The sequence below is a fragment of the Adiantum capillus-veneris genome, chromosome 27 (assembly GCF_014529385.1).
Source record: "Adiantum capillus-veneris isolate H3 chromosome 27, ASM1452938v2, whole genome shotgun sequence".
NCBI classification, from domain to species: domain Eukaryota; kingdom Viridiplantae; phylum Streptophyta; class Polypodiopsida; order Polypodiales; family Pteridaceae; genus Adiantum; species Adiantum capillus-veneris.
The window spans coordinates 10842583-10986761 of record NC_140957.1 but is presented as its reverse complement, the minus strand read 5'-3'; the positions used below and the strand labels follow the sequence as shown (position 1 = coordinate 10986761).

At 41.4% G+C, this 144179-nt stretch overlaps 1 protein-coding gene across 2 annotated transcripts; it reads right to left on the bottom strand.

The window, feature by feature from the left end:
- Window positions 1-53980: 53980 nt before the first annotated feature.
- LOC147421502 (putative 26S proteasome non-ATPase regulatory subunit 3) lies at window positions 53981-100318 on the bottom strand. Of its 2 annotated transcripts, none has more exons than XM_086502509.1 (8): window positions 100108-100318; window positions 99836-100026; window positions 55749-55901; window positions 55537-55673; window positions 55386-55440; window positions 55202-55312; window positions 54889-55128; window positions 53981-54785 (listed from the first exon to the last, which is right to left on the bottom strand). In XM_086502509.1, exons 1-8 carry the CDS (start codon window positions 100199-100201, stop codon window positions 54270-54272), a joined length of 1497 nt encoding a protein of 498 aa, XP_086358635.1. In that variant the 5' UTR covers window positions 100202-100318; the 3' UTR covers window positions 53981-54269. The 2 variants fall into 2 exon arrangements, with proteins under 2 accessions (XP_086358635.1, XP_086358636.1); XM_086502510.1 differs by having other exon boundaries at window positions 55749-55892; window positions 100108-100316.
- Window positions 100319-144179: the final 43861 nt, after the last annotated feature.

Below are 144179 nucleotides of genomic sequence, written 5' to 3'. Positions count from 1 at the left end.
ATGCTCCCATGCACCACAGATACAAGCTTTGGATCATCAGATGGGAGGTTGCATAATGGCATAGGCATCCTAGCAGCCTCAACCTTGGCTTGCGTGGCTTGGAAATCTTCATGAGCCACGTGCAACTGCTCTGCTACCAGGACCTCCGCACATACAACTGCAATAGTGTCAGTAACAAAGTCCCCATCTGGCAAGAGCTTGCTTTCTAGGGCATCTGGCGTATTGTCTAAGGGACATTTGCTGCTGTTGCATAGCACGCTCAAGCATTCATCCATGCGCAGGCCAAATGCTTTTTCTAAATCATGCAGGAACACAAACTCCTCCCCATCCACTAACACTGAGGAGAAGCGGCTAATTTCTACCTTTGGGATAGCCACATCCATCAGTGGTAGTGGCACTGGAGTGTCACTAGGGCCAGCCGCAACTATGGATTTCTCAACCACTTCCTCAAGACCCCTAGGGTACTCGAGCTGGTGTGCTTTTCCTTCCGCTGCAGGGTTCATGGGGATAACCTGCTGCTCCTTGGTGTCCTTGATAAAGGACCCAACTTGAACGTGTGGTAAGCGGAGCTCCTCCAAATCAGGTTCCTCGCTCACCAAGAAGATAAATGTTGCGAGCCGAGAAAAGTACTCCACCCCCAACTTGCGCTTCTTGAGCGCTGACACCCCAGGGGCTTGCTCGTCCAAGTAATGGCCTGCATTGGTTGCAATTTCTTGGAATCGTTGCAACCGCTTGGAGAATGGGCGATCACCTTTGTGTATATAGCGCAAAAGATCACAAGGCACCCAGATCCCTGCATGTGGGGGGATAGATACAGAATATTTTATGATGTGCTCCTCCATGAACGCAGAAATCTCCTCAAATGCATCCATGTGAAGGGCAACTGTGGCGTCAAGGTCAGGGAGACGAGTAATAAAGGTGAGGTCCAACTTCCCTTTGTATTTGGTGTCCTCGAGGAAGAGGATGAAGCGTGACAAAGGGGTGGATGTGGGTACAGATGCAGAGGCTGTGGTAGCATCCATGTTTAGCCTAGGGTGTGGATAGAGAGTGGAGGAGCTCAGGAGTTGCAAAAGTGAAAATAGTGAATGAGTTAGGTGGCCCCCCTTTTATAATGTACCCTTTTTTTAAGACATAAAAAGGCACTTTCACCAAAAAATGATTTCTCATCCCAATGCCAAAAATTATATTCAAAGGCATGATTTGCCGAAGCAAATCATGTTGATTACAGCGGGGATCAATATGAAAATTGCAAGAGTTACAAAGTTATAAGATCGATAGCATAGTTCCATCTATCCCCCAGTCCTCCTCGACCTTCAATTTGTCTTCCATTCTCTTCCCAATCTGCGGACATTCATTACAATAAGCATCTAATGATCGACAAACCATGATGTATTGAAAATGTGGTGGAAGGATTCTCACCTTGTGACCTTGTAAACGAAATTGTGCTTGTTGAAGGGCCTCAAAACCCATAATAACCAAATGTTCTCGAACATTACTGAGAGTCCAATGCTTGTTCACTTGGACTGCCTCCAAAGCATCGTTGGGCATCTTCACTGCAATGTCAAAGCTTGCAATAGCGCCGTCTACACTCTGTAAGGGAGTCCACACTCCAAGCTTGCACATCCAACGATCATAGTGAAATCGTATGTACAAGGAGGTGCGGGATTTCAAATAGCGCATTCCAATACCTGAAGCTCCAACCTTACAATGGTACCGGTCCCCGTTGTGCATGCCCTCCACAAAACCCCAGTCCTCTTCTAAAAGCCTTCCTAATTCCTCGTAATGCGCATCTTTACATACAAGCATTGTGGTAGTCTCCACAAATCCAGACTCTTTAAAAATGTGCACAAAACAATGAATAGGCAAACACCAGCTCAAGCCCAGAGACCTAGAAGCTTTAGAGTATTTCAAAGAGTTTTGGACATCCATTATCATCTTTTGCTTGAAAGATGCTACCGGCCACAAATCTGGGACCGGCCACCCCATACTTAATAAGGAAGTTACTTTGATGGGTTCAAGCGTTCCAAATGCTTGTGTAGAAGTAGAGACAATATAGGAGTGAGAATAGAAGAAAATCCTTCTTTGAACCAGTTTGGTTGGGCAAAGATGCGGGAACATTATTGCTCCAATATCCGCATGTATAGCATTGAATGTGCCGGAGAGACTATGTAGTGGCTGCTCCTCCACCAACGTGGATGGAAATATGACTATAAATGCATGACAAATGTTAAGTATGAATCCATAATAACATTACACTGTGATTTCACACCTAGCTTTGTATTCTCAAAACATGTACTTACAATGTGTTGGAAATCGAGGTGGTTGTTGCAAGTGCATGGTTGACATTGAGAAAACATGTTGCACAATGGCTATGGTCCCCTTGTCTTTGTGGTTCTTGAAGCCAAGGAGCTTTCCTTTCCAATGAAGATCCAAGTTTGCACGATTCCGCACATGATGAGGGCCAACAGCAGATGGTTGCATGTATACCCAAGCACCTTTGGTGAACTCTTGTGGCACCCACTCATCATCTACACCTCTAGTGTTGTGGCATGCAAGTGTTGTGACCTCATCCTTTGGTCGCCTTTGCGAAGTAGAGTTGGCCATGGTTGAGCAAAGCAAACTAGGAGGAGGAGAAGAACCTTGCTTGTTGCTACAATGTAGGTGTGATAAAGTGATATGAGAAAATGGTCAACCCTTGTGGCAATGGGGGGAGAAGGTGGACAACCCTTGCTTGGTGTGGCACTGGGAGGAGAAGGTGGATAAGCCTTGCTTGGTGTGGCAATGGAAGGTGGTAGGGGAGGAGAGAGGAGCTTCCTTGCTGCAGCAATGGAGATGGTGTAAAGAGAGAGAGTGTTGGAGTAGAGGATGAGTGTGATGGTTGCAACCAAGGAGGGGTTGGAAAAGGGGTTCTAGAGAGAGAAAATCCCTTTTTGCCTAATAACTAATTTTGGGGGAGCTCTCGATAGCAAAAAAAGATTTTTTAAAAGTTTTTTAAAAATTTTGAATTTTAGGGTTTTTGGATGCACGTTTTGACTTTTTGAGATCAAAAAATGCTTTTTTGACCATAAAATAGTTTTAGGGGGGTTTTCAGAAGATGAAATTTGAGTTTTGAAATTTTTGAAAAATTTCAAATTTTTGGGATTTTTTCAAAACCAGATCAAAAAGGAGGGAAGTTGGAGGTTCCATATGGCCCACCCACCCGCCCCCCCCCCCCACCCCACCTTCTCACTAGGTAAGAGCCCATTTAAAAAGTGTAAGACTACTTTGTCCCCCTACATTTTTTAGGGCATAGAGTGTGTCCACCACCCTCTTCTCATTGGCTGGCCTCTAATTAACCTTAATCCCAAAGGGCCCCTAGAGGGTTCATATTTTTCCTAATGCCACTAATAAGCTCATAATTTTTATGTTTTAATTCTTTCAAATGCGTATGATTTCTAACCTATGACTAGTTGGGTATTGGCATGTCCTAAACCATGTGTACATCCATCTTCACTTTACTTTTTGTCTCATTGATATCATGAGTTATGCTCATTATGTGTTGGTTTATGATTCTTCTCATGTTTATGCTTGTTTTGAAGGGCACATTCTTCCTACCCAATGTCCCAAGCACTATTATAGATTCACACCATGGTTGGTCGAGGACAAAAAAGGTCTAGGCAAGGAGGAAAATTGGGATTCCAACACTTATAGCCATTGCCTATTTACTCATGGACATATTTTCCATATTCATTATGTAAAATCATTTGGGCTCATTACGAGTTCCAAATTGTATCCATATGTTCATTTGTATACTTTTGGTGGCCGGTCATTTGTAAGAACCCCTAGCTATATATGTGAAAATTCTATAGTGTGATGCTCATTGTTTTGAGATCTAGGGTAGAATGTAGATGAGGACAAGAAGGTAGCTATGGAAATGGATTTTCTTTCACATATTGTAGCTAACATTGGAGCTATAATACAAATCTAAGTGTCTCTATGCTTCTCTCTCTTATCTTTGTGTGTTTTACATTACATTGATGGATTGTGCTATACTACAACCCCCAAACACTCCTCATTTTTAAGAGGTACATGAATCACAAAGCATCATTTTTTGGGTCATCAAAACATGAGCAAAAGTGGTCTAATAACATCCACTAAAACTTAGAATCAACCTCCTATCAAAAAATTCACATTATCACTTGAAAATGTTATCAAAATAGTGGATTTAGTCTCATACACCGTAGACGTGAACTTTAGTCACAAGACTGATAATGAATATACTCAATAGAAAGATCAAGAGGAGAGAAACATAATGCAATATTTGGGGAACTTGATTGTGTGTGTGAGTGTGTGAGTGTGTGTGTGTGTGTGTGTGTGTGATGGTGGGTATACTAAAAGCGAAAAAGGCAAGGTCAAGCCACCGCCAAGGGTACTGATTTTGTGGGTCCAACACCACATGATTGTGAGTTGTTTGCAAGCTAACAGAGGCAAAAGAGAACAAAACTATGAAAAAAAATGAAACCTGCCAAAGGTGGGGTGTTCTATAGTTGGTCCTGCGTTACTGGCTACATAAGAGTCATGCGAGTGAGGAAAGTGGTGGAATTTGTGAGGTGGGAGGGTGAGTCTGTGATGGCATGTAGCAAGCCAGGTAAAGAGAGAGAAAGTTTGAGTGTAGTGTGTGTGTGTGCATCGTTATGACACTTGCATTTATTGTTGTGAGTGTGTTTATGGGTAAGACACGTGAGGTAGCAAGAGACAAAGTTTGGATTATTTCTTATTTCATTTTCAAAGAGCATATTCACAAGGCAAGAAAGGGTATGTGCATGATCACGTTCAACTAATTAGTGGGATAAAAAATGAGGCACACATATCCAATAAAAACTCAGTAAACAATTCAAGCTCACAGTTTTATGTCAAAAACCTTCCTTCCAAAATGTCAAGCCCTATTCTCTAGAATCCAATTGGGATATCAAAACGTTTTATTTGCATTCTTTAATGGTGCACACAAAAATTCATTCTAAAACCTAAAGCACAATTCCTCAATTTCTTTTTTGGTTGCCACTTCCAATCACTTAGATGACAATTTTACTAACATCAAATGGTGTGCATCCTTGATTCTTAAAGTTCCAATAAAGTACACACATATTTGACGCCATAACTAATCATTTGAAAATACACATGTAATGAGAATAGTATCAAGCAAAAATACTTTTAAAAAATCTCAATAAAATTGGTGTCAACTGTCATTCAATGGGCAATGTACCTAAGCCAATCAAGTGCACGCATTCTTCATTGGAAGACTTACAAACATTGTAACTTCAAGTTTCTCATTTCCAGCATCAAAATCATTCGAACCTAGTTACACTGTCATTTAGCCTTGTGAGGCTACCCACATTTGCACTTATATACACACAAATCAATGCACTTTTTACCACACCAATCAATTTAGCATACATTGTAATGGTATTTCACTTAAAATCATCCCCCATTGAGTACCAATTGGGTCATTTTATCTCAAATCATTTGATGATACAAACCAATCTTTAGGTCCATTAATCATTATGATTGATAACCAAGACGAATCATTTATCCTGGATTTGGATACCAAATGTCATTAAGTAGGCACACACACACCCAAATTTAGACCAAAATTATATGCAAAAAATCCATCAATTCCTCGTTGCAATGCTCAAATTGCAAGCTCTATCAAGCATAAACAGATGCATACATGCTCAATTTCTCAAAATCAATCTTAATTTTCCTTAATTAAGCAATGCACACACTCCCAAATTAAGCACAAAAATCCAAATTTAGCTCAATTGGAAATACAATTAGGCCTATTCGTAATGCTTGCACACATATTTCATGCACAATTCACAATAAAAAAGCATTTGGGTACCCCAATTGACCATCAATCATTAAATCAAGTGGTCTTCAATTGAGCACACACTCAATTTTTGCCCAAATTTTTGGCAATTAGACATATGTAATGATTGAATTAGCCTAATATTCACATCAAATACATGATTTTATACTCATATATCATCAATTACGCAAGCTATATGCATGCACACACTCAAGAAGGTGCACACACACTTGAATTTTATGGCAATTTTTTTCCTCTTTGGTGCATTACACACACAATGATCTTTATGCACACACATAAATTCTTGATGAGAATTAAGAATTATCTTGACACACACAAGGTTCATAAGTTAAAATTGAGCATTAATTTCATCCCAAGTGAATCAAATTAGGTGCAAAGTGTAGGTCAATTAATTTACACGCCTAATTTTAGAAAGTGATTAGCACTCAATGAACCACATTAATCAATCAAGAAATGAAATGAGCAAGTGAGTGAACTTACATCATAATCACACTCCAAGCTATTTCTTTGCTCCCCAATAAGATGCATCATTGCACTCAAATCATCAAACTATGCACAAATTAGCTCAATTAATTTGATTAGAGTGATGATTCCACCTCTAACAAGGGGATTACATTACACTTCAAAGGTTAGTGGTTAGGCTAGAAAGATTAGTCAAATGTTAGTAAAAAGTAGTGATTGTTAGCATGAAATTAGTCAAAAATTGGCATAGAAATGAAGTGAAATTAGTAATGGTTAGTCAAAAATTAGTGAAATTGTGGGTGAAATTGGGGGTTTGGGGTATTCATAACTCAAAAATAAGCTTCCAATTACTTGCACATACAATCAAATTAAATAAATTGAGTTAAACACACTCAAAACCGATGAATTTGTAGTGAAATTACTCTTATCAAAGTATCATATTCTCCTCTAGCTTAGGCAACCGCTCTCTGCCAACAACATTGAATGTTAGAAGTAGTCATAGCATAGGCTAACTCTGACAAAATCATTAATCCAGAGAGAGCATCACCCGGCTAGGGCATGAAAACATCACACAACTAAGTATGAGAGCGTCATCGAACACAATGAATAAGAGGATTCAAGAGAGTTCCTCTCCAATGCAAGTACAGAAGACTAACTCTAATCACACTCTAATCATCAATCAATCAACTCCTACACACACCAAGTCCACCAAAGTCCGACTTGCAAATCTTATCAAGCCACAAGATCACAATCAATACAAGCATCCATGACCAAAGCACACAGTAATTGCATTGAAGTTGGCCTCCCCAATACACACAAGTGGTATTAAGCTCAAAGCTCTTAAACCTCTACACACATAAGCACACAATTAGGCACAAACTCTAATCACATGACCAAGAGTGCCGACACACTACACAAATGAAAAGAATTAAACAAATCAGCAACTAATTGAAATGCTCATCAAAGAAAAACTACTTTATGACATTAATGAAATGTAGAGAGAAGACAAGATTGATGAGTAAAATAGAGATTAGATTAATCAAGAAGAGCTACTCTAATTACAAAGGATTAGCACTAGCCTTCAAAGCATGGGCATTAAGTTCAAGGCTAGGCCATCCATAGAGTGAGCACTCAAGAGTGGGCTCTCAAGAATGACTACTCAAGAATGGATCCTCAAGAATGGAGCCTCTTTGCATAAAAAGGCTTCTTATGAAGGCATACACTCCAAGAATTTCTACTATGGGATTAAGTTGTTCCCTCTAGCTTTTACAATTTGGAACTCCTAAATGAGCCCAAGACCTTATACAACGTGGATAGTAAATATTTTGCACACCCATAACACATCCCTAACTTGGTGCATAATTAGTGTAGCATGTGTTAGCTGCTACTAACAACTATGGAGGCATTGTGAGCTCAACACATAGAGCTCAGTCACCAAGGTGGAAGGAACTCCACAAGCCACAAGAGGTGAGAGATTTCACTTTCTGTGAGCTCAAAGATAGAGAGAAGTAGGCTGCTCAATTTAGGGTAGATTAATAGTAGGTCATTGTTTTGTTCATAATTTGAGCTACATAAAAATAAAATAAAAAAATGGAGATCTCTTTGAGCTCTACAATTTTGTAGAAGAGCTCATTAGCTGATTTGGAGTGTAGTTATGCCTAAAATCAAAAACACCAAAACTATATTTTCAGGACAATTTGTCATTCAAGTTAAGAGAGGAGAGACAATGTAGAAAGAGAGAAATAGATAGCTTGATCTCAACTTCAACATTGAAGGCCTTGAATACACTCACTCGAAACAAAAAACAAAAAGGAGAGAGGAACTATTACTAACACACACACACACTCCAATTATTGGCATCAACAATCCATTCTCCTAGCTTGTGACATTGGCTTCTCCCCTGACATAGACATGTACAAGTGAGGTGCCTCTTCCATAGAGGAGTGACACCCAACATCGGCATCAATGTGAGTGACATCAACTATAGGTTTTCACATGCTCTCTAGTTATAGGTTTCACATGCTCTCTAGGATTGTGAACAGAAATGTAGTGAGAGGCAAGTTACAAAATGTTGTTAGCAATAGTTCTATGCATTTTTTAGAGAAAATTTTGATTTCCATATGCGTCCTTGTCATTGATGTATGTTCTCTATGGTACTGCTCATGCATAGTTGTTTATGGATTCTTAGAGATAGCTCTCACATATAGTTTTTACATACACAAGAACAATCACAGGTTCTTTAGACATATTAGATTTGCAAGAATATTTGGCAATTCATAGCCATTAAAATTCTAGTGGGCGTTTTGATGTATATGATCTTTGAGTGACTAGAACTTGAGAGTGTTTGCATGTGCTCTACTGAGAGTAGTTTTACTCCCTACATAGTGCTATTCTATGCTTTTTCCTGCATATTCACTAGGACCTATTTGAGCCCATAACCTACAATTTTTCAATGATATTTCTATGTTTTGGATCATTGTGGAGCCAATTTTGGCTTGTTTTGGAAGCCTCAACTATTTTTTAGACTTGATTCAAAAGAGCCGTGTATGAGACTATGGCTAGTCATGTCTACATAGCCTTTTATGAGGGCCATTGCATGAGGTTTTTTGAATCCAAGCACTAAGAGCCAGCTTACCCAATGTAAGGTGGATTTGGTTGCTGGAGATCCCGATTTGTGGTCTCGCCATAGGATATGTATGGGTATAGGTGCTTTGATACCAAGTTGGTAGTCATTTCCAATAGTTTCTTTGAGCATTTTATGCAGTTTGATACCCTGGCAACACTCTTTGTTGATTTATGCGTCTTTTTTTTTTCAGTTTCACTCTAGATTGATCTTTGTACAAAGGAGTCTATGCCTCAAATACTTTAGTTTTCCTATAGTACTCTTTTGCATTGGCATTGCAATGATTTTATTGAGTTTCTAGCTGAGATTTTGATCTCTATGCAAAGGAGACTTTGCTAAAAAAATTGTAAAAATTTTGTTATAAATTCTTAGTCTCACTTTCTTGCATCTGCTCTTGTCAGACATGGCTAGAACTTCTGAGAAAGAAGAGTATTATATCAAGAAATTTGATGGCACAAACTTCACAATATGGAAGAATTGTATGATAGATGTCTTGATCAATAAGGACCTTGCAATGCCATTGAAAGGGCATAAAGTGGGTGTACACTAATGATCAATGAAAGGAGCTTGATGCTCGTGCTATGGTGACCATTCGTATGCACCTTGGTAAGTCCATTTTCTTTACGAGTATGGACGAGACTACTGCAAAGGAATTATGGGAGTATTTATGTGCAGCATGGGACGCCAAGAATGCATTGAACAAAGTGTTTTTTATGAAGAATCTTATGCATCTTAACATGAAGGCAACAATTTCATTTCACACTTACATGACTTCAATACCTTGTTTACAAAACTTATATCAAAAGAGCTTAATTTTGAGGATGAAATGAAAGCCATACCTACATCATGGGATACCTTTAACACTACCATTAGTAACCCTGTCCCTAAGGGCAGGCTTGTTTTTAGTGTTGTTACTAGTACTTTGCTCATGAAAGATATTTGACATCAGTCTCTTGATTCTAATGGGCATGGTGATGCATATATGGCTAGTGGAAGTAGCCATAAAACAATCAAATCTAGAGAGGTCGTAGTCATAGTCACTATCAATCACTAGATTGTAAGAATGCAGGTAGAAAGAGTCGTGGATGTGACATGAGGAACATTGAATGCTACCATTTTCATGAGCAAGGAAACATGAAATAGGATTGTTGTTTGTTGCAAAGAGAGAAGGGTAAATCCATTTACATAAGTTTTGCATCTCCTAAGAGCAGTGTGAAGATAGAGGAGCTCGTCTTGAGTCTCCCCATGTTGATTTTATTTTGGACGTGATGAAGTTTCTAGATATACTAGTCTTCACTTATGATTTGAGTCCATAGGTGTTGCTAGTTCTTGATGAATGTTGTTATGACAAGTACATGCAATCCCGAGGGTATGAAAGGAGCCAAAAACATCACTACTTATATACCAAGAAGTTGAATGATGGTTCCCTTATCATCTTGATACTTTATGTTGATGATATGCTCATTTTTTTAAATTCTAAAGATAAGATTTCCATCTTGAATAAGTCCCTTAGCGTGATGCAATCTGCTATGAAGGATTTGGGAGATACAAGTCACTTTCTTGGTGTGTGCATCAAGAGGGATAGAGAAGATGGAATACTTGAGTTGTCTTAGGACATGTATATTCACAAGGTCTTGCAGTGTTTTAATATGTAGGGGAGGAAGGCTACATTCAGTACCCCCATGAAAGCATATAAAAAATTTAGCTAGTATGATGCTCCCAAGCCTGATGCCAAGAAAGCAAAAATGGTCAAGGTGCCATAATTTCTAGTAGCCGGCAGTCTCATGTACGCCACGGAAGCCATGAGACTAGACATTGCTTTTGCAATGGGAGAGGCTAACAAATTTATGGCAAATACTAGAGAAAAACATTTGGAAGCAGTGAAGTACATTTTGAGATATCTAAAAGGTACATCAAACAAGTGCTTACACTTTGGAAATAGCGATGCGTCCATTGTGGATTACACAGATGTAGATTATGTAGGTTGTGCTGCGGATAGTCAAAGATCCACATTTGGCTATGTTTTTCTATTTGTTAGAGTAGACATGTCATGGAGACATGTCTCCAAAATTGTACGTCATCTTCCACCACATAGGTAAAGTATGTGGAATTTTTTTTCGCTAGCAAGGAAGCTGTGTGGTTGGCTGGGATAGCTTGGCATTACTCAGACTCTAGTGTTGCATTGTGATAGTCAGAGATCGAATGCATTAGCAAAGAACTCTTATAGCACTCCAAGTTGAAACACATAGAAGTATGTTATCATGTGATACACAACATATTGGCTAGAAAGAACATTGAGCTAGTCAAGATTCATACGGATGACAACCCTGTAGATGCTATCATGAAGAGCCTTCCCTTGGAGTAATTTGCACATTGAATGGAGATGATGGGTGTAGGGTGAAGCCACTTGGATGCTTCAAAATTATACAGGTTGTACATGCATACGCCACTTGGGCCATGTTGGCCTTCAAGTGGAAGATTGTTAGGGTTCAAAACAACTGGCCAGACACCCATCACACTGATCATACTATCCTTATCTACTCTTTTGATCATATAGAGCAATAAGGCATAGTGAGGCATTAGAAACCTCACTGAGAGCTCCACCAATACTCTGTGTCTATTCTTCTTCTCTCTTGCACTCTTCAAAAGCTAGATCATTGTGAGTAGCTATTGATGTAACATTCACCTTTGGTCTTTGTGAAAGAGCATTAGCCAGTTGGGTGAGCTTACTAGCTATGTGAGCAATATGAAAGTTCAACTATGAAAGAGTTTTCGTCCACCTCATTTTCTTATCACTCAATTTAGTTTGTGTGAGAAAGTAATTAAGACTTTGGTAATCTCTACCCAACCAAAATCAATGGAGTGCCTAGGAGTAAATGCTTCCAAGCATCGAAGGCATATAAAATAGTCATCAATAGCTCTTTTTCATATATTCCTATATTTTTTTTCTTGTTCATTTAATCTCCTAATTTTATATGCTATGGCATGCCCTTCTTGAAGCAACACGCACCCAAGGAAATGTCCATTAGCATCACATCGGGACTTCAAACAATTTTGAGAGGTCCAATAATATTAACATTGGTTGACAGATTAGCTTTTCTTTAAGATTTTCAAAAGATTCATTCTCTTTCATAGTCCATACATATTCAATGTGCTTTTTAGTTAAGTCATATAATGGCCATATTATGAATGAGAGTAATCTCCTCTTATTGAGCTGATGAGACTTAATAAGGAGGCTTGTTAGGAGGTCAGGGTATGATCATCGTCTCTTGTTTTGGGGAGTAAATCTCTAGGGATGTCATACATAAACACTATTGAAAATCATTCAAGAAGTTAGAAAATTTTGGGTCCACTTTAGTTTGACTTGTTATCTTTGTAGGAACACGTGCATCTTCCTTAGACTCTGAAAAAAACCATGTAGCAAGAAAGGGAACTTTTCATTACTTTGTATAAATCATGAGTTTGTACAAGTCGCATAGTGTTACCTTCACTATTTGCATCAAGTGCAACATCCTTGTCCCTATTGGAAAGGAAGACATTTCTTTCAAGAAACTTCATAGTGGTAGCCATGCAATCAAACAGCGGTGCCCCTAGATAGCATCTTCATGATTGAGTGGGGAGATGAAGAAATTTTTCTTTGTTTACATAGATTTGCACATGGAGCCTTAACTTTCAACGGAGTGACTAAGTCCTCTTGCCCTTTCAAAGATCCATTTTCTTTCACCACATGCCACATCCCCCATCTCAAAGTCATGGATTCCTAACTTGTTAGCTAGCTCAATAAAAATACAATTGTGGGTGGAGATAGGATCAAAAAGTATAAAAGCTTCATGATCTCTTACTATTCCCTAAGCATAAGAGAGTGGTGCTCCTTTGCAATGGCATTCCTCTTTTAGAGCTTCAACCATGATAGCTCTAGGAGGGTCATTATTCTCACTTCTCTTAGGGCATATATGCAAAACATGTCCTTGTTCCCTACACTTGAAACACTTGTTATCCTTACGATAACTGTGCAAAGAGACAATATTTTCTAGTATGTTTAAGGACCATGCCTAGTACCACCGACTGTAATGCCTTCCTTCACCTACACTGCGATTCTTGAAATCCCTCCCACTTGAGACCAACACCAATACAAGACTCCTCCTGCTCTTTGATGCCAACTCAAGGGGGTATTAACATTCACTTTTGTCATTTGGATCCCTTAACTCGGAAACACCTTTCCTCATCAGTTCCACTTACCATTTGAAGTCATCATACTAAATCAGAACATCAACCTTCCAAGATCAACTATTGAGAGTTCTCTAATTCGCCCTTGGTTCAAAGTCACTGACATTTTTTCCCTAGTTAGGGCTAAGCAAAGCCATCAATGCATTCCCCTTAAAATGACTGGAATTATTGGCTATACGCATCCCTCGTTTCCAAGTTTTGTTCCCGCTTCGTAGATTGGTTTCCCTTTCCCCATGTTTGACTCGACTTACTCGACAACATAAAATTGGTTGCAACTTTTTGGACAACAAATTAACCCTCCGAAATCCACCTTCCCACCACAGAACCATTTGATAAATGCACCTTTTGAAGGTAGTACTATGACACTAGGAACCAATATTCCAGTCATGTCAATCCAAGAATACATTTCAAGCATTTGAAAGCAGCATGCAAATTGTTGCATACCCTTGCAAGTGTGCATTTACAAGGTCGTTCCCACATTTTTATCCTTTTGAGTATTTGTATTTCCTTCTTCCTTTAGTAATACTAAAGATATCTAGTTAATTTTCAAGAAATCACATATACCTTCCCAGGAATATCCCGATCCTCATCCGAGGACTTGGGTATCCTATCTCCTTCGACACGTGTTGAGGGCGGTGCCTTCACACAATTTCCATTTGGTTATTTTATTTGGGAAATGCCTTAAAATAATCTACTTTAGGTTCCTTTATTAAAAAATATCCAATAAGTAGAGCAATGTCCGACTGATGCGGACGAGTGCCGGAAAGCCCCATGTAGGCTCATAGCCTTTCCAAGGTTAATTTTTACCAAACAATGAACAAGGGCTCCTTAATTAATCACATATCCCTTTCTTATATGTTTCATTCCCAAGGTCCTTTTTCTAATTTCCTTATCCAATCCTCAAGGATCCATTTTACTTCCTCCTTTTCCATTGGCATCAAGCCTACCCGGACTAGGCCGATTTCCATACGTGTCCGCGGGTCCCTATCACCCGGTCGGGACTCACTTGCATTCATTCCAAATTCTAGGGCATTCAATGATCATAAGCTCAAAATATAGACCAATGGTTCTCATCCTAGCCAAAAAGGACCATTTTCCATTGTATCCCACAGGTAAACACCTGCACCGGTCTTTTACCAACTAGTAGGAGACAATTATACACTTAAACTACTATGTTATGCTAGGGCTATCCACCTCCAACCTTCTCAGAAAATTCTTAGTCCTAGGTGAAATTGAGACTAGGTTCTTTGCATTAAAATCATTTTATTCCTATATGATTTTAATGTCTACTCAAACATGACATGAAAAAACAATGAGTCTCTTGGGAGTTAGAGTTTTGTCTCATCATAAGTTTCAAATTAACCCCGTCTTGGACGAGTCCCATTGGTTTTCTTTGCATCATTTTCAATCCATGGGGCATCTCCATGGAGGCTGTGGAAGTTTTATGTTCAAGCAACACGGTCATCACTTCCGTGAAGCTATCCCCTTACTCCCTCCCTTTTGAATTGCAAAGAAAACTTTAAAGTAAGCAAACTGAGATGAGCAATGCATATGCCTTCTACACTAACCCTTTCTTGAGTTGTCAATACTCGACTTTAAAATGCGGGACTTCAATTCTTAAGGCAAATAATCTTAATTTTTTTGATAGATTATGCAAGAGATGATGAGTGTTTATGCATGAGCAGGACCGTTTTTATGAGTGATAGTATAAGACAAGAAAATACGACATTCCTAGGAGTGGGCATGCTTGTGTAAGTGGAAAATGTTCATCTTATGAAAGATTAACAAGTCCTTTTTGTAGATGGGATTTAGGCTTTCCTTTGTTTTTGTGGAGAGGATTACGTAGCTAAAAGAGGTTTATGGTTTCGGGACTTTCCAAATGATAAGAGGGGGGATAACCTTAATTGGAAGGAAATTCTCCTTTCCAAGGAAAACTCCCTTGATTATGATAGAGATACCCTTCAAAACTTAACTCTCCTTGAGAGAATTGGTATTAATTTATTTGTATCACTAAACAAATCCTACACGCATGCTCTTTTTTTCATTGAAAGAAGAAAAATCATATGTTCTCAATTAACTTGATTGCAAATTTAAAGAAAAACTCGTGAACCTTTCATAAGAGCATTGTTTGTAAAGTAAATTATAATGCCACTTTGAATAGAATGGTTAATTTCAAAAAAAATTGAATACCTAATTGCCCATGATTATGTGGCAATTATCTTGCGTATCTTGAAAAAATAGAAAAGAAATTTCTTACTGGGGTTTCGAGGTACTCATAGATATTAGTTCATCATCCAACATTTACGCTATTTTAATATAAGTATGATCTCCGGTCACCTATGGTTAAAGAGAGTGCTTCTACTCTCTCTATGGCATATTAGTCTAGTAATCTAGAGAATGAAACTTGATATATAAGTATGATCTCTAGTCACCTATGGTTAAAGATAGTGCTTTCTACTCTCTCTATGCCATATTAGTCTGGTAATCTAGGGAACTTGAAACAACGAAACTAGAAATAACTTTGGATTGATATTTGTTAGCAACGTGGTTATTTAGTAGTTTATTCTTCCAAACGAGGAGAAATATTGCTTAGGAAATTCAAGAGCTAGGAAATTCAAGAGCTTAAGCATGAATTGATTTAAAATATAAAATAGCTCAATTGATGAAGACAATATGTAAAACCTTACTTTGGTATATGCGATAGTCTTCTCCTTGATCTTGGGGAGTATTTGAAGAAGTATGTTTGTTGTAGATGGCTCTCTCTACTTCTTTCACTTCTCTTGAACCAATTCGTTACTTGAAATGAGAGGAGGAAAGGAGATAAGGCAATTGAAGCTATGGAAAGCTTGAATGTTAGGGGAGAGAAGAGGGAGAGTGTAATGACAAGCTCAATTATGGTTTTGGCCATGGTTGCTCATGGAGAGAAGAGTGTGTGTGAAAGAAGGCTTAACTCTATGGATTGCTCCAAGCTTACTCTCAAGCTTTTCTTCCAAAACATGAAAGAGAGACATTAGTGGATAAGTGCTTTAGTTTATCATTTGATAGCTTTTCAAACTTATCGGGATAAGTTTTCTTGCTTTTCAAAGCTTCTTCAATAAGTACTCACCTTATCCACATCTTCTTCAATAAGTACTATCCTCATCTTTATTTTCTCTTTACAAATTTTCTTGAAGAAAAATGCTAATTTCTCATGCATTGGTTAAGTCCATATTTCCATGGCGTCAACTGAAAATGTCACGTGGATAAACTTTGGTGTTGGGATTTGGCCCAAATTTTTTTGAAATCTGAATATTTATTATTATTATGTTTACTCTTTTTCTTTCAAGTCAATGACTTTGAGGTGTTGGTCATGAGTATGAACTAGAGAGAGGCCCTTACAATCTCCCCAACAAAAAGAAAGAGCTGCCCTCAGCTTGTAACAATAAATGAAGGTGTTTAGGCTTCTCCCACAAGCTACCTCTATTTGATATTTACAAAATTGGCCTTGGTTTGGCTTTATCAATAAGCCATCATCCTATACAAGTTACAACATATTGGCTCTTTCTTTAATTAGCCTTCAACTTCTTTGAAGACTAAATTTATCTCTTTCCAGCCCCATCTTTCCCTTACTTCCTTTACCCTTGTTTGATGGCATCATGGAAACAGGATTTGGTCTTATCCTTAAGCATTTTGCACTTGCAAAATGCAAACAAAGCTATCACAGATTCATAGGGATCCCTTTTTCTTCTCTCCTCATACTAGAGAGATTAGTGAAGCCATTTCTCATCGGGTTATTCCGATGGAAGAAAGACCTAACATGTGTCGAGCTTGTAACTCTTTCTAGTCTGACCATGCCATGGAAGGTATGGTCGATTTGTAAGTTTTTCCCCCTTCTTAATATGAATTCAAAGAATAGGATTGAATTTCCATTTCTTGGCCCCATAAGGTTATCTAAGTAACTCCCTTTGTTCCACTATTCTTTCATTTCTTAGGTTTTGTGATTAACGGGGCTCTGCTTGTTATAGTTTTTCCTTGTAATCATGAGTTGTATCCATCAAGTGAAGTCTCTAAGAAAGAAAAACTCAATATAATACAAGAAGATACAACAAAGATACATATTTATTTTGCAATTCCATACAACGATTTTGAGTTAGAAGATTAATGATAGCACTAATCTCATCGTTTATAAAATAGTATGGATACATTTATTGAGTAACACCAGAAGTTTAGTAAGATAGAGCTTGTAGTTGTAATTACATGGGCTAGCAAGGTTCAATATGGGAACAAAAAGAGGAAATTTCTTGTAAAAGAAGATGAGGGAACTGAGAAATAAGATGTTCCCAATCCTCCCAAGAGGCATCTTCAATGAAATAACCCTTCCACTAGACCAAAACTTCTTGAATTGTTTGGTGTCGTAGCTTTTGCTCCTTTATGTCTAAAATCTGCTCAGGCTCCATCTAGAATTCTTCTTGTGTGATAAGAAGTGTACCCTCATCATTTAAGATGTGAAGAGGATTTGGAACATATTCCTTCAGCAAGTTAACATGAAAGACATTGTGCACATGCAAGTGAGGGGGTAGAGCAAGTTCATAAGATTGGTCCCTTATCCTTCTCAAAACCTCAAAGGGTCCACAATATCTATTTGCTAACTTCTTGTATTTTCCCAATTTGATTGAAATTTTCTTTGGTTTGACCCTAAGGAAAACTTTATCTCCTACCTTGAATATCCTAAGAGATCTATGCAAATCAACACAACTCTTTTGCCTATCACTTGCTCTCTTAAGGTTCTCCCTTATTATTTTGACTTGGCGATCCATTTCTTCAAGAGTATTCTTGACTGCAGGCACTAGGAGACTGGGGTCATCCATCCTGAGAGGAATGAGACAATCTTGTCCATAACAAGCTTTAAATGGGGACATTCTCAAACTTCTATGCTAGGAAGAATTATAGGCAAAGATCACTAAAGGTAAATATTTGATCCAAAGGCAAGGGTGTTGACTGCAATCTCAGCATATCTTCTATAACTTGATTAAATCTTTCAATTTATTCATTTTCTTTTGGATGATAGGATGGACTTAGGTTTAATTGAGTACCTAAGGATTGGAACATGGCCTTCCAAAACTTATAAGTTCACTTGGAATCACGATCACTGATTATCCTAGTAGGAATTCCATGTAATTTGATAATTTCTTTTACAAATATTTGAGCAATATTAGCTACAGAGGTAGTGGTTTTGATTGGGACAAGGTGAGCTACTTTGGTGACTTTATCCACCACCACAAAAATTGTATCAAAATTTCTAGTAGTCTTAGGTAACCCTGTTATGAAGTCCATACTGATGCATTCCCACTTCATTGTAGGTATATCTAATGGTTGTAGCTTCCCAGGTATTTTGACTCTTTCAGCTTTCACCTTCACGAATATCAAGCACTTCTTGATGTACTCTAGGGTATCCTTCTTCATCTTACGCCATTAAAAATTTTGTTTAAGGGAAGCAAACATTTTTTAATAACCTGGGTGAGTTGCAAAAGGAGATTCGTGAGCCTCTTTTAGAATTTGCATCCTTGAGCATGTAGGTATGCATAGTAGGTTCTTGAATAATAAGAGTCCATCTTGAATGGAAGAGTCTTCTAAGTATCTTTTTTGAACTTGAGTTTGAATTTCTTGAATCAATGGATCAAATTTCTCATCAATTTGGAGGGCGTTTGAACTTCTTCTGGTAGGGTTGAATGAACTAGTGAGATGGCAAGAGCCACTACCCATCGACTTAGAGAATTTGCAGCTTGATTTTCCTTGCCTGGTCTAAATTTGATCTCAAAAGTAAATTCTTGTAGGAATTCAACCCATCACCTTTGTCACATATTGAGATTTGGCTGGGTTAAAATCCACTTAAGGCTTTTTTGGTCAGTAACAAGCTCAAACATTTGACCTAACAGATAGTGTTGCCACTTTTTGAAGGCATGAACCATAGCTAGTAACTCAAGGTCATGGGTGGGTAAGCTGTTGTAATTCATAAGCTATGGGATGGTCTTCTTGTTGTAGGATCCCACCTGTACCTTGTATACAAGCATCCACTATCACCTTAGAGGTTTTTCATAAATTTGGGAGTTTGAGGACAGTTTCACTGGCCAAGATTTCCTTTAATTTGTTGAAGGTCGTATCACTTTTATCATACCAAATAAATGTTTCCTCTTTCTTGGTGAGTTTAGTAAGAGGGCCTACGATGAGTGCATAGTTTTTTATAAATACTCTTCACCATCATGTGAGGCCAAGGAATCCTGGAGCTTCCAAAACAGACTTGGGAATGGGCCATTGAACTACATCTTCCACCTTAGCTGGGTTGGGAGAGAGACTTTCCCCAGAGACTATATTCCCAAATATGAAACCTTCTCTACAAAGAAAGAGTGTTTGCTTCGCTTGGCGTAGAGTTGCACTTTTCTAAGAATTTCCAAGAAATGGCATACATGTCATTCATGATCTTCTCCGGTCTTTGAACACACAAGGATGTCATCAAAGAAGACTAGAACAAAATCATCTAGCTCTGTCCTGAAGAGGTCAGTCATGAGACGGTTAAATGTGGTAGGGGCATTGGTCATGCCAAAGGGCATGACGATGAACTCATAATGTCCAAACCTTGTATTGAAAGTTGTTTTAGGAATATCTCCCTTTTTTATCCCCACTTGGTAATAATCTGATCCAAGATCAATCTTGGTGAAATATCTAGCACTGCCGAGTTGATTGAGTAGCTCGTCTATACGAGGCAAGGGGTACTTGTTCTTGACAGTGCACTGATTCAAGCCTCAAAAATCTATGCAAAGTTTGAACGTCCCATCTTTCTTATTTTGGAAGAGCAAAGGAGCTCCCCAAGGAGAGACACTGGGTCTGATGAAGCCTTTTTATAAAATCTGAGTCAACTGGTTCTTCAGGTCTATGAATTGAGAAGGTGACATTATGTAGGGTGCCCTAGCTATTGGCTGGGCACCAAGAATTAGCTCGATCTTGTGCTCTAGTTCTCTAGGCGGGGGAAGATTTGTCAATTCTTTAGGGAAAATATCTTGATACTCTAGCCATTCAAGTTCTTATCTATTTTTGGTTTATTGAGTTTATAACATAGATTGGTGATCCCTTCTTTATCAAAGGAGATTTTTAAGCTCTACCTAGCACCAAAACTTGTTCACCCTTTGAATTTGAAAAAGAAATGCTTCCTTTCACTGCAATGTATGTTTGCATTATTTCTACTTAGCCGATCCATCCCTAGGATTCCTTCAAATTCGCCAATCTTTAGGATTCTAAATCTTTGTTGGGTTGAATGGCCTTCTAGTTGAAAGGATAGACCTATCGTCTATTCATCTATCAAGATGGTGTATTCCCTTGCTAAAGAAACCCATAGCTTATGGCCTATTGGTTGAGAGGGAACTTGCAACCTTTTTACAATGTTAGGTGAAAAAAATGAATGTGACCTACCAAAATCAATAGGAAAGGAAAGAGGTTTAACCCTCAGATTATCCCTTAGTCTCAAGAATGGAGAATTGTCATTTTTGGCCATAGGGATCCAAGGCAGCATGGATGTGAGCGTGTTCCTCTATCTCATCCTTTACTAAAACAAAGTTCACAGCGGATGTTCTAGGTGAGTTGTTGGTTGGCTTCTGATTGCGAGAATGAATTTAGGAGCAGATCTTGCTTATGCTAGATTTATTCCTCTTGCCCCAAGGTTTCTGAATTTGTCCCCCTATCTGGGTGAATTTTGAAGGTTAACATGGGGGCTCAAATTACTAGGGTCATCCCCTTTAGGGAATTGGGTCTTCTTATGACCAAATTTGAGGCACTGATAGCACTAGATTTGCCTTCCACTTTGAGTGATTGGAAGGGCATTCACACAAACAAAACACGGTGGTGATTGGGGTTGGGCAGCGGGCTTTGGTATAAAGGATACTCTGGTTTCTTAGTTGGGTTGGCTGGGATAGGAAGGAAATTTTTGTTTCCTATTGGTTGTAGTGCCTCTCTTAAAAAGGCTCTTATGCTTTGACTTGGCCCGAATCTTTGAGATCCCCAACCCGCCTATACCTAGATCGGGATGGGATCCTTGACGGGTCTCTAGGTCTGATAAAAATCAGAGTCTCTAAATAAGAAAAATCCAAGGAATAGACCTTTAACATTGACAATGGCTTGGGTCTATAGCCTTAGAAGAAGACCTAGTCCTGTCTCGTAGCGGAAATGGGACAACGTATTCAAAGTCAAAAAAAACTATTTCGGCCCTATAACTTCCACAATTTTGGCTAAGGTATCCTCAACCAATGTTTTTTTCCCCCTAACATGTGTGAGGGCACAGCCGCTGGTAAATTCCTCTTCCAAGTGAAGAAGTTTTTTAAATGTTTTAGTGCGCAGGGATGGATAGTTACCCGACTAATCAGGTCCATCCGTCCATGATTGACAACCTTAGTCAATCCCCACTTACCACCCCGCACTCACACATGATTCATTTATTTTTTAATTACTATCACATTGTTTTAACATTTAAAATAATGGTTTGTTTTAACTTTTCGTCACAGTAACTCCTTCAATCAAGTATTAAAGACAGCATTGTAAAGCATTATTTTAACAAACAGACATCTTTAAACTTAAGACAGGGTACTGTCAATCAAAACATTGTCCATAATAACCATGATTAGTACTCTTCTTGTCTCAAGACCATCTAAGGGTGAAAAAACGGCACCCATTCCTTATTCACAATCCGGAGTGGATAAACCCCCACCCAAGGTTCCGGGTGCCCATACACCAAACCAGTTGCCCATAAAACCGGGCGGCTCCCCTAGGATAAAAAACGGTATCCTAACTTATGTAGAAACATCAAGACATGACACGGAGTAGAAACTCATCGTTCATGGGGTAATCGACTTATCCGTAGCTAGAAAGCCATCATTATCATCAATTTATACCAAAGAGTCGGAGGTGTCTTGAGACAGCTATCTTAAGGATAATCAATCATATCTTTCCTAATTCAACCAGTTTTAACCCAAACAATTCTTTCCTACTTTATAAAAAAATGCACTTGGAAGTTACATTTTGACCAATTATTCCTTTTTTGATTCTTACTCACTCCTTACGTATGCAATGTTAACTTATAAAAGAACATAAACTATTTATAGGAAAAGCCCAAAAGAATATAGCTCTAAATAGTTAATGCATTCATTGAAAATTTCTCTAGATGGATTTGAAATATTTTCTATTTAAGATACGCACAGTCTCAATCATTAAGATACACTTGAATGAACTCATTCTTCAAATTTTTATGTTAACATATGCCACTTTCACATTCCTTCAAAATCAGTCATATAAAAACCTATCATATCTTTATATTTTACAATAATAACAATGAGTACAGATATATATATATATATATATATATATATATATATATATATACACACACACACACACACACATATATATATATTACACATTATTAACTATTATATACCATCTATATATGTATATGTTATATATATCAATGTTTACATGTAGTGGTTAAACTTTTGTTGCATGGTGTAGCACAGATTGAATCATCATGATCATCTTCACTTCTTTCTAAACTTTAAAAAACATAAAAACAGTCATCTGAACGTAGAATGTGGTAAGCAGAGGACAAAGTATAATCAAGGAGGTAATGTTTTTGGTCTTCATGATCCCATCTTGGAAAAACATTGACCTCAGACACAGAGCTCCCTACCTACACAATTGCTTGTAATCTATCAAATTTAATCAAAGGAGGTAACAAGCTTTGAAGGTGATATTCACTAAGGAGAAGCTTTTTGTAGATTCAAGAAAAAACATCCAGATTGCAAGATTGGCATGAGAATGTTTGAGATATTGAAGCCATTATAGATGTCCAGAGTGAGCAAAGACTGCAAGCCGCCAAATATCCCCACGGCTTGGAAGGGGCAATTGCAGTGAGAGAGCAGATTGCTGGCACTTCCAAGGTGTCTGACCCCGACAACCATGACCCTGCAGCAATACCCAAAGTGGAGATCAACCACCCTCAGCAGCATAATTATTGAAGATGAAGAATACTTATTCTTGCATGATCTAGAAAAGTCTTTTAGTGTTCGGCTAGATGAGTGCCTAAGCCTCATATGCACCAAGATGGAGTTCTCCCTTGATTCTACACGAGAACCTACAAATAACAAGTTGCTTCCATTGGGAACTCTATTGTTGACACAATTGCACTGGTGACAACAAATATTCTCAATGCAGAGCAGAGTCATGTCATGGACAAGGAGTTTGTTGCAACACAAGCCAAGGTTGTTGCCAACAAAACTCTTATCCGCCTTGACTCTCCTAGTTTGCACAGCCCCTGCAAAGTTGATGAGAGCGAATCCTCTATTAACCTTGAAGCCACACCAACTATGGATGATCAGGATAAGCAACAAGAGATAACTCTAAGCATCTTGTACGTTGAGAATTATACCTTTCTTCTTTGCATTTAGTTAATTCCATTTTTGCAGGATGTTTTGGACATGGACATGTGGGCTAGCCGGAAGGGGGGAGCGCATGATTTCTAGGCCTTAGGCAGCTCTTGCACACTATATTGGCAAACTACCAATGCAATATGTGTGCATCATACACAAGGATTTCTCCCCCAATGGTCATTTTGCTTTATGGGTGCTTAAGGTCGCTAGCAAACTCCTATGCTTAGCTGCCATCCCTCAAACAGCCCATGTAATTATTCGGGTGAAAAATCCCTTGCAATTGCCACTTTTGTCATAGGTTTTCATGGCAAGTTCATGACATACATAGCACTTAGTCAAGCCCTAGAGGTTGACAATGCCCAAGCCATAGCTGACTATGTGCTTACATCCATCCTACCCAATGCTGAAGAATGTTGTAGAGAGAGCGCAAAGCGCCTCCTGTCAAAAGATAGTTAAGCTTGTACAACCTTTTTAAATGAAAATCATCTCAACTTCTTCTTGTCCATGATCTTTTGCAACTTCAGGTTACTGTTTTGATCATGTTCAGTGACCATGCAATTTGTAAAAACTTTATCATTAGTGATCTGTATTAACTATTTATATGTTATTTTTGTGTATTGTAAAAAAAGTATCCTCTGATTGGCATGAAAATATCCATTAGGTACTCCAAGTGGCATGCATACACTAGATGATGGCAAATTAGGCCAAAATAGCTATGTCCACAGTGTTAGGGACTCACATCCCTAACATGTATTCAGTACAAGAAACATGCAATATAAAGGAAAACGACTACATGAGATTGCATATTAATTCATAGAACTGTAAAGCATATGAACAATAGACACCATGATTGAGAGATAGAAGGTATTTTTTCATTGTGAATTCATCATTGTCATCAAAATACAGACCCAAAATAGCAGTACGACTACATGAAGACTGCAAATTGCTTGTTGGTTACATCCAAAAATTGCTACACGTCATAACACAATTTGGGTATTTCAAACTATCTAAGCATCAGACACTTGTGTAAACAAGCCCCTAAGGTTTAAAACTAAGACCTTAGTTACAATCCAAAAAGATAAGTACCCTGACACATTAGGCACTAACACCTGGCACACTTGGTGGGCAATGTTTATCAAATATTGTGAGAACCCATCCCTTGATCAGAAATATCAACATCAACATGATCTTTAACTTCAATCTGCTACGCCTTTGTACTTTCTCCTTCATTTACACTTGCCTTGCCATCTCCACCAAGTCCTACATCCACTTCAGCTTCAGTTGCTTCCTTTGTAACCTCAGTATTCTCCTTAGTGAGTATATCGTCAACAATAATCAGTATTGGATCTTTAAGTTGCTGTGTCGACCTTCATCATCTTCCTCTTCATCTACAACTTTAACTATAACTACATCTTCAGTTGTCTGTGCCTAAACTTCAGTTTCAGTTTTATATAACATCATAGTATCACCCTGAGTATGCAATTTTTCAAATTGATAATGTTTCTGCTGGTCCAACTGCTTCTGCAATTCCTCATACTGCTGTTTCAATTTATCATATTGCCTCTACACAAACAAGTTCTCCTCCTTTGCTTCCTCTACTGCAAAGATTTGATATGGTTTACTGACCACATCATACATTCTAACTTTAATGTGCTCCCAAACACCTTTCATATAATCCCTCATTTGAGCCTTCATCTTCTCCACATCACTTGAAGCCAGATACCATCCCTCCACATACAGCTCTTTGACATTTCTCTAATCTTCTCTTTTACTTTTATACATGTTGTAACTCTGTTCAACAAAACCCAATTACTGCTTTCCAAAGTGGCATTCAAAGTAGTCATTTCAGTCAACTGACCCTGCACGGCATTAAGCCACTCATCTCTCCACTAAGCAATTCTAGTTGAACTCTTCTCTCTGTATACTACCAATTGCTTATAGGAGGCTAACTCCTTTTGCATTAGCTCGTGGCTTTCAATCAATTGTTACCATATACATGTGGTAGTGATGTGTGTGAACACACTAGGACTGCCGGGGCATTTTTTCCCTCTTTAGGAGGTTTTTACCCCCGAGCATTGTATATACGCCCATCACTCTACAGCTAGCTATCTCTTCCATTGCACACTAAGTAATACACTCTCTATTGTGTGCCTTGAGCCTCCTTCGTCTTCTCCAAGCTGTGTGCATTTCTCTGCAACCCTAATTCCAACAATTGGTATCAGAGCAGGTTGCATCCTCCCGGGCTTAGTCGCCAGCTGCTCTAGTACACGCCTGCTCACTTTCTCCGATTTTAGTGAGCTTTGGCGAGCGTTCGCAGGTTGATAAATATTTTTGGAAAGCTTGTAGAGCTTGGTCAGCTCATATTGTTTATTTGGGCTCATTTCGGCCTCCGTTTCCACTACAGGCAGTATTGCACAGGCTATTTCGTCATTTTGTGCAGAATTTTTTTCAGTGCCGTTTTCTGCATAACAGGTGCCTTATAGTCTTCTACGGTTTGTGCTACATAGCACGTGTTGTTCCCGCTTTGTTTCTCCTATTTTTGGGCCATTATTGTAAAGCCAATGATCACTTGATCAAGTCGTGTCCTAAGTTGAAGGCCAAAGAGGCTAAGAAGAAAGAGGGTGGTTCCACTGCAAATGTTGGTTGCACTACAAATGCAGCCATTGTTGAGTCTTCTGTGAAAGGAGACTGTGTTGCTGATGTTGATGCAGAATGGGCTTTTAGCGCAGAGTGCACTTACAATCCTGCTGTCCATGATGCATGCTTGTCAGTTGCTGCAGATTCACATGTGTGGTATTTCGACAGTGGTGCTACAAAGCACATTACCTCACATCGTGAATTGTTTACCTCTCTCGAGGCTGTCCCTCATGGGAATTCAGTCACTTGTACCAACAACGCCTCTTATCCAGTTCAGGGAGTTGGAAAGATTGTGCTCACTACTGCTAATGGCAGTTCCTTCACACTTGTTGATGCACTTTATGTACCTGGGATCAAGAAGAATCTCTTGTCTGTATCCGCACTTGCTAGACTTGGACTTGTAGTCAAATTTGTGGATGACAGATGTACAATTCATGATCTCAGTTTTGGTGATGAAATTGTTGCATCTGGCCTTTTGTGTCGTGGGCTGTATAAGCTCACGTTGTATGACAAGTGTGGAAAAAATTTTGCAATCTGTTGTTCGATTCAAGGGCTATTTCATATGCAAAACTTTGGCATGCACGTTTTGGTCATCGAAATTTTACCAGTTTGCTGCGTTTGCAAAAATCTGATATGGTTGCTTCTTTGCCGCCTCTTGAAGCACCTGTCAAACATGTTTGTGAAGGCTGTATTCTGGGTAAGATGCAACGTTCGAAGTTTCCAAAGGATGGTTCAGTTCGGGCCACATGCAGGTTGCAGCTTGTGCATAGTGATGTTTGTGGGCCCATGCAAACTCCGTCCTTGGACAATTACCTGTACTTCATGACTTTCATTGATGATTACTCCAGGCATGAATGGGTATTTCCGCTTAAAGCGAAGTCCGAAGTTTTTATGTGCTTCAAACAATTTCTAGCTATGGCTGAAAATGTCTCGAAATGTACTATGGGCACCCTCCGTTCCGATCGAGGGGGGGAGTATATGTCTCATGAATTTCATGCATTTCTCGCTAGTCATGGGATAAAACACCAATGTACAGTGCCTTATACACCGCAGCAAAATGGTGTTGCTGAGAGGAAAAAGAAGTCACTTACGGAAATGTCACGATGTATGGTCAAAAGACAAGCTTTGCCGCATTCTTTTTGGCTTGAGGCCATCATGTGTGCCACTTATGTACTTAACAGGTGTCGTACGAAAGCTTTGCAGTCTATTACTCCATATGAAGCATGGCATGATAGAAAGCCTTCTGTTGAGCACATGCATGTTTTTGGCTGTTTGGCATATGCTTTGGTGCCACAAACACAGCGTAGAAAATTGGATGATAAGGCTGTCAAATGTATTTTTGTTGGTTATAGTGTTGAAAGTAAAGGTTACAGGTTGTATCATCCAGAAACAAAATGTATTCTGGTTTCACGGGATGTAGTGTTTGTGGAAGATTTTGTTCAACCCTTGCTGTCATGTACTAGAGACAGTAATGTAAGCTCACAGAACATTTATGACACTTTGTTGCCTCTTTTCAGTGGTGGAAATACGAATGTAATTTCCAATGAGGCAAATGTACAGCCTATGGGGGTTTCTGAAAATGTTTTAGATCAGCCTATTACTGATGCAGATGTACATGATGTACTTGATGAGGAAAGGGCTGAAAATGAGCAGGCTAGAGGTATGCCAAAATGGCTGGTGCACACTTTGCGTGACAGTAAATTGGATACACCTTTGTCTAGTCGTACTTTTTCAGGCTCTCACCATGCATGTTATGCATCAGATTGTTATGCTTTGGCTGTGTCTCGCTTACATGATGTTGAGGAGCCTCTGTCTTTTGATGAAGCACAAAATTCAAAAAATTGGATGGATGCCATGCAATCAGAATATGATGCACTTATAGAAAATGACACATGGACTTCATGTGATTTGCCTCCAGGAAAAAAGGCCATTGGTACAAAGTGGGTTTACAAGTTGAAACGCAAGCCGGATGGTGAGATCGATCGCCATAAGGCTCGACTTGTTGCAAAGGGTTATGCACAACAAAAAGGCATTGATTGACTTTTACTCCCACTTGTCGTATGAGTACTGTGCGTTTTCTATGTGCATTGGCAGCTCATTTTGGTTGGGATGTACATCATTCAGACATTGTTACTGCTTTCTTGAATGGTGACATATTTGAGGAAGTTTATGTAACGCAGCCTCGCGGTTTTGTCATAAAAGGACAAGAGGACAAAGTGTGCAGATGTAAGAAGGCTTTGTATGGGTTGAAGCATTATCCTCGTGCTTGGTATGAGAAAGCTGACACTCATTTGGTTAAATGAGGCTTTCCTAACAGTCCAAGAGAAAGCACATTGTATGTAAAGAGTGAGGGTGATGTACTTCTCATTGTGGTTATTTATGTCGATGATTTGCTGATCACTAGACCAAATGAGAGACATGTTGCTGAATTTAAGGCTGATTTGAATGCTACTTTCAAGATGAAAGATTTGGGGCTATTGCATCATTACTTGGGTATACAGTTTAAGCAGTGTGATGGTGGTATTGCCTTGTGTCAGAAAAGTTACATAGAGACATTTCTATGTAAGTTTGGACTTGAGGATTGCAAACCTATTGCCACTCCCATGGAAACAGGTTTGAAGTTGAGTCTACATGATGCTGGGGATCCTGCTGATGTCACTCTTTACCAAACTTCTATTGGCTGCCTCATTTATGTATGCAACACGAGGCTAGATATTCAATTTGCAGTCTCACAGGTCAGCAAATTTATGCATAGCCCAGGGTCTAAGCATTGGCAGGCTGTCAATAGGATTTTCCACTACCTTAGTGGCACTTTACATCTTGGCTTGTTTTATCCCAAGGGGGGATCATTGCCGCCAGACTTACATGCTTTTTCGGACTCAGATTGGGCTGGTTGTTTTTACACACGAGTTTCCACAAGTGGTTTTTGTTTCATGCTTGGCAGTTCATGTATATCATGGTTGAGCAAGAAGCAATCTACTATGGCATCTTCGAATTGTGAGGTTGAGTACAGGGAAGTCTTCATAGCTACGGTTGAGTGTGTATGGCTCAAACACCTTATGGCTGATTTGGGTGTGGACAGGACACTACCAACACTATCTACACTGACAGTCAGAGCGCATTGGCAATTGCGAGAAACTCAGTTTTTCATGCTCGTACAAAGCACATTGAGGTGCATTACCACTATGTCAGGGAGAGGCTCTCAGCAGGAGAGATCAGCTTGGCTTATGTGCCAACACAGGACAACCTTGCATATCTTTTCACAAAGGCATTGTCTCGTGAGAAGCGTGAAGCTTTCCGCAAAGCTTTGGGCTTACTCCCCTTTGTGGACTGATCATGTCCTCAGGGCATGGCACTTCCCTTTACTCATGTGCCAGCTCTCATTCACCACATCACTTCAGGGGGGATTTGTTACCATATACATGTGGTAGTGATGTGTGTGAACACACTAGGACCGCTAGGGCATTTTTTCCCTCTTTAGGAGGTTTTTTCCCCCGAGCATTGTATATACGCCCATCACTCTAGGGCTATCTATCTTTTCCATTGCACACTAAGTAATACACTCTCTATTGTGTGCCTTGAGCTTCCTTCGTCTTCTCCAAGCTGTGTACGTTTCTCTGCAACCCTAATTCCAACATCAACTCTTTAAATTTCCTCTGTAAAACTTCCTCTTCAGTCTAAACTTTCTTTTCCTTCAGTGCTTCCTCCTTAATCTGCTCCAATTCACTATGCAATCTTTTATTCTCCCTCTTCACTAAAGTAAAATCCATTGTCTTTTGTTCAACATAATCTTTGACCACACCAATTGCATTTTGCACCTCATTGAAAGAGACATTTGAAAAGCTAGCCTTAGGTATGTTAGGATTTTCAACTCCAGATTCCCTAACTATGATGACCTCTCCTGCAAGTTTTCCTTTTAGCTTTTTGAGTTTAAGACCTGTTTTGACTGACACAAGTACTACAGGTTTTTCACTTTGCTCCATTCTAGATTTAGGAAACAAGTCCCCAATTTCCTTTTCCAAATTTATCTTGACTGCTTCCAAATATTCCTTTTTGAATATCTTGCAGACACTAGATTGTCCACATCCTTTGTCATCTGCATGGTCTTCTATTCTTGATGCAGTTTTTGTATTTTTTGTCTTTCCTTGGTGCAGATTCTGAATCTTCAATCAATTGTCCTGGCCCTAGAAAACTTTTTCCCTACAAAATACTCTTGTTGTTCACATATTGAAAAATTGTTGCCAAATATGGTCCCACTTTTGTTGTTTTATCCTTTCTCTTTTGCTTGGTGTAGATTTCAAACTTGATCCTAAAAAATAGGATGTTTGACATCCAATATGTCTGCCAGTCTCCTGCTAACAATATACCATAAATTTCCCTGCTTATATACTCTAACTTAACCAGCAAAAATATTCTCTCAATAAACCGTTTCACCTGCTGCTGTAGTCTCACATGGTTCTTCATTCCTGACAAGATAGTAATGTCTCCCACCTTGAGATTGTCAAATGTCTTTGTCATGTCCTTTTCAGTTGCTTTACTAACCTCATTATCTTCTTTAGTAGGTATATCAAACACCTGTGCAATTAGTTCTTCAGTCAAATAGTCCTCTGTAAAGATATTTCCATCATTTGCATGCAAATACTCTAAGTATACCATTGGCATTTGATTCTGCCTCCACCTCATCCAGGGTAACCTTCCAAAATTAAGTAACCCTATTTTCTTCAACCATGGAATAATCTCCTCTTTTGCCACCAAATCATACCTGAAGTCCAAGAAAGTATACTCTGGGATTACTTCCTCCTTTGAAGGTGGTAAACCCTTGATTCATTCACTGGACTCGTCCACCACAACTCTCTGATAACGAGTTTTACGCAAAGGTTGGAGCGTGGTAAAGGGCCCATACTCTTCCATCCTTGAGTCACACCCCGCGCCCATAGGTGTGTTGCGAAGGCTCGACATACTGCAGCAAGGAAGAAAAACGTAGCGCGGCAGAATTTTCCGCACTCTTTGAAATGATGCCCTCTTCCATTGCCTCACATGCATAAGGCATCTCTATCCCACTAACATCCTTAATTTGATGCTGTACTCGAGTACCCTTTATTTCTCCAAAAATGGTTTAAGTCAAAAACCATTCACTGGCTTAGCAATTATCTGTCTCAACTCATCAACCAAAATAAACGTATTAGGTCCCATAGACCTAACTATCTGGAATGGTCCTACAAACCTCAGTTTCAATTTACCAGGTCTTGGTCCCAGCTTATTGTTGTAAACCATCACCCAATCTCCTGCATTAAAAATCTTGAACTTTATATTCCTGTTGATCCAAGCTTGCCTTCTTTGTTGGATCACCTTTCCAATATACATGCTCTGAATTTTATCCTCTTCCAGTTTCAGTACTGCTTCCTTTCTACAGTTGGCTAACTCTTCACGAGATTCTATTGAACTGCAACCCTGAGGCTTGGTACTAGGAATTACTGCTTCCAACAAATAGGCTCCAAATACATAATGGAGCTTGCAGCACACTCTTGACGCCCTACAAAAGCTCCATCTAAACTCTCTATGTCACATATGATGAACCATAGATTGCAATCCATGTATTCTTTCAATTTATTTAGATATTTTACCTAGCTATCTCCAATTTTTTCCAACTAAAATGATATCCCAAAATTCCCTTGAATCCCTTTGCTTGGGTGGAGCCTTTGAAATCATAGATCTGATGTCCCTTGATCCAAAATATCTAATTTTTCTCGAACTAATGCGTTGGTGAGATTTACAAGCAATATGGATCATAGAAAAAACCCTCAAGAAGAATTATCAAACATAACAAATTAGTATTGCAATATTGTTTTCTATTTCCATGGCCTTGCAAAATTTTGATGGTCTTATGGCCTTTTGAATGTCCAAATGAGGTCCAAATTTCATGATATTTTTGCGATGTGACCTATAGGGCATGCATTTGCAACTTTGTAAACCTTTGGTCAAATTGGGACACCATGGATCACAATCCGCATGCCCTCTCATAGCCAAAATAGAATTTATAGATTTGTCCCTTGATACCTAATTAAGCCACTTTCAAGCTTTCCATACAAAAAAATTAGTCATTAGGAATTTGTTTTACACTTTTCTCTGAATATCAGTTATGGTTTTTGTCCGGAATTGATCTTCTTGGGAGGCTTGCACTCAATTGTATGTAAATATGTGGAGATTGGAGTACCCATATAAATATACCTCTTTACTTGGTGAGCCAAAGGTCCTTTTTGGACTCTTTCAGCCCACAAGTGACCACGTGGAGCACTTACAACACGTCCACAATAAAGCAATTAAAAAACCACAACGCATCCAAAATAAAGCACGGTATCGAAAGCAATTAAAAAAAGAAGGAATCGGACTCCCCGAGCGATGGTTCCCCAGCATGGCCACCTGTGTTGCCCCTTCTCATCTGCTTGACATGGCGGCTCCTCCTCACACAACACCCTCTCTGGCTAATTGGGTGACCCCTGATGATCTCATGTCCTCCTCCTCAAGAGTGCCATGATTCTCCTTGCCTTCAGGTCCTCATTGCTTCTCAACAGCTCTTCGACTGCCCTACCCCCTAGTCTGTGAGCTCTCTCTACCCGCTCCATCTACACTGGTAGCCCGTCATGAGCTCCCTCTCCCTGCAGCCCGCCTCGGCTCTCCTGCTTCCTTTTGGGCACCCCCCTTTTGATCCATGGCAGCGACTCTTCGCGTGCGCACCATGCTTGCAAGTCGGTAACCTTTTTACAATAAATACTTTTTTTTTTTTTTTACGAAAGACCTCCTACTCCCTCATTCCCATAAGGCCTCTCCAACTTGCATCCGGTATTCTTCTCTAGTGTGTGAGCTCCCAAAGCTTAATACATTTCCAACACAGCCCTAGGTCAGATCCACGGAGTGGAGCTTTTCCCCCAGTGGCAAGCTATGGCACATCATATACCAAGCCTTGCCAGATATAGGACAGGCAACGTTTCCAGTGGATGGATTGTTGCAATCTATAGTGCCAAGCACGTTAAACGGTTGCATGGGGATCGATGGATTCCACCTAAGGCAACCCATGATCAGTGTGATTATCACTATTGATGGCGTTATTGCAAGTACTATAATTGCTATATAAATTGGTATTGTTGATGTTGATATTGCAGTGCAGCATGTAAACCGATATTAGTCAACCTTGCCACTTGTCTACGGCCAGCTGACATGCGTGCTACTGATCCGTCTCTGCAAGAAGTTGACCATGATCGTTCAATACCAACTACCACTAGCAGCCTCTCCAGCGTGGCTCATGGTTAGGGAGTTGGAGAATCAGGATCTTCAATCACGAAGAACAAAGAGAGTCAAAGAGCCCTGGCATTTGCAAAGTGCCGAGCCGAGTGCAAGAGAGCATCGAGCTTGGAAAGCTGGAAAAAATGGACGAGCAACTTTTAGAGGGCGACGTGTAGAGCTATTAAGAAGGAAAAGAACGTTTAACTACAACGTCTTTTTTGGAGAGTGACGAGTAAAGAAACAAAAAAATGGATGAGGAGACAAAAGAACAAACAATTATTCATCACTTTTTAAGTTGAATCTATATCCTGTATCGTTTGTATTTGTCTTAATGCATGTTTTGTGTCTGATAGAGAGGACATATATTCAAAACAGTGGATGTTTTGATTGCACAAGAAAGTCTCCAATTCGACAACACTGCAAGGTTTGTTATCTGCATCCAATTCCCCATGGCTATGCGTTTGCTTGGCGCAACACATAATGCTACAGGGCAGGGCACGGCTTCCGTTTCTTATAATTTTTGGAGAGACCATAGTGCCAACTCTCCACCATACTTTTGTATGGCACTTTTGCATGACGTACACCGTATACTTCGTATTTTTAGTCTATGACCCTTCATTGCAAGGCGAAATGTTCAACTATTCACATTGCTTTTTTGTAGCTTGACTCAAATATTGGCCTACAATTTGGACAATCAAAATGCACCTATATATCATTATAGGTCAATAAAGCATTTTATTTCTTATTGCAGTTCATTGATGCTTTACCACTTTCTTGTTTTAGAATTTTGCACAATGCTTCCTTTAGTCTGGTTTACATGTATGTTGTCTTTAAAAATATACACTCAATGTCGATCGGCATCAGTACATATTAATTACAGATGCTAGAGCGAAGATCATTGCTAGATAACCCACTGATGTCTTAGTCAAATAATGCTAGTCTGCACTCTACAACTCATGAACTATCCAGCTCAACCATTTCAGATATCCTAACTTCCAACATCAAGAACAATCCTAGCCAAACGACCATATAAAAGAATAGGAGTATGCATACTATTTGAGGAGGTTCTAGGCGACATAATTCATTGCCATTCACAGCTACAATCCTTTGACCTAATGGATCAAGCCCAAAACGAAACCCATTTCTTGATTTTGGAAACATTGGCGGAGCCACCAACACGACAGACATATATCACATCCAATACACATGAATTTGGCTCCATACAGCCTGTCAAAATCATGTTTGTTTAATTATTTATTGCTATAATATGTTTTAGCAAGGCCCACCAAGCAAGACTAGCTAGCTCAGTTAGATCAACAATTTTGTACTCTTGTCCATACTTGTCTAGAAATAGGACATGCACTTCTTGAGCATATTTATATCTAACACGCAGAGGTTTTTATAGTCTGTTAGTTCTTTAGCATTGTGTTCCACACACTTATAAAGGTTATAATGATCCTCATTGGTGAACCTATACATGCAGCCCATATAAACATAATTTGTAAGGACTCTCGTGGCTTTGTTGGTCTTGATTTATCTCACATCAAGCTTGTTGATTAGAGGAGGTTTCTCCTTTGGCTCGTCATACCCCACTTATCAACTACGTATGGGTCAAATATCACTCGAGACTCAACATCAAGATATCTACCCCCATTGTAATCCACATGCATTCGATCCTTGAATTTACTAGGTCTATTTTGTTGGGGTATAAAGCCCAATGTGGTCGCCCAGGTAAGTGGGCGGGCCGCCAGGTATGTACACATATTCTTTTGTAAAAACCTAATAAGAACTCACTATGCTCTACACATTACAGTAGAGCGAGTTCACCATATCGTCGTGCTCTTCTTCTCGCACTCTCCCTCGCGTCGCACTTCCGCTCGTACTCCTTCAACTGGTATCAGAGCACAGATCGAGGCTCGTGGCAGCACTGCAGGAGGCTAGAGTCACCAGCTCAGATTGGAGTGAAATTCGACAGGCAAAGACACGGCCCCAAATCTTGTGGGAAAGCCCAAAGGGCTTGGTGTGCTAAGAATTTCATTCTGAGGTCATCTCGGTCACCGTTCGGCTTCGACAACGGTCTGCGCAGGCCATTTTCGACTACGTGGTCTCGACGGGTGCAGATCAGACTCTGCAAATTTGGGGTTTTCGGCCTACGACTGCAGGTTCTGAGGATATCGACACTCCCAGAGTGTTGATTTGTGGCTGTCTACACATCAAAGGACGGCTCACAGTTCTTGGAGGCGTGTCACATACGACACGGGCGCATCTAGATACACACAGACTGTAGGCGACATCCACTAGTTCATCAGGTAGCTTGTGTTTGCTGCTTGATATTCCAGATTTCATCCTGACATTGCAGGTACTTCCACATGGGATGTATTGTCAGAGATGATGTATGTTCGTTGAGGGTTTGTTAGCTGTGAGTCACGCAGCAAACAACCGCCGCAGCGGTTACAGCATACAGTGGGAAATTTGTGGATGTATGACTTTGTGGGAAGTCTATGTACTATCAGATTTACTGTAGCCTTTGTTGAGGGTCGAGTGAGGTTTTATTGAGCTGGGGGATTCTCGAATGTTGAGATCCTTTCGGTGATACAGGTCTTGGAGCAATCCCTCGAGCACCCTTAGATAGGCAGCTAGGATGTATTGACTGTGAGTTAGACAGTTGGGATTGCATCTTTGCTTTACTGCCGTTGAGGCATTGTCGCAGTCTATGCTTACAGGACAGTGACAGGACAGTCAGAGACAGTACATGTGCAGGAGAGGTTTACCCACAGCTTACAGTGTCAGAGAGACAGTGTTTTTGAGCTGTTTTTTGGTCTGTTTTTTGAGTACACCAGAGCCATTTTACAAAGGAGACTCTGCCGAAATTTATGCAGAATCTGAAGCTTTTTTAGTTCATTTGACAGGTTGATATTGGTTCAGAGGTCAGTTTACAGGGGAAACTCTGCCGAATTTTTCCCAGGAAAGTAAACCACTGTGAAGCGTAGCTATGGCTGGATCACAGGGCACTGCTCTTTACAATATCAAGAAGCTGGATGGAACCAATTTCCATTGTGGAAGAAGCAGATTTGGCACGTGTTGGTACAAAAGAAGCAGATAAAACCTATAAAGCTCAAAGGGATAAAACCAGAAGATATGGACGAAGATGAATGGAGCAAAATGGATGAATTGGCACTTTCTACCATTATGCTGACTTTGGCAGAAAGCGTTTACTTCAATGTAGCAGACGAGATGTCGTCTTATCAAGCATGGTTAAAGCTGAGTGATCTTTATTAGAAGCAGAGTGCAGCTTCACAGGTATACTGGCTTAAGAAGCTTGTTGACTTGAAGATGAAAGAAGGGACACCTATGTCCAATCATCTGAATGAATTCAACACAATCTATAGTCAGTTGTCAACTCAAGGTGTCAAGTTTGATGAACCTGTTAGAGCTATGTTCCTGTTGATCACATTGCCAGAAAGTTGGGACACTTTTCGCACAGCTTTGTGTAATTTTGCACCTCCAGATGGTTTGAACATAGCAGGTGTAGAAGGAAGTCTGCTTACTGAAGAAACCAATAGAAAGACAATGGACAAAGGCAAAGGAACAGCCTTAGTTGTCATGGGAAGGACCAAAGAAAAGTACAAAGGTGGAAACAGGAATCAGTCTCGTAGCAAGTCCCACAGTGCTATAGGCAAGAGTGACATAGAATGCTACCATTGTGGCGAGAAGGGTCACATGAAAAGAGACTGCAGAGAATGGAAAGCAGAAAAAGGCAAAGAGAAAGCTGAAGACCATGGTGAGCAGAACAAGTCCTCAATGAAGATTCAAGAAATAAATGTGACAAACACTGTTGCAGAGGATGACAGTCTAGTGTCAGGAGACATCTACTTCTTGAAGAATACAATGGACTCAGCTCTTCTTACAGCATCTGATGGAAATGCACTGAGTGACTGGATTATAGACTCAGGGGCATCACTTCATGTGTCTCCAAACAAGGAGTGGTTTACCTCTTATGTGACCACTAAAGATCATGTTCGGCTAGGCAATGGGCAGACATGTGAGATCTTAGGTGTTGGAGATGTTCAATTGAAGTTTCAGAATGGCTCTTCTTTCACGCTGAAGAATGTGAGACATGTTCTCGCAATTACAAAGAGCTTGATCAGCACAGGTTTACTTGATGATGCTGGCTACGTCACCACTTTTGGACAGAACATGTGGAAGATATCCAAGGGTTCTATGACAGTAGCACATGGAGTAAAGTCTGGAGGACTTTACATGATTTATGTATCAAATGTCTCTAAAAATGTAATCAATGTAACCGAGCAGCCGAACGTTTCTTTGTGGCATAGCCGGTTAGGACATATGTCCAAGAAGGGAATGGAAATCTTGTCTCGTTTTGGTTATTTGCCTGGCTTTTCATTTAATGATTTTGAATTCTGTGAACATTGTCTGTATGGTAAGCAAACACAGCAGCCACATAAGCATAGAAGCAGTAGAAGAGATACACAGTTGGCACTTGTTCATAGTGATTTGTGTGGACCTATGCCTAACCTATCTCTAGGAGGAGCTTCTTACTTTATGACATTTATAGATGATTACTTGAGGAAAGTATGGGTTTACTTTCTCAAGCATAAGGATGAAGCGTTTAGTGTTTTCAAAGCGTTTGTGACACTTGTGGAGAACCAAAGTGGCAAGAAGCTTAAATGATTACGCACTAACAATGGTGGAGAGTATGTTTCAAAGGCCTTTCAGGACTTTTGTGAGTCAAAAGGTATAAAACGTGAACTTACTGCTCCTTACAATCCTCCTCAAAATGGTGTTGCTGAGAGGATGAATAGGACCATACAAGAGAAGGTCAGAAGTATGTTGTCTAATGCACAGCTGCCAAATGGGTTTTGGGCTGAAGCTGTATCAACAGCTGTTCATCTTGTAAATAGATCTCCTAGAAAGGTTTTGCAGAAGGATTCAGTGCCAGAGATGGTATGGTCAGGCAAAATTCCCTCATACAAGCATCTCAGAGTCATTGGCTGTGAGGCATATACTCACGTTCCAAAGGAATTTAGGAACAAACTTGAGCCAAAGAGTAGAAAGTGCATCTTTCTAGGCTATGGTAATTCTGGTGAGATGGGGTACAGACTTTGGGATCCCGAATCCAGAAAGGTTGTCCGCAGCAATGATGTTCACTTTAATGAATCCAAATATCATTCTAAACCAGAGAGGGTTGAGGAGATTAGAAGAGTTGTCTTCCAAGAAGATGGACCTGCACGTGCAAGACAAAATGTCAGGGCTCAAGAGGAGCAAGGACAGGATAGAGTGGAACCACAGGTTGTGGCTGAGCCTGAGCCACCTATTGTGCGTAGATCTGGACGTGTCACGCGACCTCCTGATAGGTTTGTTCCATCTATGAACTATGTCATGTTGACTGATTGCAATGAGTCTTCATGTTACAGGGAAGCAGTGCAAATGAAGGACTCCGGGAATTGGCAATTGGCCATGCAGTCAGAGATGGCAGCTCTGCATAAAAACCAGACATGGAAGCTAGTTAAATTACCACAGGGCAAAAAGGCTCTACCTTGTAAATGGGTTTACATATATAAGATCACCGCTCATGATAGTCAGCCAAAGTACAAAGCAAGGCTTGTTGCCAAGGGCTTTAAGCAAGAACAAGGCATTGACTTTGATGAAGTCTTCTCTCCGGTGGTCAAGATGACTACATTGAGATGCTTTCTTGCATTGGTTGCCATATTAGATTTGGTGTTGCACCAAATGGATGTCAAGACAGCGTTCTTGCATGGTGATTTAGATGTGGAAATTTACATGCAGCAGCCAGAAGGGTTTGTTGAGAAAGGCAAGGAAGATTGGGTATGCCAGTTGTTAAAGAGTCTTTATGGCTTAAAACAATCACCGAGGGCATGGTACCATAAATTCCACAAGTTTATGTTTTCTCAAGGCTACAAACGTAGTGAGTTCGATCACTGTCTATATACAAAGAAGGCTAAGGATGGCAGTTGGCTGATCCTTATTTTGTATGTGGATGACATGTTGATTGCTGGCAAGCACTTGGAAGAAATTTCAGCTTTGAAGTCAAAGATGGCAAAATCGTTTGACATGAAAGACATGGGTGAGGCAAGTTATATACTTGGTATGCGCATTGAGAGAGACAGATCAAAGAAGTTGATTTGGTTATCTCAAACAGAGTATATTGACAAGGTTTTGCAACGTTTCAATATGGAGAAGGGAAAGGCATTGAGTGTTCCATTGCCACCATATGTGAAACTTAGCAAACAAGATTGTCCTGTGTCTGAGGAAGAACAGGCTGAAATGGATAAGATTCCATATGCGTCTACAGTGGGTAGTTTGATGTATGCAATGATTGCTACTCGCCCAGACATTGCATTTGCAGTGGGAGTAGTAAGTCGATACATGTCAAACCCAGGCAAGAAACATTGGGAGGTAGTGAAAGGAATATTCAGATACCTGAAAGCTACAAAGAGTATTCAAGGTATGTCTTTACATTGGCTGGTGGATCAATATCATGGCGTTCTAGATTACAAGATTGTGTTACTCAGTCTACTACAGAGGCTGAATATGTTGCAGCATCAGAGGCATGCAAAGAATCAATTTGGCTTAATCGACTAGTAACAAATTTGGGAATCAAAGAAGAGATGCCTATGTTATATTGTGATAGTCAAAGTGCTATACAATTGGCTCGCAATCCAGTTTATCACTCAAAGACAAAGCATGTGGATGTGAAGTATCATTTCATCAGGGAAATGCTCGAGGATAAGCAACTTCAGCTTGTCAAAGTTCACACCACAGAAAATCCTGCTGATCTACTTACAAAAGGACTTCCCTCAGAGAGCTTTGCGCATTTTCGCAAGCAGTTAGGTGTAGGGTAGTACATCACTTCTCTACATCTCTTGTATATTAGCTTGTATAGTAGCTTCTCTCACACTTAAAGTACCACATTGGACTTTAAGTGGGAGGTTGTTGGGGTATAAAGCCCAATGTGGTCGCCCAGGTAAGTGGGCGGGCCGCCAGGTATGTACACATATTCTTTTGTAAAAACCTAATAAGAACTCACTATGCTCTACACATTACAGTAGAGCGAGTTCACCATATCGTCGTGCTCTTCTTCTCGCACTCTCTCTCGCGTCGCACTTTCGCTCGTACTCCTTCATATTTTATATCCTGATGCAATAATACTCCATCAAATCTTTGTACATTTTGGCTCCCTGGTCATTATCTAAAAAGTATTGTAGTTGCATGAGTTTTATCTTTGGTTTTTCACTCAAAGTTTTTAATCGCCTCGTCTTTTCTCTTAAAACTCACATGGGTAGATCTCTCAAAAATGATTTGATAGGATTTGTCAAATGATGAGTCCGACAAGCTTCCTACTAGAATAGTCTCTAATGGCTCTAGAAAACATTGATTTTTACTCTCTTCAGTGGATATGGTAGTAATTCTATCCCCTTGGATTGGATCCCTAGACTAATAAAGTCGTCGCAATCTTGGAGACATTAAAATATTGCAACAGTGGACGGTACAAAATCCCAACCTGTTAATTAATTTTGCGATTCTAGATATCTCATTTATGGTTGTGCAATGCTCAATGGCACTCCTTGAGTCTTCAACCTGAAATCCAGTGGTACTCAAAGGTTCTTAGTACCTTACTTTTTACACTATGAATTTTTTGAATTTTTTCGGGTTATCGATTCCAAATTTTGACACACTTTTGAGCTTGGATAACACACTCTTATTGATCCAAATTCAAATTACAAAGCACCAATACACTTCCTTATACTAGTGTAATTTGTGGTATGAGCCTTGGAATAGTTGGTCCAACTTCAACAAGTGCTTGGCTTCAAACTTTACCAGGTGACTACTCCCTATGTCTGGACAATGATGGTATAACTCTTCAGTCAAGCTGTTGTCAACCATGGATCGCAATCCATGTTCCTAAGCATTTGGATTTGACCTTTGGGTAGTTGATCACTTGCTATGTCTACAAGCTATATCCATAGCCTTTTCCAATTTGAGTCTCTTTTGATGGGTCAAACGCAAGTTTATTGGTATGCATTGCAGTTTTTGGTCTCTTTTTTTATCTTGGTAGTTTTACTTGGTCTTCTAGCTTTTCTTGATGACCAAGCTCCCTAGCTAAGCCTCTCTATGCTGGCAACGTGCAGCGGATACCTCTTTGGCCAAAAATCACTTTAGGGTACATGAATTGCTATCCATCATCTCCAGGACTTGAATTCCAAAGCTGACCACTTGTAGAGGAGGTCAATATCATGTATTTCCCAAAATCTTCTTAGATTTGGATATCAAAATCTCAATATACCCTATTATTTTGGTCTATTCTAGCTGATTTCAAAGTTTTTTCCAAAATCTTGGTTTTAATGTGCTTTTATGGTTCTATTTTCACGCAAATGGTTGGTATTGGTATCAAAAAGGATTCTCAATGTGACTTTCACAATTTCTACTCTAAGGTACGTGGATCACAATCCATGTTCCCCGCAAATTCGCAGTCAAACTTTCTAGAAAGGAATAATTGAGTATTGTGAAGCTATTTCCTTGACCTTTGCAATTGGTTTTCTAATTCCTATATTTCTCAACACTTCCACAATTTCAGAGTGGTTCGGTCTTTTTTGTCCAAATATGGTTTTGGCATAGTTTTCCTCTGACTTTGTCCACTCTTATTGATGGTTTTTTTCTAGTTTACCTGCTTTTATGAGCTCGAAATGATAGAATGCAAGGAAACGAAAAAAACTTGAAACAACACTACTACTGGTGAAATGCACAATACTGTGAAAGCAATGAGAAAATTGGCAATTGAAATGCTTTGAATTCACTCAATCACATACAGTCTTTGCTACCAAATAACAGACCTAGCCAGTTCTTGACTCTTAGACTCTATCAATTGACAAAACCTTCTTTTGTCACTATGTTGCTAGTGAAATAGAATGGGTTTTTGGATAAATGCAAGTAAGGTCACAAGGTCACTAGACCATCATAGAATTGAATCCCCGGCAATAGTGGTAAGGTCACTAGACCATCATAGAAATGAATCCCCGGCAACGGTGGTAATGGTAGCGGATTGCCACGACGGACTTCTATAGCATAGTTATCTGGCATTAACATACTCTAATGTCAATACTCATCCGGATGGGGCATAGGGACACATTGAATTATCAATCACAACGGAATAACAATTCCTAAAAGATGCAATCACAGATCAACACTCAAGGAAATTTGTGAATTGGCATTCATCAATAATCAATCATCATCCAAACGGTCATTCATCGCTTCAACTAATTGCTCGATGGTTTCTCAGCTATATAAGTGTGTAGGAGACTATAGGCAAGGGCTATCAAAATATATATTGACCTTGATTTTGAGGGGTACATGAATTGTGATCCATCATTTCACAGGTCATCAAAACATGAATAAAAGCAATCTAATAGCATCTCCTAAGGCCTAGGAACAATCTCATATCAAAACATTTGCATTATCACTTGGAAAAATCACTAAAACAATAGATTTAAACTCACACAGCATAAACGTGAACCTTTATCAAACTCTCAATGATTACAATCACTAGAAAGAGCAAAAGGAGAGGGACACAATGCACTTGTTGGAAATCATTCTCGATTACCAAAATGTAAGTTATGTTGATTACAAAAGAGCTATGTTACAATAGCTTCTCTTGTACATAGCTTATCCAAAAGTCCTCCTTTATTATGATAAAACTTGACCTTTGTACCTAGGGGTTCTAAAATGTAGGTCCAAACTCTAGTTCCCACGAGTAATGTACATTTACATCAATATGAAAATGAAAAAATAATTACAGCACAAGCAAGCGTACTCTCTGTGTCAAAAACCCATTTAGCACGCTTAACTTCAAGAGGATGACACCGTGGTTCCTCTATATGTGTCGAGCCAAAACTATCAAGGCTATTGAGAGGGGCTACCGAGGATCACCTGTTATGATATCATATTGGTAAAACAAAGGTTGAGAAGGAGTAAAAGCCTACTCAACCACACATCATGAATGAATGAGAGAGAGAGAGAGTGAGAGAGAGAGAGAGAGAGAGAGAGAGAGAGACAAACAATAATAAAATCTCTCAAGTAAAACAAGAAACAATACATTATTTATACAATGTCTCAATCACCGTACTTATTTTGCATAGTAAGTTATTACTTACATAGCATAGCATACAGATTTGAAGCATATGATGTACTTTAGAATTATATGATAAACATGTTTTGCTTTACATCTGATCTAATGCATGAAACTTGTATATCAAACCACACACCTTAACATTATATCATATACGTTTTAGAGAAATGGAGCTTTTGAATAAGTAGTCTATATTTTTTTGTTTTTCACTTTAATGTGTCCATTCTTCAAGTAGTTAGGCTTGATTGGCTCTAATTTAGCAATTTGTGTTTCTAAACAAATATATATATCTCAAAATAAACATGAAATATATTACAAAACACATTTTTTATGCCAAAATTAGAACTTTGTTGTAGTAATGTCGAATACTTATCTCTATGTAGAGCACAATTGTAGTCTATCCATGATGCAAAAAAAAAATTGCAGGTTTCTTTGAAAAATAAAATGAATGGTTTTTCAAGTACACATAGTTGCACAATTTTTTAGTGTTTTAAAGTAAAAAGCAAAGCTATTTCCAATCTCTAGTAGGTCAAACAAACACTTGATTCAGTTTTGAATTTTATTTTTATTTTTATTTTTATTTTTAAATAAAAAGGAGGGTCGGATCCTATTATCACTTAACCTCGTGAAGTTATGATTCAATTTTATAAAAATCTGTTTTTTATGCCTTTTAGCACTTTTCAACAAAAAGCAAAGTTGTTTCTTAGAACTACTAAACCAAGTGAAGCCACGGTTAAAGTATAGCAAAAATTGTTGGTTTCTTATGCTTTTCAAAAACCAAATTACTTTTTAATATCATCTAACACCAATAATATATATTTTTAAACCACGGGATGTGCATAAGATGGTCATTCTATATAAAAACATGAGAAATAAACTACAGTGAGCACCATAATTATGCTAGGGTAGTATGGTGAGGTCACGGTCACTAATACTCGTATTAGTTTTTTGCTTTTATTACATCAAATGGACTTGAAATTGGATAGTTAGGGGATAAGGGTTGACTAGTTAAAGCAAAAGCGAAGTGTGCTTTGTTTTTAGAGGAAAGAGAAATCTTTTCACATATTTAGCCTTGTTTTTGGAAAAAAAAACTGAGCCTTCAAAATTCTATTTCATGCTCCCTCCTCCTACCAAACCTATGTAAGGATCACACAAGGGGTATATACACTGGCATGTATACACGAAGAACTACTACATATCTACATGCCTATGGTGAAACAAGCTCTTCATCATTGTACCCGTACTCTACGTAAGAATTCTCACTCGTCAACCCAAGAAGAATCTCTCTCTCTCTCTCTCTCTCTCTCTCTCTCTCTCTCACACACACACACACACACACACACACACACACATGTGTTACCATATACATGTGGTAGTGATGTGTGTGAACACACTAGGACCGCCGGGGTATTTTTTCCCTCTTTAGGAGGTTTTTTCCCCCGAGCATTGTATATACGCCCATCACTCTAGGGCTATCTATCTTTCCATTGCATACTAAGTAACACACTCTCTATTGTGTGCCTTGAGCTTCCTTCGTCTTCTCCGAGCTGTGTGTGTTTCTCTGCAACCCTAAATCCAACAATTGGTATCAGAGCAGGTTGCGTCCTCCCGAGCTTAATCGTAAGCTACTCTAGCACACACCTGCTCACTTTCTCCGAGTGCAATGAGGTCTGGCAAGCGTTCACAGGTCAAAAAATATTTTGGAAAAGCTCGTGGAGCTTAGTCTGCTCAGATTTTTGATTCGGGCTCATTTCGGCCTCCGTTTCCACTACATGCAGGTCTACAGAGGCAACTTCGTCATTTTGTGCAGAATTTTTGTCTGTGCCGCTTTCTGTATAACAAGTGCCTTATAGTCTTATACAGTTTGTGCTATATAGCACGTGTGTTCCCGCTCTGTTTCTCCTATTTTCGGGCAGTTTTCACATTAGGTGCAGCATTTACCATGGCTGACAACAACAACACATATGTGTTCAAAATGTTTGCTGCTGAGGACAGGTTGGATGGGGACAATTACCCTATGTGGGCTTATATGATGCAACACGTTCTTGTGTCAAAGGGCGTCTGGAATATTGTGCAGGGCATTGATGTACGTCCTGGTTATGAGGATGTAGGCGATATTGAGGATGTTGCAGGTCTTGTTGCAAGGATTGCTGCTATTAGAATTGTTTTGCCTACGGCAGAACAAGCTCGTTGGGATGTAAAGGATGCGCATGCTCACACATTGATTGCGTTGTTTGTGAAGCGCACCATTGTTCCTCACATCCGTTCAACAAAATCTGCAAAACAGGCTTGGGATATTTTTGGCTGGTCTTTATGCAAGTCGCAATGAGGCTAAAATTGCTTTGCTGCGTAAAGAGCTGGAGTCGAAGATTATGCATGAGGAAGATGATATAGACACTTTCCTTGGTAGTGTCAAGGATATCAATGAGCAACTTGTTTCTGCAGGTGTAGTCATTTCAGACAGTTCCCTTGTGCAGATTGTTCTTGATGCCTTACCAGATTCTTACCAGACTTTTGCTAGTACTTGGAGACTTATGATCCAAGAAAATCCAGAAGATATCAAGTTTGATGCATTATGCACATTGTTGTTGCAAGAGTCACTTTCCAAAAAAAACAGGACTAGACAGCGTGCAGTTGAACAGGCTTTTATTACTTCTCAAAGAAAGGGTGGTAACAACAATGCAGCCACTCCTTATGGTTCTACTGCGAGTGGCAAAACTTTTGTTCCTAATGCTTTTGCTGGCAGCACTTCGTCAGGCAATTCTAGTGAAAAGGGAAAAAGAAGATGTGTTGCCATTATTGTAAAGATAATGATCACTTGATCAAGTCGTGTCCTAAGTTGAAGGCCAAAGAGGCTAAGAAGAAAGAGGGTGGTTCCACTGCAAATGCTGGTTCCACTACAAATGCATCCATTGTTGAGTCTTCTGTGAAAGGAGACTCTGATGCTGATGTTGATGCAGAAAGGGCTACTCGCACAGAGTGCACTTACAACCCTGCTGTCCATGATGCATGCTTGTCAGTTGTGCAGATTCACATGTGTGGTATTTCCACAGTGGTGCTACAAATCACATTACCTCACACCGTGAATTGTTTACCTCTCTCGAGTCTGTCCCTCATGGGAATTTAGTCACTTGTGCCAACAATGCCTCTTATCCGGTTTAGGGAGTTGGAAAGATTGTACTTACTGCTGCAAATGGCAGTTCCTTCACACTTGTTGATGCACTTTATGTACCTGGGATCAAGAAGAATCTTTTGTCTGTATCCACACTTGCTAGACTTGGACTTGTAGTCAAATTTGTGGATGACAGATGTACAGTTCATGATCTCAGTTTTGGTGATGAAATTGTTGCATATGGCCTTTTGTGCCGTGGGCTGTATAAGCTCACTTTGTATGACAAGTGTGGACAAAATTTTACAAATGTTGTTGCAGATTCAAGGGTTATTTCAGATGCAAAACTTTGGCATGCACGTTTTGGTCATCTGAGTTTTGCCAGTTTGTTGCGTTTGCAAAAATCTAATATGGTTGCTTCTTTGCCGCCTCTTGAAGCACCCGTGAAACATGTTTGTGAAGGCTATATTTTGGGTAAGATGCAGTGTTATAAGTTTCCAAAGGATGGTTTAGTTCGGGCCACATGCAGGTTGCAGCTTGTGCATAGTGATGTTTGTGGGCCCATGCAAACTCCGTCCTTGGACAATTACCTGTACTTCGTGACTTTCATTGATGATTACTCCAGGCATGCATGGGTATTTCCGCTTAAAGCGAAGTCCGAAGTTTTTATGTGCTTCAAACAATTTCTGGCTATGGCTGAAAATGTCTCGAAATATACTATGGGCACACTCCGTTCCGATCGAGTTTTGGCTAGTCGTGGGATAAAACACCAATGTACAGTGACTTATACACCTCAGCAAAATGGTGTTGCTGAGAGGAAAAACAGGTCACTTACGGAAATACGGTGTATAGTCAAAAGTCAAGCTTTGCCACATTCTTTTTGGCTTGAGGCCCTCATGTGTGCCACTTATGTACTAAACAGGTGTCCTACGAAAGCTTTGCAGTCTATTACTCCATATGAAGCATGGCATGATAGAAAGCCTTCTATTGAGCACATGCGTGTTTTTGGTTGTTTGGCATATGCTTTGGTGCCACAAACACAGTGCAGAAAATTGGATGATAAGGCTGTCAAATGTATTTTTGTTGGTTATAGTGTTGAAAGAAAAGGTTACAGGTTGTATCATCCACAAACAAAACGTATTTTGTTTTCACGGGATGTAGTGTTTGTGGAAGATTCTGTTCAGCCCTTGTTGTCATGTACTAGAGACAGTAATGTAAGCTCACAGGACATTTATGCACTTGTTGCCTCTTTTCAGTGGTGGAAATACAAATGTAAGTTCCAATGAGGCAAATGTATAGCCTATGGGGGTTTCTGAAAATGTTACAGATCAGCCTATTACTGATGCAGATGTACATGATGTACTTGATGAGGAAAGGGTTAAAATGAGCAGGCTAGAGGTATGCTAAAATGGCTGGTGCACACTTTGCGTGACAATAAATTGGATGCACCTTTGTTTAGTCTTACTCGTTCAGGATCCCGCCATGCATCTTATGCATCAGATTGTTATGCTTTGGCTGTGTCTAGCTTACATGATGTTGAGGAGCCTTTGTCTTTTGATGAAGCACAAAATTCAAAAAATTGGATGGCTGCCATGCAATCAGAATATGATGCACTTATAGAAAATGACACATGGACTATATGTGATCTGCCTCCTGGAAAAAAGGCCATTGGTACGAAGTGGATTTACAAGTTGAAACGCAAGCCAGATGGTGAGATCGATCGCCATAAGGCTCGACTTGTTGCAAAGGGTTATGCACAACAAAAAGGCATAGATTATGAAGAGACCTTTGCTCCCACTTGTCGTATGACTACTGTGCGTTTTCTATGTGGATTGGCACCTCATTTTGGTTGGGATGTACATCAATCAGAGATTGTTACTGCTTTCTTGAATGGTGATATATTTGAGGAAGTTTATGTAACGCAGCCTCGTGGTTTTGTCATAAAAGGACAAGAGGACAAAGTGTGCAGATGTAAGAAGGCTTTGTATGGGTTGAAGAAATCTCCTCGTGTTTGGTATGAGAAAGCTGACACTCATTTGGTCAAACGAGGCTTTCGTAACAGTCCAACAGAAAGCACATTGTATGTAAAGTGTGAGGGTGATGTACTTCTCATTGTGGTTCTTTATGTCGATGATTTGCTGATCACTGGACCAAATGAGAGACATATTGCGAAATTTAAGGCTGATTTGAATGCTACTTTCAAGATGAAAGATTTGGGGCTGTTGCATCATTACTTGGGTATACAGTTTAAGCAGTGTGATGGTGGTATTGCCTTGTGTTAGAAAAATTACATAGAGTCATTGCTATGTAAGTTTGGACTTGAGGATTGCAAACCTATTGCCACTCCCATGGAAACAGGTTTGAAGTTGAGTCTACATGATGCTGGCTATCCTGCTGATGTCACTCTTTATCAAACTATTGTTGGATGCCTCATCTATGTATGCAACACGAGGCCGGATATTCAGTTTGCAGTCTCACAGGTCAGCAAATTTATGCATAGCCCAAGGTCTAAGCATTGGCAGGCTGTCAAGAGGATTTTCCGCTACCTTAGTGGCACTTTACATCTTGGCTTGTTTTATCCCAAGGGGGGATCATTGCCGCCAGACTTACATGCTTTTTTGGACTCAGATTGGGCTGGTTGTTTTGACACGCGAGTGTCCACAAGTGGTTTTTGTTTCATGCTTGGCAGTTCATGTATATCATGGTTGAGCAAGAAGCAACCTACTGTGGCCACTTGGAGTTGTGAGGCTGAGTACAGGGCAGTCTTCACAACTACGGTTGAGTGTGTATGGCTCAGACGCCTTATGGTTGATTTGGGTGTTGGACAGGACAATGCCAACACTATCTACACTGACAGTCAGAGCGCATTGGTAGTTGCGAGCAACCCAGTTTTTCATGCTCGCACAAAGCACATTGAGGTGCATTACCACTATGTCAGGGAGAGATTCGTCACAGGAGAGATCAGCTTGGCTTATGTGCCAACACAGGACAACCTTGCAGATCTTTTCACAAAGGCATTGTCTCATGAGAAGCTTGAAGCTTTCCGTAAAGCTTTGGGCTTACTCCCCTTTGTGGACTGATCATGTCCTCAAGGCATGGCACTTCCCTTTATTCATGTGCCAGCTCTCGTTCACCGCATCACTCCAGGGGGGATTTGTTACCATATACATGTGGTAGTGATGTGTGTGAACACACTAGGACCGCCAGGGCATTTTTTCCCTCTTTAGGAGGTTTTTTCCCTCGAGCATTGTATATACGCCCATCACTCTAGGGCTATCTATCTTTCCATTGCATACTAAGTAACATACTCTTTATTGTGTGCCTTGGGCTTCCGTCGTCTTCTCCGAGCTATGTGCGTTTCTCTGCAACCCTAATTCCAACAATATGGTGGTTGCCTCTTCATCAGCTACCTCGTGGTGTAGCCCCCTTACGTAGCTCTCATCGCTGCTATCTTGCATCAATGCAAGAAGCCTTTCAATAACTGAAAACTACTCTTGCACTACGTGAAAGAGCTCTAAACTGCATAGCCACTCTCTTTCTCTCTCTACATTTTTTTTCGCTCCATACATGAAAAGTACGCTCTTGGTTGATGTTTTACATGTACATAAGCATATGTGGACTTGCTAGAAGTGTGCGATGTTGATTCTTGCTTCTCTAATCATGTTTAGCATGTTGATGCATGTATACACTCCTATAAACGTGTAAAAAAGCATGCTCTCTATCACGTTATGTACGTCATAGGGACACTATTTTGAACGCATCTCTCAAACCACTAAGAACTAGGTCAACCCCTTCAAACCCATTACTTTTTCACACTTAGCCAATATTTTGGACCTCAATCTCCTTGGAGGAGTACCATATGGACTCTCCACATGGTGAAGCCTAGTAGCCAAGTCATGACCTTGATTAAACATTCTAAAAAATATATTTAGGTCACCGTTATTAAGCCTTGAGGTTGAGTAGGAGTGCTACAAAGGAGGAGTACCATATGGAATCACAGATTTTATGTGAAATTCATTTAATTTCTTGTGACATTTTGGCGAGTTGATTATGCTTGTTTGATTCCCATGAAATTATGTGTTATTGTAACCAAGTTGTATGGTCATTTTTGTATAAAACGGCTTTCTTTTTGTAGTGTAAGAGTTGACATGAGTCTCATATGAGTCAAGTGATGTGAAAAGGTTATATTTTATAGTATGGGTTTGAGATTGGAGCATTTGTATGAGGTCGTACACTCTATGGATGTCTCATGTATATGTAGGCACTGTTTTCCATCCTTTGAATTCAAGACAAGCTCTATGGGAAAGAAGTATGAGGTATGGTTATGGTATGCCACTTGCATGTGATTTAATAAGGACTCTTGAATCGGTGTTTTGAGAAGGTTTATACTCATTGTCAAAACTTTTTACGCCGAAGACTTGTTTTGAAGAGTCATGCGTGTGTTGTGAATCTGCTAACATTGGGTGCAGCTAAATTCCAGGTGTGGGAATTATGTTTTAAGGATGCTTGTCAATCTATGGCGGAAGACTGAAGTTTCCTCATGGATATGGTTGTAGTTATGGTTATGGTAGGTGATGTGTCTCTTGGGTTATTTTTTTTAATATTGTTGTGCTGCCAAAATTTTGCAGACATGTAGTGTACTAAAGTGGTTTTGTAAGATAATTGAGCATCACCCAAAGAAGGGTGGAATGCTCAGCCATGTGATGGTTTATGGTTTAGATTATGATTAATGGTTTTGTTTTTTGGTCGTAGCCAAGGTGTGATGGTATGCATTGTGAGAGCCATACATATAGTTATAGATTCATGCTAAGGATAGAGACCCGCCGTGATTGATTGTCTTGAAAGGAACTGTTTAATGCAAGAGGCCTCATGTTTATGTTGATGCATAGCTTCGTTAGATAACCATTTAGCAATGCCCACTGCACAACAATAAAGGAGAAGTCTATGAGGACAGGCCCCATTGTGTTTATCTAAGAGGGGTTGGCTAAGGTCAAATTTGATCAATTGGTGTTGATATCCTATTGCTTGCATTGCCCTCAGGATGTCTTACAGCTCGCATCACATGCTTTGACTTCAACTCCTTTGTGGTTTACCCACTATTCTTAACATTTGACAAATATTATCACTAAGTGTATAATAAAAGAGCAAGTTAGGTAACAAACCAATTAACATAGCTAGTCTAGCTTGCATCAAATGAATTTCTCTTTCCTCAATTGTGCAAGGAAGTGAGAGATCTTCCTTCCTTCCATGTGTATCTTCTCTAGATTGTCCAAGTATGTGTCATGTGTATACGTTTGTCACAAGAAGTATCTACCCTTTCATCCAACTTTAGCCACTTGTATGCGTAGTGGATTTCAATGCTCAATGAGTCCCATCATTCCTCCTATTTGTAGGTAAAGAATACATTAATAAAGAGAAACCCTACCTCTCATGAAATTGACTCTATCTCTATGCACGCTCTGGGTGAGCATCGTAACAAGATTATAATTCAATCTAGCTATGTTTCATGTCATCTTCTTAGCCAACTCTCATTACTGTTTTGAGTTCTTAACTAAGTGTGAGTAACAGTATGAATGAAATCCTAATCTATCTACCAAAAATCTCCCATAACTAGTACTACCTCATATCCCTATATAAAAATTTACGGTACAAAATTGTTAACACCTTAAACCAGTTCAATGCACACACCAAAAGGGTACAAGCATGTTATCTCAAACCAATTCAATGCACACACCAAACGATCTCCTGCCAAAGGCAAAAATCACTGAAACTTTTGCAAATTCAAACTAGGAGCTCATATAGAAGGCTAATTAAAAATTAGTAGAAGACATCTTGCAATCTATTGATTTGTCAAGCTTCTCACCAAGTCATAGAAGGGCTCACTTCCAATCTTTAGCTACGATTACCTTTCAACAAATGACTTCCAACAAATAAAAGGCTTTCCTAATGGCTCTAAAACAAATAAAAAGTTTTCCTAATGGCTCTAATGGTTTGAAAACCTAGAGGAAAAAAATTTAAGTAAGGTGCATTTCACCACCTCTATTTATATGCACACAAAAAAGACTTTTTGACTTTCCCCCTCCATGGTCTTTTCATTTCCTAAACTCACCCTTCACTTATGCACTCGAGTATTTTGAAAGGATTTTTTAATTTTCCGAGATTGGGGAGTCATAATAGCATTTATACAAATTAAACCCTTCCATACACGTGTACAAGGTAACATATGTTGATTATATGCACGCATAACGTGCATATAATATATATATACTCAACACACGGACACTTACATGCCAGAATATGGTTTATGTACATGTACTCAACATGTGTATACTTGAGTACCTACGTAGGGAAAGTGAGTGCATTTTTCTGTAAGTATTGCAAATAGTTCAATATAGTGCGATGGCTCCACAAACACACACACACATACACGCACGCACATGAATACAGGATACATTTAAAAGTTAGTTATGCATTTCCACAAAAATACTATTTTCGAACCCCTCTAGTATGTTCATGAATTTGTTCGTGGAGGTTGAGTGAATTTTCTTTTTTGACTATGGAAAAATGCATCTTAAGATCTTTTCGCATGTTGTAGGTTGATATCAGCCTCGAATTTGCCACGGATTGAATAGGACTAACCGAGGGAATGGTAACCCCTTCTTGTATTTTGTAAAATGCAGTGTTGCCTTTTGCCTATAGGTTAACCAAGGTTTTATTCACCTAATTTCTAACTAAAAGCAATCGATAGCAGTCATATTGAGCTTGAGAGGTGCCTTGGTGATCTAACATAGAGATGCCTTAGGATTGTGAGATTAGGAAGTACCAGGTGCACCCCCACAATGTCAAATTCAATTGAGTATAGACATAATGTCTCAGCTTAATTTTTCACACGAAAGGTGGTGTACATGTGAATGCACAAATGCATGCAGGTTTCTACTGAAAAAGCAGATTACTACTGACAAAATACCAGCAAAGACAAAATGACATTACCCAGTGTCCTATTCACAAGAAAATCAGATTCACACCCCCCCCCCCCCCCCCCCCCCCCCCCCCCCCCCCCCGAACTTCCGCAACAAACAAGACAGAATATACCGACTCAAGAGAGGAACACAGCCTTACTATAAGGCAGGAAGCCTCAAAGAAAACCTCAGCACATAGGATCCACTTATATAGCATATTCTCAAATAGAGGCACTTGACTTGAATATCATAAACCCAACCAACAAAACATTGAGCTCAGTGAGCCACAATTTTTTATAAAAACCACCTAGAAAAAAAGTGCGCCTCATACCTCGACTATCAAGTCAGCAGTTACTGGTGGTATGTAAAAATTATGTACTTGTGACAGCAAGAACTCAGAACACGATAAAAGGCCACTCATTCTCACCAAGCCGGTTTAGGGTGGCAGACAAGGCTCACAACATCTGCTAAAATCTCCATGTCTTACCCAGAAGTCTAAAAATCACTCTCATCTTCCTCAGCAATGTGCTTAGCCAGCTCCTGTTCTTGCTGCTGTCGTTCACGTCGCTTCTCAGCACTCTCCAACTCTTCCTTGTGTGCATTGGGAGGAAACCGGAGGGCTCTAACTGCTTCATTGTGAGTATTCAAACAGAAGGCAATTCGAGAATGAAAAGCAAGCTGGGGTTCATTAGAAGAGTAAATATCGCCCATTTCTCTGGACTGCATCCATCCATTTGCGTGATCCACAGAGGCTTCAATACCTCCATCTCTCACAGCCTTGGCAACAATACTCTCAGCATCTGCCACAGCTGTTGCAGAGTTAAGTCTGAGCTTGGCAGCAATGTCCCCAAGAGAGATGCGAGAGTAGGAAATACTGATATTACGAAGCCCCGTGCGAATCACATTGTGCCTAAGGCGAACAATAAGATTGTGTGTTCTGTCAGCGTGAAACACACTGGAATTTTTATCCGCTACCATATGGAAGAGAGCAAGATCACCGATACGCACAGCCTGCATGTTTACCAAAGTGGGAAGCAGGAGATTATCATAAAAACTAAAGTCCAACACGCATTCTTATTTCACCGACCAGTTATTTATCAATAGCAAAACTTACATTTGTCAGCTCAAAGTAAGGCTTCAAAGCCTTTTTCATCCCAGGTTGCATAAACGTCGTCCGTTCAGGTATCTCACCAAGTAATAACCGAACAATAGCAGCCCACTTGTTGCACTGAATGCGAAAACCTCTTGCTTTGGCAGGAGCCTTCCTAGCTGCTTGAAGGAGGCTGTCCTTGGCATCAGTGTATTCAAGCTGTATTGTCCGGATTCTCCCAAGATAGTACAAGTAACGACAAAGCTGCGAACGCATACTAGATTTTCAGCATCCATTTAAAACAGCAGAAACCCAAAAAATGTCTCAAAGTACATACCTGCTGATTGGAATGGGAATCCAGGCGTTGCGTCTTGGAACGCAATTTTTCTGCCTGGTCATACAAGTTGTAGTGCAAATAGTTCCTTAAGAGAAGGTTAAGCAGGGTCTCCTGTTGAATAAATCATTTGTAATTAAGATAATCTTATATAGCTTTAAAGCTATAAAGAAACCTTCAGTAATACCTGGCCAAGCTCATCGCGGCGTAAATTAGCAGTCCTGTGCAGTGCAAGCAGTGTACTGGCACCCAAAAAAGCGTTTCAGATCATCTGTTCACTTGAGCTGTGCTCACAATTCAGCCCTAACCTCTTGGATGTAGTAAGCTTCAAAGTTTACCTTCTTATTTCAATGAGAGAATCAGTCATCTCATACGTCAGCGAATAATAAAAGTAAAGTCGTGCAGCAATAACATCAATACTCCTCCTGTTCAGGGACTTCAACCTTGCTAATGCAAAAGATGCACACCCCTTGGCCTGGTAACAGAAAACTGATAATCAAAGGCAAACAAAAACATTTTACCAATATCAACATCATCATAGACAAATCACCTCTTTGTACTGCTTCTGATCAATCAAGAAGACAAGTATCATCAAGTAGCATAAAACTTCCAGCTCAGGAACCAAAACTAACTTGTGTGAAGAAACAAGTGATGTTGTGGTCAGCCCATCCACTTCCATATCCTTTTCACCATCCTGCACAAACTGATTGCTTAAATGCAATCCATTAAAAAAAATCCTTGACAAATCAAAGTTTGAATTTCATGCAGAAATGTCAAAATTGATGGAACTTGCAACCCAACTCTAGCTAAATCTCAACAGTGAGAGTCACGAGCAAAAGCACAACCAAATATTAGGGAAACTCACCTGGAAAATACAGCACAACAGCAAGTCAAATTTAGCAACATCAATAATTCACCCACCAATAGCACACCATGCGAGGTGTGAGAGCAGAAAAAGTAATCTTGCATCCATCCCCAGGACCCTACAAAGTGGGCTGTCATGTCCGTGTGCACCCTTATGTGAACACAAGCATCGTGGCGGATCAGACCACAGGCCTCATTTCTAATAACAATCACCACTAGCAGATAGGAGAACTTGTGAGGCTAGGTCAACATGAGGTTTGAGGCCAAGGAGCATGGTAAGCAACAGTCTTACACGTACTGGGCCTCACCCTCTGTTGCTAAATTGACTTTATCTGACAAAAAACTATTTCTAAACGAATTATTGGAATTTTAAGTGAGAGGGTTTTTCTCACTGGAGACATCCAAGTACAGATATTTCTAGTGCGTCATTCAGAGTAATGATGGGAGCATTGTGAACGGGAATATCTGTAAGCCCACCAGGAACGGTTCTGATGTGTCACATCGGATGGGTGACGGGTATTCGACCATCCGGGGACGGACATCTCTAATGCGTCATAGGATGGGTGACATAGAGCATCGTGAAGGAGATTGTACAGTAAGTTCAGTAGGAAAGGACTAGGTGAGGGTATTCCTGATGCGTCACAAGGTAGGTGACGGGGGCATCGAAAAGGGAATATCCCATAGTCGGGAGGAAATTCTTGACTGTGTTAGAATTGTGCACAAGGATGAGCAAGCACCTGAATGAAGATGGGTTCAGAGGAAACTTTGAGGAAAAACGGATGCTTTTTGAGAAAGCGGGTTGCTTTTCGGGAAAGCAGATGCTTTCCCGCGAGGAAGTCTATGTCTGCATTGCATCCGTGCATGTTGTTGCATCCAAGGACGCCTGGGAAGTGCTGTGTATGCATTGTTTTCAGCTTATAAGGTTTTATTGAGCTTTAGGGCAGGTTCAGACTTTTTTTAAAAAGGGCCGGCTGTCCACTCAATAAGTGGGCAGCCCTCAATTAAAATAAGGTTAAAAAAACCAACGCTGGCAGCCCAAGCTGCTTTTCTCTCAGCAACACCAATCTCTTTCTTCCTTTCTCTAGCGCTCCTCTACTTGTACTTCTTTAAACGGCATCCACTAATCCAATTAACCATTGGTTCACCATCTAGGGTGGACAACTTAACTGCTCCACTTGCAGATACATCTTCAATGATAAACGGTCCATTTCCCTTTTCTTAAACTTTGAAATGTGTTGCTTAAGAGAATAGACTAAAACTAAGTCCCCTTTTTTAAAGATTTTTGTGACTAGATGGGAATCAAAAAACTGTTTTGTTTCCGCTTTTGTGTATAGATGTGAGCTACAGCTGTTAGCCTTTGTTCATCAAGCTTTTCTATATCTTCAAGTCTCTTTGACAATTCATGTCCAATCCATTCAAGATCCTTAGCTACCCTTAGTGTCGGCAATAGAAATTCTATCGGCAGTATGGCATCAAGACTAGGTTAAAGGTGTACAAGGTTAAAGGGTGTCGCATTTAAAACTCACACTTCACAATTTATTCGACACGGCCCGGCGGTGTTCCGTGCCTAGAGATATTGGCCCCAAAGAATGGCGCCATTTCAGTATTTCTTTTTGTATTAATCTGTGTTCAAAGTACAAGAGAGTGGGAGGGGTCTCACTCTCAGACTCTGCGTCCAGATGCTCTGCAGAGTGGGAGCCCTGCCCACACTTATAAAGGTTTACAAGGGATGCTAAAAGCAGAGCCCCAAAAGCTGCCAATTAAAAGCATTCAAAAATAAAAGCAATTCATCTCACAAGCTTGCTTGGTAAAATAAAGCAACTTGCGTAGATTTTCAGCCAGCCCTACGTGGAAGAAAAAGCATCCGTACTGTTGCCGTAAAACATGGAATTCCCTACAGCCATGCCACGTCCATAGTATCTCATGCTAAGCTTTGGAAAAAGCCGCTCCTTTCTCTTTTTCTTTCTCAGGCATGCCTTATCAAAAAGTAAGAGCACCCAATCGTTCTCCTTTAATTTCAAATCGCAACGATGTCGATCTGCTGCCTTTTTGTGTCTTTCTTGAGATTTCTGCAAAGCCTCCCAGACTTTGGCAAAAGCCATGTCCAAGTCCCGCGTATACTCGTCGGCTTCAAAAATCTTATCTTTCGTGCTTAAGGGTGGAACATTCGTAGCACCTTCAATAATCTCAAATGGCGCCTTCCCCGTCGAAGAGTACATATCGTGTTATTGTAGGCAAATTCCACCAAAGGTAAATACTTTTCCCATTTAGTCTTCTGATCCGAGATGTAGACTTCAATAAATCTAGTACCACTAAATTAGCCATCTCTGATTGCCCGTCAGTCTGCGGGTGGAACGATAACAAGAACTGCAACCGCGTGCCAATGTTCTCCCAAATAGCCTTCCAAAACAAACTCGTGAATCTGGGGTCTCTGTCGAAGACAATCGTCTCAGGCATGCCATGTAATCTGAAGATCTGGGCCACAAACAGTCTCGCTAAGTGATCCGGCTTGACTGTTTTCTTCAATGGAATGAAATGAGCTTGCTTGCTAAATCTGTCAATAACAGTCCAGATACCATCGTGACCACTCTCTATTCTCAGTAGATCAAAAATCCATTGCAATACTTTCCCAAGGGTGGGTGGGTATGGGTAAAGGTTGTAACAATCCCTGTGCTTTATGCTTGTCAAACTTGACCTTCTGGCATACCAAGCAACTGCGTACAAAATCGTTCACGTCCTTGAGTCTCGGCCAAGAGAAGTATCTTTCAAGGTGGTAGCAATGCCGTGGTGACCCGAAAAAGGTGGACAGTGGAATTCGGTTATAACCTTTTCCCTTAACGGATGTATTTACATTCCATGTCTCTTCCTTGGCATGACACATTCTCAGAAAGAGCACAACAAGCGTCGGTGTTTCCATTGTGATTTGCCACAGTTGATAGATTTAGATCAGAAAGTCAAGATTCGATCTCACTTGTTGCGTGTGTTCGGTGAACGGTTTGGCACCCTGTCACTTGGTTCATCTCAATTGCATGCACAGTCATTTACGAAGCATAGTATTTTTCCAATCACTCTACATGAAGTGGGTATGTTCATAATTTTGTGTTGGAAGTGGTTTCAAGAATTTTCCTCCTCGGAGTTTCTTGAAGAAGGTGGACCTACGTCCATAGCCGAAGTTGGAGCATTGAAGCAATCACAGATCCCTTTGTGTCGCTTTTGGCACGGCCCAAAGAAGCAAGCGTTGTAGACCTTTATGAAGTTTAAGTATCGCACAACCCACGCATCAGAGTGGGCCGCCGAAGAGTCCTTCCCAGGATTCCAAACATTGTTGGCGCTCTCCCTCGACGCCATACAGTTCGGTACCAGTACCTCACTTTGAAAAGGAGGGAATGTCACATGCACATCTAACCCTATGTGCATGTGGACAAGCTACTTCACGTCTAGGGTTCAGGTCAGCTTAGGAAGTGTTATGGCACCTTTGTGAGCCTGTGCGCAGGCCCTGCATGTCCAGGCACTTAGAGTAGTTGCATATCCTTTGGCTGCACACAGCATGATCATCAGCATGACAATCAGTACCCATCATGAGCATTTTACAGTGCACAGAACCCATTTTCCCTATTTTATCCATTTCACTTATTAATACTTTGTTGGGAAACTGGGCAAATTTGCTAAGTTACTATAAAAGAAACCTAGCGCTAGCATTTTTTGGAAGAAGAGGCAACACAAGTCCACCAACTTACAGTGCAGCTTCTCTGCAAGACCAGCAGGTGACCTAGCGTTTCCAGTCAACAATAGATCAAGACCAGCGTTTTGGCTCAGATTCAGCCTAGCGTTTTCAACAGTAGCAAATCAGCCCGGCGTTTTGCAAATCCCAAATCAGGCCTAGCGTTTTTGCAGATAGCATCAGCATTTTGCAGATTCTCGACGACAGATCAGCCTCAGTCATTAGCGTTTTCAGTTTTCAGCACTTAAGACTCCGCATGTACAGCCCCAAACCTCGTGGATCTCACCTACCGGCAGCAGATCCTCGCCGCAGGTCAGATCAGCCAGCGTTTTCAGTTTCAGCCCGCTGTTTGCAGATTTCAGCATCTGCGTTTTCAGCACATCGTCGTCGCGTCGTCGCCATCGCCGTCCTCGTCGACACAATGTCAGAATTCAGCACATTTGCAGAATTCAGCCCCTAGCGTTTTCAGGTTTCAGCCCGTCTCCTCGTCGTCATCATTGTCGTTGACATCGTCGGCAAGTCCATTGCATCTAGACCATTGTACCAAATTTGTGTAATCAAAAGCATAGACCTCTCTCGCCATACAGAGGGGAGCCCTTGGAGGAGGGTTTGACAACATTCTAGTGTCGTATTCTCTCTCTCTCTCTCTCTCTCTCTCTCTCTCTCTCTCTCTCTCTCTCTCTCTCTCTCTCAACACCTTCATTCACAGTGTCATTCACTTTGTTTGTGATCATTTGCACTCTCTCACTAAAGGAACAAAAGGCTCTCCCTTCCGGAAGTAAAAGGAACCCTTGAGCACAGTTCGGAGCACTCATCTTGAGCACAGTTCAACATTCACATCCGCTGCACCTTACACTTTTATGGTGGTATCAATGCCGCGGTGACCCGTAAAATGGTGGACACTGGCATTCGGTTAGAACCTTCTCCCTCAACGGCTGTGTAACGCACAACATCGTTTTCTTCATCAAGTAGCCATCCCGTATGGAATATCCCGCTACTACCTCCCCATTCTGTATTCGACTGAATACATCTGAAAAATCTGTATCTGTGGCGTACTGATCGACCATGTCCTCGAAGCTTCTATGTTGAATCACGGAAATAGCCAAGACTAACGGCTTCCGGGACAAAGCATTTGCCACCAAGTTCTTTTGTCCCTGTACATGGACAATCTGGAAGTGAAACTGTGACAAGATGTTAGCCCACCGCATCTGCTTTTCGGAAAGCTGCTTCTGTGACAAGAAGTAGCGTAAACTCTGATGATCAGTGAAGACCATAAAATCGGCTCCGAGTAATGTCGCCACTAATTAAGAGCATGGATAACCGCCAAAAGCTCTTTCTCATAAATTTGTGTTGTCAATTCTGGCCTTGAAAACAATCGGCTCTCATAGGCAATCACATGGCTTTCTTGCATTAAGACCGCACCCGAACTACGACCACAAGCATCACAATATACTTCAAATGACTTTTGCAAATCCGGCAAAGTCAAAACTGGTCCCGTAGTCAATTTCTCTTTCAAAGTCTGAAAGGCAATCACCTCTGTGGGTCCCTACGAGAAAGAGACTCCTTTCTGTGTCAAAATATGCAAAGGGGAAGCAACCTCTGCAAACTTTCTAATGAACTACCGGTTGAACCGCCGTTAGTAAGAACATAAGCCCAAAAAGCTTCTTACTTCATGAACATTCTTCAAATCGGGTAAATCACGTATAGTCTCAATCTTGGCCGGGTCCATCTGTACTCATGCCGATGAGACGATGTGTCCCAAAAAGTGTATCTCCGGTAAGAAAAATTCACTCTTCTTGGCATTGATTACTAACTTGTGATCTCGCAATGCTTGAAAGACTCATAGCAAATGTTGTTTATGTTCCGCCTCATCCTTAGAGAAGACTATAATGTCATCAAAGAAAGTGCCGACAAAGGATTTGTACTCTCTGAAAATCCTATCCATCATTCCGTTAAAAGTCGTTGGAGCATTGGTAAGGCCAAAAGGCATCACCAAAAATTCATATAAATCGAAGCTTGTCCGAAAAGTTGTCTTGTAGACATCTCCTGGCGCGATTCGGATCTGATGATATCCGCTTTTCAAATCGATCCTGCTGAAACAAGAGAAGTCATGTAATCTGTCAAGAATATCATCGATCTTCGGAATCAGAAATTTGTTCTTGATGGTGATTTTATTGAGAGCTCTATAATCAATGCACATTCTCCAAGATCCGTCTTTCTTTAAAACCAACATCGGAGAGCAGTAGGGTGAAGTACTCGGCTCGATAAGACCCTTTTCCAAGAGGTCTTTCACTTGGTTCATAATCTCTTCATTCTGGGCTCGGCTCACACGGTAAGGTGGACGGTTCGGTGGAGTGCTTCCAGGTATCAGATCAATAGTATGATCCTCAGGACGAGATGGTGGCAGCTCGCCCAGCAGGCCCTCAGAAAAGCAATCGGCATGAGTGTGGAGAAAATCTTGGCACGAGTAAACAAACAAACTGGATTTTATTAATTTAACATAGGCCGAAGCCGATACATTAGGGGCAGACTCGCCCTTCAATTTCACATCGAAGTACAATTTTTCGGCCCTTTTCATTTGTCAATGTCGCTTTCTTCGCCCGATAATCGACCACGGCGCTGTTCTTATGGTACCAAGGGACTCCAAGGAGGACATCACAACCTTCCAAGGACATTATGTAAAAGTCCTCGTGCCCAAATACCCCTGACAATGCGACCGAAGTTTACCAATGACAAATGTAATGGCTATGTCCCGTCCGGGTGGCGCTAGAACTGCCTCTCTTGTGGTCCCATCCGATCCGGTGTAATCTCAAGCCGTGCTGCCAATTTGGGTGAAATGAAGTTGGCCTTGGCTCCTCCATCAAAGAAAATCAGGGCTTCTTGATCTTTCACTTTGCCCCAAGTTCGACATAAGTTTTGTACTTTCATCAATCGTGCTTGGGTCAGTACCCATGCAATCTGGAACCAATCCTGCTTTCATCTTGCCTTTTTTGCCACGTCCCTCAACTGCTCTCGAACTCTCTGGCATGTCTTCATTTTGTTCTTGCTGTGCCTTTTAAGGGCACTTCGCGGAGACGTGCCCATGTTCCACGCATCCTAAACACTTCCCCTCTTTGATGTAGTTGGCCCTCTCTCGAAGTGTGAGCCGGGGTCGTGAATCCTTGTCTTTCTTTTTTTGGGAACTCTCTCTCTTTCTACTTTCATTGTTAGAAGTCTGTTAGGTTCTCTGAGTCATGATCTCATCAATGGCGTAAGTCAAATTGCCTGAATGTATCGCAAAACCCCGTTTCGCATGACCCATCAATTCTTGAATAGAATTTGACTTTTGTTCCAAGCAGTAGTCTCAAATCTCTGTAGGAAGTTTGCAGTAAAACCACTCAATTTGTTCTTTAAACGAGACCTTCTTAAACGAAGAGGGTGGTAGAAAAGACCTCCAAAATCTCTCGCAATAAGCGTCCAAAGAATCTCCCTTGGTCATCCAAAGATGACTCCAAGCAGTTCGTATATCTTGTTCGTACTCCCGAGTCAACCAAGAAGAAATAAAAAGCCTTTTAAATTTCAACCATTTAATTGGAGCTTCCTTTCTTAGTAGAAGGGTGGACCACCATGTTCGAGCATTTCCCTTGAAGAAAGATGTAGCCCTCCTAATCTTGGAGTGCTCTGAGTAATGCCCTCCAAAGAAGGCTTTGTCAAAATGCTGTATGAAGGCCAAAGCCCTCGGAATCTAGAAAAAGAGTCAAACTTAATTGACTGTCCATCTTCTTTGAATTCTCTTACTTTCTTACTTTTATCTTCGAGGAAGTCATATTGGTTGGCTTTATAAAAATGCTTCTTTTTTGCATAAAACATGTGATCGTCGAAGTCCGAACTGTCTGAGGTTGACTCTCTCTAGAACTGTCAAAAACTAGGCGAAATTTAGCCTTCTTTGCCTTTTTCTTGCCCTTCCTGAAGCTTTGCTTTTTGCTTCGCTTTTTGCCTTTTTTGTCTTCTTCGCTCGAGTCAAAAGAGCTAAAAGAACTGACAGAAGAAGAAGACGAAGAAGAACTAGATAATCCTTCAGATCGTACATGCTTCTTCTGCTTTGTCGCCGATGCAAAAGATGATTGACGACCCAAATAACCCGAGAAGTCAGTTCCTTTCTTGTGCTTTTTCTCATGCTTTTTGGATTTGTTGTTTGCTCCAAAAGCTGGCTAATCTGTGTTTGAACCACATCTTGTAATTCTTGCTCTGTAAACATCCTCAAAAGAAGGAGATTTCTTGATTGTCGGTTCGATGGGTGGCTCTGTGGCCTTCTGCCACTGGGTGTGTACTTCTGTGAGGGATTGCTGAGACAAAAAATTTGCAAATTTTGGATCCTTCGCAATTTTAATCATCTGCTTTGTTGCCTCGTCAACCAATTGTCGACGTTTTATCTCTTCAATCTTCAAGAGATCTGTACATTGCAACGTCATCAGCGCCGCAATTTCCCGAATTCCATACAATTGGCCACGTCAACCTGCCAATGCATTATCCGAGGATCCATACTGCTACCATGTGTCAGTCTTTTCGGTGCGGTTAGCCACATCACCACTTTGTGACACATACGTCTACGAGGAAACCACCATTTGAGATTATCGAGGGTGTCAAGAAGGTTTCACCTATTCTGAGCACCAAAGATGAGATTTTTGATGCATATCAGTACACATAGGATCTTGACACTACTTTTGCTAAGGTCGGAAGGATGATTAGGTGCTTTTACGGTTTGAGAAGGCACGCCTGCAGAAACAAAAGGGTAAGGAGCGGCTTTTTCCAAAGCTAGGTATGCAATACTATGGCCCTTTCCAGATGGCTCAAAGAAACATCCTTCAAGCTGAAGTTACCACATACTTGTTTGAGACCTTTCAAAGGTGAAGTGCCAATGGAAAAGGGCAGAGAAGAGCAGCCCGAAGTGGAAGAAACAGAGGAGATTCTCATTCCAAAATAAGTACTGGCTCATAAGGAAATAAAAGTGAAAGGTAAGCTGACACGCCAGTATTTAGCCAAGTTCAAGAACTATCCGGCTCTGGATGCCAAGTGAATGGAGGAGGAGGACCTAGCAGATACTCCTCAGATTTTACAACTTTACCTTGAAGCTTTTTGTTTAGCACCGACTATTCAAAGAGTTACTGATGAATAAGCAGGTTGAATCTAGTGCGGTGCGGACTGCACAAGAGAGGCGTTACTCCGCTGCTTTGTCACAAGTTACCTCGATGGAATAAAGTCACTGATTTCTTTTGGAGATTTCAAGGATACTGATGGGCATACAGTATTCTACTAAATGACTATGTAGAGAAGTACTTTGAAATAGGAATTCCTGAAATAAATCTGTTACATGTGCTCTCTCATGTGTGCCTTAGTACATGTTTAAAAGACGAAATGACTGCAATATTTCTGTCTTGTTTACCTGAGGGGCGATGTGGATATGATAGTGAACTCAATCAAGACGTCCGTCAGAGATCAGTGCGGTCTGTGTGTAATTACTAACAAAGTTACAATGATCATGATTCTCATTTAAGATCTCGACGAAGATAGTGATGTGAATGTTCATTGACTCTCGTCTCCGTGCAAGTGCTAGATATATGTGGTCTAGTAAGTCGGTACTCATAGTCGGTGTCACGAGGACGTGGCAACTGTTAACTATGTCATGAGGACGTGGCAACTGCTAACCTTAGTTGTGGTTTCTTTCTAATGACTTTTGTTTAATTTTTGAGACCCTCTGAAGTTGCAAATGGTCGGACATTGTATGGCCAATGTCAACGGTAGTTTCACCCGCAGACGAGAAGTTGGTCAACACCGGAACTCCTATAGTAAAAGGATGTCTAGGCTCAGTTCAAAGTCATCTAGGTCCCCTCGCCGCACTTAATAAGTTGGTGGATACTTGAAAATTAACTCCATAGAGGCACAGTGAGAAGGTGGGGTGACCCAGAGAAAATCACCCGAGAACTGGGCTACATTGTATTTTTTGATGTGGTCTGAGTGGTGAAAGATGGTCAGATGATCAGTGAGAGTCCAATGGAAGCATCTCCTAAAATTTAGGGAACTGTTATTTTGGGCCATGAAATCTGTTCGCGTCATTAGCTCCGGAATGACAAGAGGAACATTTCATTACTCTGCCGCTAAGTCAACTGAGCAACCAGTTGAGATATTTTTAGACCAAAAGGTCCAAAGCGGGGAATTAATACATGAGTGCCACTTGGTACATTTTTGGACATTTTTCCAACTTAAGAGAGAGAGAAGCATAAAAACAAAACGTCGGCTGCATTCTTCAGCCGTATGGTGGATTGTTGCAGGTACCAAAGCTATTGTGTGCTTGCCTACCCTCTATGTACAGAAGTGCAAGAACTGAAGCCTTGCACAGTATTCACTGCTCTCTCTCTCTCTTCCCCCTCCGGACACTTATGTGATGCCCCAGAAGAGGGCTTTTCATTTGACCTACAATTGTATGGGTTCATGCGCAATTGCCGAGGCAAGAGCCTCTTGCAAGGTACTAGATTAGCTAGTTGCTAATCCCCCGCAGGTACATGTGAATTCAGAGAGGTTTCACGAGAGAAATCTCGTCTGATTCAAAGGGCAAGTAGCCCTACAGGTGCGGAAGCTCGCGAACGGCTCACGAAACGGAGCCCAAAACAGGGAAATACAGCCTGCTGTGTAATTTTGCAGGTTTAGGGTTTCGGCCCTGAACGGTCCCTAATACCCCCACGAGGTCCGGGGATGTGAGGGGACTGCTGCAGAGGTGATTTGGCACATTTTCAGGGCAGAAAACAGAGAATTCAGCGTGCTGCAGATTCTCAGCAGGTTTTGCAAAGTGTCTGTATATGTCGGGAAAGTCATCTATTGCATGGGGATACTATCTGTGAAGCATCCTAGTACAGTTATGCTGCTGAAATCGGGCCAGAACAGGTGGTTTTCAGCCCGGATTATGTGAGACAGCTCGTAGGAAATCACAAATTTTATTCCCTCTGTTAATACAATAAAGAAATACCGAAAGGGGCGCCAGTCTTTGGGGCCAACAGGTGTCGGCGTCTGCTTGGTAGCGTTGTAGTTTCCAAGCCGTGTGTTTTAAGAATCAATTCCCGTTACAAGTTTTCTTTTGTAAAGTTTCTTTGTGTCTTAAGTCTAAAGTATAGTTTCGGGTAAAAGCCTACATCTACCGCCCTATGGGCTGGTTTCATGTAACAAACTACTGACGTGTCAGTCTAAAGAATGGAGCCAACTTGCAAATGTGGGCGGAGGGGCCTAAACCCTAAGAAGAACAAGTAACAAAAAACGAAGTCCTACCAACTTATGGGGACCCCGTTCGATGGGACATAAAGGATTAAAATAAAGCAAGACCCGCACATACGCAAAAACTGATGACGTGGCAGATTTCCGAAAATTGCGCTAGCATGAATTGTGTTGCGTTAGCTGATGACGTGGCACGCTGTACGGATTTCCGTGATTTACGCTGGCAGCTTTTATGGCATTGCTTTTGGACCAAATGCTTTTGAGTTTATGGAGTTCTTGCAAGCACCACCTGTACCAGAGCAAAATAGGCAACCTACAACGCAAACAGAGCTTGTTGAGACTCAAGCCCAAGTACTTCATGCGTCTCAACAGAATAGGGAATACTCGCATGTTGCGGAGTCAAGGGCTCCAAAACAGGTTCCTCTCGTCCTTGAACAGGTGGTTAGGACACCTATTCCACAAGCTATGTCAGTTCAGCCCGCCACCTTTTAGAGCCCGCATGTTGTCTTGAATGGACAGGGAACTAGTGCCAAGTTTTCCACCACCCACGGTACATCCTGGGTATTTCGGGGGTGGATCTGTGTTCCAGAGTATGGCTGGTTATGTGCCAGGAAGCCAGCCGTACATGCCAAGAACAGTGTTTGGGGGTATGCAAGGCATGATGCCAAACCCCATGTATGGTAGCATCGGCATGCAGCAAGGCTTTCAGAGAAACCAAGGCCAGTTTGGGGTGCCACAAGGTCATTTTGGTATGGCTAGTTTTTCTGGACAGCAGCCAGTTATGGCACCTATGACGCAAAATGTCAATGGCCAAGACGTGCCGATGATCCCTACTACAGTTCCCATGTTGCACACAATTCCTTATGACAATTTGGGGGCACTGGAAAAGCCGAAAGCTTACAAAGAAGGTGGTGCAGCTGTAAAGTTTAGCACTTTCAGTGGCTTCGAGGATAAGGCAAAGGCTCTTACTTTCCTCCAGCACTTTGATACAGCTTATGCAAGAGGGAATTTTACAGAGGCCTCTAAGGTCAGGAAAGCTGCCACTTTCTTGAAAGACAATGCGCTTACATGGTGGACGACATTCTTAATGCAAGGACAGGCACCCGCCACATGGATCTACTTCCAGCATCTGCTTGGCTGTTGATTGAATTTGAAGCCGACGTCATGACAGATTGGCACCAGCTTACTTCGGCTACTTGTAAGAGCTTGTTGGAGTACAATCGGAGGTTTTGTAAAGCGTTTATAACCGGGCTGTACAACGTAGAGGGCGATATTATTTCAATTACCTGTTAACTTTACACAGAGCACTGAGAAGGAAAGAGAACACAGATGCGTCCAACGACTAGAATGTCATTGCGCACACGAGACCGACACCCTGTAGGCCCCAAAGACTGGCGCCCCTTTCGGTATTTCATTAATTTAAGGTAGACGATCCGACCACTTAGTACAAGCTTTCACAAAGCTGTCCAAACCTGGCGAGTGCTAAAAACGCACATTTTCGACCTGATTTCGGCAACATAACGGGGCAAAACCCCCTGTAGGTCAAAAGTGTTTGTCTAGGGCGGATTCCCTCGCTATCTGGAAGCTTTCTGGTGAGCTGTCACAGAAATTCAGCGGACTGTAGTTCTCTGTTTTTCACTGCCGGACGCCCAAAAGCATGTACACGTATCCCAAGGCTCTCACGAGGCTCCTTTGGTGTTCCCTTGCAGTTTAGGTGCGAAACCCTAAACCTGCAGAAAAACACAGCAGGCTGTAATTCCCTGTTCGGATCGTTTTTAGCGGAGCGAACACGCCTATGCGTGTCCCAAGGGCTCCCACACAAAATGGGACAGTTCCCCTGTGAATTGGACAAGTTTTCACGCGAGAAAACTCTCCAAACTCGCAATCCTTCGCGATAGAACTGTGCGTACCTGTGGGGGATTAACAATTAGCTAATCCGGTTCCTGTTCAGAAGGCTCTTGCCTTGGCAAACACGCATAAACCCCCAGAACTACATGTTCATCTAAGTAGTCCCAACCAGTGGGGCATTACCATATATGCCAAAGGGGAGAGAGATGCACGAGAGCAAGTCATCGCGCTACATGAGACAGAGGAGAAGGCAAGCTTTCCATTAGAGTTGTAGACCTGCACCCACTACTCACACACACATTGTAGGTCACTTAAGAGTCAAAAATCAGCCCCCTCTCTCTCTCTTGGCCGCCTCCTCTTGTTGAGGTGTCCTGTAGGCATCTCTCCTCTTGCCAAGTGTCCAGTTTGCCCCTTTGAGTTAATTCTCTAGTTCCCACTGACTTATAAAGTTATAAGTGACTTTCCGAGTGGCCTAAACCTCATTTGGCGTGCACAGGCTTCCATACTCATCAAAATTCAGTGCTAACTGGCCCAACCAGTCCCAGACTGACCGACCTAGACTCCCAATGCGAGAAACCTGTTCGGTCGCAACCGTTTCACACTGGCCATGCAATGCCCACTTGCACCTTTTCAAGGGTTCCGAGGAAAACAAGTAGAAATAAAAATATCTAGTACTTATTTACAGAAGGCAACTAGAAAAATACACCTCCTGGTGACACACCCCTCCCTTGAACTACTGCAAGTGACCTCACTTGCATGCCAATAATACATACGAATATCTCCAGATATCACATATATTCCATGATGGGAATCCAAGATATACATGCTTCCGGAAATGTAGCGTAGGACGATTAAACAATCCCACCAACCTGGCTACGATACATATATCAAGCATAGAAGTCTTCTAGTGTACTCTCAAGCACAAACTTCTCTAGCTAAATTTTGTATGGAAAGAGTAGATACAATTGCTTAACTACTCTCTCTCTTGAGCATCATGAACCATGCTCTTGCCTTGCTCCAAAAAAGGCTACATCAAGTCATTGTGGATCCAATTCAAATAGCTTTTTGCGCCTGCATGGCTGACAAACACTTTCGAAGTGGATGTGATGACAGAATGGCACGAGTTGAATAATAAACAGTGTGCGAATCTGGAAGAGTACAATAAACAGTTTTGGGCCGCACTGTTGCCAATCATCTCTTACAAGTTTGTGCCATTGTCAGAACAGATTGAGAAGTACTATTGCGGATTGCCCAAGAAAATCAGAGACTACTGCACAAAGACTACTCTCATGAATATGTTTCAGTTGATTGAGAATGCAAGAGTGACCAGCAATCTATCGAAGGGAGATTCCGATGGATGTAATAGCCACAAGAAAGGGTCCCAGGGCAAACAGTTTTCAACCAGCCAAGGGCAATGTTGCAGCAATGTCTTTTGTGCCTCCCACAAAGAAACCCTCCAATGAAGAAGCTGACACGTCCAAGAAGCAGTCTAAACCTTCTTCGGGATGAGGACAAGGACAAAAAAGGCATTTTTCTGGAAAGGAAAGGAAAGCTCTTAGAGAGGCCAAGACATGCTACATTTGTGAAGAGGAAGGACATTTTGCAGATGAAAGCCCACAGAAGAAGTCACAGGATAAGGATGACAAGTCAAACCATAAAGGGAAGAAGAGGGAAGAAGCCAAAGCCAAGTGCAAGACTTGTTCCAAATTTGGTTGGAGACCAGCCAAACACAGACGCCATAGAGCTGTGCAGAGCTTGGGGCAAAGTTAGAGACCAAACAGTGCTGGTTTTCTTTGATCCAGGAGCCCGTGCAAATTTCATATCACCAGAATTGGCATCAAAGTTGGGCATTCGTGCAGAGGAGATGGGTATGACAGGGGAAGCAGGTTTGGCATGCCCAGATCATTTAGAGCCTGTTACTCCCATTTTGGGAAAGCTTCATCTGAACATTCAGAGCTATGTGGATGCAGAAGAATTTCATATTATGCCACTTGAGGGTTGTGATGTGTTACTGGGTATCCCATGGTGTTACACGTTGCATGCTATGTTGGATACTTACAACAAAAAGATTACCCTTGTACAACTTCGTGGGTACCTTCTTTGATGACATGATTGTCTACTCAAAGTCTGAAGAGGAGCATAGGGATCACTTGACCGCAGTTTTCAATGAGTTACATAAGAACAAGCTACTCATTAATGCGAAGAAGAGTGAATTCTTTTTGCAAGAGATTCACTTCCTTGGGCACATTGTTTCAAAGGATGAGGTACGCATGGATCCCGCCAAAGTGGAAGCAATTAGGTCATGGCCAGACTTGAAGTCTATACATGACATCTGAAGCTTTCTAGGCTTATGTTCCTACCACAGTGTTAGGTGCAACGCAATGATTGTTTGCGCTTTGCTCAAGATAAGTGCTCCGAACTGTGCTCAAGGTTCCTTTTAGTTCTTATAAAAGGGAGAGCCTTCCGTTCTTAATGGAAAGTGCTATGATCACAAACAAAGTGAATGGACACTGTGCTTGCAAGTGTATGAGACTGAGAGATAGAGAGAGAAGAGAGATACGAAGTGGTACAATGACGATGCAATGGACTGATGCAACCTGGGACTATGCCGATGACGACGACGACTTTAGGGCTGAAATCTGCGGTCTTCTAACTACTGTCCATAAACATGCTATGGCTGAAAATCTGGGACTGTTTTCGGTGGCTGAAAATGACTGTTTTGGCTGTGTTTTTGAGGGCTGAAATGGGGATCTTCTGCAAGTGGCTAGGGCTGAATCTGTTGTCGTCTTCAAGGCTGAAAACGCTGCTGCAATGGCTTTGCTAATGGCTGAAAATGAAAACGCTGCTTCATCTGAGTAGCGCTAGCAAAAACGCTAGGGATCTGGAATAATGGCGATCACTGCAAAGCTGAAAACGCCATGGCTAAGGAGACTGTGGCGATGAGATGGAAATTGAAAATGCCAGCTTGGGGAGTTTGATGGCGATGACCAAAAATGCTAGGACTATGGGGATGCTTGATGAGTTCTTGCTGAGAAGGTGCCTATTGAGCGGGGAGCTCCTGCTGCAAAAATAATAAGTGAAAAATGTCAAAAATAGGAAAAATAGGCTAAATGCACTGGAAAAATCCCCTAACTGATTCTAATGGATTCTGATGGGAATAGTGATGATCATGCTGTGTGCAACCAGAGGATATGCATCTACACTAAGTGACTGGGCATGCACGGTCTACGAATAGACTCACAAAAGTGCCAGATCACTTCTAAATCTAAACTGATTGGACTAACTGAACCCTGATCATGCTGTAGCTTGTCCACGGACACACAGGGCTGGATGTGTCACGTACATCCCCTCCTTTTCAAAGTGAGGTACTGGTACCGAACTGTATGGCGTCGAGGGAGATCGCCAATAGCATCCGGAATCCTGGAAGGGACTCTTCACCGGCCCACTCTGATGTGTGGGTCATGCGGTACTTGAACTTCATAAAGGTCTGCAACGCTTGCTTCTTTGGGCCGCGCCGAAAGCGACACAAAGTCTTCTGTGGCTCCTTCAATGCTTCAACTTCGTTGAGAGTCATGCTTCCTTCTTCTTCAAGAATCTCCATGGCTGAAAATTCCTGAAACCATTTCCAACACAAAAAACATAAACATACCCATTCCATGTAAAGTGAGCGGAAAAAAGCTTGTCTTCCTCAAAGACTGTGCATGCAATGTAGATGAACAAAGAGATGGAGTGCTAAACCGTTCACCACATACACGCAAACAATGAGATCGAATCTTTCTCTTATGATCTAGAGCAATCAACTATGGCAAAACACGATGGAAATGCCCATGCTTTTCGGACACTGTGTCATGCCAAGGAAGAGACATGGAATGTGACTTCCTTACATACATATTTTTCAGCTTTTCATGAACAATCCGTATACATTCGTGCTCATTCATGAGTGAAACGTGCTCAACGTACAATATGTCATGACTAGGAAAAGGGATCACATAAAGACGCTGACTAAAATACAGGAAACGACCACGAATGAAACACTCGAACAATGCCTGCGTATCAATCATGCGAACACATAATACTTCTTGTGAGGGTTCTGTGGACCTAGGCTCGAGAGCCAAGATCGCTTCTTCTTGAAAGGTCGAATCTTTCTATGGGGCTTCTTTGGACCTCGACTCGAAAGCCAAGATCGGTTCTTCGTGATTGATCGAATCTACAACGAGGTTAGCTTCGCTAGAAAAAGCATCAACTAACTCACCATCCTTGTGAACAATCACGTCTTCTTCATGCAACTCATCATACTTGTGAGAAATCACATCTTGATCATGCAAAACATCATGCTCATCATTATCATTCAAATCATCATGCAAATCATTGTCATTCCATACCAGGAAGAAAACCAGAGACCTCCATAGGAGATCTCAGACTAACTTCGAGGCGGGCTCTCTCAACAAGAGAGGGACTGATCACATCATGCATACTACCTGGGTCAAACAATATGACAAAACGCTGCCCCGATGTACGACCATAACATTTAATGAGAGAATCATCAATGGGAGGGTCATGAGAAACTTGGGGCACACTCGTGTTATCATTAATTGCATTGACAGAGGAAGTGGGTTCTATGGATTCTTTAGATTCATTCGATTCAAGCTTAGGACATGTTCGTTTTATGTGACCCTTAATGTAACAATGAAAACAACGACCTTCCTTAGAATAAGTGCTTTGCTCTTCCGATGTGATGTATCCTCCTACAATTCTTTGTGCCACCTTTTCATCTGGAGTAAGCTTAGGTTTAGCAATTGTGTTAGCCTTACCCTTATATTCATTGGAAGAATTCTTTTCCAAGAGACTGTTGGAAGATTGGCTAGAAGAGTTACCATTCTTACCATTCTTACCGTTTTGAGGGTTCTGAGAAGTCTGCGAGGTACTTGTGGAAGTCTTATTCTCCTTAGGCCTTCCCTTGTTGTGCTTCATCTCCTGTGCGAGAGCAATCGCTACCGCCTTGTTGAGATCGATTGGATCGAGCACCTCGACATCGTACTTGATATACTCGTCCAATCCATAGAGGAATGCCTCTTTGCGTTCATCATCCGACTTGCGTAATTGGGTACCTAGCTGCAAAACACGATTAGAAAAAGACATAACCGGCATACCATTTTGCTTGAGAGCGCACCAATCGTCCTTCAATCGTGCGAGGTACTGAGGTGGTATAAACCGCACCTTGAGCTTGTCTTGGAAATCAGCCCAATTGAAAGAAAGGGACGTGAATTCGTCGGCTTCCTCTAGGTGCGTGGCTAATTGTGCCTCTTGCCATGCGTGGTACCAATTAATGGCATCACTGGCAAGGTACCTAGCTGCCATCAAAACTTTGCTATTTCATGTCTTCTTAGTTGTCACAAAATAAGCATTAAAGTGATGCAACCAAGAATGAATAACCGTAGCATCCATCTTACCGTCATACTTACTGAAAGTCAACTTCTCTGTGACTGGATGGTTGGAATCCGCATCGTGGCTTGTATCACTTGAGGAATTCCCACGATCTTTGGGTGGTTCGGTCTTCGAGGCTAGTACTTGTCGAAGCAATTCTTGACTGCGTAGCTCTCTTTGAGCTGCACGCTCGACCTCCCTTTTTGCTTTTCGTTCATTTCTTTCATCGCGCTCGCATTCGAAAGCAAGGCGATTGGTTTCTTGTTGTGCCAACGCAACTCGATTCGCTTCTTATTGTTGTATTGCATTTCTTTCATTTCGTTCTTGTTGTGCCAGCATCATGTCCATCATTGACTTGACCATCATCTCCATAGGAGTTAGTACAACTCGTGGCGTAGATGGCGAAGGGGGAGGGTCGAAAAAATCTCCTGGTGGGGAAAACTCTTCGTCGCCTATCTCATGCTCATCACCTATATGCGAAGTATCCATTCCGCTTCAGGTGATAATCATGCACTATGATCTTTGGTTCTTAAGTTCACGAGGAACTTGGATTCTTGAGGCTCTTGGGTTCTTGGGTTCTTGGGTTCTTGAGGCTCTTGGGTTCTTGGGTTCTTGAGGATCTTGAGGTTCTTGAGGTTTTCCTTTTGCTTGCAAATCGCGTTTGAGAAGGATCTTCTCTTCACCCGAGTTCTACTCCTTTCTACGGGCGCACCCATTGGCGGCCTTGCGCTCACACCAAGGTTGCTTTTTCTCACCTCTCGTCAATTGGCCAACCGCTAAGTGCACAGTCCGCTCCCAATGAGTGAAAAGAGACACAAGGGGAGGCTGGACAAGCCCTTCTTTCTTGGGATTCCTGTCTCTTCAAAAAACACGATTAGGAATCGACACGCCCAAGCGAACTTGGGTTCGTGCGACCGCAACAAGCAAAAAAATTTCTTGTGATTCTTGTGGTTCTTTCCTTGAGTGATACAGAACACTGCCAAAGCTCTGATACCAATGTTAGGTGCAACGGAATGATTGTTTGCGCTTTGCCCAAGATGAGTGCTCCGAACTATGCTCAAGGTTCCTTTTAGTTCTTATGTCAGGGAGAGCCTTCCGTTCTTAATGGAAAGTGCTATGATCACAAACAAAGTGGATGGACATTGTGCTTGCAAGTGTATGAGACTGAGAGATAAAGAGAGAAGAGAGATACGACACCAGAGACGTAAAACCCTCCTCCGAAGGCCTCACTCTCGTCGGCGAGAGTGGTCTACTTATGATTGCACAAAGTGGTACAATGACGATGCAAGGGACTGATGCAACCTGGGACTATGCCGATGACGACGACGACGACTTTAGGGCTGAAATCTGCGGTCTTCTAACTGCTGTCCATAAACACGCTATGGCTGAAAATCTGGGACTGTTTTCGGTGGCTGAAAATGACTGTTTTGGCTGCGTTTTTCAGGGCTGAAATGGGGATCTTCTGCAAATGGCTAGGGCTGAATCTGATGTCGTCTTCAAGGCTGAAGACGCTGCTGCAATGGCTTCGCTAATGGCTGAAAATGAAAACGCTAGTTCATCTGAGTAGCGCTAGCAAAAACACTAGGGATCTGGAATGATGGCGATCACTGCAAAGCTGAAAACGCCATGGCTAAGGAGACTGTGGCGATGAGATGGAAACTGAAAACGCCAGCTTGGGGAGTTTGATGGCGATGACCAAAAACACTAGGACTATGGGGATGCTTGATGAGTTCTTGCTGAGAAGGTGCTTGTTGAGCGGGGAGCTCCTGCTGCCTCTTCTGCCATTGAGTGCTAACTTGGGGTTGCTTATATACAAACTTCGCAAAATTGCCCTACCTACTTTTGTTGGAAACTCACTTAAAAATAATAAGTGAAAAATGTCAAAAATAGGAAAAATAGGCTAAATGCACTGGAAAAATCCCCTAACTGATTCTAATGGATTCTGATGGGAATACTGATGATCATGCCGTGTGCAACCAGAGGATATGCATCTACACTAAGTGACTGGGCATGCACGGTCTACGAATAGACTCACAAAAGTGCCAGATCACTTCTAAATCTAGACTGACTGGATTGACTGAACCCTGATCATGTTGTAGCTTGTCCACCGACACATAGGGTTGGATGTGTCACGTGACACACAAAAGGTTCATCCGAAATTTTGTTGAGATTGCTTCTCCACTCCATGCACTGCAAGGAAAAGAAGTTACTTTCAAGTGGACAGCCAAGGAAATTTTAGCCTTCAAACACTTTAAAGAGAAGCTGACTTCAGATCCGGTAATCATTTTGCCAGAGGATGTGCACAAGACTGCGTTCAGAACGAAATTTGATCTTTATGAGTTCCTAGTGATGTCGTTTGGTCTAACAAATGCTCCTGCCACGTTCAACAGGACGATGGACCAGATTTTCCGCTCGCATCAACAGTTTGTTAAGACATTCTTCAATAACATGATAGTCTATTCGAAGAATGAAGAGGAGCATAGCCATCACTTGACCATAAGTTGACTTCCGATCAAGTAATTGTTTTGCCAGATCTCAAGAAGTCATTTGTGGTCCAATGTGACGCGTGTGGCAGTAGCATCGGAGCAGTGCTAATGCAAGATGGACGGGTAGTAGCTTATGAAAGCCGAATTTTGCAAGGGCCAAAGAAGACTATGGAAGTCTATGAGAAAGAGCTCTTGGCCGTGATTCATGCGCTTTCTAGTTGGAAGCACTACCTCTTAGGTGCTGATTTTGTTGTCAAGAAGTTGCACTCCGAAGGAAGATGTCAGAAACCATATAACTTCGGGCAAAAAAAAATTCTTGAAAGCTTGCCAAGTACTTGGAGTATGTTGTTTGGTAGCTATCAACATCTGCATGGTACTGTCTCTCAGAAGAACAGCACCTCGAAACAAATCTTGGATCCTTCTCTTGCAAGTGATCTTAATAGCTTATGCCATGTAAGACATGAGCGGTGAAGACGAGAGCGCGCCCGATGTAACAGACTTGGACACTCCAAGTCAAGAATCTACCGCGACAGCACCAAATAACCACTTCAAAACAATTCACAAATTATTCGACACTGGCCAAGCGGAGTTCCGTGCCTAGAGATATTGGCCCCAAAGACTGGCGCCCCTTTCGGTATTTCTTTTTGTATTAATCTGAGTATAAGTACAAGAGTGCGGGCAGGCGCTCACACTCAGACTCTGCATCCAGATTCCAGATGCTCTAAGTTGTAAGAGGCCAGCCCACTTATTTAAAGATTACATGGGATGCCAAAAGCAGAGCTAAAAAGCTGAAAATCAAAAGCTTTTAAAATAAAGCAGTAAGCTTTCTCTCACAAGCTCTCTCTCTTGAGCCTTCAAATTAAAGCAAAAGGAGTTCTTTCTTCTCTTTCTTAGGCTTTAACAAAATAAAGCAAGCCCAAAAAGCAAAAGCTCCAAAAGCTGCCGCAATCTACTGCCTGTCCGTGAAACGCGCCGCAAATCGTGGAGTTCGGTACATGCTACCACGTGCCAGTACGGACGCCACGTCAGCAGTGCCACGTGTCATTCTGCCAGTAATTTCCGGGACTGCTACCACGGGTGTGGGTGTGGGTGTGGGTGTGGGTGTGGGTGTGAGTACTAGGCAACCACGTAACCCCCCCCCCCCCCTTCCCCTTTTCTGTGGGCAGTGTATGTGTGTTCCGGGTAGCCACGTCACCAGTTTGTGACATACCCCCCTCTTGAAAGCATTGTAATCGCCCTTGAATACGCCTGCAAAATAAACAGAAGCCATAACTGTCTTAGCAGACACTGACTGTTAGTACCTACGCACTAGGAACACACATCTAGCACACGTACCAATCGACAGTCACATCACAGGACATCACTTGACATCACATGACATTCAACATTCATTCGGATCTTAGACAATGATTTATCGGCAATGCACTTAGCAATCGCATCTAGATCCAAGTGGGACCTCATAGATGCCCGATTGACTAACCCCTATTGCAACCATGTCTGTTCGAGATCATTTAGACCAAAATGCTACAGTTATTTCGTCTATCAGTTCCTGCACTTAAAAACAAGTCAAGAACAAATCAATTTCATATTCAGGAATTCCATTTCATATAGTCATACAGCAGAATACTATCAGCTCTCAATATCCCTAAAGCTCAAAGAGACATTAGTGACTCTAGTATTCTAAAAATCAAGGCATGTGTTGACAAAGGAGCGGAGTAACTCCCCTCTTGTGCATCCCACTGCACCAGATCTGCGGCCAAGCTGAATTCTGGGTTCCATTTGGAATAGACTATGCTAAACCAAAAGCTTCAAGGTAAAGTTTCACAATCTGAGAAGTATCTGCTAGGTCCTCCTCCTCCATCCACATTGCATCCAATGTAGGATAGTTTTTGAATTTAACCAAGCACCGCCTTCATACTTTACCCTTATTCTTTGTGTCCTTGTGTGCCAAAATCTGTTCAGGAACAAATATTTCCTCGTTTTCGTCCACTTCGGGTTGCTCATCAGCCTCCCCATCGTCAAGCACATCACCTTTAAAAGGTTTCAAGAGACTCACATGAAATGCATTGTGAATCCTCCATGTGTCAGGCAGTTTCAGTCGGAAGGAGACATCATTGATCATTTCGAAGATCTGGAAAGGTCCGTAGTATCTCATACTAAGCTTTGGAAAAGGCCTCTTGTAAGGTGCAGCAGAAGTGAATGCTGAACTTTGCTCAAGTTGAGTGCTCCGAACTATGCTCAAAGTTCCTTTTGTTCTTATAGAAGGGAGAGCCTTCCGTTCTTAATGAGAGAGTGCAATGAACACAAACAAAGCGAATGGACACTGTGCGAGAAAGTGTATGAGACTGAGAGATAGAGAGAGAAGAGAAACACGACACCATAGACGTTGTAAAACCCTCCTCCGAAGGCCCCACTCTCGTTGGCAAGAGTGGTCTACTATTGATTGCACAAACTGGTACAAAGTGGATGCATGTGACTGATGCAAGTCTAGGCTAGGTCGATGTCGACGACGGGAATGACGAGACCGACGCTATGGGTGAAAACTAATGCACTCTATCTGCTATCCAAAACCGCCAATCGCTGAAATCTGCCGAAAACCAAAAACGCTGGTTTGGGGCTGGTTCTGCTGGCTGAAAACCGCTGTTTTGGGGCGGTCAAAACGCTGAAAATCTGCTGCTATGCACTGCTGAAAACGCCAGGGATGTGGGCGATCATGGTATGCTGAAAAACGCCAGCAAGGGAGGACTTATGGCGATGAGACTTCTTGATGCAAAACGCTGGATGCAGGGAGATCTTGGCGATGAGGCTATGGCTGAAAACGCCAAGTGGCTGGGGTCTTCATGGCGAGGATGACTTGATGAAAAACGCTAGGAAGCTGAAATTCTTGCTTGGAGGAAAAACGCCACCAAGGGGGGGGATCTTGCTGAGAGAGAGAGGGGGAACCTGCGGCCTGTGTTCTCCTTCTCTTCTGCCAATTAGTGCTAGCCTAGGTTTGCTTATATACAAACTTACTCAATTTGCCCTACCTACTTTCCAACAAAAGTCCCTTAAATTAATAAGTGAAAAGTGTCAAAAATAGGGAAAATAGGTTAAATGCACTGGAAAATTCCCCTGAAGGATTCTGATGGATTCTGATGGGAATGCGTATGATCATGTTGTGTGCAACCAGAGGATATGCATCTACACTAAGTGCCTGGGGATGCACGGTCTGCGAACAGACTCACAAAAGTGCCAGAACACTTGCTAATCTAGACTGACTAGACTGACGGAACCCTTGTCGTGCTGTAGCTTGTCCACGGACACATAGGGTTGGATGTGTCACGTGACACCTCTCCTTTCCCTTCTTTCTTAAGCGAGCCTTCTCAAAACGTAAGAGCACCCAATCATCCTCCTTCAATTTCAAATCGTGACGATGGCAATTTGTTGCCTTTTAATGTCGTTCTTGAGATTTCTGCAAAGCCTCTCGGACCTTGGCAAAAGCCGTGTCTAAGTCGCACGTATACTCATCAGTTTCAAAAATCTTATCTTTTGTGCTTAGCAAGGGTGGAACCTTCGCAGCAACTTCAACAATCTCAAATGGCGCCTTCCCCATCGAAGAGTGTATCATGTTGTTGTAAGCAAATTCCACCGAAGGTAGATACTTTTCCCATTGAGTCTTCTAATCCAAGATATAAGACTTCAATAAATATAAAACCACTGAATTGGAAATCTCAGATTGCCCGGCAGTCTGCGGGTGGAAAGATGACGAAAGTGCAACGGCGTGCCAATGTTCTCCCAAATTGCCTTCCAAAACAAGCTCGTAAATCTGGCGTCCCTATCGAAGACAATCGTCTCACGCATGCCATGTAATCTGAAAATCTGGGCCACAAACAATCTTGCTAAGTGATCCAGCTTGATTGTTTTCTTCACTGGAATGAAATGAGCATGTTTACTAAATATGTCAATAACAGTCCAAATACCCTCGTGACCACTCTGTATTCTCGGGAGATCAAAAATGAAATCCATTGCAATACTTTCCCAGGGACGGGTGGGTATGGGCAAAGACTGTAACAGTCCCCACAAGAAAGGGACTCCTTGCTGTGTCAAGATATGCAAAGGGGAAGCAACCTCTGGAAACTTTCGAATGAACAGCCTCTAGTACGAACACAATCCTAAGAAGCTTCTAACTTCATGGACATTCTTCAAATCGGGCCAATCACGGATAGTCGCTATCTTGGCCGGATCCATTTGCACTCCTGCTGCTGACACAATGTGTCCCAAAAAGTGTATCTCTGGTAGGAAAAATTCACTTTTCTTTGCATTAATCACTAACTTGTGATCTCGTAATGCCTGAAAGACCTGAGGCAGATGATCTCTATGTTGTGCCTCATTCTTGGAGAAAACAATGATATCGTCAAAGAAAGTGCCAACAACTAGCCTGTACTCTCGAAAAATCCTGTCCATCATCCGGTTAAATGTCGCAGGAGCATTGGTTAAGCCAAAAGGCATCACCAAAAACTCAAATAATCCAAAAGTCGTCTGAAAGGCTGTCTTGCAGACGTCCCCCGGTGCAATTCGGATCTGATGATATCAACTCTTCAAATCAATCCTGCTAAAGCACGAGGATCTCTGTAATCTGTCGAGTATATCATCGATCCTAGGAATCGGAAATATGTTCTTGATGGTGATTTTGTTGAGAGCTCTATAATCGATGCACATTCTCCAAGATCCGTCTTTCTTCAAAACCAACAACATTAGAGAGCAATACGGTGAAGTACTCAGCTGGACAAGACCCTTTTCCAAGAGGTCTTTCACTTGGTTCATAATCTCTTCGTTTTGTGCTCGACTCACACGGTAAGGTGGCCGGTTCTATGGTGTGCTTCCAGGTATCATATCAATGGTATGATCTTCAAGACGAGCAGGTAGTAACTCGCCTGGCAGGCCGTCTGAGAAGCAATCGGCATGAGAGTGGAGAAAATCTTGGCGTTCTTTATCAAGTTCAGACATATTTGTCCTATCCTCATCACTCAACTCTTTCATAAAGATCAAGTAAATAAACAGACTGGATTTCAATAATTTAGAAATGGCCGAAGCCCATACAATAGGGATAGACTCACCCTTAAGTTTAATGTCAAGTACAATGGTTATACCCTTCTCTGTGGTCAATGTCGCTTTCCTCGCCCGATAGTCGACCACGGTGTTGTTCTTGTGGTACGAGGGAATTCCCAAGAGGACATCACAACCTTCCAAAGGCATTATGTAAAAGTCCTTATGCCCCAAATACCCCTGACAATGCAACCGAAGTTTGTCAATGACAGGTGTAATGGCTACGACCTTGCCGAGTGCCGCTAGAACTGCCTCCGGAAGTGGTCCCAGCCGATCGGAAGTGATCTCGAGCCGCACCGCCAATTCCGGTGAAATGAAGTTGGCCTTGGCTCCTCCATCAAAGAAAATTAGAGCTTCTTGATCTTTCACTTTGCCCTAAGCTCGGTAAAGTTCCGTACTCTCGTCCACCGTGCTAAGATCGGTACCCATGCAATCTGGGACCAGTCCTGTTTTCATCTTTCCTTTTCTTCCACATTCCTCAGCTGCTCTTGAACTCTCAGGCATTTCGCCGTCCTTGTCGTTCTCTTCTTTCTGTGCCTTTTTAGGGCACTTCGTGGAGATATGTCCACTTTCCCCGCATCCAAAGCACTTCGCTTCCCTGATGTAGCGAGCCCGCTCTTGAGGAGTAAGCTTGGGTAGTACATCTTTCTTTTTTGGGTTACTCTTCCTCTTTCTACTTTCATTTGTCGAAGTCTGTTCAGCTCTTTGTGTCATTATCTCATCGATGGGGTAGGTCAAACTGCCAAAGTGAATGGCAAAACCCCGTTTCGCATGACTCATCAACTCCTGAATAGAAGCTTACTTTTGTTCCAAGCAGTGATCTTGGATCTCTGTAGGAAGACCCAAGGTAAACCGCTCAATCTGTTCATTGAACGAGATCTTCTTAAATGAAGAGGCGGGTAGAAAAGAGCTCCAGAATCTCTCGCAATAAGCGTCCATTGTACCCTTCTTGGTCATCCGAAGATGGTTCCAAGCAGTTCGTATATCACGTTCATACTCTCGAGTCAGCCAAGAAGAAATAAAAAGCCTCTTGAATTTCAGTCATTTAACTGGCGCGGTCTTGTTTAATAGAAGCGTAGACCACCTAGTTCGAGCATTCCCCTTAAAGTAAGAGGCAGCTCTCTGAATCTAAGCGTGCTCTGAGTAACGCCTCCCGCGAAAGCAGTGTCAAACTGTTGTACAAAAGACAGCCTTCGAAGCATCTCTATAACCAGAAAACGTGTCAAATTTAATTGATTGTCTACCTTCCTTAAACACTCAGTCTTTCTTGCTTTTGTCTTCCAGAAAGTCATACTGGTTGGCTTCGTAAAAATTCTTCTTCTTTGCATAATAGTAGTTGTAGTCAAAGTCTGAACTGTCTGTAGACGAGTCCTCTGTAGAACTGTCACTCACACGGAGCGAGATTTAGACTTCTTTGCCTTTTTCTTGCCCTTTCCGAAGCGTTGCTTTTTGCTTCGCTTTTTTCCTTTTAGGTCTTCTTCGCCCGAGTCAGATGAGCTAGAAGAACTGTCAGAAGAAGAAGAAGAAGAAGAAGAAGAAGAAGAAGAAGAAGAACTAGGTACTCCTTCAAATCGAACACGCTTCTTCTGCTTTCTTGCTTTTTCAAAAGTAGATTGACGACCCACATAACCCGGGAAGTCAACGCCTTTCTTCTGCTTTTTGTTGTGCTTTTTAGCTTTGTTCTACGCGTCAAAAAGCTGAGCAATTCGTGCATCAACCACCTCTTCTAATTCTTTCTCTGTATACTTCTTGGGAGTAGGAGGTTTCTTGAGAGCGGGTTTTCGAGGTGGTTCTGTGGTTTTCTGCCATTGCGTGTGCACCTCTTCCAAAGAGGTCTTGCTCATATATTTTGCCATTTTCGGGTCCTCGGAAAAATTAAGCATCATCTTTGTTGCGTCGCCGATCAATCGTTGACGCTCCATCTCTCGACGCTCCGCATGAGTAGGCCGAGGCGGGCCATACTCCTTGCCTGAATCTTTGTTGTGATCCCTTCCCGCATCTCCAAATACAGAGGGAGTCGACTGATCTTTGCACGAAGCCATAGGTGCCGAGGAGAAAAAAAATTGGGAAATCCGCAATGCTCTGATACCACTGTAACAGACTTCGACACTCCAAGTCAAGAATCTACCACGACAGCACCAAATAACCACTTCAAAATAGTTCACAGTTCACAATTTATTAGACACTGGCCCGACGGAGTTCCGTGCCAAGAGATTTTGGCCCCAAAGACTGGCGCCCCTTTCGGTATTTCTTTTTGTATTAATCTGAGTTCAAAGTACAAGAGTGCGGCCAGGCGCTCACACTCAGACTCTGCGTCCAGATGCTCTGAGTTGTGAGAGGCCATCCCACTTATTTAAAGATTACATGGGATGCCAAAAGCAGAGCCCAAAAGCTGAAAATCAAAAGCTTTTAAAATAAAGCGGTAAGCTTTCTCTCACAAGCTCTCTCTCTTGAGCCTTCAAAATAAAGCAAAAGGAGTTCTTTCTTCTCTTTATTAGGCTTTAACAAAATAAAGCAAGCCCAAAATGCAAAACCGATGCCTGTCTGTGAAACGCGCCGCAAATCGCAGAAGTCACAGGCTGCCACGTGTCAGGACAGACGCCACATCAACAGTGCCACGTGTCATTCTGCCCGTAATTTCCGGGACTGCTGCCACGGGTATGTATGTGAGTACTAGGCAACCACGTCACCCTCCCTTTTCTCTGGGCAGTGTATGTGTGTGCCAGGTAGCCACATCACCAGTTTGTGACAACCGATGCGCGATGAAGTAAGGGTGGGAGTGGCTAATAAGTCTAGGGTAGGAGCACGAGCTTGAAATTTCCAACGATTCTTTGAAAGTGCGATCTTGCTTTGTCTTCTCTTTGGTAGGACCAATATGCTTTCAGAAAAGCACACGCCTGATGCTCTGATACCACTGTCACAAGACAGGCACTACGTGCCAATAGAAAAGAACAGACTGAACAGACTTTTAGCACTTCAATAACAACTGAACTGAAAGAGAGACGACACGCGACACGGAGTGGCGGAATTCCACCCCAGAGAGTATCTGGGGTGTATTGGCCCCAAACCTTGGCGCCGCTTTCGGTATTTCTTTATATTGCATCAACACAGTACAAGCCGGTACTGTCACCAGCGTGTGACTACTATCTATCCTTTTTGTTGATTTCTTTCTTATTATCTATTTACTTTCACTTTTTGGAAACACCCCTCGGGAAATCTAACTGCCCTGCATTGCATACCTAGTGTGGAACTGTCCAGAGGGAGTCCAGGCCTGAGGGCAAGAGAGCACTAAGGTTGGACAAAGACTATGGTTAGCCAAAGTGGGGTCATTGACTAGCCAAAGTGGAATCCTTTGCTACAGGACTACATTTCAGTTCTGGATGTGGCCACAATGTACAAAGAGGGTCGGATGACCTAGAAAGATACAATGGCAGCATCTCCTAAAATTTAGGGAACTGCTATTTTGGGACCTGAAAATGTGTTGGCGTCATTACCTCCGGAATGACAAGCGGAACATTTTCTTACTCTACCGTGAAGTCAACTGGGCAACCGGTTGGGAGATTTTTAGGCGGCAACCCCGAAACGGGAAAATGCTTGTAAATGTGCCAAGTGGCACATTTTGGTGCAGTTTCCAATGCAAGAAGGAAGTGGCGCTGAATTTTAAGCTGGGAGAGGCTCATTTGCAGCTTTTGTCACAGGTTAAGAGCTATGGAGTGCTTGCTTTCCCTCTTATGCACAGTGCGGTGCCAGGAGTGATGCCCTGCACGCTACGCACTGCCCTCTCTCTCCCCTTTGGCAATATGTTATGCCCCACTAGTGGGCTCTTCATTTGACCAATGTACAGTTGTGTGGGTTCATGCGCGATTGCCGAGGCAAGAGCCTCTTGCACAGGTACTGGATAAGCTAGCAGCTAATCCTCCCGCAGGTACAGGTGAATTCGGAGAGGTTTCACGCCAGAAATCTCCTCCAATTCAAAGGGCAAGTAGCCCTACAAGTGCGGGAGCTCAAGGACTTGCTACGGATGCGACCGGCATGCGAAACGGAGCCCAAAACAGTAAATTACAGCCTGCTGTGTATTTTTGCAGGTTTAGGGTTTTGGCCCTAAACGGACCCTAATACCCCCAGAAGGTTCGGGGACGCAAGGGGACCGCTGTACAGGTGATCTGGCGCATTTTCAGGGCTGAAAACAGAGAATTCAGCGTGCTGCAGATTCTCGCCAGGTTTTGCAAAGTGCCCGTATGCGTCGGGAAAGTCATTTAATGCGTGGGAATACTGACCGTGAAGGGTTCTAGTACAGTTATGCTGCCGAAATCAGGCCGGAACAGTCAAAATTCAGCCAAGGTTGTGCGGGGCAGCTTATAGGGATCCACAGCGTTTATTCCCTCTTTTGAACAATAAAGAAATACCGAAAGGGGCGCCTAAGTTAGGGGCCAATCTGGTGTCGGTCTACTCATACAGGTGCAATCTAGCAGCCTGTATCCCTCTCCCCTTTGTTGTGTCTTGAAAGTACAGGTAAAATAGACGACTAATAATGGGTGAAAGCTAAATCAAGGTTTAAAGTAAAGTCTACCGCCCTTTTTGGATTGAACAGGCCGGTTTCGGTCTTCTCATACAGGCCGGTTACATGGTTCCATCCCCGGGATTAAATCACTTTTTCCCATAGAAGTGAGCCTTGGTCAGATTGGGCTTGAAGACACAGGGGATCATAGACCAGACGCAGGGAATTGTAATTATGGCTGACAGACCAGATAATGTGACTGAAGAGGTTTGCTCTTCACAAGGTCAACAGACACATGAAGAGGGTGAGTCCTCAAGACCACCACAGACGGATGATGATATATTCAGGACCCAGTTGGCTACTGTTGTGGCTATGTTCACACAAGTAATGCAGAACCCAAGGTTTTTAGCCTTTCTGCAACCTCCTCTTCCGTCTCAGCAAGTTGGGTCACTGGATCATATTCAAAAGCCTGTTAAGGCTCAAAGCACAGGTGATTCATACTGCACAGTCAATGGAAACACCTGTACACTTGACGGAGAACATGCAGTCTCCACAACCTGTGCCTAAGGTGCAAGAACAGGTGGCTGAGATGCCAGTCTTTCAAGCTGTACCAGTTCAGCCCGCCATCTTTCAGCAGCCTATAGCTGGTTCTAATGGACAGGGAAGCAACCTACAGGCTATGCAACAAGTCTTCCCACCACCTTCAGTACACCTTGGCTATTTTGGAGGTGGATCGGTATTCCAGAGCATGGCTGGTCATGCACCTGGAAATCAGTTTTACACGCCAGGAACAGTGTTCGGGAGTGCTCAAACGATGATGCCTAACCCATGTACAGTGTCATGGGTATGCAACCAGGGTTTCAGAGCACTCAGGGCCAATTTGGGATGCCACAGGCAAATTTTGGTATGGCTGGAATTACAAATCAGCAGCCAAATATGGCATTTCCAGGTCAAGTTAATAGCGGCCAAGGAACACAGATGAACCCTAATAGTGTTCCCATGTTTCAGTGACTTCCATATGACAATTTAACGCCGCTGGAGAGGCCAACTCCGTACAAAGAAGGTGGCAAAGGTGTGTCTTTCACGACCTTTACAGGGTTTGATGACAGGAAGAAGGCTCTCTCATTCCTCCAGCAGTTTGACAAGGCCTATGCAGGGGGAAACTTTACAGAGGCTTCAAAGGTCCGCAAGGCAGCCACTTTCTTGACAGGGAATGCGGGACAATGGTGGACAACTTTATTGCTTCAAGGGCAAGCTCCGTCCACATGGATTTACTTCAAGCAGATTTTTGCAGCAGCATGGTTATCTGATAATTTCGAAGCAGATGTCATGACAGAATGGCACCAGCTTAATGCTGCTACTTGCAAGAATCTGGATGATTACAATCGGAAGTTTTGGAAAGCTCTACTTCCAGTAACTTCCTATAGGTTTGTGCCATTGACAGAACAGATTGAAAAATACTGTTGTGGCCTACCTAAAGGATTGAGAAAGTGCTGTACGAAGACCAAAGTCACTACTTTGACGCAGCTCATCGAGGTAGCAAACACTGGCAATGGTTTGCTCAAGGGAGAAGATTGTGAATTCAATACTGGCGTCAAGGAAGGATCAACCAAGAAAAATTCAGCGAAGAAGTATGTTTCCAAGGAGGTTCCTAAAGTGACTCAGGAGCCAGCAAACGCAGGGAAAGGCAAAGCTTCGGCTGAATCAGAAAAGGGACCAGCGAAGAAATGGAAAAGATGTTTTCCTCGCAAGTCTGAAGAGCAAAAGAAGGTCCTGAGGACAGAGAACAGATGCTTTATTTGTGAGCAACCCGGCCACATTGCTTACAATTGTCCTACAAAGAAAAGGCCAGCTGATTCTGAAGACAAGGAAGACAAGAAAGGAAAGAAGCCCATGGTTGGTCTAGTGCCAGATATGGTGGGCGACGAGCCAAATTCAGATGCAAGTGAGCTTTGCAGAGCATGGGGAAAGGTCAGGGATCAAACAGTGCTTATCTTCTTTGATCCAGGTGCCAAAGCCAAATTCATTTCCTCAGAATTGGCTTCAAAGTTGGGAATCAGACCTGAAGAGATGGGGTATACAGCAGAGGCAGGTTTGGCATGTCCTAGCCATACAGAGGCTGTGACACCCATCATTGGAAAGTTGCGTCTACATATCCAGTCCTATGTAGATGCTGAAGAATTTTACATCATGCCATTGGACGGATGTGATGTGTTGCTAGGTATTCCTTGGTTGTTTCGTGTACAGGGAATCATGGATGCCTACAACAAAAAGATCACTGTACAGAGCAGGGGAAAGACTCACATTCTGGATGTAAAGCTTAAAGGGGAGTCTATTCCCACTGTATCAGCTTCTACTATTACTTCTGTAATGAAAAAGCATCTTTCTGCGTACTTGGTTTTTGCACGTGAAGTGTCAGATTGTGATGAATCAAATTTATCTATGCTAGATAAAGAAAGGTCAATGTTTTTACAACAATATAGTGACTGTTTTTCCGATTCATTACCGTCTCAATTACCGCCAGAGAGACCCGAGGACCATGCGATAGATTTGGTGCCAGGCAATAGCCCACCAAATAAGCCTCTGTACAGGGTTAGTGCGGCTCAGCAGAAAGAGATAATGGGCCAGTGCAGGAGCTGTTACAAAAGGGGCTGATTCAGCCCAGTTCATCTCCATTCTGTTCTCCAGTGTTGTTGGTGCAGAAAAAGGATGGCTCATGGCGTATGTGCATAGACTACCGTGCACTGAACAAGAATACCATCAAGAATAGGTTCCCTATACCTAGAATTGATGATATTATGGACAAATTAGAAGGAGCAGCTATGTTTAGCAGGATAGATCTAAAGAGTGGGTACCATCAGATCCGCATTAGATCAGAGGATGTGCACAAGACTGCTTTTAGAACAACGTTTGGCCTTTACGAATTTTTAGTGATGCCCTTTGGTCTCACAAATGCTCCTGCTACGTTCAATAGGATGATGGACAGAATTTTCCTTCCACACCAACAGTTTGTTGGTACATTCTTTGATGATATGATAGTCTACTCAAAGAATGAAGAGGAGCATAGGCATCACTTGGCCATTGTGTTCAAAGAGCTACGCAGTCATAGGTTGCTCATCAATGCAAAGAAAAGTGAGTTTTTTCTGGAAGAGATTCACTTTCTGGGACACATTGTCTCAAAGGATGGTGTCAGAATGGATCCTGCAAAAGTTGAAGCAATCAAGTCATGGCCAAATTTGAAGACGGTGCACGATGTCCGAAGCTTTTTGGGACTATGCTCCTATTACAAAAGGTTTATCCGAAATTTCGCTGAGATTGCTTCACCTTTACATGCTCTTCAAAAGAAGGCAGTCACCTTTAGATGGACACAGAAAGAGATTTCAGCTTTTAATCTCTTAAAGGAAAAGATGACTTCAGATCCAGTCATTGTGTTGCCAGATCTTAGGAAGCCATTTGTGGTCCAGTGCGACGCCTGTGGTAGTAGCATTGGTGCACTGCTAATGCAAGATGGCAGGGTAGTAGCCTATGAGAGCAGAATTTTGCAAGGGCCAGAGATGACCATGCAGGTCTATGAGAAAGAGTTATTGGTTGTGATTCATGCGCTCTTAAGTTGGAAACACTACCTGCTAAGAGCAGATTTCGTTGTCCAAACGGACCATCAGACCTTGCGATACTTCTTGACACAGACAAAGTTATCTGAGAAGCATATGCAATGGGCAAATATCTTGTCCATGTTCCATTTTCAGATTGTGCATGTGGAAGGCAAGAAGAACGTTGTGGCTGATGCCTTGTCAAGGAAGCCACAAATTTCAGCTGTGTCAATTCCTTATCATCATGAACTTGATGATATGAGAGAACAGTATGCAAATGATGAAGATTTTGCAAGGGTCTTCGAGCAGCTAATGGATGGACAACGTCATGAACACTATCTTCTTAAAGACGGGTTCATGATGATGCATGGCAGATTGTGTCACAAAGCCATTGCGACGCAAAGTTATGGAAGAGAGTCATGTCCCACCGTATGCAGGGCATCGTGGTATCGATGCTACAGTTAAAGCGGTTGAGACATTCTTCTACTGGCCTACATTGAGAAGAGATGTGGATGCCTTTCTGCGAGAATGCCTAATATGCCAAAAAGTCAAGTTTGACAGGCAAAAGGCACCAGGGTTATTGCAACCACTACCTATTCCAGATAAACCATGGGAAAGTATTGCTATGGATTTTATCTTTGATCTTCCGAGAACGCAGACAGGAAACGATAGTATTTAAACCATTATTTGCAGATTCAGCAAACAGGCTCATTTTATTCCTGTCAAGAAGAAGATAAAGCCAGATCAGATGGCACGCTTGTTTATGAGCAATATTTTCAAGTATCATGGCATGCCACAGTCGATTGTTAGCGACCGTGATCCACGCATGACAAGTTTGTTCTGGAGAGGCTTGTTTGAGAATATGGGCACCACGCTCAAATTCTCTTCGTCATTTCATCCTCAAACAGATGGGCAGTCAGAAGAGGCAAATTCTATTGTCCTAGATCTGCTGAAGTGCTATGTGTCAGAGCATAAAGGAAAGTGGGAGCAGTATTTGCCATTGGTGGAGTATGCATACAATAATACAGTGCATTCATCAACTGGCAAGGCACCCTTTGAGATAGTTGAAGGTGGCAAGAAAGTTCCTCCCATACTGCATACAAAGGACAAGATATTTGAAGCAGATAAGTATGTTCAGGACATGGATGAAATGTACAAGAAGGTCAAAGTGGCCTTAGAAAAGACTCAGGCAAAGCAAAAGAAAGCAACTGATCGTCACCGTCGTGAAGTGCTATATTCACTTGGTGATTGGGTGCTTTTACGCTTTGAAAAGGCAAGGTTAAAGAAGATGAAGGGCAAGGAAAGACTGTTTCCAAAGCTCAGCATGCGTTACTATGGGCCTTTTCAAGTATGCGACATAATCAGTGATGTTGCATATAGGCTGAAATTGCCTGACAGTTGGAAGATTCACAATGCGTTTCATGTGAGTCTTCTCAGACCCTATGTGGGTGATGTGCCAGAAGATATGCCAGCTGAAGATCAGCCGGAAGTCGAGGAACTTGACGAGATCTTGGTCTCCGAACAGATTTTGGCACACAAAGAAAGGAAAGTGAAAGGCAAGGTTGCTAGGCGTTACTTGGTAAAGTTCAGAAACTATCCACCAATGGATGCTAAGTGGATGGAAGAAGGTGAACTTGCAGAGTCACCAACTGTGTTATCACTTTACCTTGAAGCCTTCGATTTGCAACCTACCTTGACCCCTTGAGTTCAGAGCTACATGGATTGTCAGTGTGACAATGGCTTTTGAAACAAATGATGTACATGGTATTTAAAGTGAGCTCAAATGAAATACCTGTTACATGAGTGTTAGAGCTGTACAGATTGTCAGTTTGGCAATTGCTCTTATGGAATGTCCAAAAGTTTGGTTAGTGCTATAGAAGTGAGTATTTCTTGTCAGTTTGTCAAGGATACAGTAATTGCTTCTATTGAAGAGTACATGTGTAACTGCATTCTTAAACTGTTGGTTTAGCTATGCTCGAAAGTGTTACGGGATCCAACGTGTACTATAAGACAGTGGCAAAATGTGCAGCTACCATTTTGTCATTGGAAAGTTAGTGACTCAAAGCAATGGCAGAGTGCGAAGCTACCACTATGTCATTGGGACAGGGTTCACACGCAGGCAATACATGAGTCGACGAGGTGTTGAATACACCAGGGTTGACAATGAGCATGTATGTGTCGTACATGTGTCGACAGGTGTTGAATACATCAGTGTTGACTAGGAGCATGAACGACATAGATGCAAACAAGGACGTTTCAGATTTCAAGAGGGGGGTATGTCACCAGCGTGTGACTACTATCTATCCTTTTTGTTGATTTCTTTCTTATTATCTATTTACTTTCACTTTTTGGAAACACCCCTCAGGAAATCTAATTGCCCTGCATTGCATAGCTAGTGTGGAACTGTCCAGAGGGAGTCCAGGCCTGAGGGCAAGAGAGCACTAAGGTTGGACAAAGACTATGGTTAGCCAAAGTGGGGTCATTGACTAGCCAAAGTGGAATCCTTTGCTACAGAGGCTACATTTCAGTTCTAGATGTGGCCACAATGTACAAAGAGGATCGGATGACCTAGAAAGATACAATGGCAGTATCTCCTAAAATTTAGGGAACTGCTATTTTGGGACCTGAAAATGTGTTGGCGTCATTACCTCCGGAATGACAAGGGGAACATTTTCTTACTCTGCCGTGAAGTCAACTGGGCAACCGGTTGGGAGATTTTTAGGCGGCAACCCCGAAACGGGAAAATGCTTGTAAATGTGCCAAGTGGCACATTCTGGTGCAGTTTCCAATGCAAGAAGGAAGTGGCGCTGAATTTTAAGCTGGGAGAGGCTCATTTGCAGCTTTTGTCACAGGTTAAGAGCTATGGAGTGCTTGCTTTCCCTCTTATGCACAGTGCGGTGCCAGGAGTGATGCCCTGCACGCTACGCACTGCCCTCTCTCTCCCCTTTGGCAGTATGTTATGCCCCACTAGTGGGCTCTTCATTTGACCAATGTACAGTTGTGTGGGTTCATGCGCGATTACCGAGGCAAGAGCCTCTTGCACAGGTACTGGATTAGCTAGCGGCTAATCCTCCCGCAGGTACAGGTGAATTCGGAGAGGTTTCACGCCAGAAATCTCCTCCAATTCAAAGGGCAAGTAGCCCTACAAGTGCGGGAGCTCGAGGACTTGCTACGGATGCGATCGGCACGCGAAACGGAGCCCAAAACAGTAAATTACAGCCTGCTGTGTATTTTTGCAGGTTTAGGGTTTTGGCCCTAAACGGACCCTAATACCCCCAGGAGGTTCGGGGACGCAAGGGGACCGCTGTAGAGGTGATCTGGCGCATTTTCAGGGCTGAAAACAGAGAATTCAGCGTGCTGCAGATTCTCGCCAGGTTTTGCAGAGTGCCCGTATGCATCGGGAAAGTCATTTAATGCGTGGGAATACTGACCGTGAAGGGTTCTAGTACAGTTATGCTGCCGAAATCAGGCCGGAACAGTCAAAATTCAGCCAAGGTTGTGCGGGGCAGCTTATAGGGATCCACAGCGTTTATTCCCTCTTTTGAACAATAAAGAAATACCGAAAGGGGCGCCTAAGTTAGGGGCCAATCTGGTGTCGGTCTACTCATACAGGTGCAATCTAGCAGCCTATATCCCTCTCCCCTTTGTTGTGTCTTGAAAGTACAGGTAAAATAGACGACTAATAATGGGTGAAAGCTAAATCAAGGTTTAAAGTAAAGTCTACCGCCCTTTTTGGATTGAACAGGCCGGTTTCGGTCTTCTCATACAGGCCGGTTACAGGTACTCCAGACTCTGCACCTTCTCCAGGAAGCATGCCAGAGAATGAGCCCTAAGCTCATATTTAAAGGCCCTTGGCCTAAAAAGCAATTACAGTGAAAAGCCTTCAAACTCAAAAGCATATGGTCCAAAAGCAAAGCCAAAAAGTTGCTAGCGCAATTTACAGAAATCCGTACAGTCCTGCCACCTCATCAGTCAGCGTGATTTTCGGAAATCTACCACGTCATCAACCTGCTTTGCAAGTTCTTGTGTGTGTGTGTGTGTGTCCTGCTTTATTTCCTTTATGTCACTTGGGGCCCCATCGGATGGGTCTCCATAAGTTGGTAGGACTTCTTCTTCTGTTACTTGTTCTTCTTAGGGTTTAGGCCCCTCAACCGGCATCTGTAAGTTGGCTCCATTCTTCAGGGCTTTGACACGTCAGCAATTTGTTACACACTACCTCCTCAGAGATGATTTATGATGATGCATGGCATACTTTGTGTCACCAGGCCATTGCGACATAAGGTCATGCTAGAAAGTCATGTCCCACCGTATGCAGGGCATCACATCGTGGTATTGATGCAACAGTTAAAGCGGTAGACGTTCTTTTATTGGCCTACTTTGAGAAGAGATGTGGATGCCTTTGTGCGAGCATGCCCGATTTGCCAAAAGGTCAAGTTTGACAGGCAAAAGGTACCAGGGTTGTTACAACCATTGCCGAATCCGAGTAAGCCATGGAAAAGCATTGCTATGGACTTTATCTTTGATCTTCCAAGAACGCCGACAAGGGATGGTATATGGACCATTATCTGCAGGTTTAGCAAGCAGGCCCATTTTATCCCTGTTAGGAAGAAGATAAAATCTGATTAGATGGCACGCTTGTTCATGTACAATGTGTTTAAGTACCACGGTATGCCACAATCGATTATTAGTGATCGTGATCCTCGCATGACAAGTTTGTTTTGGACAAGATTGTTTGAGAACATGGGCACCACGCTCAAATTCTCTTCTTCGTTTCATCCACAAATTGATGGACAGTCAGAAGAGGCTAATTCTATTGTCTTAGATCTGCTCAAATGCTATGTGTCAGATAATAAGGGCAAGTGTGAACAGTATTTGCCTGTGCTTGAGTATGCGTACAACAATCGGTGCATTCGTCGATTGGCAAGGCACCTTTTGAGATTGTTGAAGGCGGCAAAAAGGTTCCTCCCATTTTACATACAAAGGACAAAATCTTTGAGGCATATCAATATGTTGACAACATGGATGAAATGCACAAGAAAATTAAAGTTGCCTTGGAAAAGACTCGGGCAAAGCAGAAAAAGGTTGCTGATCGTCACCGTCATGAATTGTTGTCACCTGGTGATTGGGTTCTGTTAAGGTTTGACACGGCAAGGTTAGAGAAGATGAAGGGCAAGGAACGGTTGTTTCCTAAGCTCAGCATGCGTTACTATAGGCCTTTTCAAGTGCTTGATAAGATCAGCGATGTGGCTTAGCTGAAATTGCCTGATGCGTGGAAGATTCATAATGTGTTTCACGTGAGTCTTCTAAGACCCTTCGTGGGTGATGTGCCAGAAGATATGCCAGATGAGGATCAGCCAGAAGTTGAGGAACTTGATGAGATCCTGGTACCTAAGCAAGTTTTGGCACATAAGGACATAAAAGTTAAAGGACAGGTTGCAAGACGCTACTTGGTGAAGTTCAAGAACTATCCACCTATGGATGCAAAGTGGATGAAAGAGCATGAACTGTCAAAGTCACCAAATGTATTGCAGCTTTACCTCAGTGTCACCATGAAACGCATTTCGGCAGGTAAGGATAGGTGAAACGTTTCGGGCCTTAAAACGTTTCGCTCACCAAGTGAAACACAAGCCGTTTCACTAACAACAAGTTACCATAGTTTTAGTGTCAAAGTCGCTAAACGCATGTTTCGGTCTCACGTTTCACTGTGCTCTCATTTTGGACTGAAACGTTTCGTGGTGAAACTCCGCGTTTCAAGGTGAAACGTTTCGCGATTACGCTGCAAGTTTACCTTGAGGCCTTTGGGTTACAACCTACTTATGCCCCAACCCAACGTGTGCAAAGGAGGGGTAATGATAGAGCTAGCACATCATATGTACATATGAATTCAGTGTAATAGATAGAAATGACAAAAGTATGAAGGTCTCATTAAGTCATTTGTATCTACATGTTACGACCTTTCTTGCAGATACATGCGATGATAAAAGAGTGCTAACAACGCAAGATCTTCATTAACATGTATTTATGGTATGCAATAGAGGACGTTTGCGATTTCAAGAGGGAGGTATGTCACAAGGACGTGGCAACTGTTAACTATGTCACGAGAACGTGGCAACTGTTAACTATGTCACGAGGACGTGGTAATTGCTAACCTTAGTTGTTGTTTCTTTCCAATGATTTTTGTTTAATTTTTGAGACCCTCTTTTTAGAGTTGCAAATGGTCGGACATTGTATGGCCAATGTGAACGATAGTTTCACCCGCAAACGAAAGTTGGTCGGCAATGGAACTCCTATAGTAAAAGGATATCAAGGCTCAATTCAAAGTCATCTAGGTCCCCTCGCCGCACTTAATAAGTTGGTGGATACTTGGAAATTAACTCCATAGAGGCACAGTGAGAAGGTGGGGTCACCCAAAGAAAATCACCGCAGAACTGGGCTACATTGTATTTTTGGATGTGCTCCCAGTGGTGAAAGATGGTCAGACGATCAGTGAGAGTCCAATGGAAGCATCTCCGGAACTGCTATTCTGGGCCATGAAATCTATTCGTGTCATTAGCTCCGGAATGACAAGAGGAACATTTCATTACTCTGTCGCTAAGTCAACTGAGCAACCGAATGAGATATTTTTAGACCAGAAGGTCCAAAGCGGGGAATTAGTGCATGAGTGCCACTTGGTACATTTTTTGGCATTTTTCAAACTTGAGAGAGAGAAGCATAAAAAAAGCGTGGGCTACATTTTTCAGCCGTATGGTGGATTGTTGCAGGTACCAAAGCTACTGTGTGCTTGCCTACCCTCTATGTACAGTGAAATGCAAGAGCTGAAGCCTTGCACAGCATTCACTTCTCTCTCTCTCTCCCCCCCCCCCCCCTCCGTGCACTTATGTGATGCCCCACAAGAGGGCTTGTCATTTAACCTATGTACAGTTGTGTGGGTTCATGCGCGATTGCCGACGCAAGAGCATCTTGCACAGGTACTGGATTAGCTAGTTGCTAATCCCCCGCAGGTACACGTGAATTTGGAGAGGTTTCACGTGAGAAATCTCGTCCGATTCAAAGGGCAAGTAGCCCTAGAGGTGCGGGAGCTCGAGGACTTGCTAGATGCGACCGGCTCACGAAATGTAGCCCAAAACAGGGAAATACAGCCTGCTGTGTATTTTTGCAAGTTTAGGGTTTCGACCCTAAAAACTGTCCCTAATACACCCAAGAGGTACGGCGAGTCGGGACGCGAGGGGACCGCTATAGAGGTGATTTGACGCGTTCTAGTACAGTTATAATGCCGAAATCGGGCCAGAACAAGTGGTTTTCAGCCCGGATTGTACGGGACAACTCGTAGGAAATCACAGATTTTATTCCCTCTGTTAATACAATAAAGAAATACCGAAAGGGGCAACAATCTTTGGGGCCAACAGGTGTCGACGTCTGCTTGGTAGCGCTCTAGCTTCCAAGCCATGTGTGTTTGAGGTATCAATTCCCGTTACAGGTTTTCTTTTGTGAAGTTTCTCTGTGTCATAAAGTCTAAAGTAAAGTTTCGGGTGAAAGCCTATGTCTACCGCCCTACGGGCCGGTTTCAGTCAGTCTGCTAAAATAGTTTTTGTCCTATGTCTGTTTTGCAGGCGTAATTGAGGGCGATTACAGCTCTTTCAAGAGGGGGGTATGTCACAAAGTGATGATGTGGCATGGCCCAAAGGACGAAGTCCGGACAGAAAGGGATAGAACCCTAGTGAAAGAGCTGTCAGAAGTTTGACCAACTTAGGGAGCTCAACCAAGAGGCCCAAATTTTAAAGGATCTCACATATAAGTTGTACCAACAACAAGAGGAAAAATTTAGTAGCGCGTGGTGATGTGGCAGGTTGTATGGGCATCCACGATTTGCGGCGGAATTCGCAGAAGTGTGATGACGTGGCAACTACGTATGGAAAGCCCATAGGGCGCTAGCTTTTGAGTCCGAGATGCCTTTAAACTACTTGCTCTCATGTACTCCTGTTGGCCAAGGGCCTATATAAGTGTGCCAGAGCCTTCTCCTCTGACAGTTTTGCGTGGGAGCGCTACAAAGAGAAAGCAAGGACCCTCGGACATTGTACTCGTTGAAGCTAAATAATAAAGAAATACCAACAAGGTGTCATATATTGATGATGTGGCATGAACCGGGACATTAAAAATCAAAGTTTTTTCAACTACTAAGTTATCCCAACTTATGGGCGACTGTCGAGGGACCTAAGAAAAAAACAACGAAGCATCAACGCAAGAGCTTGACGTCGTGCACATGCCCACCAACTGGTATGATCTGACATCAAAAGGTAATGGATAAACAGACGAGAGAGCAATACATGAGGAAGATGAAAGGGAGGACATAGCTGACATCACCAAGAGACTGCAATAGAAGGCCAGAAGGGGAGTAGCCAAGCACTACACTAGAGAAGACAAGAAATTGTAAGCCAGTATGGAGACCACTCCACTTGCTAAAGGTGGCTCTTGAAGACCAGAGCTGAAGAGGGAACTCCAAAGGGACAATGAAGGAGACTATGATGACTATAACCATGTGAAAAGATGCTGCAAAAACTTGGTAGAGCGAGCAGAGAGTAGACCAACGAGCCAACAACCCAAAACAAACCAACCAAGAATAAAAATAAATAAAGAAAAGTAGAAAATACAACAAAAAACAAAAAACAAACAAAAGAAAGTATGCTTTAAAAACGAACTTCACCCACACCCACGCACACACACACAAACACACACCACCAAAAGCTAGTATGAAGAGCCCAAAGAAACCAAACCACACAAAACGGTGCTCCTCTATAGCCACTGAGGGCACCACGTGCCAGCTAAAAGAACAAAAATGGAACAGACTTTGCCAGTTCAATACAGCTTGGGATAGAGAGAGAGAGAGAGAGAGAGAGAATTCACACAATAGAGGGGGAGTGACCAAGTTCCACTCCCAAATGCACTTGATCCAAAACCCTGGCGCCTCTTTTGGTATTTCTTTTATATTGATCTTAATAGGTACAACTACCGGGAGGAGCTCTCTTGAGAGGGACCTCAGCCTCCTACCAAGGTCGCTCCCACCTGGTGTGACTGCTAGCTCTCCACTATACATGTCTCTCCCCTCACCTCTGAACGATAACAAGCTCAGTTTATCTTCTTCGCTCTGGCTGCCTCAATACTCAGACTCGATTTCAAAATCTTTGTCTTGCTCATGTTTGTCGTTAACATGTAAGTTCCTCTCATCTCTTCTTCACGAAACAGAAAAAAGCATGCTGATGTATGATCTTAACCAAACAACAAGTTGCCAAGAGCATGGACAATCACTACAACCACGCTACTCAAGTCGTCAGTGCCCGAAAGCAAATGCAAGATTAAAAAGAGTTAGTTCCTAATTGAAGCTTGCTATAATAAACCACCATTTCTCTCACATTCAACACGTACGAGAAACTCCTACCTCTAAAATTAATATACATGCATTGACAATTATTGTGATGTACATGACACTCGCAGCATAAAAGCTTTTACATCTTAATAGCGAGGTCTCTTCCCAACACAATTTCTCACATCAAGGTGTCGAAACAAGAAGAATCCCTTAGGCACACTGGCCTTAAATTATTCACTCAATTTCTCTTTAGATCTAAGATGCACACATTGATCCAAGTGAATGAGCATCATCCAAACAGCATAATACTTCACAAAATCTTGCACAGTGATAGGTCCTCACACTAAAAAGAAAAGTTTTCCAATTTAAAAAAAGTCTGCTACCACTACATCTAACAGGCTGGGAAATTGGCATGTGAAGTACTGAAAGTGATAGAAGTTTCTACAAATCTGCAAAGGAAACAAATGAAAAAATGCAGCACATACTACTTGCAATCCAAATGGTCATTGAGAACTGACCTTTGAGATAAAGGAAAGGAGGCGCATAAGTGGTTCAGAAGCCGGCGGAAGCACGTGCTTGAGAAAAATGGTCAGTGAAGATCCTCTAAAGCGCCGCCGAAGCGACATCATGAGGCGTATTGCTCGACCTACTAGGCGCACCTCCTTGGTTGTTACGCCCCTCTCCACTAATGATGCCACCATCTTCAGCTCTGTGATCAGACCCACACAGAAAACCTTCATCGAGGACATACACTTCCTCGCAACCCTAAGAAACTAGGCAGGAATATTACGCTGCAGAAGGGGCGCGCCGAGAGGTGCAGAAGAGGGCTGCAAATCTGCAGTTTCCGTCGACTCCTTCATGCTCACGTCCTGCATCACTGCCATCTCGCACAGCTTTCTACCCCTCGCAGCTTGTACACACCACCTGGTGTCGGGTCGACGCAACGAAGGTCGAATTACTTAAAGCGAGGGCAATGAACAGAATTTAGCTTTCGACTCCTCAACATTTTTTGGCAGCGCCGTCTAATTTTAAGTCCAAAGTCTTCACATGGGCCTTCAGATCGACCAAAAAAAAAGTAACTATCGAGGGGTCACTAGAGTTAAAAATTTATATTAAAAAGGTTAAAACTCATAATAATACTGCGAGAGAAAGAGGAAAAGATAGATTTACATAATTTAAGCTTTTGATTGCTATTTATGATTAAAAGTACACAAACTTTAGCCATAACAATCAAGAAACAAAAAATAGAAATGAATGCTTATCATTTTTAATTGAAAATTCACTTGCAAAGCTTAGAAATACACATTTTAAAAGACTTTGAGATATTAATTGTTTATCTATGCATTCTTAGATAACCTCATTAAAAGGGATCTAAAAGCATGCGTCCTTACAATACATCTTACTCTATCTTTTGTGCTATGGAGGGAGATTGGAGCCTTAAGGAATCATGCATGTCACTATATTAAAGTACTCTTTCACATCCAAATCTATCAAAGATATTTCTTTCATAACTGGTTAATGTATTTGATGAGATGACTTTATGTATATGTGTATGTATGTATGTATATGGGAAAGATAGAGAGATTTAAAAATCTACTTTAAAAGGATGTTTGGTTTAACATTTACATTACGAAACTACCAACGTCCAACGTTTGAATCATCCGACAAATCATATACTCACAATTGTCAGTTTGACTCGCTCAAACCCTGAGTGAAGGTAACAAGCAGTACTTGTTGATTGGCAGTACAATACTGATCACTACATGCTCTGACTCTACATCTCCATCTCTCTCTCTCTCTCTCTCTCTCTCTCTCTCTCTCTCTCTCTCTCTCTCACACACACACACACACACACACACACTCAATGCTCATTGCTCACTACCTACTCACGCACGCGCTCACCTCCAATGTATTGTTCTCATTAGAGTGTCCTGGCCATCACCCTAACCAAACACCCTTTAAAAGGATGTTTGGTTTAAAAATTACATTACGAAACTACCAACGTCCAACGTTTGAATTATCCGACAAATCATATACTCACAATGGTCGGTTTGGCTCGCTCAAACCCTGAGTGAAGGTAACAAGCAGTGCTCGTTGATTGGCAGTACAATACTGATCACTACATGCTCTGACTCTGCATCTCTCTCTCTCTCTCTCTCTCTCTCTCTCTCTCTCTCTCTCTCTCTCTCTCTCTCTCTCTCTCTCTCTCTCTCTCTCTCTCTCTCACACACACACACACACACACACACACACACACACACTCAATGCTCATTGCTCACTACCTACTCGCGCACGCGCTCACCTCCAATGCATTGTTCTCATTAGAGTGTCCTGGCCATCACCCTACCCAAACACCTAAGATCTTGCACTCTACCGCTGCCACCTGGGTGATATCTTATCATCTTTCCCTGCCCTTGACTGTAGACATGTTGCCCTCTTCCCTGCTTGGGGGACTCACTTCCTACCGTTTCTTCTGCACCATCGCTACCCGTTTGTTGCATTGCTCGCCCTGACAAGGCAAACGGTTGGGGCGATGTGCTTGCTACCGACGTCGTTATTGTCAGAGGCCAGCTTCGTAACGTGGTGTGATCACGGGCAACACAGAGAGTGTATGACTGTGGATCAGTCACGGTACCATCAAGACACATCACCCTCTTGTTCCGATCTCACTACGAGCCCACATATGGTACCTAGCGCCACCCTCCATTATGTGTAATCTTGCAAGCCCAACAAGAACATTTACTTGTGATCAACCAGTGCCGATCGCAAACTCAAGTCATCTTTAACAACTTTCTCCTTGTCTTCCATGCAAACCATTCATCACTACCACTCAAGCTTTCAAATTCCACCATATTGTTCAACCATCCAATCTATCCACACTTTCTATTTGAAGGGATTTTTATTTTTCTAAGATTGGAGAGACCTATTGGATACAATCAAAAATCAAAACCCTTCACCAAATGTCTTAATTTCAAAGTGAGTAAGTTTGCTCAATTTTAAACCCATTTGTTTGGATAGGAATCTACAAAGATGCTATGAAAGCTTCAAGAGAAAATGGAAGGAAATGGCACATGAGAGAGAGAGAGAGAGATGATATGTGTCAGGGTCAAGACCGAGACACAGAGAGAGAGAGAGAGAGAGAGAGAAAGAGAGAGAGAGAGAGAGATGACGTATGTCAGGGTTAAGACCGAAAGAGACAAAGAGGATTTTTTTTGCTATCGCGGCCATCTTGATGCCGTGTGTAAGAGCCAAAGTGAGTAGAGAGAGAGAGAGAGAGAGAGAGAGAGAGAGTTTTTTTTTTGCTATCGCAGTCATCTGGATACAGGGGGTCCTCGGCGATGGTGCTTCATCACCAATTTTTCCAATTTTTAATGGCTTTGTAAGGATGCGATGCTAGGCATCCTCATTAGGAAAAAAAACTCTTCTTTGTGGTGGAAGATACAGAGAGCCTTGGCATTTGAGGGCGTGGTTGAGAGCCATGGCCCAGCCTAAGGGCACAGTTAGAGAGACAATTGATATGTACGAGCATGATGGCAAAAACACAGAGAGAAACAGCTTATGTGAAGTCAATGGCGAAGATAGAGATAGAGAGGGGGCGAGATAGAGAGGTGGGGAAGCTCTGTGCAGACGAGGCAGGGGGAGGCTTCTTTTCCTTTAGGATTCAAAGATCCGGTCCGAATTTGAGAAATGAATGGATTTTTGGGGTCTAGGACCGAGTGGCTAGAACAAATGTAGATTTGTAGGTTTCTAAAGTGATTAGGTCTCCACACTTTGGAAAAAATAAAAACTCCATCTAAAATGCAAAAGTGAAGGGTGTAGAAAATGAAAAGCTTCTTGCATTTGGGAAATCAAAAGACTTTTATTCTATATAAAGGAGTGGCCTTGCCTATATGCAATATGCCATGCTTTTATGGAATTAGTTAATTTTAGAATGATTAATGGTACATAAAAAATCAAAGTTCTTTTAAACTTATTATATTCAAACTTCAAATCATTTGTTGCATCCCCTCCAAAAAAAAATGAAAAATTGAATGCATCTTTTGGGAAAGATCATTTGAAAAGACATGGTTTTGGGAAATATCATTTGAAAGGACATGGTTTCTTTGTTTTCAATTCTCTTAAAGAGTTTTTAAGGGTCTTTTGAGGGACACATGTCAAGCAACAAAATTTGAACGACCTTCATCCATATGGATACTAAGGGCTTTATAGGCCAAAAATTATTGTGCGTCCCGTGAGATGTTGCGGCCAAGAAGAAGTATGCTACGATCTTGGTATCCCGGTCCCCTCCTCTAAAGTGACATGCAATTAATCTTTATGCACGAATGCTTCATTGTAAAGTTGAGATTACAAATATTCCTAAGTGGTAAAAATGATTTTCCATCGTATATTGTATTTCTTTAAATCGTTTAGTCAATCATAATCTAACATCATCTTTCAATGACAATGAAAAGTGCATAGACAACAAATATAAAGTATGTGACCCACGTGTTGGTGCATAGCAAAAGAGTATTCCATCAATGCCATTGAAGCTCTTAAATCTATAATAAAACTTTAGCTCTGCTCACTCATTTATAGCCGAAAAGTTGTCCCATTCTCACACAACAAGAAAAAAAGGCATGAATAAAGGCTACAATTTATTCAAGCACGATTTTCACAAATATAAAAACCTAGAACGGAAGGCAACACCTAACTTTGATATTTTCAATGTCTTTTTTGAAAACAAATGATTCCAAATGAGATGCTAATGGACATGCAAACAATAGCTTGTTTTTATGTGGTTGATCATGGTTATGATTGACGTAGTGGTTGAGTGATCTCCAACTTTGTTGTCATTTTGGCACGGTTTATGGTTGAGATTTTGTTTGAGTTTTTGCTCACTTTACAAGGAGACTCTGTCAAATTTCTCCCAAGATTCCTCGCCATAGTTTTGATTTCTTGGCACCCATATAGTAGACATGTGTGATAGTTCAAAATCAATATTGATGACTCGTGAGAGACGGCGGTCACGTAGTTGTTGATATATATGCGATGTTGGCGTTGTGGTCACACACGGCACATTAGGCATTGTTGCTTTTGACACATGAGGTAGTGGCAGCATTGTCTGTGAGATGAAGAGACGGTTTTGGCACACGACAGAGTGGTGGCTTCATATGCCAATGACGGTGATGTCATGTTCACCTTTAGTGTTCCTCCTGCTTACATGTCTTCAAGAGGTGGCACTTCTCCACATTGGTTGCTAGATGAGGATGCGTTCTTTCATGTCACACCACATCATGAGTGATTTAGTACTTTCTCTAGTGGGAGCTTGGGTTGTATACACTTGGCCAATGGTTTAACATTTGCCATTGCAGGTGTAGGAGATGTGTGCTTCTCATTACCTATAGCGGTGCATTCTATATGCTACAACATGTGCGCTATGTTCCTCAACTGAGACAAAGTTTGATCTTAGTGAGACAATTAGCAGATTGTGGGTGTCAGGTATTCCTTAGAGAGCAGTCATTTTAAATGCAGTGCGGATCACTAGTGTATACCAACTCCCTAGAGACACACAAAGAGAGAGATAACATACATGGAGTTATTTGATATGCTCATGCTAGAGGCTAATGAGTTGATTTTGTGACCCATATTTTTGCCTATGGATGAGAGGAATCTAGCCATCTCAATGTTGATGATGATACATCTATACATGATAAGTACTCATGATGATGTAAACCATAGGGATTATCAGTCGTACGATGATTGACACTAGCATGATGCATTGTGGAGCTATGCACACCATACAAAGTTGTCTCCGGCATTCGTATGCAGGCTCTAGCGTGGATACACACACTCACCTATCGCTAGAGCAGATATACGATTGCATGTAGATTGAGTGAGCAAGCAAGTGGACATAGGTTGAGAGAGTCTCTCACCTATTTTCTTGTACAGACTAGTAGTTTAGCTAGTAGGAGCCACTCATTGGTGCATCGTCTCTTTAAGTGGGAGGTTGTTGGGGTAAAGGTGTTATGCCTACCCACGACCGGCGGCAGCTTATCAAAATGAGGGGCGGTCGATCCCACTGTGTGTACATCCTTTCCTTATTCTTCACATACCAAAAGAATAAGGAGCTCCCCACTCTCTTGCTTGAGGGAAGCTCCACCCACACATGTCTCTTTCCCACACTCACACACACACACACATGCACCGTGCACTTTCACCATGAGTAAGATTTGCCTAAAATCTCCCCCAAGAAGTACCACCTTGCCACCAAATGGATTTCTTGAGCACATGATGTTTGGACAATTGGTCCATCACTCTGCAAATGAAAATAAAAAATCCTCCACAGATGCGGATACATAGTGCCCATCCACGTACATATATATCTCATCAATGTTCTCCCTTTTAGCAACTTGTTTCGATGTATGGGTGTGTCGAGTGTCACATGTGAAAGATAAGGGCAAGAAAATTCTTCGACCAAGGAGAACACCACTCTCACACAAATGCACCATGCCAACCAAGTCTGCGTATAATTCTTCCCTCAATGTCAGTTGGTTGATACGAACCTATGCAAGACGATGCTCCTCAAAGGCATAATATGCATTAACCATAAACTACTAAAGTAAACGACCACCACGAAACAAGCATAGTTCTGTATCAACACAAACCTACTGCCAATATGCATCGTGCTCTCTTTAAATGACACATTGTGGATCTCTCAAGGCATCCGAAGGGCCATGTGCATCAGCATAAGGGAGCGTGATATGCCATCCATCTTCTCCCCGAGGCAAGAGAAGAACATACAATAGCGGCATGTATGACCTGTGTAGATTTGAAATTGTATGCAACCTTCCACACTTGACAATGAATCACAATGTCTCGATGGCTAGTTGTTTGTAAATCCCCTTGAACTGGCATAGTTCTAGCAACCTCGTTGCCAACAGGTATCAAGTATTGCTATAAGTTTTTTTTTTCTCACAAATTGTCACTTTGATCTCCATAATAGGGCTATCACGCAACATTGTACCAACATTCTAGGAGGAACACGAGAGAAATCTTGATTTGCTCAATCTACCACCAAAGATGCTGGTAATGTGGTCCTAGCATAAAGCGAGATGTCGCACTAGGAAATGAAGGAGCTTGCCCCGTGCCATCCACTACCTATTATATCTGGCATAATCCCTTTAGAGATATAAAGTAGGCTTGGCAAGGAGACTATTGAACCAACATTGAAGAGAGTGCACTGCTCCAATGCAAACTGTCCAAGTGGATGGAGTTCCCTTGAGGGGGCGGTTGACTGTGCCATGACAAGTAGGAGGTGACAATCTTCTAGTCAGCAGTGAGGGAAGAAGTAAAGGGACACCCTAGAATACGCCCCTCAAGCTTCCCAAAAGTGACTTCTTAATATGTGGGGTTCCAATGACCAAAGGAAGGAGTATCAATATGTGCACATAACTGTGAGAGTCCAAGTCCATTGTTGTGTTTCCAGGATTGGCAATAACATAACTTTTTGAGCCAGAACATGCCTTCTCAGATCCAAATTATTCAAGCCTCCCAAGCGTTTGAGAATACACAACTTGTCCATCGATATAAGCTATAAACCCTTTTTGTGAGCAGATGTGTCCATGACATAAGGGACTGCAACCATTGTTGAGGCCATGATAAAAGAGGAAAAACTACAAATAAGCCATCATATGCATTGCACAATCTTGAGGCGCACATGTAGTGGCCAAGTGGAAAATTTCCAATAATGTAGCTTGAAATGCAGATGTTAATCCAATATGATTTATGAATGGCTGGGACATTCCAGCCCAGTGGGTAGCCCCAATGAAAAATTATGATGTGGAAAGGAACAATCTCACACGGCCAAAATATCTTGTGCCAATCGTACTCATTGAGAGACAGAAGCTTGGAATTACAGAAGTTGATTTTGAGCCCTACTGTGAGGCCAAACAGATGAAGGGCATGCGTAATTTGTTAAATTGATTTTGGGGCATAAACAAGGAGTCTTCCGCAGAGGCTAGGCCTATAAAGTGCTTCCTAGATGGTAGTTTCAAACCATGTGAGCTACCAATGGAGGTCAGGCACTCCAAATGCATAAGCAAAGGATGAGTAGTAGCAATTGCATAGAGCAAGGCACTTAGAGGACAAGCTTGTTTATGAGAGATCCATCTAGAATACCCGCAGAGTTGCTTTGTGCATATAGATTAAAGACCGCGTGAGATATTTTAGGCCCAAATCCCAGTCGCTGCATGGTGTCAGCAATATAGTCCCAATGCATAGAATCAAATGCCTTTTCAATGTCAACCTGCATGACCAATACATCTTGCTCAATATATTTTTCATATTCCATGTTAATGATGACATTTGCCAGATTATTAGTTATCTGGCATTGTGGAATGAAACCATATTGACATTGATGAATGCCTTCATGAAGTAGTATTGAATACAATTGACAATCATTTTGGCCAGCAAATTATAGACAACATGCATGAGCGTAATTGGCCACCAACAAGAGAGCTCCTATCATAGTGCATGCTTGGGTATCAACTTGAGTAAGCTTTCTTTCCAAGAGGATGGCATCTCTTGCTTTTCTTGTGCCATATTCATCATTGCTTGTATTGGTGCCTTGAGATAGTCCCAAAAGGACAAGAAAGAATTCCACAGTAAGTCCATACCAGCTAAGAAATTTCCAACAACCCAAATTAAGAAAGCTTGCATGTAATTCCATCTCAATGAAGGAAACTTCCAAATCTTGAGTTTGTTGCACCGAGAGTATATGAGTAATATGCAATAAAAATAGATGAAACGCTTGTCGAGGATCTCGTGTGTGGGAGTGGGAAGGGCAAAAAGCATCTCATAATGAGCCACTAGGGTGTGTGAAAGTTCCTATATTTTTCATTCCTCATAGGGAAGTTTGACCCTTTCAATATCTTGATTTTGCATGTGACAAGTGTCTTAGTCTTTCCAAACTTGTCGTCTTGGCTACAACATACAATGCTTTCCATAGTCACTAATAATGGTGGGAGAATGTCCACAATCATATTACAAGATACCTCATGCTTGAGATAGGCATGGTTGACATGCAAAAGGCACTGTGCAACACAACATTGGCTGAGGATGACCCAAATCGCAATGTCAGACATATGGGGGCGGCATGATCCAAGAGGCATGGTGCATAATCAATCCATATTTTTCATACAAAGTCATCATATTGTTCCATGTGGAAAATATACCAGCGATCCAAGCGGGCTCGATACGAGGATTGAATATTTTGCTAAAATGTGAATCTCAGAGCATCCCTATGTAAATAGGCCACAAAACTAATGCATTACATGTCAGGATTAGATGATCCTAGGACTATTGTTCCACACGGATCATGTGCGAGTGTCCAATAGTGTTATCCGTGGGATTTGATGCATTCTTAAAATCACTGAAGAGAAATGCATTTGAATGCCAACAATGTAAAGATACGTCACTCCAGAACCGTGCCCTATCTGCAAATGTGGTGAATGCATATAATATACTCTGCAGACTTCCTTACCCATTCACAATACATTGAATAACCAGCCATCTCCCAATGATTATTAAAGACCATGGTCGGTTGCAGTTCATGTCAAGCAAACATAAGGACTCTCAAATAGCCAGCTGACCCTGCATAGGCTATGAAGTAGCCAACCAAATAAGAGGTCTATTTGATAAATGGATACTCTTTATGTTCCTGTAGAATAATTGCATCCACTCTGCATGTATGTATATAGTCCCAAATAAGCTGCCACTTATCAAGATTACATAATCCATGCACATTATATGAAATACACTCTAAAGAATCGTGCATCATATGCGGTATATGCAATGGGTAGGGAAACTAAGAAACTTAATTACTAATGCCCATTGGCCCATCCTCATCAGCTATGGATACATGAAGAGGTGCACAAGGGCATTGCTCACAAGTACTCGAGTGGGGGACACCCTACAAAGAAGAGGTTTCCCTTGTAACCGCTTCCTTGTATGAACAAACAACCTTGTCCGAAGATTCGGCCAGAAAGTTGTTTTCATTGATCGAATGATTTTTTGGGGAATATTTCTCAATGGGGTCACATAGTTGCAAGAAGATGTTAGAGTGTGGATGATAATAGTTTTCTTAAGAACTATCCAGGCATCGATGTTTGGAACCTGTTCATTGCCTTTTTCTTTTTCTAGTGTAGAAGTAGCAATTGTAGATGCTCGTGCTTGCTTCCCTTTGCCTTTATGCACCGCAATTGTCGACACGAAAGTTTTGGGGAATATTTCTCAATGGGGGCACATAGTTGCAAGAAGATGTTGGAGTGTGGATGCTAATAGTTTTCTTAAGAACTATCCAGGCATCGATGTTTGAAACCTATTAATTGCCGTTTTTTCTCTAGTGTGGAAGTAGCAATTGTAGATGCTTGTGCTTGCTTCCCTTTGCCTTTATGCACCGCAATTGTAGACACAGAAGTTGAGGCTCCATTGTTTTGGAGTGCAAGTTGATTTTGAAGGTGCAAGAGACTACAATGCGTGGTGGCTACAAATTTCATTCAAGGCATTTAGAGTGAATATGATTGAATTTTCCATAGTGAAAGCAATTGAAAATTTTCCCCATTTGAGCTTGAAGGGTCATTTGCCTACCATTGGATGACGAGAATCAATCGTGATACCTATAGATGTGGGGATGTCTGTGTCTTTAAAAATACAAAAGCAACTAGTGTTTGCATCCAATTTGGAAGGGCAAATGACCTTGCCCAACTAGGTAGCCAATGGGGGAGGAAGATGATGCCAGGTGTGAGAGAAGTTCACCACCTCAACCCATACCTGGCACTTATGATAAATAAGGTTGTGATAATCTTTAATAAGAGCCCATGGCATGACACGAGTCATTTGCATATTGAAAAATAAATGAGACATAGAAATCAAGGCCTCTTGGGTTGCCATGTCAGCTAACAACACTTCATAGAATCTTCTTGATCCATAGTAGACTCCATGTACAACCTACCACTCGAGCAAGAAATCAACCCATTGGCCCACATCTTGTGCGGTAGGCATCTTGCCTGGGAAGAAAAAATCATTGCATTAAGGGCGTATTGGACTATTGGATCCATGAGCTCTTGCAAAAGAATACACACTTCCTTGTCAAGAGCAGGACTGTCACAGGCCTTGCATCCATCCTCAAAATCCTCATACAAGCATTCTTTGATGAGAGAAATAGCATCCATACCAAAGGTCTTCAATGCCTTTTTGCACTTGTGTGAGTGCCTAGATCCAATGTTCCCATCATCTTTCAATGAACAAAAGACCCTCATAGTGGGTACATAAAACAATGCCAATTATTCTTGAAGCCATGCACCTTTTATGTGCACTTTACTTATGATCACAACTGATCATATATCCACCCGCTGTTAGTCCTATAATATTGCTTCTTGCACTTTGTTGCACAATGACCTATTGTTGTATACTTGCAATCAAACTTGACTAGACAACCAGCACCAACTTGCCTATGGTGGTCTCATGCTCATCTTTCGTTATTGATATGCACACACCACCTTTGCAGTGGACATAGCGTTGGTGCACATTCCAATAGAGACCACACACATCGTTGCCAGCCCTACTTGCGTGTTGCTGAGTTACCACATGCTTGCATGCACAGCTTTGCACTCACCTCTCTCTCTCTCTCTCTCACACACACACACACACACTTGTTTTACTTGATGGGATTTTTTCTCAGAGCTCTTGTTCCTTTAAAAACTTTGCTTCACCATTTGTTGATACTTGCCATTCAAAGGATCACCTCTTTGACTATAAATAAGATGTGAGAGGCTACTATTTCATGGAAAAGTCTCTCGAGTCTTAAAGCTTATATCTTTTAAAAAACACAACATCTAAATTCCTGTTGGTGATAGTCCTTATTAACCATTACATCCCTTTGTAAAATAATGCTTTCAAGGTCTCCCTATGGGGTTATCTTAGTGTGAATTCTCCCCATCCTTAGTTGGGGTCTCCATTTGATTTTGCATCTGGTTTGGACCCTGCTAAAGGTTTTTTGAGCATACCACTCTAAAGGTCCCAAGGGAGTTTCTCTTGATTAAAATCTTCATTTTAGATGAATTCTTAAATCCAACCAAGTACTTACCAACCATTCTCTTCCTTTGTAAGGACCCATGAGGATGGCCTCTTGATGTTTAACCATCCAAACCTATCTAACCTCTTGAGGAGGTGCTGGAAAGCAATGGGAACTACTCCTTATTTTTCATACACCTAACTCTCATTGGCCTTGGGAAGGTAACTATTATTGCCTTTCTTGTCATGATGCCTACCTAGGAAGTCTTTTCTTCCATCCCATTCTGTGTTTCCCCTACAACACAGTGACTTGCATAGGAAATGGATGTTCTCCCTCCCTTCTTCCTCTATAAGCCATAACCTTTCCACTTCTCCATATGCAAATGATGGAAACACTTACTCTCATGTAATTTTTGTAGGTCTTATTGTCTCATGTAGGCTTTTATAAGATTTGAAAGGGATACATCCTCCCTCTTTCCATTTCTACCCATGTATAGCATGCATCTATCTTGTTTTTTGACCATGAGAATGCTGGCTCTGAATCTTGGACATTGAAAAGCATTCTAAATATAATCCTTGGCTTTCCTTGTGGTATACTATCCATGCCATACCTATGTTGCTTCATCCTCACTCATACCTCTTTGTAGGTAGACTTTGTGGTTTCTTCAAGAAGGAGCTCATACATTCATTTTGATGGTTCTCTTGCAATGTGCCTTTACCAACCTTGTATAGTTTTGAATTTTTTGAATTGCTATGCAATGTTGAAGTGTTTCAAAAAGAAAATTGAGGTTGTTTCCAAGTTTTGCTACGGGCACTTGGACTAGTTCTGGAAAAAAATGGTTTTTCTTGCTTTGTGTGCTTTTTGATGCTTTTAGCAAAAAATACAGCCAAATCCTTTTATTGTTAGCTCTAGAAAAGCCTGTTACCATATACATGTGGTAGTGATGTGTGTGAACACATTAGGACCGCCGGGGCATTTTTTCCCTCTTTAGGAGGTTTTCCCCCCCGTGCATTGTATATACGCCCATCACTCTAGGGCTATCTATCTTCCCAAAGCACACTAAGTAACACACTCTCTATTGGGTGCCTTGAGCTTCCTTCGTCTTCTCCAAGCTGTGTGTGTTTCTCTGCAACCCTAATTCCAACAATTGGTATCAGAGCAGGTCACGTCCTCCCGGGCTTAGTCGCCAGCTGCTCCAGTACACGCCTGCTCACTTTCTCCGATTTCAGTGAGCTTTGGCGAGCGTTCGCAGGTCGACAAAACTTTTGGGCAAGCTCGAAGAGCTTGGTCTGCTCAGAATTTTGATTTGGGCTCATTTCGGCCTCCGTTTCCACTACAGGCAGTACTGCACAGGCTATTTCGTCATTTTGTGCACAATTTTTGTTAGTGCCAATTTCTGCATAATAGGTGCCTTATAGTCTTCTACGGTTTGTGCTATATAGCACAGGTTGTCCCCGCTCCGTTTCTCCTATTTTCGGGCAGTTTTCACATCAGGTGCAGCATTTACCATGGCTGACAACAACAACACAGATGTGTTCAAGATGTTTGCTACCGAGGACAGGTTGGATGGGGACAACTACCCTATGTGGGCTTATATGATGCAACATGTTCTTGTGTCAAAGGGTGTCTGGAACATTGTGCAGGGCATTGATGTACGTCCTGGTTCTGAGGATGTAGGCGATGTTGAGGATGTTCCAGGTCTTGCTGCAAGGATTGCAGATGTTAGAGTTGTTTTGCCTACGACAAAACAAGCTCGTTGGGATGTTAAGGATGCGCAGACTCATGCATTGATTGCGTTGTCTGTGAAGCGCACCATTGTTCCTCACATCCGTTCAACAAAATCTGCAAAACAGGCTTGGGATATTTTAGCACGTCTTTATGCAAGCCGCAATGAGGCTAAAATTGCTTTGCTGCGTAAAGAGCTGGAGTCGAAGATTATGCATGAGGAAGATGATATGGACACTTTCCTTGCTAGTGTCAAGGATATCACTGAGCAGCTTATTTCTGCAGGTGAAGTCATTTCAGACAGTTCCCTTGTGCAGACTGTTCTTGATGCCTTACCAGATTCCTACCAGACTTTTGCTAGTACTTGGAGACTGATGACCCAAGGAAATCCTGAAGTTGTCAAATTTGATGCATTATGCACATTGCTGTTGCAAGAGTCACTTTCTAGAAAAAACAGGACTAGGCAGCGTGCAGTTGAACAGGCCTTTATTGCTTCTCAAAGAAATGGTGGTAACAGTAATGCAACCACTTCTTATGGTTCTGCTGCGAGTAGCAAAAATTCTGTTCCTAATGCTTATGCTGGCAGTACTTCGTCTGGCAATTCTGGTGATAAGGGCAAAAAGAAGATGCGTTGCCATTATTGTAAAGCCAATGATCACTTGATCAAGTCGTGTCCTAAGTTGAAGGCCAAAGAGGCTAAGAAGAAAGAGGGTGGTTCCACTGCAAATGTTGGTTGCACTACAAATGCAGCCATTGTTGAGTCTTCTGTGAAAGGAGACTGTGTTGCTGATGTTGATGCAGAATGGGCTTTTAGCGCAGAGTGCACTTACAATCCTGCTGTCCATGATGCATGCTTGTCAGTTGCTGCAGATTCACATGTGTGGTATTTCGACAGTGGTGCTACAAAGCACATTACCTCACATCGTGAATTGTTTACCTCTCTCGAGGCTGTCCCTCATGGGAATTCAGTCACTTGTGCCAACAACGCCTCTTATCCAGTTCAGGGAGTTGGAAAGATTGTGCTCACTACTGCTAATGGCAGTTCCTTCACACTTGTTGATGCACTTTATGTAGCTGGGATCAAGAAGAATCTCTTGTCTGTATCCGCACTTGTTAGACTTGGACTTGTAGTCAAATTTGTGGGTGACAGATGTACAGTTCATGATCTCAGTTTTGGTGATGAAATTGTTGCATCTGGGCTTTTGTGCCGTGGGCTGTATAAGCTCACTTTGTATGACAAGTGTGGGAAAAATTTTGCAAATGTTGTTGCAGATTCAAGGGCTATTTCAGATGCAAAACTTTGGCATGCACATTTTGGTCATCTGAATTTTGCTAGTTTGCTACGTTTACAGAAATCTGATATGGTTGCTTCTTTGCCGCCTCTTGAAGCACCTGTCAAACATGTTTGTGAAGGCTGTATTTTGGGTAAGATGCAGCGTTCTAAATTTCCAAAGGATGGTTCAGTTCGGGCCACATGCAGGTTGCAGCTTGTGCATAGTGATGTTTGTGGGCCCATGCAAACTCCGTCCTTGGGCAATTACCTGTACTTCGTGACTTTCATTGATGATTACTCCAGGCATGCATGGGTATTTCCGCTTAAAGCGAAGTCCGAAGTTTTTATGTGCTTCAAACAATTTCTGGCTATGGCTGAAAATGTCTCGAAATGTACTATGGGCACCCTCCGTTCCGATCGAGGGGGGGAGTATATGTCTCTTGAATTTAATGCATTTCTGGCTAGTCGTGGGATAAAACACCAATGTATAGTGCCTTATACGCCTCAGCAAAATGGTGTTGCTGAGAGGAAAAACAGGTCACTGACGGAAATGGCACGATGTATGGTCAAAAGTCAAGCTTTACCGCATTCTTTTTGGCTTGAGGCCATCATGTGTGCCACTTATGTGCTTAACAGGTGTCCTATGAAAGCTTTGCAGTCTATTACTCCATATGAAGCATGGCATGATAGAAAGCCTTTTATTGAGCACATGCGTGTTTCTGGCTGTTTGGCATATGCTTTGGTGCGACAAGTGCAGCGCAGAAAATTGGATGATAAGGCTGTCAAATGTATTTTTGTTGGTTATAGTGCTGAAAGCAAAGGTTACAGGTTGTATCATCCGCAAACAAAACGTATTCTGGTTTCTCGGGATGTAGTGTTTGTGGAAGATTCTGTTCAGCCCTTGCTGTCATGTACTAGAGACAGTAATGTAAGCTCACAGGACATTTATGACACTTTGTTACCTCTTTTCAGTGGTGGAAATACGAATGTAAGTTCCAATGAGGCAAATGTACAGCCTATGGGGGTTTCTGAAAATGTTTTAGATCAGCCTATTACTGATGCAGATGTACATGATGTACTTGATGAGGAAAGGGCTGAAAATGAGCAGGCTAGAGGTATGCCAAAATGGCTGGTGCACACTTTGCGTGACAGTAAATTGGATGCACCTTTGTCTAGTCGTACTCGTTCAGGCTCTCGCCATGCATCTTATGCATCAGATTGTTATGCTTTGCTGTGTCTAGCTTACATGATGTTGAGGAGCCTCTGACTTTTGATGAAGCACAGAATTCAGAAAATTGGATGGCTGCCATGCAATCAGAATATGATGCACTTATAGAAAATGACACATGGACTTTATGTAATTTGCCTCCTGGCAAAAAGGCCATTGGTACGAAGTGGGTTTACAAGTTGAAACGCAAGCCGGATGGTGAGATTGATCGCCATAAGGCTCGACTTGTTGCAAAGGGTTATGCACAGCAAAAAGGCATAGATTATGAAGAGACTTTTGCTCCCACTTGTCGTATGACTACTGTGCGTTTTCTATGTGCATTGGCAGCTCATTTTGGTTGGGATGTACATCAATCAAACATTGTTACTGCTTTCTTGAATGGTGACATATTTGAGGAAGTTTATGTAACGCAGCCTCGCGGTTTTGTCATAAAAGGACAAGAGGACAAAGTGTGCAAATGTAACAAGGCTTTGTATGGGTTGAAGCAATCTCCTCGTGCTTGGTATGAGAAAGCTGACACTCATTTGGTCAAACAAGGCTTTCATAACAGTCCAACAGAAAGCACATTGTATGTAAAGTGTGAGGGTGATGTATTTCTCATCGTGGTTCTTTATGTTGATGATTTGCTGATCACTGGACCAAATGAGAGACATATTGCTGAATTTAAGGCTGATTTGAATGCTACTTTCAAGATGAAAGATTTGGGGCTGTTGCATCATTTTTTGGGCATACAGTGTAAGCAGTGTGATGGTGGTATTGCCTTGTGTCAGAAAAGTTACATAGAGACATTGCTATGTAAGTTTGGACTTGAGGATTGCAAACCTATTGCCACTCCCATGGAAACAGGTTTGAAGTTGAGTCTACATGATGCTGGCGATCCTGCTGATGTCACTCTTTACCAAACTGCTGTTGGCTACCTCATTTATGTATGCAACACGAGGCCAGATGTTCAGTTTGCAGTCTCACAGGTCAGCAAATTTATGCATATCCCAGGGTCTAAGCATTGGCAGGCTGTCAAGAGGATTTTCTGCTACCTTAGTGGCACTTTACATCTTGGCTTGTTTTATCCCAAGGGGGGATCATTGCCGCCAGACTTACATGCTTTTTCGGACTCAGATTGGGCTGGTTGTTTTGACACGAGAGTGTCCACAAGTGGTTTTTGTTTCATGCTTGGCAGTTCATGTATATCATGGTTGAGCAAGAAGCAACCTACTATGGCCATTTCGAGTTGTGAGGCTGAGTACAGGGCAGTCTTCACAGCTACGGTTGAGTGTGTATGGCTCAGATGCCTTATGGATGATTTGGGTGTTGGACATGACACTGCCAACACTATCTACACTGACAGTCAGATCGCATTGGCAGTTGCGAGGAACCCAACTTTTCATGCTCGCACAAAGCACATTGAGGTGCATTACCACTATGTCAGGGAGAGGCTCTCAGCAGGAGAGATCAGCTTGGCTTATGTGCCAACACAGGACAACCTTGCAGATCTTTTCACAAAGGCATTGTCTCGTGAGAAGCTTGAAGCTTTCCGCAAAGCGTTGGGCTTACTCCCCTTTGTGGACTGATCTTGTCCTCAGGGCATGGCACTTCCCTTTACTCATGTGCCAGCTCTCGTTCACCGCATCACTCCAAGGGGGATCTGTTACCATATACATGTGGTAGTGATGTGTGTGAACACATTAGGACCGCCGGGGCATTTTTTCCCTCTTTAGGAGGTTTTTTCCCCCGTGCATTGTATATACGCCCATCACTCTAGGGCTATCTATCTTTCCAAAGCACACTAAGTAACACACTCTCTATTGTGTGCCTTGAGCTTCCTTCGTCTTCTCCAAGCTGTGTGTGTTTCTCTGCAACCCTAATTCCAACAAAGCCAAGGTTCAATTTTGTTAAAATTGTTTTTGTGCTTTTGGTCACTTTGCGATCAAGGAAATCCAAGGTTCCATTATTAATTATTTTTTTTCACATTAAAAAAAATAAAATTTTTGTTCCTTCTGACTTTTCACAATTTTGGTAGCTTAGGTGAAGCGATGGTTCAATTTGTAAAAAGAAAATTCATGCTTTTTAAAAATTTTGATGATTTAAAAAAAAAATAATCTTTTTAATATCACCTAAATCTAAAAACACTATTTTTGGCCATCCATATGTGTAGAACAAATGTACCGTTGAGAAATGTGATTAAAATGGGTTTTTACAAGGATCATTTTATTAAAAGTGGCACCATAAATATGTTGAGGTAGTATGATCAACATCAAGATTATGTCAAGGCATGGGCAGTAAGGTCTAATTCACCTACGGTTAAATTAGTTGCCAATATTTTTTTTGATTCGAGTAAATTTATGCCAAAAATTTGGACCGGGGGGGGGGGGGGGGGGGGGGACAAGAAGCAACTTTTAAAAGCAATCCATGATTTTAGAGGAAAGAGGGAGTCTTTTTACAAAATTTGCCCCAGATTTTAGCACAGATAAGCACCACTGCACATGTAGATATATACGGATGCTCACAACCACAATGAGAGAAAATACTCTCTCTTGTGTGTCATGCATGCATCTATAAATAGGGAAGAGTGGATTTGCACATATGAAGGAAATTATGGCATATGCTTATCCAAAATGATGGGGTTGTTTTTTATCATGGTTATGGTCAAGCAACGACGTTATATTGTGCGTGGAATCTTAGAAGACATGTGTGAATGTCTCACGTACATGAATATACTACTTTGTATCTTTCAGGGTCAAAACTAGCTCAATAACGAAGGGCGATGATGTACAATTGTGATATGCTATCTGCATATGATTAAAACCCTTTCAATTGATGGTTTGCAATGATGTTTACTCACTGCTTGGAAAATTTTTATGCATTAAAATTCCATCTTTAAGAATCACATATATTTGGTAAGTTTGTCAACAATGAGTACAATTAAAACTCTAAGTGTGGACGTTGAGTTCAGTGATGGTTATGGTTTATGGTCAAGAACCAAGATTTCTCTTGTGATTTTGCTTATCGTTGTCGTAGCTGGTGTGACTCTTGGAATTTTTTTTGGGGTATGATTGTGCTGCTGAGTTTGCAGCCATTTGATGTGCTAAAGTGGATTGAACGATGGTTGTGCATCACCCAAAGTGGGGTGGAGTGCTCACCTATGTTATGGGATATGGATTATGGTTTTTGGTTTCATTTTAGATTATGAAATGGTTGTTTGGATGATGGATTATGTCAAAAAAGTAAGGGTAGAGACCCTGTACAACTTGATTGTCTTGGAAAGGATTGTTTGTGTACATGGATTATGATTTATGGTTTCATTTTAGATTATGAAATGGTTTTTGGATGATGGACTATGTCAAAAACGTAAGCATAGAGACCCTGTATAGCTTGATTGTCTTGGAAAGGATTGTTTGTTTATATACAAGATGCTAGGTTGTTGGAGTCATTTGTAATGTTTCTCATAACTTCGATACAAGACTAGGGATACCTACATTGTATAGTCCATGAAAAGGGGCAATAACCTTGGCTATGCTAGGATCGAGGGTGCCATTTAGATCTTATTTTGTTTTGTTGGGCTCATCTACACGGCTAGTGCCTGAAGGGTTGAATTGACCTACATGGCTAGTACATCGAGGGATTTGCCTTGGTTTAGCATGAACATAATTGGGATCAAATTCTGTTCTTCTATGGAGCTTCACACCCCTATATCAAAAATCTCGAACATCACTCTAAGCAATAGCAATAGGCCCGATCGCAGTGACACAACCATGTGCCCTATATTATGCATATTTGCAGCGTGGAAAGGAGCACTTCCCCATTGCCAACATTTCAAGAGGACGCCATTCACATCAAGCACAATGAGTTTTCTTTTGGCATAATAAGAAGGAAATGTAATGTATCTTCACGTCGATCAATTGCTAGACAAGTTTTCTTAAAGTCATTACTAAATTACCATTGCATACATGCTATAATTCTTCCACTGATGCTTCTTGATCTACCAATACTACGTATTGGGTCATCCATAGCACCAAACGTGCAAGAAGTCTACACCCCGCATAGATTTGCAATACTACATTTCTCTCATCTCTTTGTATAGAGAGAGAGTAACTTCTTGTGTAATGCCAGACTTCTCTCCAAGCCGCTTGCAAAGATAGCAATATTCAAAATATAGGCCAAATAAATTGAAAAGACAAATACTCTCAAAGTGAACGTAACGTGTCAAGGACATAAGGCATACCTCCTCGAGGGGAGCCATGTGTTTTGCGTTGCCATTGTCTATCGATGAAGTAATCCATGATAAGGTTCAAATTAGGACACCGATAAAATTTGAATGCCCCAATCTTGTGGAGTATAACTATTTTCAAGCATCACATATGTGGGGATTACGAGTTATATTGGAGACACTCTACCATCTTACATACCTAGTAGGTAATTCATTCACCTGAACAACACTGTAAAAGTTGAATGTAGTTTTGCAAAGAAACATGACCGTATGGTCAACGTAGTACCCATTTTGAGGTACTAAGCTCACTAAGCTCCATGCATGTTCTGAGCGACATAACACCACCAAATTTCCGTTCTCATCAAGATACTCCATGGAAAGGCTAAAAACCTTCTTTATTCAATAAGTGGTCATCCGTGCGACTAGATGATGGTGGCTATGCATGTGGAAGCTCCAAGATATTTTACGCACTCTGTTTAGTGTATTCATTCAACGCTACTTGCAACACCATCACCAAATTTGCTAGGGATGGCCATCTTTGAGATGGATGGGTAAAGAGTCACCCCATCAACAAATTTGTTGCAGAGAGTTCCAGTGCGGATGTGGTGCATGCTTCGGAGATGCACAATAGCTTTGTACCAAGAGTAGTTATGACCGAGGAGGATTGCTCAAGAGCTATAGTAAATTCGGCTTCTCCATTTGCATTGTTGCGGGAGCAGCGATGTGTTGACCATGAGATTCATGGGCTGAGAAGTTTGGCAATTACTTCAATGCAAACAATTGCAACATATTGGCTGATTCCAATCAATTTCACCATAGAACGGGCATTGCATGTTATTGAGGATGTAAATTCAAATCTGAATGTTATTCCAATGTGGCATCTTTTGCAAGAAGACATTAAGCAATTTGTTAACACCAAAGCTCAAGATACGAGGTAAGTTAGAGGATGTGCATGGGCCATTTGGTGATCTTCGTATGGGTAGGCAATGGAGGTCTCACTACAATGGAGAAGGTGCAGATTGTTAGTGCCGCCAACTGAGTGATGTACTATGTTGTATGGTACATAAGCAAGAGTAGAGGGCAAGAAGGAGAAGACAAAGCCGAACTGAAGTAGCTATGGTCTCGATCAATAATGGTGAAGTGTAAAGTTAATGTGCAATGCTTGCATCCATGGATGAGTTCAATTGGATTCCAGAGGTGGATAAGAAAGAAAGCAACTCGTTGTAGGTGCCCTCATGTAGACACTTTGGTTTCATTTTTAGACTTAGGAGAAGCCACAACAACTTTTATTTACCTTTTAACAAGGTGCATGATGGCCATTCTCATCACATGCCAAGAACTAGAACAACCTTAAAAGTCTTTGACATCTAAGCAACAAAAGTAAACAAGTATCAATAGATTAGTGGTGATAGTGCCTCTTGCAATGTTGGTAGGGGATGGAAGGGATCTAATCCTCATATAGGCTATTGAAAGATGTTACTTGAAAATTCTTTGATTGACATGCATGCTAGAGGTGATGTATTTTTTTAAGTGCAATTTGTTCTTGAAGAGCTTGCTATTTGGGACATCTCTCTTGGGATGCACTAATTGCAATTCAGGCTCGACATGGGTAATGCTAAAAAATTGGGCTCTTTTTAGTAAATATGGACCCAAGCATTCAGCTACAAAATGCCATATTGTTGGAATTAGGGTTGCAGAGAATGCACACAGCTTGGAGAAGATGAAGGAAGCTCAAGGCACACAATAGAGAGTGTGTTACTTAGTGTGCAATGGAAAAATAGATAGCCCTAGAGTGATGGGCGTATATACAATGCTCGGGGAAAAAACCTCCTAAAGAGGGAAAAAATGCCCCGACGGTCCTAATGTGTTCACACACATCACTACCACATGTATATGGTAACAAATCCCCCCCTAGAGTGATGCGGTGAACGAGAGCTAGCACATGAGTAAAGGGAAGTGCCATGTCCTGAGGACATGATCAGTCCACAAAGGGAAGTAAGCCCAAAGCTTTGCGGAAAGCTTCAAGCTTCTCACGAGACAATGCCTTTGTGAAAAGATCTTCAAGGTCCTGTGTTGGCACATAAGCCAAGCTGCTCTCTCCTATTGAGAGCCTCTCCCTCACATAGTGGTAATGCACCTCAATGTGCTTTGTGCGAGCATGAAAAACTTGGTTCCTTGCAACTGCCAATGCGCTCTGACTGTCAGTGTAGATAGTGTTGGCAGTGTCCTGTCCAACACCCAAATGAGCCATAAGGCATCCGAGCCATACACCCTCACCCGTAGCTGTGAAGACTGCCCTGTACTCATCTTAGAACTAGAAGTGACCACAGTAGGTTGCTTCTTGCTCAACCATGATATACATGAACTGCCAAGCATGAAACAAAAACCACTTGTGGACACTCACGTGTCAAAACAACCAGCCCAATCTGAGTCCGAAAAAGCATGTAAGTCTGGCGGCAATGATCCCCCCTTGGGATAAAACAAGCCAAGAGGTAAAGTGCTACTAAGGTAGTGAAAAATCCTCTTGACAGCTTGCCAATGCTTAGACGCTGGGCTGTGCATAAATCTGCTGACCTGTGAGAGTGCAAACTAAATATCTGGCCTCATGTTGCATAGATAATTGAGGCATCCAACAACAATTTGGTAAAGAGTGACATCTGCAGGATCACCAGCATCATGTAGACTCAATTTCAAACTTGCTTCCATGGGAGTGGCAATAGGTTTGTAATTGTCAAGTCCAAACTTACATAGCAATGTCTCTATATAATTTTTTTGACACAAGGCAATACCACCATCACACTGCTTAAACTGTATGCCCAAGTAATGATGCAAAAACCCCAAATCTTTTATCTTGAAAGTAGCATTTAAATCAGCCTTAAATTCAGCAATATGTCTCTCATTTGTTCTAGTGATCAACAAATCATCTACATAAAGAACCACAATGAGAAGTACATCACCCTCACGCTTTACATACGCTGTGCTTTCTGTTGGACTATTTACAAAAGCCTTGTTTGACCAAATGAGTGTCAGCTTTCTCATACCAAGCACAAGGAGATTGCTTCAACCCATACAAAGCCTTGTTACATTTGCACACTTTTTCCTCTTGTACTTTCTTGACAAAACCGTGAGGCTACGTTACATAAACTTCCTGAAATATGTCACCATTCAAGAAAGCAGTAAAAATGCCTGATTGATGTACATCCCAACCAAAATGAGCTACCAATGCACATAGAAAATGCACCGTAGTCATACGACAAGTGGGAGCAAAAGTCTCTTCATAATCTATGCCTTTATGGTGTGCATAACCCTTCGCAACAACTCGAGCCTTATGGCGAACGATCTCACCATCCGGCTTGCATTTCAACTTGTAAACCCACTTCGTACCAATGGCCTTTTTGCCAGGAGCCAAATCATATAAAGTCCACGTGTCATTTTCTATAAGTGCATCATATTCTGATTGCATGGCAGCTATCCAATTTTTTGAATTTTGTGCTTCATCAAAAGATAGAGGTTCCTCAACATCATGTTAGCTAGACATAGCCAAAGCATAACAATCTGATGCATAAGATGCATGGTGAGAGCCTGAACGAGTACGACTAGACAAAGGTGCATCCAATTTACTGCCACGCAAAGTGTGCACTAGCCATTTTTGGCATACCTCTAGCCTGCTCATTTTCAGCCCTTTCCTCATCAAGTACATCATGTACATCTGCATCAGTAATAGCCTGATCCCATAGGCTGTACATTTGCCTCATTGGAATTTACATTCGAACTTCCACCACTGAAAAGAGGCAACAAAGTTTCATAAATGTCATGTGAGCTTACATTACTGTCTCTAGTACATGACAGCAAGGGCTGCATAGAATCTTCCACAAACACTACATCCCGTGAAACCAATATACACTTTGTTTGCGGATGATACAACTTGTAACCTTTGCTTTCAGCACTATAACCAACAAAAATACATTTGACAGCCTTATCATCCAATTTTCTCTGCTGCACTTGTGGCACTAAACCATAAGCCAAACAACCAAAAACATGCATGTGCTCAATAGATGGGCTTCTATCATGCCATGCTTCATATGGAGTCATAGAGTGCAATGCTTTCGTAGGACACCTGTTGAGTACATAAGTGGAACACATGACAGCCTCAAGCTAAAACGAATGTGGTAAAGCTTGACTCTTGACCATACATCTTGCCATTTCCGTAAGAGACATGTTTTTCCTCTCAGCAACACCATTTTGCTGAGGCGTATACGGAAATGTACATTGGTGTTTTATCCCACGACTAGCCAAAAATGCATTAAATTCATGAGACATATACTCCCCCCCTCGATCGGAATGGAGGGTGCCTATAGTACATTTCGAGACATTTTCAGCCATAGCCAGAAATTGTTTGAAGCACATAAAAACTTCAGACTTCGCTTTAAGAGGAAATACCCATGCATGCCTGGAGTAATCATCAATGAAAGTCACGAAGTAAAGGTAAATTCCCAAGGACGGAGTTTGCATGGGCCCACAAACATCACTATGCACAAGCTGCAACCTGCATGTGGCCCGAACTGAACCATCCTTTGGAAACTTAGAACGCTGCATCTTACCCAAAATACAGCCTTCACAAACATGTTTGACATGTGCTTCAAGAGGTGGCAAAGAAGCAACCATATCAGATTTCTGCAAACGCAACAAACTCGCAAAGTTCAGATGACCAAAGCGTGCATGCCAAAGTTTTGCATCTAAAATAGTCCTTGAATCTGCAACTGCATTTGCGAAATTTTGTCCACACTTGTCATACAAAGTGAGCTTATACAACCCACGACACAAAAGGGCAGATGCAACAATTTCATCACCAAAACTGAGATCATGAATTGTACATCTGTCATCCACAAATTTGACTACAAGTCCAAGTCTAGCAAGTGCGGATACAGACAAAAGATTCTTCTTGATCCCAGGTACATAAAGTGCATCAACAAGTGTGAAGGAACTGCCATTTGCAGCAGTAAGTACAATCTTTCCAACTCCCTAAACCGGATAAGAGGCATTGTTGGCACAAGTGACTAAATTCCCATGAGGGACAGACTCGAGAGAGGTAAACACTCTGTGCTAAAAGCCCATTCTGCATCAACATCAGCATCACAGTCTCCTTTCATAGAAGACTCAACAATGGCTACATTTGAGTGGAACCAGCGTTTGCAATGGAACCACCCTCTTTCTTCTTAGCTTCTTTGGCCTTCAACTTAGGACACTGCTTGATCAAATGATCATTAGCTCTACAATAATGGCAACGCATCTTCTTTTTGCCCTTATCACCAGAATTTCCAGACAAATTGCTGCCAGCAGAAGCATTAGGAACAAAAGTTTTGCCACTCGCAGCAGAACCATAAGAAGTGGTTGCATTGCTGTAACCACCCTTTCTTTGAGAAGGAATAAAAGCCTATTCAACTGCACGCTACCCAGTCCTGTTTTTTTTGGAAAGTGACTCTTGCAATAGCAATGTGCATAATGCATCAAACTTGACAACTTCAGGATTTCCTTGGGTCATTAGTCTCCAAGCACTAGCAAAAGTCTAGGTTGAATCTGGTAAGGCATCAAGAACAGTCTGCACAAGGGAACTTTTTGAAATGACTTCACTTGCAGAAATAAGTTACTCATTGATATCCTTGACACCAGCAAGGAAAGTTTCCATATCATCTTCTTCATGCATAATCTTCGATTCTAGCTCGTTACGCAGCAAAGAAATTTTAGCCTCATTGCGGCTTGCATAAAGACCTGCTAGAATATCCCAAGCCTGTTTTGGAGATTTTGCCGAACGAATGTGAGGAACAATGGTGCACTTTACAGACAACGCAATCAATGCATGAGCCTGCGCATCCTTTACATCCCAATGAGCTTGTTCTGCCGTAGGCAAAACAACTCTAATAGCAGCAATCCTTGCAGCAAGACCTGCAACATCCTCAACATCGTCTACATCCTCAGAACCAGGACTTACATCAATGCCCTCCACAATATTCCAAATTCCCTTTGACACAAGAACGTGTTGCAGCATGAAGCCCACATAGGATAATTGTCCCCATCCAACCTGTCCTCAGCAAAACAAACATGTTGAACACATCTGTGTTGTTGTCAGCCATGGTAAATGCTGCACCTGATGTGAAAACTGCCTGAAAAGAGGAGAAACAAAGCGGGAAAAACACGTGCTATATAGCACAAACCATAGAAGTCTACAAGGCACGTGTTATGCAAAAAATGGAACTGACAAAAATTTTGCACAAAATGACGAAATAGCATGTGCAGTATTGCCTGTATTGGAAACGGAGGCCGAAACGAGCCCAAATCAGAAATCTGAGCAGACTAAGCTGTACTAGCTGTCTCAAAATTTTTGTCGACCTACGAACACTCGCCAAAGCTCACTGATGTTCAAGAAAATGAGCAGGTGTGTGCTGGAGATGCTGGTCGACAAAGCGTGGGAGGATGCAACTTGCTCTGATACCAATTGTTGGAATTAGGGTTGCAGAGAAACACACACAGCTTGGAGAAGACAAAGGAATCTCAAGGCACACAATATAGAGTGTGTTACTTTAGTGTGCAATGGAAAGATAGATAGCCTAGAGTGATGGGCGTATATACAATGCTCAGGGGGAAAAACCTCCTAAAGAGGGAAAAAATGCCCCGGTGGTCCTAGTGTGTTCACACACATCACTACCACTTATATGGTAACACATATCATTGATTGCATCGCTTGCTAGATGTGCCTTATCAACAGGAAGCAATTGGTACAAAAACAGGGGCATGGTGTGGAAGATCTGGGTTGTTTTTGCTAAATGGAAATAAGAGTTGCAACGTGCAAACATATGTAATTTGCAAGTCCATGCTCAAAGATGTCGTCTCTTGGAAAAAACTCTTTGCAAGGTATACTCAGGATGGGCCTTTGATGCATCTCTTTCATGCATGTTCTACATATGAGAGGGGTCTACCTTTTTGGGATGCATCTGTAGTTGACCACCTTATATTTCATGTCCTGAATTTTGGTTTTTTTTTTCTCATGTAAGTGTTACTAGATTCATGTTACTTTGTGTCTATTATAGAGTTGCAAATATGGAATGTTTGAAGTGATAGGCTTCAACAAGTAGTTTTGTTGATGAGAGCCCTAATGAGAGTAAAGCATGCACAAGGCTAGATGTGATTAGCAGATTTTGACAGTGCTTCCCTTACCGCTTAGAGAGTCCGCTACATTTTAGGAGTAGGTGTGGGTGTGTGTGTTGGTTTAATGTGGGGGGGAAGGCATTTGATGAAGACTCGATGTTAGCAGGTGTATGAGCAAGGTGTCTCTCTTGAGAAAGCCATATGAAACAATAGAAGGCCCTTCCCATAACGCCTTTGTATGACTGCCCTTATCGTTCTTGGGAGCAATCCAAATTGGCCAACCTATTTTTGCGTCGCAATCGTGTGTCTGTCTCACAGTGAGATGTATATAGACGCACACACACACACACACATGGCTAGTTATACGAGGTAGAAAATCCTTCGAGTATATAGGAGTGGCACGTTGCTATTTCCTTGGTATAATTAGCTGGGGATTGTTGACCTGGGAAACCTTTGGTGAATAAAAGGCTGGAAATCTCTAGGTAAATTTCTAAAAAGATGTTAGTAGGTGGTACCTAACCCTCAGTAGTTAATGAGGTTTGGGCGGGTTGCCTGGCTCCGTAAACTCTGTCCTCTTCTCCTTAGTGTCACGGTGGCTCCCGCCTAGTGGGTCTACGCTACATCTCTGTGTGTGTGTGTGTGTGTGTGTACAAGGCGGCGCTACTGTATCTTCTCCCTCTTGAAGCTGGACCCTCCATACTGCTGTGAAGGAATGTGGCCAATGCCACCAAACCCTATAAAAGGTGAGCGTCCATGCTCACTTAGCAATGGTACTATGTGCTTTTGTGGTGTCTCTATGTGTCTGTGTGCACTTGTGAGTAGTTGTCTATACATTGGGATTGTGAGGGTTTTACCCGCAAAGGGTGTACCGTTAAGTGGTTAGCTCTATGGCAAAAGGCAAGGATAAGCAAGCTAATGTGGAGTTGGCTGCTCCGACTCAATCTCAGGTGACTTATGGCATTGATATGGACTAATGTCCTAACTGTTTGGATGTGTTGTGATTCACTTGTTGTTATGGTAAAATTTCTCATGCATATACCGGAATATGTACATGAATAAAAAATTCTACTGAACCTTTTGTATCTACCGCACTGGTTTTTTTACTCGCCTTTCAGGTTTAGAAAATGCTCTCAATTTATGAATGACTTGTCATAAGCATGTATATGAGCACACTCTTGGTGTCTGTGGCTTTGGTTTTGTGAGTCCCTTTCGAGTTTAGGGATATCTGTCAATGCATATCTACGGTCTTGTCATAGGGATGTATTAAAAAAAACCTTAAAAGGTGGTATCCTCTTTCAATACTAGATAAATGTTGTCTTGAATTTGTTTTTTAGCTAGTAATGATAGAAGTCTTCTTAATACTTGGTGAATGACCCTATATGGTAGGGTTGACCTACTTGTGGGGTGTAAGACAAGCGGCTTGGTATATTTTGTTAAGGCTGCTGCAACGGTTATTCTACTGATGATGTGTCTCTGGGTTTGTTATCGAGCTTACCATTCTTGCTCAGATATGGTCTATGCTGTTTTAGTGTTGTGTATATAGATCTTTGGCAAACTTGCTCAAATTGGATGAATATGGTTATGAATGGTTGGTTGTGAACATGGTTAAGATTGATTGTGGCTCAATATGGTTATGAAGGGTTGTGGAATATGGTTGTAAATGGGCTACTCATGAGGCCGTAAATGGTTGCTTATTGCATCAAAGTTATGGGCCTTGGCGACACACTCCCCTTGCTTTTGGAATAAATGAGGAACTATGGAATATCCCATCTATATGTATTATGATTTAGGGGATTAGCGCTCATACTTACTACCTTACATGTGGTTTTCGACTCCCTCTAGGGAGGTGTAGGACTTACTTACTAACATCTTTTTATGTTACAGGTGACTCGAAAGTATAGATTGATTGCACGTATGAGCAATGTCATTGACCCATAAAAAATAGCGGCAATTAATGCCAAACTCTATAACGTCAAGAAACAGGTATTTGTGGCCCACTTCGAGGCTAAATTGCCTCATAAAACTTGTCTTCGGCCTTATCTCATGAGACCTTGCAAAGCAAAAGGGGCTCCAAATGTTTTTCCCCCTTGTAAATGAAACCGTCTCTGAATATATGATTAGCTGTACCTTTCTTATTATTTATCTTTGAAAGCAATCTAGTTGGGTGACATCTATAACATGTGGGATACCCATGCATCACCTGCATACAGTGCCAATGCTAACTAAAAGTTGTGTTGTTTCCATGGGTGCAGGTGAGGGTTACCTTCTCAACTATGGGTTTCAAAGTTCCTTGGCTTGAAGATGGTGAATCTATATATCTTCAAGCTCTTGATTCTCTTGTACTTGTGTATGAAGTATGTTCTGTACTATGAATGGGAATTATACCACCTTTTCATTGACATAGTTTCTAGTGTCTTTCGTAATTTGGCCCTTATAGGTTCTCCTGGTCGGTTGAAGGTTGAAGAGGCTACCAGTTCTTACCATTAGTCGTATATTTCTCTAATTAACATTTTTTTTGACCATACAAAGCTTAACACTATCTCAAGGGTTAGAGCTTCCTACTGAGCCTCTTTCTAAAGCCTCGCTTCAAGTACTTGATGCATTCATGACCCTATGGCATCTGAATTAATAACAGGAGCTTCTACTAATCCAGCCAACTCCTTGGTTCAAACCATGTTGTTTGATAAGTGTGTCCATATCCTCGTCCAACTTGTCAACAACTCTAAGGAAGGGTAGTAGATCTATCTGAATTCATAGAGAACATTCCCACTCTAACACTTGCTCGCAAAGGAAAGTTAGCCAAATTCTCTTCTGAAGGTGCTGAATTGACCTATTACTTACGAAAATTATGTGGTCTCACCCTTGGGTTTGTTTCAGCTCCTTCCATTCCGATACAAATAGTATCCAACAGTTTATTTTGCAGGGACCCCTTGACCTAGACGTTGTCAAAGCCTTTCAGAAAGAGATGTATTCTCTTAGCGAGACATCGCTTATGGAAATGTTACCTAAAGTTTCTCGGGTTTTTCCCTTCTTTCCATCCAAACAAGTTGAAATCGAATCCCTTGGTTTGGACCATCACCTTCCGGCCATTCCCAACAAAGACTTTTTAGCTCCTATCTCTATCAAAACCTAGGTTTTTCTAGCCAATCTTCCGACATCTTCAATAGAAGAAGCACGACTTAAAGTATTAAGAGGTGTTCAGTCTCTTGATAAAGGTGACCTTATTAAAGCCCCTTTCACTATGCGGTTTCTTGATACAAAGAAATGTGGCTCAAACATTGGTTTGTATGTGCGTACCAAGGGCTTGATGGAGTTCTCCAAAAGTAACTATGAGTACTACACTGAGTCTATTTGGAACATTTACAGGCCTTATGTCAAATGCGCTTGTCGATTTCTTGACCCTAAGGCCTCTTGTGAATTAAGCATTATTTGGTTTCACAATGCTATATGGTATGCCCTCAACAAATTGGATCTTTTGTTTTGCGACACTCCTTCAGCTCACTACCTCTCCCTTTTTTGCTCTTCGCTTGGAGGCCAGGCCAAGGAACTTGTGCTAGCTCAGATGGATTTTATTCAGTTTCGCTCCCTTATGCTCTTTCTTCTCAAAGAGCTGGCTACAGAAAAACCCGGGCTTCTTTTGACTACTTATGGTAACTATCTTGGTATTAAAACTCTTCTTGGCTTGCTAAAACCTAATATAGATGCTGAGGATTCCCTTACTCTGAAAAGACCCAACTCTCTAATATCCCCCACTTCTTTGTACACATCTTCTTTGACTCTAGCCTCCTCTTCTGCTGAGTCTTATGGAGGTAAAGGGAAAGCGATAAGCATGATAAGAGGGAGAGGTAGAGGGCATCCTGTCAAACACTTGTTGGATTTGTAAATGCAAGTATCGTGTAATGGGGTTGGCAGAATGCATCTTGTATCTCATGAGGAAAGTGTGCATGGAATTTTTGTTCATTGCATCTTCGCCAAACTCGTAGAATTCTTTTCACCTCGTTTTATATTTAACAAATGCTTTATCTCTACCTTTGGTAATTTGGATCTACTAAGCCAAGTTAGGATAGGGTGGAGATTTATTGAACCTATACTACATCTGGTATACTCTAATGAGTTTCTTAGGAAAGGGAAACCCTTGTCATGTGATTGTCATTTATGGGATGGGTTTACAATGGAATTTGGCATTCTTCTAATGCATGTATGTACCACAGATCTCTCTATTATTGAGAATAGCTCTGTAAAATGCCTCCTTTCCAAAGGCCTCAATCACATACCTCCTCGCCCACTTAATCCTCATATTGCTTTAAAAGCACTTACTGAATGTCTGGCCAACTTGGTCAATAAACTCCAATTGGAGTTATCAATTCAACATGAATTGAACAAAACTTTGGTTTCTTTGCGAGACTGGTTTCACAAATCCACATGAGTGGTTACATAATGAGTCTACATGGCTCACCACTGATCTTTCCTTAACCTTTTGCAAGCTTAAGTCGAAATGGTTCATTGTGGGTTTAGATAAAGCATCTAACACGACATCTGTCATCTGCAAAAAGCTTGCCTTTGAAGCGGCTGAATACCGACTCAAAGGTGGCGAGTTGTGTTACATTGAAGAAGACTTGGATATTATTATCCAAAGAACATGTAAAAGTATGACTGAGTTAGAATTTCAGGAGGAAACTACCAAACTTCCTATCCTGTTTCCAACTTTTAAAAGTCATAAAAGTAAATTTCAATGGATCTCAGACGCTTCCAATTGCCTTTTTCTGATATTACGAAACACGTCACCGAAGGACTCAATTTGATATGTGAAGAGCTCAAAAACATATGTGCTATTAAAAGAGAAGATGTAAGGCGCTTCTCAAGAGTGGACATCCAACCTTTTTGGGTAGTTGGTAACTCGTCTGATGTCCTCTTGAACCTTCCATCTGCCATTTATTTAGTATATACATTTGATATTACCCAATGCTATGAAAATATCCCTCTAGTAGGTGAATATGATCTCATAAATGTATTGAATTGTCTCGTAGACTTGGCCTTCTCTAATAAAGCCAAAGAAGGGTTCTTTGGCCTTTCCTTTGTCAAGTCAGCCAGGCGGGTTAAGAAAGTGAGCAAGGCCTCCCCTCTTCACATGAATAGTATTCAGTTTCAAATAATGATTCAGTGGGTTCTGAACCACTGCTATATTGTACTTGGTAATAACTGCTTTCGTCAAATGTGTGGCATTCCTATGGGATTCTCTTGTTCTCTTGCTATGTGTAACCTTTATTTACTATATTTTGAATATAAATGGATTCTTAGGCAAACTTCCCATGCAGAAGGGCTCTCTATGCTTATACAATGTAATCACACGTTTAGATTTATGGATGACTTATTAAGTATTAATAATCCCAACTTTGCCCATCAGGTGTTTGTCTAGTGATTGAACCCAATTTTCTAGAACAAGAAACTATCAACGATATCGCCTTCACTAAACATACTAACTATCTGTCCACTGAATATTGACACTTACTCTGATGGTAACTTTTCTACTAGGTTTTTTTGGAAACGGGATCACCTTAAGCTTATTGCTATTGAGTTTGTAATGAAAAAGAGCAACAAACCGTTAAAAATTGCTCTATATACTTGTTTAAGTATTCTTCATTTAATTATTTACTCTTCCTCTAATGTATTTTCAGCCATAGAAGAAACGGGGGTCCTTATTAGGAAGTTTCAAGCTAAAGGATTCCATAGAAGAGTTTTGATTTCTACCATAACGGATGCTCTGAGTAAAAAAGAATTACATGGTGTCAAGTTTGATGTTGCATTACTTATTCTTTTACTAAGGAAGTAGGCCCATATCTAATGAGCCGGTGGGTTGCCTGGTCTGTAAACTCTGTCTACCTATATATCCAATAATATAAGAAGGTGGCTTCTTTCTTTATACTACCTAGCTAGATTTGACTTGGGTAGCCAAAATTTGTCCTGTGCTTTAGATTCAACCAGCAAGCCCCATTGCACTACACCTTTATTTAATTTTTGCTAGCTTTGGGAATTGGGAAGTACTAAGACTCGACCGAAAGTCTTGACCTTTTTTCCCACACCCAAACTTTTAAAGAAAACTTCTTAATCTATCCCCCTAATTACATTTCAAAGTTAGAATAAGAAGCATCAATTGTTCCCATCTTTAATCAAGTTCTTGCTAGAATCAATTGTTGTACTCTTTCAAAGTCTTCAAACAATTGTTTGTGAACCAAGAATTTCCAAATTCCTTAAAACCACAACCATGGTTTACCTCTCATTATTGATCACTTGTTATACTCCTACATGATAGCCCTAGCTAGTATGCTAGCTAGTTAATACACAATAGCCCTAGCTCATATGCTCTCATATCAAAGATAGTTTGAGAGATAGCAATGGGAGAGATAGGAATTTGTGGAAAGGTGTGTAGTATGCTCTCTCTCTCTCTCTCTCTCTCTCTCTCTCTCTCTCTCTCTCTCTCTCTCTCTCATGTCCACACACACACAAGTGTATACACACACATACAAGTAGTTGTGTATGTTTGTATCTCCATACTTATTTAACATTCAAGTATATAATGAAGATGGTTTTTGAGTTTAGAATATCAAGCAAAAGATAGAAAATTTTGTGTGTGTGTGTGTGTGTGTGTGTGAGAGAGAGAGAGAGAGAGAGCCTTCTTGCTCTCCTTATTAAATATTACACCTCTCCCAAAATATTTTCACTCTCATCACCAATGGCATGTCCTATGCTCTTTAGGCTTGGTAAACTATCACGCTCTTATGCTTTCGAGTCTCTCATCAAGTAGTTAAAGAGCATATCCTAGATGTATTTGTTTTCCCACCTTACTCCTTAATCGAGATCGTTCCCAATAACTCTCCCCCTTTCTTGTGTTATCAATAGTATTTTGCAAGCTCACTTGAGAAACTCCAATAAGGTGGTGACCAACAACCACCACACTCCCCATTATCAACTTATCCTTTAGTCCTTCTTAGACACGTAAGGATTTCTTTTTCTTTTCAGGTCTGCACAAGGCAAAGCAATTTGGGGATTGGAGTGAAAAGTCAACGTGACACATGAATACTTGTTAAACTGATGACAATACATGATTTTGAAGTTGTGTAGATGGGATGGTTGATTGCAGAAACATGATGAGTCTTGGTAGCAAAAGGGTGCTTGATAGTATTTTCATTAATACAAAAAAAGTTATTGCTTGTTTGATTTGATTTTGCAACTATCAATGAGCTTGACTTTGCGGAGGATAAATTCTTAGTGGGAGATTAAAAAGGGGTGACTGATGTTGGCTAATCACTAAGGTAATTATAGGTCTTCCTACGTTGCACAGTAACCAATGATGATTGGGGAATTGCATTGGGGCAACTACCTTGACATTGAACCAAAGCCTTGATAGGATTCAGAGTCCTTGTTTGGCAATACTCATCAAGCTAGGAGCTCATTGAATCGGCGATGATGGAGTGAAGGAGGACATCTCCACATGTATGAAACTATGAAGCAAAAATGGTTTATATCCCTTGCTAGAAGACTCAATGCGAGGTAATGCAAATGAACTAGTAAATGAAGGATTTTTCTTATTCATAAAACTTTCCTAAAATCAAATGCTATGAATTATCTAACTATCTCTTGCCAAAAGTTGTATTTAAGTGATTTTGTAGTAAGAAGAAGTAAAGGCATCTAAAAATTGACTAATCTCTCAAAGATTTTCTTTATCATGGATGCATCTATGAGAACCTATGTTTTTCAAAAGTCATGGATAAGAACTGGTTTGGACAAGTTATTTTATAACCTATTTGGTGGCATTTAACATTGGAAGATAGACTCCCACATTAGAGACCTGGCTGATACTAACATCTTAGAGATAAGTCAAGTGGAGGGCCACCCCTTGATTCATGGAAGAAAATATCTAGTGACATCCCTTTCCTTGCTTGAGCACTGAGGTATGACAACATATTTTTGTGTGTGTTGTTGCATTATTATATTACTTATACACAAAAGAACATTAAGTTAAAAAAGACAACTGCTTTGGATAGTAGGAAGGTGGTTTGCACAAAAGGATATGATTAGAATGACATCACATTCTAAAAGACAACTGGCTTTGGTGGATAGTAGGAAGGTGGTTTGCACAAAACAATTCTAATTTGACTCAATTTTTGTACAATATGACTAGAATGACATCACATTCTAGTTATCCTATACATCATGACTAAACCATATTATGAGGATGAAATACGCCTTCATCTTTGAGGTCGGACCATAGCAAAGCTAAACCTTTTTAAGCAAGGATAGAGTTCTCACTTGCATCCATATAGAAAAGAAAACATTTTTTGTTAAACTTGGCTATGTATGGTAGGTGTCAAAAAACTTATCTGTTGTTATACATGTCTTACTTAAAATTTTTCAGTATAGCTACTAGCCTAAATATATACTAGTGATTCAAGTACACGTGTATGAAGGGCTATCACTTGCTTTCTCTCTTTCAAAAAATAACTATAATTGAGCAATGATTTGAATTTTCGTTGAAAGTATTGTTTTGTTTTGAACCTTTTCCACCAGCCTAATCAAAATAAAAATGAGTTCTATGCCTTAAATATCCAAAAATTAAGTCTACCAAGAATAATCATGGACTAGACATCAAGGTGGTATGCCACCTCAAAAACAAGAAACCAGATCTAGTCAAAAAAGTTTTAGTGTTCTTAACTTACATAAGTAATGTTTAGCAAATTAAACAATAATTCCATTTTGTGTTGTCTTGAAGCGCCATTTTTCAGTTTCCTAAACTAGGGAGTTAGTTGTTTATCTGACTAAGCCACTAATACCCATTAGAGTTGTATCTTTTGAGTCAAAAAGAGGATGATCAATGTAATGATCAAAGTATCCATCTATACATGGCAACATTTCATAGCCCAATTTTTTTCAAACCACCCAAGAGGTACCAAACTCCTTGTAGATAAAATATTCAAAATCAAAATTTTCAAATGCTATCTCCTTTGAGAACTGGACCCAATATCCTTACTGTCAAGTAAAGTGTCACATATGCAATCCGTATTAAATCAGCAGGCAATCAAAGAATGCCAACACCAAGATAGCAACCCCAAATATCAAAACAAATAGAAACTTTTTATAGTGTAAGTGTTAAGGCATATCTAAATAACATAGAGAAATATTTTTTGAGGAGCCAATAGTTTAATTAAACCTTTTGATGAGCTCACAAAGTCAAATTATAACTTAGGGGAAGTACCATTCTAAAGCAATTGCATGCATAGATAAGAACTGTATTCATTGATTATGGTATCACCATAGGAGGCCAGATTGAGAGAAAACTCCAGGTGCAAGTCAAACATTCAATAGATGCTCTCAAACAATCAGATGCATAGATTAAAACCAAATTCAATAAATATGATATCAAAAACTACAAAGCTAGATCAAGGATGTATTCCAAGCCGATCAACCATCCAACATATGTGTAGGGTCAAAAATAATAAAAAATAGTCCTAGGAGCAATGTAATTTTTTTTTTCAGCAACTAGTATAAGGAGCAAAAGTCCCAGTAGTACTGTAACAACATGTTGCTAGATCCATTCCGAGACTTGTAATAACCAAATGGATTATCCCCAATAAGTGCCACAACTCCCAAAAGGGAGAGAAGGCTTAGTGAAACCTGAGTGGCAATCAAATTGTAAACCATAGTGACAACCAATTTGTAAAACCAAAACAAGCAACTAGAATGAAAGTCGAAGTAGCTACCAAATTGTAAAATCAGAGTTACAGCCAGGCTGGCAAACCATAAAAAGAAAATGTCAAAATTATTTCAAGCTTGGAAGACCAATGTTATCAGCAAAAATGTCAAAGGTCTTTTACCAAGGTCAACAAAAAAATCAAGCATAAGCTAGGAGCTTAGCAATCTCCAAAGTTAGTATTCATACTCACAACAAGATTTAGAGAAATAAAAATCCAGTAAAGCTTCTTTATAATCACACAAGCCCCAAGATTGAGCATCCTATAATTTCCAATATACAGAGAGAGTAAGACCTCGACAAATTTTTCCCATTCTCCCAACTGAGCAGAACAAAAATAGTATCACCCACAAGGTATGCTGACCAATAATCCCCAATTAAGCATTAAGGTGTTTCTAAGGATCCCCCAAACTACTCTAAGCTAGCATCCCATGCTAGCATCATCTACAACCTCTACATCTACAACCTCAAGATCGCAAAACCAGTAAAAGATGCTTCATCTAGTCAATACAGTAGCCTTATGAAACATCAAGACTACTGTAGGTCTTACAAATATCAAGCTATGAAGAGCTAGTCAGGCTACACAACCAACCAAGTATTGTGCATATCGTGCCATCAATACCATGTGGTAATCAATACAAAGAACTAGTAAAAAGCCAGAGTTATCATAAAGTATGTGAAAAAATAATGTGGCTACAAGTACTCATCCAACTGAATCTTTAGCATCATGAAGTTAAATTTGCTAGAATAAACCCAAGTATGAATCAATCAGAACCATTGTAGGCCATAGCAAGGCATTCGTATTTAAGCATCTAATGATAGAAAAATCCTAAAGGCTCTTTGGCTTAAACCCTTTCAACATTCTCTTTATTTATAGAAAAGGGAAAAATGACTCATAACTTCCACCAATCCACAATGAGGCACTACCTCAAAGCCCTGTTCCTCAAATACTTATATTCTTAGAAGGAAAATATCAATGGTATCATCCTAAAGACACATCGGCCCATAACCTATGATTGTTAAAGTTAGAAATACATCATCTTTCGAGCCCGCGTGGCTGACCCTCATCGTTGGATGCATAACCCCTGTTGCTGTCAGAAGTGGGTAAATATTAGTACAAAAAATCCTTGAAAAGAAAACCACAGCCATAGTCAAATTTTAGAGGAGAATCGATGAAGAGGAGGGAGACTCCATGGTTTCCATGTAGAGAGGATAGTGGATAGACCCAACTTCTTACTTTGCACTAACTCAACTCGCTCTCTCACTTTCTTTTTTCATATAATATGTAAACCATGAAATCCAAAATCTATGTGAGGGATGAGAATTCCTCACCTTAAATAGAAGAAAGGATAGGACCAGTTTTATCGGCTCACATCCACCTCCACCAAGTTAAGTCAAGCATAACTAGCTCTATCATTTAATAATCATAGTCAAAGAACCAATGTTAATGCTTCCAGCTAGGTATTGGTCAATTTTGAAAATGAATACCACTTTAAGATGAAAGTACAATGTTGAAAAGCAAAAATCTATAGACAACATTTTATACAATTAGGGAAAGGGGAAAGGAAGCAGAACGTAAATACCTTACCTCTGTGTTAAAAGGTAATAGAAAATGATGAGGGTAGGTAGTCGGAAGACCCAATTACATAACCAAGGTTAATACCTTTGCCAAAGTAAGTGAGAGGATGTCCATGCATCAACATGGTAGGAGAGAGTAAGCAAAATCCATCATGACAAAGCATATCCTGGCATTATATTATAGTATTTATGCATGTATGAAGTGTGTGTGTGTGTGTGTGTGTGTGTGTGTGTGTGTGTGTGTGTGTGTGTGTGTGTGTGTGTGTGTGTGTATGTGTAACTTTGGAACAAGAATCCACTCAGAGCAAAAAAATTAGATGCGGCCATACCTTGAATAGAGAAGGACAGCCTGTGTAGCACCATCCTAAGCCAGTGTAGCACTATTTCATTAAGAGGAAATCACATTGGTGCAATGGGAGGACGAGCCCATTAGCCTATCAAAGGGAAAGGGGAGAATTCAGGTACCCTAAGGGTGATGTGGAATCACCATACAAAGGTAAAAGAGGCATAAGCCATGCAGTGGCTTATGCTACACTGCATAATCCATGCAGTGTAGCATCGGGCAAAGAGGGGAGCACAATTCTGCAATCAGCAGATCCACAAAATATGCAAGTCAAGTAGAAAGGGAGATAAAAAGTCAATCCACATTAATTTTACCACCATCTAAGTATTAAGGTTGAAAGACACCCAAGAGATGGGTCACACCTAATGCAAGTGAGATTTTATGGAAATATTAACAATGCAAGTTAGGGTATCATGCATAGTTCCCAAGCTCATTGCAACAATGTGAAAAATTAAAGTCGTTAAACTTTTACTAAAGAAACCTGGTTTGAAAAGCCACAAGAAATGCAATACCCAAAGGGATATCCTCATTAAGGTAGGTGGTTATCCAACCATGTCAATGATTAGGTAGCTTCAAATCAAGAGAGCATCAAAGGCTACAACCAAAGCCAAATAAACAGGGGTCAAAGATTTTTAAGGTGTTAAACCTTCAATTCACAACTATTGTAGTTGGATGAGCAATCACAGCAGAGTAAAATCATTGTGTGTGTGTGTGTGTGTGGTGTTTCCACTTATTTCTTAAGAACAAGATGAGGTTGATTTTTATTAGTTTGAAAACCTTTGAAGAACCGAATAATGCCAATGTTGAGGGCAAGTACATTATGCAAATAAGTAGCAAGCCTAAATGCTACATCTAACAAACAATATACAAGTAAACACCACAAAAACTAAAAAATTCAATACATTGAAAAGTATAGGGAAAGAAACCTCTTCTAAATAGAGTGAAATGTGTGCCATCTAATTGAAAAAGAGAGAGGATTCTAGCTGCCTCTAGAAGATGTGCCCCTCCCAAATTCTTATGATTGTACTCTAAAGTTTCAAGATAATCAAAAACCTATAGGAGTTAGGGTGGACTACTGAGTGTAGCATTCATGGTGTGTGTGTGTGTAATCAAGTAAAGTAGTTACAAGATGTAGACTCTCTTGATTATACATTTGAAAATGAGATTACAAGCCTCTTATAGAGGCATTCATAGAGGGTGATATCATGGAGTGAAACCCCACCATATACATCATCATCATCCTAGGTGGAAAGCTACACATGGACTATCACATCATTTATGCCACATAGGCTATGATTGGACAAGGGATGATGGTGAACAACACAAGTTGATGCATAAGCCAAAGACCAAACCCAACAAACCTCCCCTTAAGCTCTTGATTAGTGAAAAAAATTGCATAGAGACTATAATGCCACACATGCTACTAAAATCACTCAGACTACCAAAGGATTCTCATTGGATCATGGTATCACACATACAATGAATCACCTAGGACCAAGCTCTCAAGCTATTCCAAAAAAAAAAACTCAATGAAGAGGTTGAGGATCACCCGTATCCTCTATAGTACATCATTGTCACTACAATCACTCTGCATGGTGTAACATGGAGATTGCTCCCCACTTCCTCCTTGCCTTTGTCATCCTCTGATTTTGCAAGGGTAACCTAACACTTCTTGTCTGTCTTTTGACTTTTTCCACAATGGCACATGCCGCCAACTTCCTCCCCTTGATGATGACCACCTTTTTATTAAAAAAAATGGCATATATAGCATGGTGTAAATAATATGAATGGTTTCGAGTCCGTGTGTGAGAGAGCACAAATTGAAACTAATTCGAAAAGTCATCTTCAATGTAAAAAACCTTCAAATTGTGTGTCTTTCATGTCTACCAAAGAAATAATGCTCTTTAACATGTGATCCATTGTTTATGTGAAGATGGCCTTTGAGTGTATCAATGTTCTCTTGGAAGGCTTGACAATATAATTTGCTTTTTATAATTGAGTGATGTCCAAGATGCTCTAAAGAGTGTGAATGGACTCTTTACTTGAAATTGAAAGCTTTGAAAGATTTCAACAAAGTTGTGAATTTTAGACCGCTTTCAATGTTGCTATCATGAATTGAGTGAGCACTATATGTGTGGATGAATCTAGAGGTGGTGCCAACCTAGGCCAAGATGCTTGCTAAGAAAGGTAGGTCTCGTGATAAGAGTGCTACGGACTCTTTTACACTTGATTGGCTATAAGACATGGATGAACATCTACCAAGTAAATGTTGTTGAATATCCTTCTGATTGGATGCTACCAACTCTTGGATTTGCCAACCAAAAGTTGAGATGAGTCACTTGCTCTTATCCTTTTGCCCTCGTGATGATCAATGTGCTAGACTTTGTGGAGTTGATTTTTACCTTTGCTTGGAGGTCTTCTCTATGCGTATTGAACTAGTCAAATCAATGTCTCTTATTGTATATGTTATTTTACTGTGAGAAAAAATGGAGTGGCTTCTTGATTATGATGTTGATTGTGGTTTGGTGAGAAAAGGCTTCAAACTTCAGGGTGCTTCTTATTTGTAGACTTAGCATGTTGTTGCTTGCTAAACAACAAGGATTGTTGATACAGACTTCAAAGCTTCTAAGAGTTGCTCGCACAAATGTCTATGTATGAGGTGGTTCTGCTTTGCTGTAGGAAGAGAGTTTCCCCATTTTTGCAAAGAAAATTGCATACAAAAATCAACTCCAAGTCCAATGCGATTATGCTCAATTGAAAAATTCTAAAATGCTTTACACTCACATAAATGTAATGATAATTAAATCATGCAATCAATCTCAAATTAAGATTAAGCTCAAGCGCAAACGTGCTAATGCACATACACACACACACACACACACACACACACACACACACACACACACACACACACACACACACACACACACACACACACACACACATTTTTTGGGGCTTGAAATTAGGTGCAAATTTTGATTATTGATGTAATAAGAAAAAAATGGATCAAAATGCAAGTCAAAGAAACTAACTGTGTGCTAAACAAGAGATAAAATTTGTGAACCTAACCACACCATAATTAACGCTTAATTTTCTTCATGTGAGAGTAGTGGACCATGGACAAAGCCTCACAATATTAATTAGCAATTTATTATAAAAGAACAGAGCTAACTAACTACCAAGTGTGCATGCACAAAAGGTTTAGAATGCTAGAGAGGGAGTGACTATTGATGATTAACTAGCATGATTTAATCTCCTTCAGGCTCTGGTACCACTTGTAGGAGTTAAGGTGGAATAGTGACTGTAGCATTTATGGTGTGTGTGTGTGTGTTTTAACACTAATACTTATACACAAAATAGTTAAGGTGGAATAGTGACTGTAGCATTTATGGTGTGTGTGTGTGTGTGTGTGTGTATTGTTTTAACACTAATACTTATACACAAAATAACACTGTGTTTAGAAGAAAATTGGCTCTCGACAACAGGAAGGTATTTGCACAAAAACGTCTTTGCATGTGAATCCCTCATTTTGCATCCAATGGAAACAACCTAGAGCTGCTCTACAACAAAAAAGAATCACTTGGATAACTTCCCACTACCCGCATTACTTGCAGCAATACTGTCAAGCCATAAAAAGCAAGTTGATCCCATTCACTTGCCACCGAAATGGATGCAACACAATAAAGGGTTGGAAGTTTGTATGCATAAAAAATGCTGCAAGTGTAGATTAGAGTATCCTGACCTTCCTTAGTCAAACATTATTGTGGCCCCCTTGCATGTGAAAATTATCGAACAAATTTTGCATGGTGATAAGGCTTTTTTGTGTATTGCTCATTTCTATCTAGGCACAAAACCATCCATAAAAGTGGGCATTCAAATCCACATTGGCCAAACGATAGATACCATGCCATCTTCATCTTTATTGGTGGTAGACTTTGGGCACCAAGAATTCTAGTATCAAAGACTTCTAAGGGCTTCTTCCGTAGCTATTGGTGGTAGGCTTGTGGTCAGAGCTCATACAAGCTACCTTGTCAATAACAACCCATCAAAAACATCCTTAGATGGAGTTGACTCATAAACCTTCCATTTGTTGTTCCATTATTCTCTAGGTTAACCGCTTGGATGACACTAGTTTTTGGTTGTAGCTCCTTCGTATACCAAACTATCTTAGTGTGCCCAAGAACTTCATCCTTATTGGAATTTACTTTCTTTGCTTGCAATTTCACATCAACTAGTTTAGCAACATCACAAAAAATGATCTTCACACCAAAACAAATCACACGTGTGTTGCAAAGCACAACTTTGTTTTCGTAGGCCCCTATTTTATCCTTTCCATGCCAGTTCACTCTTCCATTTTTTAATAGCACACTTTGATCTTGTTTTAAATAGATTCAAATAGATTGGTTACTTTTTATTTTTGAGATAAAATGCAAAAATTCACTATTTTCAAGTTTACATGCACATGTTGAGTGGTCCCTCCTCTAGCACCGGTACCTATTTTAGCTACTAGTCTAGGCATGAGGTTTCACACTTGTACCTCTAGCTCTACCAACAACCTCTATAGCCACTGATGTCGTGCCTATTGTTATAGAAATGAATATTTAAATATTGTTTGTTTGGATTTGGTAATATTTTTGGTACACTAATGATGATAGGATGACATTGTATGGTGTTAATTTATAGCAATTTAGTGAGCTGGTGGTTAGTTGCAAGATGAGTGATGGCTTCGAGTCTAGGATGTTGATCACCTACACCAATTATTGCGATTGTTTTACTCTTGTTGTAACAAGTGGATTGTATTTGTTTTAAACTTGATTTCTTATCTATAAATAAATACATGTAGAAGAAAGAGGTTCACTTTTGCATGGGAGGAGGTCGTACCAAATGCTCATGTCGATTCTCTCTATCTTTGTCTCTACACATGCACACATCTATGCTCACTTGTACTCTCTCTCTCTCTCTCTCTCTCTCTCTCTCATTCTCATTATCTCATTCTCTCATATTAGTGTTTGTTTTGATATTTAGATGTGTCCCATTCTCGTTTTGATATTTGTAGATGCGTCCCATTCTTGTTTGTGAGAGAATACAATAGCTAAGCCTCTGCGCATGATGGAAAAAGAGCATTTTAAACCCCAATTATTATATCCCCCAACTTCAAAAATTCAACTTTGAAGCTTTTTCTTCTCCACAAAAACATGTCGATTAGTGCAAGGATGCTAGCTCCTTGTTTGGTTGAGCACTTGTGTCCAAACTATGTGGGTAGGTTGTTAAGGCTATGGTGAGTTTTCAATGGGAGTATTGAGCTCAAGAGCGCTCAATTGCTTCAGTAAGCAATGTGAGGGTGTTCACCCCTTGTTGCTTTGCAAATTTGCTATTGGAAAGGCAAACTTTGAGTTGTAGCACGTGGTGTATGCACGATTGCAAGGATGTATGGGAGGAGCTTGCCAAAGATCTAAGTGTGGCATCCAATGCTCATAATATGAAAAGATTAAACCCTAATTAGTAAGCTTATTAAGCACACAAGATGAGCTAATAGAAGTTAGCCAACATTGCATTATATTAACTAAAAGA

What these genes read in the sequence shown, in the direction of transcription:
- LOC147421502 (XM_086502509.1), bottom strand. Translation starts at nt 100,201, where the DNA reads ATGGCAGTGATGCAGGACGTGAGCATGAAGGAGTCGACGGAAACTGCA. An exon ending in CGGCGCGCCCCTTCTGCAGC is followed by an intron (nt 100,027 to 100,107) that starts GTAATATTCCTG and finishes GTCTGATCACAG; the next exon opens with AGCTGAAGATGGTGGCATCA. An exon ending in TCCTTTCCTTTATCTCAAAG is followed by an intron (nt 55,902 to 99,835) that starts GTCAGTTCTCAA and finishes TTAAGCAATCAG; the next exon opens with TTTGTGCAGGATGGTGAAAA.